General features: G+C 27.7%; 2 protein-coding genes across 5 annotated transcripts; one reads left to right on the forward strand and one right to left on the reverse strand.

Moving 5' to 3' along the window:
* The first annotated feature begins 9,336 nt into the window (after nt 1–9,336).
* On the forward strand, nt 9,337–34,454 carry LOC129976574 (mismatch repair endonuclease PMS2-like). 2 transcript variants are annotated; one of them, XM_056090208.1, is made up of 24 exons: nt 9,337–9,452; nt 10,480–10,673; nt 12,806–12,892; nt 13,499–13,601; nt 14,122–14,224; nt 15,011–15,180; nt 17,688–17,766; nt 18,499–18,599; nt 19,654–19,753; nt 20,039–20,123; nt 21,114–21,193; nt 21,419–21,500; nt 21,643–21,692; nt 25,675–25,765; nt 26,386–26,498; nt 27,505–28,120; nt 28,209–28,314; nt 28,418–28,454; nt 29,328–29,458; nt 31,451–31,620; nt 31,893–31,930; nt 32,816–32,920; nt 33,740–33,775; nt 34,317–34,454. In XM_056090208.1, the coding sequence occupies exons 2-24, from the start codon at nt 10,538–10,540 to the stop codon at nt 34,380–34,382; spliced, it is 2,685 nt and encodes an 894-aa protein (XP_055946183.1). In that variant the 5' UTR covers nt 9,337–9,452; nt 10,480–10,537; the 3' UTR covers nt 34,383–34,454. The 2 variants fall into 2 exon arrangements, with proteins under 2 accessions (XP_055946183.1, XP_055946184.1); XM_056090209.1 differs by lacking the exons at nt 33,740–33,775; nt 34,317–34,454 and adding an exon at nt 33,551–33,702.
* A 4,549-nt stretch (nt 34,455–39,003) lies between these two features.
* Nucleotides 39,004–76,744, reverse strand: LOC129975169 (85/88 kDa calcium-independent phospholipase A2-like). 3 transcript variants are annotated; one of them, XM_056088137.1, is made up of 15 exons: nt 76,726–76,744; nt 67,709–67,801; nt 64,713–64,928; nt 62,868–63,086; nt 55,809–55,986; nt 54,239–54,432; nt 53,206–53,302; nt 52,152–52,334; nt 50,397–50,658; nt 49,160–49,420; nt 47,384–47,534; nt 45,534–45,670; nt 43,982–44,136; nt 41,136–41,303; nt 39,004–39,736 (listed from the first exon to the last, which is right to left on the reverse strand). In XM_056088137.1, exons 3-15 carry the CDS (start codon nt 64,916–64,918, stop codon nt 39,521–39,523), a joined length of 2,427 nt encoding a protein of 808 aa, XP_055944112.1. In that variant the 5' UTR covers nt 64,919–64,928; nt 67,709–67,801; nt 76,726–76,744; the 3' UTR covers nt 39,004–39,520. The 3 variants fall into 3 exon arrangements, with proteins under 3 accessions (XP_055944112.1, XP_055944110.1, XP_055944111.1); XM_056088135.1 differs by lacking the exon at nt 76,726–76,744 and adding an exon at nt 67,979–68,064; XM_056088136.1 differs by lacking the exon at nt 76,726–76,744 and adding an exon at nt 67,955–67,973.
* Nucleotides 76,745–144,179: the final 67,435 nt, after the last annotated feature.

The raw sequence follows: 144,179 nt of genomic DNA on the forward strand, positions 1-144,179 counted from the left end.
TGACAATGTTCTTGCATTTCAATTTTCTTTTTGTACCAAATAAAGAATTTTCATAAATCTTTGTTAAGTCACTGAAATAAATAGTATAGTGACCTATTTACTTATTACAAATAGTATTTTGTCCATTTGTTGGCTAGCTTATGTGTATTCATGAATTAAAAATTAAAGCATATGTTTTAAATTATATATAAATTTACGAGTATGTTTGGTTTATTAATCCGTGTGAAAAACACGTTTTAATCATTTTCTATTTAGCATTAATTTCTATTTGTGATTTCCATTCTATTGCTGAGTTATATCTATAGCAACATTTTATTTAATACTAGTCACCTAATAACTGGCTAGCCAACGTTAATGACCGCTAAAATTTTCAATTAAATACTTTACATAACTGGGTCTTAATAGCTTCTTAAGCAAATTATTTATAAGCTTCAAATTTTGATAGATAGTCTATAATAAATATTATATTAGAAGACTTCTATGATTCTATTCATTTTACTATGCATTTTCCTTATTTTCTGCCAAAGCCACTAACCATCGTGGATGCACTTTGATATTTTTAGTCTTTTAACAATACAATCTAATTTCTAACCTAGAGCAAAACAAAAATTGGCATTTTTCTTCATATTAAAAATATTTTAAATGTAAATTTTTCAGATTTTTTTTTTTTTTTTTTTTTTTTTTTGCAGAATTAGATAATTATATTGCTTATTTTCCTGAGATCAGCTTTGCCAGTCATAATTTTTTTAAAGGGCAGAATAATAATTCGCACAGTAAAACGAAAACTGAACATTTTTTTGCAAATTTAATAATAACTTTGGTGTTCATCAAGAATTCTTATGCTTTTGTATAATTATTCTTGATACGCTTACTATTTGCTCAGAATTCTTAAGATTTTTGCAGGAAAATGTGCCTAAAATATTTTTAGAAAATTGATTAAATATGAAAAAAATATTTATACTGCAAAAAATTACAATCATTGAAAAAAAAATTTCTGAATATATAAAAATAACATTTATACTGTAATATTTTCGAAAGTTATCGAGGGGAAAAAACATCAAGAACTTGCTTAATTTTTAATTAATTAAAATTCTAAATGAAATTTTAAAAAATTGCTCCGAAGTGCACGTTTCATCCGCCCAACATAGTAAGTTTGGTAGCTATATGTCTTACGGTTTGATTAATAGAGTGTCAACGCCCATATATACAGACACGCAAACACATATTGATCTTTATTATTAGTAGAGATCGCTCTACTAATAATACGCTTTATTATTAGTAGATAATGCATTTCATGTTTGTAAAGATGAAGTTTTGTTATGGAATTTTTATTCACCCTCTCAAGTGACACAGTTCAAAATTGCACTACACGTTTGTATTCTCTATGACTATACATAATTTTGCTAGAAATTAACTTGTCAATTTACTTAATTTTTAATTTCACATGAGTAGTGTCATCCGGTACTGAATATGAGAAAAAAAAACAATTTATTTTTAAATTACATAATGCATATAATCTGCACTAATTATAAAGATAAATTTGTGTGTGTTTGTATTGGTACTGTACAGGGAAAATCGTTTGATCTATAACAACCAAATTTTGCACATATATTCAGTGCGGAAATTTGAAATTTCGGTGGGATTTTTTGAATTTTCAGTTAATTAAAATTTGTGAAATTTTGGTGTTTTTGAAATAATTTCTGAAAATATTATAGCAGAAAAACAATTTGTACAGCATCTTAAAATTCAAAACATTATCTTTTTAATGATGAAAATTTTTTTGCCATATAATTTTTTTTTATTTTTTTAAAAGTTTTTAAGTTTATTTTACAACATTGTATTTTATTACTGAAGAGAAACTGAAACCATTTACATTGTTGCTCCTAATACCTCATCTTAGCCTTTTCCCACTGATATGAAGGTTTGGTTTATTTTCCCATGTTGAGTTGACTTAAATATGAGGCATGCTTTTAATAATTTTTCTATGTATATTTTGTTACATTATATAAAAAAAAAGTTCGCCCTTTTGTGACCAAAACTGAGTGAATTATGACAATTTGAATGTCACTGTTTTATAAAAATGCGGAACTCCATTGACTGCCTCGAAGATACAAAATCAGTGCCCTGAGTTTCCCCAAGATTGATCAATCTAAAATAATTACATTTTTTATTGTCCTAAAATAAGGATATTCAAGGCTTTATAACTCGGTCAGATTTGCCGCAAAGATGGAAACGTTAGACGGTCAAGATTATTTTACTGAATAGGATCCCTAGGTCTGAAGGATCGTATAAAATTTAGACTTCATAATCGTTTACAGAAGTACTTTTTTAAATGAAATAAAATAAAATATTACGTCATTTAAATCTTTTAGAAAGCAAAATTAAAAATAAAATTTCATGACGAGGCCAAAGAAAATATTATTGAATTATGTTTTTATTTAATTCATAAAATATGTAAATATTCTGTAATACAAATTAGATATTAATTCTGAACTCATATATTTTTTAAAGACGTGTTTGGTTTTTAAAAAATGTAATTATTGAAGTTTTATCAATTCCGGCTTCAAATTCAAGTTTACATTTTACGAGAGCTCATAGAAAATTAGAGAAAGGCATCGAAGAACAAACAGAATAAGGAAAGGCTTCAATAATAGTATCGGTGATATGTTTATAAAAATTTGAAGCTTAAAAACATTTTGCTTGAGAATCTATTAAGAGAGTTACATAAAATATTTAAAAATGTTAATTCTAGGCAAACCAGCTAGTTGCCAAAGGGGAATAGTAACAATAATTTAAAAATTTTAAAAAAATAAATTAAAATTTTTTTAAATCTACTTTTAATTCACTAATTAGAATATCTTTTAAAAAGTGTTTTTTTTACAAAAGTTATTTTATATAACTAGTAAAAATGGTCTAGAAATAAGTATTATAGAAAATAGTTTCAGATTGGGCCTCGCGTTTTCTAAGACAAACCCTGTAACAAAGGTACTAGAAAGTATTATTATAAAATATTCTTTAAAATATTTTCAAATATTTAATTAAAATATGAAAAGAAATTACACAGAAATAAAATTGATATCACTGAATAATTAATATTTTGAATTTTAAAATGGCATAAGAATGACTTCTATGCAACAATACGCTCCGAAGTTATTGAGACGAAGGATTAAAACGTCAATAAATTTTTAAAGAAAATTAACCTATTTGCAATTTTAAAAACTTTTCTTAGTGAACATTTATTATTCAAATTACGAACCAACTTTCGGTCGAACGGTCTAGCCTTCAGAAATCTCGAATATGTTTTTGCCTTATAAATGTTCTAACTTAATTCAGAGACAACATCCAATCTATAAATTTAATCCTGTTAAAATTTTTGTAAATAATGCAACATCTTTTTCAGAAAAATTAGACATATCAATCGAATGAAAAATTGAGCCCAATAAAAAAAATAATAAAAGAATAAACAAAAATCGATATTTTAACTTGAATTTATTTTTGCAAACGATTGCCTTTATTTGAGAAGCTACTTTTAAGCGATTTCTTTCTTTGATGAATACAATACCAAACAAGAAAGGGGAAAATATAAAACTCATGTTATTAAAATTTTTTGGTTAAAAATCTTCATTATTAAGCAGATTAATAAAAATAATAAAAATTTTGCTATATGCTGCCTTCCAAATAGCTCTTCTCGGTCCTTTTTAATGAATATTAAATCAACAGAATAACGTTAGAGTAAGATGCTGATACCCGTTCGTAATTTCAGTCTTACTGAAGAATAATATAATTATTAATGTGTTTATCTATATGTTAACATGAGTTACAAGACAGACTGCCGCCCCAAAGCTTAACATTTAGCAAACGTGATTTAGAGGATAAAAATGTGTACTTTTAGGCAATTTATCAAAATTTACAACTATAATTTTAATTAATCTCTCTCTCTCTCTATATATATATATTTATTTATACATACTATATATTGGGATAAAACTCATTCGACATGGTTGTATAAAAAGTGGTTTTGTCCATTATTGCTATCAAAACATTAACTATATTAAAATGCAGCTCAAAACAGCGAACTCAAAAACTGACTAAAATACAACGATAAAAAAGTATTAAATAAGAAATAAATCGTAATAATAATTCCAATATTCTTTATCAAGTGTTTGTAATATTTATATGCTACAAGGGAAAAATAGATTCAGTTTTATCAACTTTACTTAAAAATCATCCGTTCAAAATGGATATTCACAGACCAATGCGAATGTCAAATACTTTGTTATATCATTTGTGTAAACAAATAACTGTCTGTTTAATTATTCCTTAATTTGTCTTTTTTTTTAATTCAATAAAAAATTTATTCATTTGCCTTTATAAAATGAAGGTATTTGTTTGAAGGAAATTAGATCATGAGTTCACTGAATTTTCCCATCTCCAGGCATGGGTTAAAGTGTAATTATCAAGTTTCGCGTGGGAAAAATGTTGATTATCCCTTAAAAAAGAATCATTATCCATCAATCACTCACATTATAAGAATGAGAAATATGCATTCCTTACAGCTTTTCTAACTGTTTACCAAGTTTTCTCTAAAAGGTAATTAAATTCCGTTAATCCTGCAACTTTAGCACATATGATACTAGATAAGAGCGCATCTGTTTACCACCATCCGGTGGTTTTGTTGCCGTAAGCAAATTGGGGTAGCTTTTCAAAAGCAGCAGAGATAGATAAGTAGATGGAAGTGGAAAAATCAATTACAGAACTGTCATAAGTATCTATTTTTCTTTCTTTATGCTCATAAAAGCATCGGTTACTGCGCTATCTAAGAAATACTTTTCTGCAAATAAGCTTTCTTTGAGAAACTACATTTAAGCAATTTTATTTTGATGATTAAAATGCTAAAGAAAAAAGAGAAAAATATCAAAATAATGTTTATTAAAATTAATTGATAAAAAAACCTTCACTTTTAAATAGAATAGTAGATAAATAAAAATTTTACAAGATGCTGCATTCCGGTGGATATCAAATCAAAGAATAACATTAGGTCAATATACAGATATGCAATTGTAATTTCAATCTTAATGAAGAAATATATAGTTGTTCATATATTTATCTATACTTTAACATGAATTATAAGACAGACTGCCGACTCCAGAAACTGAAAATCTGTCAAACATGCTTTAAAAGATGAAAGCGTGTGCTTTGATGCAATGCATCAAAATTTCCAGTTATAATTTTAACTAAACAAAATGTTGATGTTTTCCTCTTATAATTCCCAAATATATTATTGTACAAAAATAATACTAACACCATTTTCCAAACTTAATATCAAAATCCTTTTATTGATATCAATTTCATTATCATACAATTGTCTTTTTAATATAAATAAACTAAAAAAATATTTTAGAATGTATTTCTACAATAATTTTTATTATTGTAATAAAATTCATTTCATTCCCAAGACTATCAAAATTTAACTAATCAAGTAAAGATGAATTTATTCTTTTGTCATTAATTTAAACTTGTTTTTTCTGTCACTCAACATTACGCGTTTGTTTGTATGCAATATAGTGATTACAAAAAAAAAAAAAAAAAGTATGGCAGCAATAATATTATTTGATAATAATAATCTTTGAAAAAAAAATGGAATATTATGTTTACAGTAGTAGCTGAAAAATCTACAAACGAGGTAAACAATTCCTTATGACATCTTGAAACAACACAATTTCTCGTACCCTTCAAGATATTTTATTTGTTCAATAAAAATGCTTAGGTAAATTAACACAGCCATATTCGAAATTTTGTTAAAATACCATTTTATCATTCAGATTTAGTATTTAAAACTTCAAAAAATACATTTGGAAATTATGAAATTTTCTTCTGCAGCATTAACCAAGGTTTCTTTTATTCGCAAAATAATTATTTTTCTTCAAAAGTAAAATTTTCTTTTAGTGCGAGTTGATTAGTGATGGCATTCAGGTATCTAATTTTAAGGATAAATATCCACGATGGTTATTTATTTTTCAATTAATTGTATTCATATAAAAAAAACTGTATGATCTTATATGCTAATGTTATAAAGAGGCAGAAAAAGTATAAATATAAAAGATAGAAAGGGAGGGAAGCATATAATTTTTTTTATTTCATAAAATTTTTAAAAAATTAATAAAAAAAACAAAGAATAACACATCATACATTTAACATACTTAATTTAAATTCTTTTTAGTTACAATGAATAATAATGAGGTAGACGATTTTTTAAAAAGTAATTTTAACTAAATAAAAAAGAAAGATTTTTTTTTTTTTTTATTTAAAATGATATTGGAAACAAAAGTGAAAGATACTGTTTACAGTTTTTTTTTCTTCCAATTTTCAGGCTGTGGTTTAAGCATTAATAAGAATCATGTTTTAGAGGTAGAATTTGAATTTTGAGAGGAGTTGCATAGATTATCAGCTTTGATACAATACCTTGAGAATATATTATATCATATATTCCAATTGTAAATAATTGTGCTTTCTCTTTGTTCATTAAGTTTTTTTTTTTTTTTTCCTGTCAAGTTATCTTTATCTCTTTAGAAGTTCCCAATTATATGGTACATATCCAAGTTCAACTGCTCTTTCATATGCTAAAAGATTTCTTTTTTCTTCTTTTGTGAATACAATGGCCCAGGAAGTTCTTTCAGTTGCATTTAAAATGTACAAAACTACTTTGATTTTTAAAATACTGGTTTCATACAAACTCCTTCCTCAAAACAATGATCAGAACATATTTTGTGATCCTTCTGACATTATTCATTCTCTGTCCATCCTTTTTTCTATAATGAATAAAATCTGTCTTCAGTTGATTGCCATCTATTTTCTTTTATTGATCCAATTGATATATGTAAGTTAAACCACTCAGACAGTTTTAACCTACTTGTGTCAGTAGTTTAAAATTTTTACTGAAGGTGAATTGAATCAATATTAAATTATTTTTGGAAATTAGCCTTTCTTTACGTTTTTGTAATGGGGACAATGGAAGTTGATTTAAAGTCTCCAAGTGACTAAAGTCATATTCTCCAAGTTATTAAATTCCTATTGAACAAATGAATTTGCAGATAATTTGATTCAGAGATTATGATTATTTTTATTATTGATTCTAAATTGTAAATAATTTTTTTCAATTTAACATAAACAGTGTTAAAATTCATTATTCCATTATAATTATTCATTACTTTAAAACAAAAAAAATTATTTTCCCATTTTATTTTTCTAAAACATTTTTTTTTTTTTTTCTTTATCCTCATAGAAATTGCCTTTTTTAATAATTTAGTCAAAACCTTAATTCTAAAAGATAAAGTAGGTATATAAACTATATAAGTTTTAAGGATTTTCATCATCCTTTATAATTTTTTTACACATTATCTCAGAACTATTCATCACTTAGTATTTATCCACTCATTTGAATCAGTTAAAACAATATTAGTATAGCATTTTTTAAGGTGGAGTAAATGTTTATTTTGTTAATGGTTTGGTTAATTAATATACATTTGTATAATACAATAATGAATGCTTGTGAAGCAAATCATATTTATTTCATGAATTATTATTAAAAATCAAAATGAGAAGAAATTAAGCTTAAAAAAACTAAGAAAAAGAAAAATTTCTTGAGAAAATGTAAGTGTCGAATAAAATATGACTTAAATATTATGCAAAAATTAACAAATGATATTTAACAATTTAATTGAAAATTCTATTGACTAATTTAGAATACACTAATATTTTTATATTAAATTAAAAAATAATTTTTATTTTTTGAGATTAAAAATTACATTCCAAATTTTCTTTAAAAGTTTTAACTTCTGTGCATTATTATAAATGTAGAAAATTCAACATTTAGAACAAATTTATCCATGATATTAGAATTTTTAATACAAATTTTCTTTTAAAATATTATTACACCAATCGTATAATTAGAAATAATTTATTCTATTACCTTTTCAAATTTAGTTTGGCTACTTTCAATCAAAATTCTGATTTTTAGCATTAAAAGAAGAATTAAATTGCTGTATGCATAAATAAATGTATTGAAAAAGTACTTTTTAAAATCATGTAATATTAATCAGCTTATGCATATAATTTTTAATTCAATATAAATCTTATTTTAACAAAACAAAAATTAGTTTTTATTAAATAAAAAATATTGAATATTTTGATGATTCCTTTGAGGATTTTTGGTTATCATACTTTCTTAACAGAGAATAAGCCATATTTTATCAAAAACTTAGCTAAAATTATATATATATATCTTTACAATGCATATTTTTACAAGTATGAATTATTCAATTTGAAAACAAATTTTAAAGAGTTCATCATGCACATTATCAACATTAAAATAAAATAAAAAAAAAAAAAAGAATGGACAAAACTGCAAGAAAGAGATTACAGATTTTTACTATTGCAATTTTTAGACCACAAAATATAAATGCTTTATTGCTACTATAAATACTAGCAAATAACAAAATCTTATAAAAAATGTTTTAAATGTTCTATAACACTAATTTATTACTTAATTAGGTAAAAATATATATAATTTTTTAAAAGCATCATTTAAAAATTTTTTAGCTAATTTTTAAAAAACATTTAGCTTTGTACAACAACAAACAAACAAAATATGGGCATTAAAATTAATAGTATAAAAAAAACTAAAATACTTTCCAATGAATACAGCAAATTGCAAGAAATAAAATTAAAACTACATCGAATTTGTATTCCAAATAAAGCATCATTTTTAGCTTCCATTAAGAATTTAAATGAAACTTGTAAATTCATTCCATTACTTTGTGAAAACTTTAAATTTCATTTAACAAACCAATAGAAGATAGAATTTAATTATGAGTTAACATATTAGTTTCTTGCCATTTAATTAATTATAAATAGAAGGCGCCTGTAGAAAATTCAGCTTTCCCAAGTTCCCACTGTACTCAGCCACAGTCAACATTAATTTCTAGTCAAAAATTAGATTCCTAAAACGTAATTATGAGCAAAAATAAATATATTATAACACGGTATTATTCTTTTATTAAAAAAGATCGTGCATAAATAAGGTCTGCCTTCATCATAGATCCAACCGACATTCGTCCACACTCCACCCTATACATTCCAAAAATGCGCTTCATTCTTGGCGGGTAAATAAATTTTCAAATTTTGGCGAAAAAAGCTTTTCCGTAAGCAACCATACATCGATTCCCCCATTTCCATCACTACCGGAATGAAATCCGTCCTCCAGTGCTGCTTCCCCCCACTGCTCCCCCCTTTCAACTTCAAATGGGGGGTTCAAGCGTCCTCCGGTTAACGAGTCTCAAACAAATAAAGTTCCGCGCTGCATTTGACAAGTTCGCCTGTAGTTGGATTAACTATAATACACAAATCAGTGTAGTAGAGTTAGAAATGCTAAATAAATATATTATTTTTAGGAAGTTAGTATTTTAATCACATAAATAATAATAAAATCTAAATAACAAAAATAATTGCTTTATAAACTTATAAAATACAATTCAGAATTTCAAATTATTAGTATATTCAATGATGATTTAATTAATTTTAATTATTTGGATGTAGTAGATAGAGTATATAAGGAAGTAATTCATTCTTGACTAATTCCAGATCTCAAAATATTTATTATTTTCAAACTTGAGCAAGATCTCTCTAAATGTGACAGTAATTGGTAGGATCAATGTGATTTTCAGAACAGTAAGAGAGTTTAGTTATAGTTCAAACATATTATTCTTAAATACATTTTGTAAAGTTGGGATCTTGAAAGGTGAAACTTGCAAATTTCATTACCTGAATCAATAAAATCATTCTTGTCTTCTGACTCACATTGAAATCTTTGCAATATTTAAAAAAATTGTTTTTAGTCTATTTGTGAATATTATCTCATGCTTTTGATAAGTATCATTTTTTTTAAAAGAAATGTTAGTGTTTTTTACTATACCTAGAACTATTTTGGTCATTCTAGCTATCTGCAAGTGTAACGAGACTTAACATGTATAATTTTGTCCTAAATTGGTCAACAAGAAATATGCACATATCCCAAGATAAATTCATATAAATATGTATTATTTTTTTTAAAAAAAGAACGCATTTTTAATTTGCATAATCATTTACCAGCGCAAACCATATGCTTTCACATTCCTCTAGTGCTGTTCTTTTTTGTGGTAAACAGTTACATTAAAAATTTATTCATTGTGACTATACATTGATAAAATTTTATGTTCTATAAAACATTACATTAAAAAAAAAATATTAGAATTACTATTTATTCAGTTTTTGCCATTAAAAATATTATATTATCTAGTATTACTTTACAAAATTGTGCTTATTATAATTGTTCTTATGAAATTGTTTTGTTTCACTCAAAAGATATGCTATTATAATATTTATTTTCATTTTTTATATTACTATATTAAATTTCCTATTTTAACATTTCCTTTTATTTTATAGGAGATGATCAATATTATGAAAATTATTTATCTATTGTAAAAGTACAAAAAAATTTAATATGGAATCGGGAAGTATTAGGCCAATAGATCGAACTAGTGTTCATAAAATTTGTTCTGGACAGGTTGTTTTAACCCTAGCTGTTGCAGTAAAAGAATTGGTGGAAAACAGTATTGATGCTGGTGCTACAACAATAGGTAAGTATAGTTTGTGTATTTTCTGTAGGCGGTTTAAGGTCACATTTTTTACCTCGTTATTGGTTGTCTGGTACCAGTAAGGCGGTAGAAAATGTGACCTTGAACTGCCTACAGAAAATATGCAGACTATAATAATATTTTATTTATTTATTTTAAGCAGAGCACTAAAGTGGCAATTTTATTTCAGAGTTTATAAGAATCAAGTATCTATATAGTGTTTTTTTTTTCTTTTAAATTATGACTGTGCTATTATGTGCTTTAATAAAATTGAAAATGAATAGAAAACTCTGTGGCATTACTCATTAATGAAGCATTAATATTTTCTGGAGCACAGTAAGAATCTTTGCAAATTAATATAACAGATCAGTTCTTTATACAGCTTTATTTATGCATTCTTGGAATAAATTATTAAATTCCAACACTATATTTTAATCCCTCATATCTAAATTTGAAAGAAATCACTTTAGTTTTGTTACATGCAGTCAGCTCTCAGATCATCAAATATCAATAAGACAACTCTAAAGGGTTGTCAAAGTCCTTACATTTGCTTCAAAAACTTGCGTATTTTTTTGTTATATCTGTTGATTAAAAGTTAGATGATTCGATCCAAATAATGATATAAACCTTTTTTTTTTATCAAATTTTTTGTGACAATTTAGGAAGGATTTATTTCAACCCATCTGGCATATTATTATTATTATTTACTATTATTATTCTGTTATTACCTCCATTTTATTTCACCTGGCAGAAAATATAGAAAACTTCAATGTTAAGCAAAAATAAAAATTAGCAACCAAAGGCCAAATGTTTTATTTGTACATAAAAAATATTGGAATAAATGATGTTTTTTATTTCATAAAGATGTTATTAAAACCCTGGCAATAAGAATCATTTGGCAGTCTCAGTCTTTCTCTTTCTTTTCCCTGCACTTTTCTTTTGATTTATTTTATGAAATTATTATAATTTAGGCAACAGCTTATTCATAATCCATTTAATTGTAATATCCTTAAAGAGAAAACATTACTTTTTTATTATGCATTATTTATGTTTTTATTTCTCTTATTATGTAATTTATCCAAATGAAGATGAATAAGTGTACTTTGCAGTGCAATTTTAGACATGGATTGATTAACAGGTTTGGAATCTTAAATTAATAGGTAATGAGATACATCAATTTACATGCTATATCCTGTCCATCAATTTATATGTTATATGTATATTATTTATTATTATTTATTACTGTTATGAGTTTCATTTCATATAATTAAATTTATACTTCAATTAAAACTTTTTATATGTACTTGAATTAAGTATCTCACATTTTATATGAGAATAAGTAAACAGAGATATCTTTCGTAGATAAATAAGGAGTATTTCGACCTTTACAAAATGTCTTCTATGGTACTATTCCTTTCTATCTGAAGAGCTATCATAAATTAATTTTATATAACACTGAATATAAGTTTATTAACAGCAGTATTACTTTATTATACATGGAATTATCACCTGCTGTTTGTAAAAAAATATGATACTACAGAATTTTTTAAATTAGATTATGTGTACAGAAAGAATAATAGCCTTTCTAAAAATGGAAATAAATATATTTTGCATATTAACATTTCATAATCTTGAAATTTATAATAAATTGATTAGGGAAAAAAATTTCCAGCTTTCCTTTATTTGTAATGAGTTTTTTGTTTATGTACTTTTAATTTTAAATCAATTCTGATTAGCAGAAACTCTTAACTTTATTTCCATATTAATTTTATTTTATATTCTTATATTGAGTTGTTCAGGTGCTTTTTAAATTTATTATGGTTTATTATTTTCTGTAAATTAAATGTAAATTTATTTTTATTTAATTCTAAAATCAAGCTCTTTTATTTTTTGCTGTAAATACTTTATATATATATATATATATATATATATATATATATAATATATATATATATATATATATATATATATATATATATATATATATATATATATATATATATATATATATATATATATATATATATATATATAATCTTTTACTTATTTTTAAGTAATTAGAAACTTTTTTGTAATTTTTTTAATATTGAATGAAATTTAAATTGACTATTTTCTTTTCATTTAAAAAAAAATAGAAGTGAAATTAGAAGACTGTGGTCGTAAATTAGTTGAAGTTAGTGATAATGGCAAAGGTGTTAAAGCTTGTGATTTTCAAAATTTAAGTAAGTATCTTTCACTGTTTGCTTTTATGAAACAAAATGTCTAAAATAATATTTTTATAAAAAATATTTTTAAAATAATATTTTTATAAAAAATATTTTTAAAATAATATTTTTATCAAAAGATATATTTAAAATAATATTTATTTAAAGTAATTAATATTATTATTTAAATAGCAATGACTTTAGTAGTAGAAGTGTTTTATTGGATATTCTTACAATATTATAAAATACTGCTTGAAAGAATAAAAAGTAAATTAATTTTTATCATCATCTAAGTATAAATTCTTGCATGTAATATGACTTCTGAGTATAAGAGCTTGAATGTAACATGTAAAGTGGGAGAAAACACATTTTATTCTGAAATAATATTAGCTCTTATATTTAAATTTGATATAAACAAGAAAACAGGTTTTTAAAAAATTTTAATGCACTAAAATTTCATAAAATATTTTGCATGTAGAAATATTTTATTAAAGTATTTTATGAAAGTGGGGAAGAAAACAAAAGAGAATCTGTTGAAATTTGAATCGTAGTATCTACAGAAATTATTAATCTATAGAAAAATTAATTTTTTCCCTAGTAAATTTATCATGCTTTCAATTACAGCTCTTAAGCATCATACTTCCAAAATAGCTGATTTCTCAGATGTACCATTTGTTTCAACATTTGGATTTCGGGGAGAAGCTTTAAGCTCCCTCTGTGCTCTCAGGTATATCATTTAAAAATCTTTATTAAAATCTTTTACTTAACTTGTTTCGTATTTGTGAAGATGGAATTTTATAAGTGCTTTTTTTTTCACTAACTTCCTGATGTGATTTGAATTTTGTGCAAGAATGTGTTCTCAATAATCTATTTTACAATATTTCCCTATGATACAATTTTCTACTTTTAACTATCAATTGATTAATGTGTTCTGGTAGAACAATTTGTTACCATGGCTCCATAATAATAATAATGTACTTTGATATGATATAATATGATTTTTTGGCTTAAAGACAAAAAAAAGTAAAGCATAATGAAAAATCTTTTAAAAATCAATTTTATATTACAATAGTAAAAATATGTTTTAAAAAATGTTCTTATTCTGCTTAGTTTATGTAATAACGCCAGGACTTTTTAATTATCCTGATAATCAACACTTTTCAACATAATCAGAATTGAATGTTGGAAATTGTATCATTAAATTTTTGTGCACCCTCTCATTTACTGCTTTTATTTTTTTTTATAAGTGATCTTGAAGTAACCACTCGTGATGCTGACTCAGAAGTTGGAACTACTTTAACTTTTGATCATAATGGTATTTTGATTAAAAGTGTCCCAACACATCGGCAGGTATAGTTTTATGTTGTTTTTGAGATTTAATGCTCTAATATTTGTAAATGGAATTCATGAGGTAGCAAATGTTAACTATGGTTAAAATGAAGAATTTATTAATCTATTTCAGTTTCATTTAATTTTTTTCAATTTTTTTTAATAAAAGGAAGAACTAATTTCCTTTCTTTAACCAAAATGAAATTAGTGTAGTAAAATGGGAAAAAAAAAAAAAAAATCTTGAATTTTCCATGTGATGTAATAATTTAATAATTTCTTTTCAAAGATATTAAGTTTCAATAAATAAAATTTTGAATGACAAAGACAAAAAAGTCAATTCATTTCATTACAAATATTTCTTTGTATAATTTCATAGTTATTTTTTTCTTTTATCATTGTAATAATATGTAAAAATGTAAAATTTTACTTGATGAATGAATTTAACAAATAAAAAAGAATGCTCTTATAATGTAGGCAGGATTGTCTTATTTTTTCCCTATGTTAGTATTCTTAAGTTATATTTTTTGCTCTTATATGCATTTATTTTAAGATAAAAGCATTTTTATTGCTTAAAGAATGAAACATGCATCTATATCTCCATATTTGCAAAATTTTTACATTTATGCGAATAATCAATTCAAGAATTTTTATGTACTAGTTCAAAAATTATATGTAATTAAAGAACATTTTGAAATTTTATAACAGAGCTAAATTATTGCTAACAGAATCATTTAAATTCTTGATAAATTTATGATTTTTATGAAATTTTTTACACACTTACCCAATCGAACCTTATTTATTTTTTAGGTGGGAACGACTGTTACACTAAAAAACATTTTTACTACTTTTCCTGTTCGTCACAAAGAATTTCTACGTCATCTTCGCAAAGAATATTTGAAAATGATCCAGCTTTTAACTGCATATTGCCTTATTAGTATTAATAAGAGAATTACTTGCTGTAATACTTCTGAAAATGGGTAAAAAAAATGGAATTCATTTAATTCTAGCTGGATAATATTAAATGTTTATAATTTTTAAAAATTAAAATTAATGTAATTCTAAATTTATAACTTATTTGGATGGTTTGAATGCTTGATTTGGATGTTTTTATAATTAAAAAAAAAAATCTATGTAAATCAACATTATGTAGCAATATATAATTTTTGTTTATAACTTAATGGTTTTGCATATATTTTCTAAATTTGTATAGCATAATCATTAAGTACGGATTAAGGTTAGCAAGAAATAATATACCCACTTCAGAGGGCACTAAAATGCATTCTATTGGTCCAAATAAGACAAAAGTTGAACTACAGATTCTTCAGATGACGTGCTTTACATTTATTAATTTAAAAAAGATTAATACAAAAATTCACCAACAGAAGGCGCTGTAACACAAATAGCCTTTATTTGCATATATTTGAAACATAATTTGCATTACAGCGCATATCTATTACCATTTTTCCTTGGATAAAAAGAATGTGGATTCTGCATGAACATTAGTTTCTCCTCTGCTCGTCATGCCTTCGTTGCAAGAAAAAGCGCTTCTGGTGAAATTGTTCTACCAGAACCAACAAAATTCCGTTGCAACGCTAACGGAATTGCGTCGTATGAAGCAGATAGGAAGAAGTCCAATATCTCCAGGTGCCTTACGCAAGATGATACAGAAATTTGAAAAAAACTAGACAACTTGGCATTCTTCCAAATAGAGGGGGGGGGGGGGAATCCCGTCTTTCAGCGTCAAAAATGTTGCAACCGTGCTCATTGAAGCCAGCAGTTAGTCACCGCATAATAGTGTGAGTTTGCCAGTTGTTTCCCGTGTTCTGGATATGCCTTATTCAAATTCTGGATATGCAAAAATCGTACTGCAGATTTTGCATTTTTATCCATACAAAATCAAGTCTGTGCACCTGTTGCAGGATGGGGACTTCGAGGTCCGTAAAAATTTTGCACTTCAGTTCCTTGCTCGAATGGTGATTAGCAAAACTTGGTCATGGATCATTCTGTGGAGTGATTAAGCCTTTTTTTGCCTCAATGGGCAAGTTAACACCCACAACTGTCGAATTTAGGCCGAGGAAATCCCTCACGTTATCCAGGAACAACCCTTGCATCTTGAAAAATTGACAGTATGGTGTGATTTTCTGGTGGGAGTTTCATAAGACATCCTCCGGAATGAGGTGATCACTTTTGTCTAGTGGTTATGTTATACAGCTACGGATCCTGACGTCGCGGGTTCTGTCCTCGGAAATGCAATTTCCACATTGGTGACCTTGATTCTGAACTAAAAAGCGCAACCTTCGTGCAGCTGTCATGGCGCCATCTACCCGCAACAAAAAAGCAACCAACGCAAGTCGACAAACTCACTTGACGCTGCAAAAAGTCGTCAGACACACTTGACGTAGCAACCAAAAAATTAAGTCGGCAGACTGACTTTACGCAACAGCCAACATCACCACTTAACAGCAAAAACTCACCATAACGCTTGGCGCGTTAATATCGTTCGTCTCTCCGTCGACTCACTAGTGGGGGAGTATTGTGGTGGTAGCTTCATAAGCCAGTTAATAGCCTCCGGACTGGTTATGTCTAGTGGTTATGTTACGCGACTACGGACCCTAACATCGCGGGTTCTGTCTTCGGAAATGCAATCTCCACATTTTTACAGCTACCTTTATCACTGGACCGTATTTCTTTGAAGAGATAACTTCAAATGGAATCCAAATTTGTTGCGTCACAGGACAAAGGTACCATGATATGCTGAGGGATTTTGTAATCCCAACTCATCTACAGCATGGATGCCTTCAAGACATCATTTTCATGCAGGATGGTGCACTACCTCATATTGATCGTCTTATAATGCGATTGTTAATACAGCATTTCACAGAAGCATGAGTTATCAGCTGTCATTTCCCAATAGCATGGTCTCCTGGCTCGCCGGACTTTACCCCTTGCGACTTTTGGTTGTGGGTTATTTGAAGGATAATACCTATTGTCAAAGGCCACCATCTCTACCAGATCTAAAGGACAACATTCGGCACCATATTCTTAATATTCCGGCAGACTCACTACGTTCATCTATAGAAAATATGGTTCTCCGATTTGAGTATTTATTGAAAATGAAGGAGGACATATTGAGCAATTTTAATTTTACTTTATTTAACAATTATAAACCATATTAAATGGTTTTATGTGTATTAAAATGCCATCTAACGGTGAATTTGTGTACTATTTTTTTATTTAATAAATGTGAAGCACATCATCTCAATAATCTGTAGTTCCAATTTTATCTCATTTGAATTAATAGAACACATTTTAGAGCCCTCTGAAGTGAGTAACTTATTTCTTGCTAACCCTGTATTATACAATTTTAAAATTTTATTATTACAGATCTTGTTGTGTATTTTAGTCATAAAGCTGTGTTAAATAATTATATGTATTATTTCACAGTATTCCATTTCTGATTTAATTACTTTTCTTTTGATTCTAGAAGGAAGTCTGTAGTTTTATCCACAAATAATTGTCCAAGTTTAAAAGATAACATAGTTTCCATATTTGGTGATAAACAGGTATGTTTATTTAGACCCCCCCCCCAAAAAAAATCCAGTGACATCAAAAAAATATCCAAATTATTAAAAGAATTAGACAGTTTTCGATTTTATTTTAGCTTCTGTTTTCTAAAAATTTAAAATTAATTTCATTTTTATAATGTCTTTTGTTTTCATTTCTTAATATTATAAATTTTTATTTTGTTATATGTGATATTTTTTTTATACATTAGAGGCTTATCTTGAAGAAAAAGTAATCTTTCATTACTCGTTAGATTTTAAGTGTAGTTTTAATAGAAACAATTCATTTCTGGTAATTAATAATTGTATTCAATTTATTTGTTCTATTTCTATGTTTTACTCTATTACTTTAAAGAGTATTCTCTCTGATAGAAGAGAATTTTGTATGATATATTGCTTAATTTTAGTGACTTTGTATATAAAATGTTTTTTTTTTTAATCTGCTTTGACAAATCTAATGAAAATATTCTCAAGAAAAATATTATAAAATTATAATTTATTGAGGTCCCCCCCCATCTTTAAGAGTATATTATGATGTGTATACACTGTAAGAAATATTATTAAATTTTTAATGAAATTTTAAAAAATCCTTTTTTTTAATAAAATTAATAATCGAAGTTATCTTTAAAGCAAACTTCTTACTTTATGTGAAGCTTTTAATGAAATAAGAGTATGTTGAAATGTTTTTCATTAAATTTGTTTCATTATTTAACTTATTACATTTATACATAGACGAAGCAGTTAATGGAAATAGTTCAACATTCACCTTCTAAAGAAATTTTGGATGAATATTTTCTTCCTGAATCCTCTGCAGAAATAAGTAAAACATTTAGGTAAGTCAATTTTCATTAAATAAATGTGTATTTAATTTATACATACTTTATTAAATTACATTTTTAAAAGTATGACATCCCCCCCCCTCTGTTTCTTTTTCTTTCTTTCTTTATTATTATTTTTTTTCCTGCAAATGAATACTTGAGCATTTTTCTAAATTTTATCATTCATTTCCAATTAATTGTTGTTCTTTAATTAACATTCCAACAATTAAGTGTCTACTTTTTGTTTTGCATTCATATTAAATACTAATGTAAAAACCATGCCTATTTTGGGAAAATTTAAGAAATGCTGTTGAATGAATTGATTAATGCATCTTTTGTATTTTTATAATACTTAGCTATGTCCTTAGAATAAAATATCTGTAAATATTTTTTATAAATGTTTAAAAATTAACTGTAGTTTTTTTTTTTTTTTTTTTTTTTGTGCTTGAGATTAAAATTTTCTAATTTTTGTCTTAACTTTTAACTAAAACTTTTAGATAAAATTGAACAATGATAGTTATTTTGTACTTATAGTAAGATGAGAATTCTTGCTTCCTCTCAACAATGTTTGGTTTTTAAAAGCAAAATTTAATGTTTTTAGATGTGTTGATCTAATTAGCACATTATTATAACTTATAATCTTACATGTTTAAATAGGTATGAAGTTGGAGTTAAGCAAAATAAAATACAAAAGCAAAATGAAATATAGCTCTTCTTTTAAATGTTATAAAAATTCAATTGCCTTATTATTCCAGTATTAATAATTGCAATATATTATATGCCATATTTTATTTATTCACTTCCACATGATAATATTTGGTGACATATAACATATGGTGACATGGTGCAACATATTTCATTTTCGCACACTGAAGTTTGTTTAAAATAGTGAAATGAGAATCTGTAATATCATTGCTTATTTCTAATTTCATAAATGCCTGTTAGATGGAATCATATTTATATAATTTACTTGTGCTATATTTAGTTTTAATACCTGATTTCTAATGTCTGATTATTATTTGATTGGAAGTTATTAATTTTGTTATTATGCCTAACATTCTTTTTGTAGACTTGAAGGATATATTTCAAATAGCATTCATGGAGAAGGAAGAAGTTCTACTGACAGACAGTTCTACTTTATCAATGGACGACCATGTGATTTACCCAAGGTTTTTAACATCTTTATCATTTCTCCTCCCCCCCCCCCCCAAATGTAAAACTGAAACATTAAAAAAAATTAATGGTTGGAATATATTTTTTATATTAAACAGCTGATTTATTAATATTACTTTATCAAGATTATATTTTAGAGGTGTTTTTTTTTTTAATATTAACAATGTTTAAATTTTGGTTGCTTGAATTATGCTCAATTTTAAACATTTTTATTTATTAATTAATGTTAGCATTACATATATTGTTCACTTTTCAATTTTAATTTGCATTATTTTTTCCAGGTATCAAAATTAATTAATGAAGTATATCACATGTTTAACAAAAACCAATATCCATTTGTCTTATTGAATATTAATTTAAATGAAGGTATGAATCCATTTTTTTATTTATTTATTTTATTTTATTAATTTTTTTTGTTATATAAATTACTTTTTAAGAATTTGTTTAAGTGTTGTTAAAATGGAAAAAAAAAAAATCAATTTATTATCTTATATAGTGTTCAGTTTGCTATTTAATGAATTGTAAAAATGAAATATTTATTTTTTTAAATATAATTAATCCAAAAATCATTCCTAATTTTTCTTTCTTAGAAAATAATTTAAATTTAATCTTATTTTTATAAATCCAGTATCATAAATTTCATTATTTTAATTTCCTTTTCTTCTCTAATCTGGAATATCTTTAATTGAACAGCAACACTTATTTATATTTTGTTAATTACTGCTGAAAATTATGAACATTACGTGTGCACAAAGCTTTTAAAATAAAGATTAGTATCCTGCTTATTTTCTTTTGACTCAGATATCACTAAATCTTGACTTTTCCTGATCCCTGAATTTTAGTGTTTTTATTTTTTAATCCAAAAATTGTTTTTATAGAATGATAAAGTAACATCTTTATAAATATAAAACACCTTTTATCATTATTTAATATCATTTACAGTATTTAATTTTTTTTTATCTAGAGCTAAAATTAACAAATTAGTTTTAATTTTGCTGTTTTAATCAATCAAACCCATAAAATTAACTTATGCTTCATGCATCAGTGAAACAATATATTGTATATGTATTTTGATTACATATTTGCAGATCTTTAACAGAATCTTGAATGAAAGGCATTAGAAATTTAAAAAAAAAAAGAAGTTCATAATATTTATTTATTTGTTTTATTTTGTAATGTAATGCATAAAAGCATTTGTTTGATGTAATTTAATTGATTTATATATAAATACTTTTTATCAATAACAATTTACTAACGAACTCAGAATCTTATCTTCATGGATTGTGTGAAATATATACAATGATTTTCATTTGAATAATTCTTTTAAATCCTGTATTATGATTTTTTTTTTATCAGGATGTGCTGATGTGAATGTTACACCTGACAAGCGGCAGATATTTATTCCAGATGAAAAGGTTTTACTTGCTTTAATCAAGGTTAGTGTGAACAGTAATGATCATTTTAAAACTAATTATTTGTTAATTAATTATTAAAATATTTGAGGAAATCTATTTTCTTTTGCTTCTTTGCATTTAGATTCAGATTTCAGCTCTTCATTTATAATATTATTATAAAGAAAGATCTTCCAAATAAATTGCTTAAACTGGAATGAATTTGTTTGTTTTAATAATATGCTAATTAGTGATATAATCAACTTTTAGGCAACTCTGATTGGAATGTATGGTAGACAACCTGCTCAAATGAATGCTTCAATCCTATCATTTGTTTCACCTAAGGAAAAAGGTTAGTAGTCTCTTTTTTTCATTAATTAAAAAAATTACCATTTATATAACTAATACATTGCATTTTTTTGAAACTCATAATGTTGTGAAGTATTTTGCTTGAAATTCTAACTTCAAAACTATTTTATTCCTTCATTTTAAAGTCCCTTCTCCAACAAAATCACCAGAGAATTCAGACAAACAAGAATTAACTGTAAGTAATTTTCTTAATTTTTTAAAAATGATTATATGATTTAAAATTAATTATTAATAGCATATATATAGAGTGAGTTTGATCTTATTTACTTAGAGAAAGAGGAGTGATGAAAAAGCTGATTGGATCATAAAACATAATGGCAATCCTGTCCTTTATCTTACCATTTGAAAATTATGACAGATAATGTGTTTATGCTACTAATTGGAAAAAATTATTAATTTAAAAAGCTGCTGACAGATATGTATGTAAAATATGCCCATATTTCAAAAGAACAGGTAAAATTGTTGCATTGTTTTCAATCTTTAGCTATTTCCTAAAAATTCAACTCTTGGATATTATATATGTAATTTTTTATTTTAGCATAAATTTCATGTTTTGGATGTAATTCTGTTTTGTATTTGTTTGTGCCTAATTTATATATTTTCACCCCTTTAAAATGTTACCTTTTTCAATTAATATAAGATGATTGAAGCATCTTCTCAGTTGTTGTTGATTGCCTTGTGATATCTTGTGTTAATGGGTGTTTAACAAGAATTCAAGGTATATGCTACCAAATGTATGAATGAATAATGCAAAACAGTAACAGAAAGAGAACTGCTTCAATACCTTATAGAATGTTACCAAAACTAAGATGCAATATATTATCAGTGCCAAGCATAGTGAAAAGACAAACTGAAGTATTATGTGAGAGGAGCATTCATTTATAGTAAAGATGGCAAATTAACTTGCATAGGAAAGCTTATGAAAAGTATATCCTTTATATTTTTGATTCTAATAAAAACTGAAACAAGAAATGAATTTTATTTTAAAGTAATGAAAATGCATATGAAATTTGACACAGAAGATTTGGCCATGTCAATTTTGAATATTTAAAAGCAATGTTATCCAAATATATGTTTAGAAAAATTAAGCTTGAAGCAAAGCTTGAAATTTGTGATTCTTATATCAAAGGGAAAATGATTTACTCACCATATGAAGTTTCATATTCAGAGACTACAAAAGTTCATTAGAATCTTACTCATTGATTAATGTAGATTAATGAAAATAGCATCCTTAGACAGTAAGAAATACATTTTGATTGTCATCCACCAAATTTCTAGAAGATATTTTGTTGAATTGATAAAAACAAAGATGACGTTGCCAATGTACTACAAAAGTTAATAAGTAAAAGAGATAATGAGCTGAATTCAGCAGAAAAAGAATAAGGATTGACAATGGGTCAGAATGTGTTAATAACATCATAAAATAATATTTTACACAAAAAGCTGTATATTACTCCCCAAGAGTAGTGTTCACCAACCAAATTTTATTCGAAAAATTGAGAGCTTTCATGATGCTGGATTATTTCTTGAATTTCGAGCAGAAACTGTTACATCAATAGAGTACATATGCATTATAACACTAACTAAAAGTAAAGATAAGAAACCATTGGAGTTGTTGAATGGGAGGGGGAAAACCTTTCCTATGACATGTAAAATCATTTGGTTATGTTACATTCTACAAAATATTTAATAACAGAAGACATAAATTCTAAATAAAATAAAAGAAAAACCTTATCGCAAATTCTAGAAACAAAAAAAGTTGGGAATTTTGCAGAATAGGATATATGATACAGAAAAAAATAGACATGACCTAAAAGAATTGGCAAAGAAAAAGTAAGAAATTAGACCAACAAACTACTTAGGAACCTGATATTCAAGAACAAATATAAGCACAAAATTTACAAAAAATAATGATGAACAAACAACTAATGATGAAGAAAATGGGAATCAAAATGGTTTCAAGCGGCTTACTGTGGAGAGAAGCCTGCTATCAAAATATAAAGCTTACAAAGTATATGCCATCAATGATATTACTCCAGAATTAATTAGAAAGGAAGATACAACTATTTCACAAAATAAATGGAAAGATGCTATGGACAAAGTAATCAACTCATTTGAAATACATTATGTATAGGAAAAAGTGAAAAGATTACAAAACAAGAGAGTCATCAAAAATCATTAGGTATACAAAATAAAAGAACTGGAAAATGAAAAACTTTACTTGGCAAGATTTGTAGCAGTTGGATGTGGACAGAGATGAGGCCTAAATTTTGTAGAAAATTTTTATCTTATAATAAAATTTGGATTTGCAAAAACTCCTTCTGAAAATAGCAGCATTGAAAAAAATCAGTTGTGAAACTTTTTGATGTTAATATTGTTTATTTCAATACCTTCAATGAAGAATTATTTATGAAACCATCAAAACGCTAAGAGCTGAAATATATATATATTCATTTTATTTGTTTCTAAAATGTATATTTTTTTCTTTAAAATGTTGCTAAAGAAATTTCATCATAATATCTGGATTTAAATCTGAGCTACAGGCACAAAAATCTTGGCGAAATATCAAATCAAATTGTTGCCAAAATTTTTAATGGTGAACACTGCTCTAACTATAATATTTCAAACTTACCAAAAATATAATGTATTCATTCCGTCTGCTTTTGAATAAGCCTATAGTAAACCATATCAATGGTCTAGTTCTGAAGAAATTTAGTCTTTTATTTGCAATATATCACTAAAGTCGACGTTCATAAAAAAATGTTTAAAAGCTCAAGAGAAACTATTGTTTTTTCTAATTTTAATTTCCTGTCCACCTTAAGCGTGCTGTTTTAGTTACGTTCAGAGAAACAAATTTTAGAGACAAATAGGTAAAGTGGAACTTTTATTAAGTTATAAGTTTATAATTACAATGGGAGCAAACTAATTTGCATATTCATATTTGAAAGAGTTCGTATTGGTGGATATGCACTAAATTCAATTTCTCACCATTGTTAAATTTGCATACTTTCTGACGAATTTCTGTTTTAAAGGCTGCCGATTTCAGAGATGTATTGTAAATGAGAAACTAAACTTCTCCTGAACTAGAATTCTGATATGGTTTATTGTAGATTCAGTTTTTAATTTGATGTATTGTAGCTAAAACAGTATTTGCGGTATTTAATGTTAAAAATTTAGGCAACAGTTCAATTTTGCTAAGATTTCGGTGCTTGTAGCTCAGCTATAAATCAGAGTATCTTGATCAAAATGGTGTCATCTTATTGGATTTTCCCTATTCTTTCAAAGGGTGTGCTAATTTTAATTGTAAATCTGTTGTAGGTCTGTCAGAATCTTTTTATTTCCTCATTTTCTTGCATAATTACTTTATTCACCATAATTTGCAAAGGATTTGCCCCGTTGTTTTTATGATCCACATGAGCAATTTTATCAGATCTTTCATTTGGCAGATTAAAGTCAAAATGTTGTATAACTGCCTTTTATATTTTCTTAATTTTCATTAATTGCTTGAAAATTTTTCATTTTTCTAAGATTTTCTCTTTAGTTTTTTAAATTTACTTTTAATATACTATTCAGTGATAATGCATTAAAATTCTGTTGATTTTATTTAAACTATGCATGTTTTGAAATTTTTTTTAACTGAAAAATTATAAAACAATTTTTGATTAATTTATTTTTTTTAAAAAAATATTTTATTATTAAAAGAATTTAGAATTTTTTACACTTAAAAAAAATGTAATTATAATAAAATGTGTGCATTGATAAATGTATTGAATAAGGAAACAAAAATTTGTAGGACCTTAAAAAAAATCTTTAATGGTACATAATATCTGTTTGATCAATCGGAAGTGTGTGGAATCTATCAACAGCAGAATTTTTCTTCTTGTGATAATAGAGACGCTGAGTTTTAATTTAAGTTTAGAATTTAAAAACTAAAAGGACTTTGTTCTCCTAGGAAAGAAGAGTAAGCATAATCTGTATAAAATATTAATAATTTAATTTTAAAGCTTTTTTTTTAAATTACAAACTTATTTTGCCTCAAAACTGACATACTTTTTCTAAAAATTATTTTGTTTTCTTTTGCATTCTTATTAATGTATTATAAATTTTTATTACATACAGTAATCCCATATTGCATTAAATGTTGAATATTTTTATAGAGTAACCAAGATTCTTCTGTGAAAAGGAAGTTTCAAATTAGTTTTCCATCTTCAGATGATGAAGAAAATCCACTTCCACCATTGTTTAAAAGTATGTATTCATTTATTTCAATTTCACAGATTAAATTCCTATTAATTTTAATTTGCATGTATTTTTTTTACAAAAATAAGTAAGTGTCTCATGTGAGATAATCATTGAGCTTTGCTTTATCATCTCTATGCAGTATCAGTATTTATTATTTAATGGCATATTATTTTCAGAATTTAGTGTTAATTACTGAAACATTAAATTTTTAATGATGGCACTTATTAAAAATGCTTTTTTATCCTCTGTTTTATTTATTCATTCAAAATATATCAAATTTAAACTGATTTTCATTATATTTTGATCATAACATGTTTAGACAAATGTAAAAGAATGATATAAATGACAAATTTTGAGCAATATAGTAATGTAAAATAGGTATTTTTAATGAAAAGTTGCTTATCTAAAGTCTTTTTTAGATTATACTAAAATTTTTCACTTATTATAAATATTGAAAAATTTTTGCTAGATAATCTATTTCTACTTGTCTTTTATCTATTTCATACTGTTGTGTTGTAAATGCATAAAATTGTATTTGATGCTATTTATTATATGTGTATTAATCATTAAAAAAAATATCTAATTTCTATGTATAAGTTTTTTTTTCTATTTTCAATTTATATTAGGTAAAAAAAGGGATGATTCAGCAGATGTGGGAAATGATCCTGAGTGTTTATCTTTGCAAAACAATATTATGCAAAACTGCTCATTTACAACTTGTTCAACTAATTCAACTTTGGTATGTAAACTTTCATTAAACTAATTTTACAATTTGTACCAAGATAACTAATTACCAATGTAAAAATTTTGTTGATTCCATCAATTTGTCTTTGAGTTTGTTTGGAAGCCTTTATATATATATATATTGAAAAATTCTTTTTATTATCATAAATATACAATACATTGCTGCAAAATAAACTTCTTTTCTTATTCTGTTATTAATTTTAAGACATGAATATTTAGAATACATCACAGAGTGAATGTTCATAATGCTGATTTTATAGCCTTTTTTTATTATTATTTTTATTCTTTACAGTACTTTGTTAAATTCTACTATTATTTACTTAAATTCTTATTGAAATGATTATTTAGTTTAAAGTTATCACCTATTTTAAAATGAAATCATGCTATTTTGTGTTATAATTCATTTTTAACTTTTTTTTAAACTATACATTTTTGTGAAAAAAAGTAATTTATACCCCAATTTTGCTTTTTTAAAAATCTCTTTGGTAAATGTAGGTTTAAACATTGAATGTAAAATCAATACTAAATGAGTTTCCTTTATTTGATTCTTGATTATTTTAAATTTGAATGATTAAGCAGAGCAACTGCCCAAACATAAAACTTGATTACACGAAATTGTGAAATTCCAATTATTGCTGCCCATCTTTACAAGAATCCAGTTGTTAACAAGATAGGTTTTTAAATGTAATTAATTGTTGCTTGGAATTATATAATGAATGCTAGCAATAACAATTATTTTTACTTAAATATTTGAAAAGTAATTTAGGTAATTTAGCATTAAAAGTTTAAAAAAAATGTTTAAAATGCCTTGGATTTTATAAAATATATTCTCTTTATGTTTTAATAGCTTTGAACATAACAATGCTTTATTATTATGTAAAGTATGTAATAGCTGTATCACCCCCGAAAATCTTCTATATTTTGATGTTCTATATTTTTTGTTAAAATTATGACATGGCCTGTATCTTTCTACTTTACTTACTGTTTGTTCCTATTTTTAGGTTGAGGTATCTTCCACAAAACAGTATGAATCTAGCACACAAATTAAGAGACCTGCAAGTAAAATTGCTGGGAGTATTTCTAAATTTGCAAATAAAATTTCTGAAAATGTAAACTTTACTTTGACTTTGCCGCTGAATGAAGATAAAATGTTTAAATCAAACTCTCCCAAAAAATCTGGCAGTAGTAAACTCTCTGAAGTTCTTAACATGGCTAGATTTCCTTCTAAATCTTCTAAAAATAACTGTAACCAAAATTCTTCACTTTTAATGAAAGAACCTCCATTTAAGAAATATGACAAATCATCGAATGCTAAACAATTTTTAAACTATATTGAGAAATTTTCTGCTTCTCAAGGAATTAATAATTCAAAAAAGAGTAATCAAGAAATGCTTGTTGATCAAAAAGATGTAACTGAGGTAGACAATGAAGTAATTTCAAATGATGTTGATACTGATTACAACGAAATCTATTCAAATAATGTCAAAGTTGATAATAATATTAATTCATCTGCTGAAATTATGGAATCATCTTTTGATGAACCTATACAATGTAAAAGAAATTATAAAAGCATTCCATTTGATATGGAAATGATCAGACAGAAATTTGCAAAAGAAAGTGAGTATTTGAATATTTTTAAATTTATGAAATATTTCTGAATAAAATGAATATGTTATAATATATTATTGTATATTTTATGGTTTAGGTGATCTTGAAAATAAGAGTAAAGCATGTGAATTTAGAAAATTCCGATCAAAAATTCTTCCAACTGAAAATCAAACTGCTGAGGAAGAACTAAAAAAGGAAATAAGGTCTGTTTGAGTTTTCTTAAAATAAGATCAATAATGACTTGCATTTTTATTACCATTTATTAAAAATTTTCATTCTTATATTTTTATATTTTTTCTTTTATAGAAAAGAACATTTTTCTCAAATGACAATAATCGGACAGGTAAATTAACTTCTACATGAACTAGAGTGTATTAATGTTTTCTAACTATATATATATTTTATAATCAGAATTCATATTTACTAATATAAGGGGAAAGAGCAATATGCATTATATCTATTGTATTTGAAAGAACCAAATTCTTGGTTGTGACATATTTTTTGTCTGCATTATAAAATTTTCAGATACTAAATTGACTCTTTCATTTTGGTTTAACTTCTTTTTTCAGGCCAATAATAAAATTAAATTTAAAGAATTTAGTATAAAAGGTTTGAGTACTGAAGATAAAATGAATTGTATTGCATTTAATGCTTTAATATTAGTATCATTTATTGGAGAAGTTCATTAGATGGATATTACAAAACTTTTAGTAATCTAAATTAGGGAAATTTAATTTAAAATATGTAACATAGTTTGTATTTAGAATTTATAAGTGCTATACTGCATTGTCAGTTTTAGTAATTTAATGTTAAATAATGACCTTTACTGATTGTAAAATTATTTAGTATAAGGAAGCATAATTAGAATAATACTTCAATAAATATTGCCATATTTTGATAAATAATGTGAGCATTGAAATTAATTTCAAAGGTATGCATTTTGTCTTAACAGTATTTTATAATATGATTAAGCATGTTTTGAATTTTAAAAAGATGGTGAATGCATATTTTAGCTTTTTTCTTCTTTTTACTAAATATTTTTCAAAAGTCAAAAAGGTTTGAGATTTTCTTTTTAATTCTAGGAAAATAGTACTATAAAACATACTTTCAAAAGTTTAATTATGTAAATACTGGGATGATACTAAATATGGATATTTACCTATTTTATTAATTATTTCATTGTAATTCTGTTTTTTTTTTTTTTTCATTTATATAGTTTAACCTGGGTTTTATTATTACAAGGCTTGGGGATGATCTCTTCATCATTGACCAGCATGCTACTGATGAGAAATATAATTTTGAACAGCTTCAGAAAGAAACAGTTCTTGAAACACAACAGTTGCTTCAGTAAGTATAGTTCAAGAATGCAACTAAAAGAGGTTCTCAATGTTGTCATAAAAGTTCGTATTAAAAAAGTTTTGTACTTAATATAAATGTAACATTATTATAAATGTAAGCAAATATTAAAATTTATTATGCTACTCGATTTTTAAACTTGAAATGATTATTTATTATGTACTTCCTCTTTTTATATTTCAACATAATTTTTGTCTAAATTATTTTATATATATATGTTTAAAAAAAAAATGTAATTTTAGTTTAAGTAAAGTAAATTTACTGCTGGCATACTTGAATAAAATTTAGAATATGAAGCAACCTTATTTGATGGTGAATTTGGCTTTGCATAGGGTTTCTTGGAAATATACTAATTTTTCTGATAATTGCTGTTTACAAGGAATTTTTTTATTATTAGTAAATATATATGAATTTCAACTAATTGTTTCTATTTGTTCCTCTTTTTTACAATAGAAAGGTGTCTTCATAAAAAATTGCCATTTCACAGATACAGCTTATTAGTTTAAAAATACTTTTCTTTTAAAAAATTTCCGAGTTTCTTTTGCACAAATATGCTTATTTACTCCAATTTTTTCTTAATGGTTACTACCAGATTCCCACAAAGCTTTTTAATTTCTAAATTTTTAAAATATTGTTTTTTAAAAAAATTATACTTTACTTTTGAACAAATATTATTTTAATTGATAGTATTATTTTAGGTGGCCTAATTGGTATATTATTTTAGACAATTAATTGCCAAATTTAGCATTAAATTTAACAATTGGCAAAAATTTGTTTTTAAATGCAATTTTAATATTTAGAATATGAGCTGTTTATTTTGAAAGTGGGGAAAGTCCATTTTTGAAAAAAAATGGCGATAATGGCAGTTATAGATAAAAATTTTTATAATCTCTGTATGAGTAAAAAATTTATAGTAAAAAAATATTTATATTCTAGTATTTTGAAGATGGAAGTTTTAGCTCTTAGCAGTATTGAAAATCTGTTTATTTTGAAAGTGGTGCAAGTCCATCTTAGATTGAAATTATATTTGACCGAATATATTACGGCAAAATTTAGCTCTGGTTGCTCTATGGTGAAGGAAATGTGGCTGTTTGACATCATGTCTGTAATCTAGGGTGTTTCTATTTATCCATTTTTGATATTGAAAATCGGTGGTTGTACAGTATTTTATAATAAAAAGTATATCTTAATTTTGTGTGTCGATAATAATGTTTACTTCCATCACTGATTATTCAGTCCAGTGACAACGAAATAAATATCATTGATCACAAATTTTTATTGTCAGGACATTCATTTCTACTGAACGATCGTGATTTTGGAGTGGAACTATCCAGTAACTACTCAATTTAGAAACCAGTTCCTTGCATATTCCTCAGGATTACTATAAAGTAATACAAAATTGTTGAAAACATAATAAATTTTTAGTACATGAAATTGAACATGGAAATTTATTTTCAACCCAACCTCTGGAAAAAGGGGTTTTAAAAAGAAAGAAAAATACCGATGGAGGTACCGTGAATTGATTAACTATATGCTGGATCAGATTTATAAGGGATGCACCATACAAAATGTTCAACAAAACTTCGATAGAACGAGATTTTGAATTTAAACTTATCGATTTGACAACACAACGAGGAAGGTAAATAATTCCAATTAATTTCCCAATTAAATGAATGATTGCAATAATTCTTTAATTTTGAAAGTGAGGCAAGTTCATTTAGTTATAATCGAACTCTTATTTTTTTAGTCAACACTGTAAATATTATTGGATTTTAAACTTACATTATCTGGTTCCACAAAATACAAAAAAATATATCTATTAATACTAACCAACATTTTTAAATTTATTGAAACGCAAACCTTTAAATATCCCGCAATGACAAAAAATGGACTTGACCCATTTTCAAAATAAATGGCTCATATATGATAGTAAAATTTTTTATGTGCATTATTATTGTACTGAAATATGAAATTATTTTATAGACCCCAATCACTCAACTTGACTGCTATTTCTGAAACCATTTTAATAGATAATCTGCATGTCTTTGAAATGAATGGCTTCAAATTTAAAATCAATGAAGCAAATCCATCTGGGGATCGAATTCAATTAATATCAGTTCCTGTGAGCCACAACTGGAGGTTTGGAAAAGAAGGTAATAATAGGAATACAACCTATCAAATTTCCCACATTTGCCAAAATGCATGCTGAATTATCCAAATACAGCACTTTCTGCTACATTTTTATACTTTTTGGCACCTAATACATTAATAGGATGGTGATATTTTGCACCATCTCTAGTGGCTGTTAACTGTTGCTTTTGAAATATCCCTAAAGTACCATTTTTTGTCATTGTTTAGTTTTAGATTTTAATAACATGTTTCAATCTTTAGTTTTAATGATTTTAATGTGTTCTTGCTTTTGCAGATGTTGATGAATTGATCTTTATGTTGACAGATAACCCTGTAAGTTTCATTCATTGCATATTTCTTCTCTTTATAGATATAAAAATAGTCACTTTAAAAGTAGTATAAAAATAGTCACTGTAAATTAATTTCATTATAATCAGGGTTACAGTTACTGGTAATTTAGAGATACAGATATGCAGCAATCTCTATAATTATTTTAAAATTCTATTTTTATTTATTTATTTCTTTGTTCATTCAATTTCATATTATTTTATTTTGCATCTTCTATTGTGTTCTTTTCCATGTTAACACTTTACCGACCGGTAGCGGTTCGAACATACTATGCCATTTCACCGCGCTGGGGAGCAAACGTCGAATAATCGACGACCGGTTGGTAAGCGCTGAGAACAAAACGTCGATTAATCGACGGCCGGTTGGTAAGCGCTGAGAACAAAACGTCGATTAATCGACGGCCGGTTGGTAAGCGCTGAGAACAAAACGTCGATTAATCGACGGCCGGTCAGTAAAGTGTTAAGAATTCTCTTATAAAATTTATTTAAAATATTTTGCTAATTGCGTCCTCTTGTTAATTGTAAACAGCAGTGTAGTTTTCTGATGGTGTAATGATTTCAATTGCTGACAATTTGCCACTAATAGGCCAATCAATATAAATTACCACTGATAAAAAAAACTAAATTTCATAATATATATACAGTCCCATGCTCTTTCTATTAACATATTCTGCTGCCAAGAATTCTTTTACAGCACACTGAGATGTTTCAAACGAATCTATAATTTGTTTTGTCATTTACAAAATCACGATACATTATGTATGATATGTATTAAATATGATGAATTAAGGATATCAGGAATAAAATAAACTTTTTTTGTATGTTTTGTATGTATTTGAATGGATAGTTTAAAAAAAAATATCTCTCACAGGCTCGTATGGTTCGACCATCAAGAGTTAATCAGATGTTTGCGTCAAGGGCATGTCGTAAATCTGTTATGATTGGTACTGCTTTGACCATTCCTTTGATGAAAAAGGTAAGCATTGGATCATTTTAGATTTCTTTCTTAATTATATTAATCGGAGTGATTGTTAGGAATCCTAATCTCAGTCTCAGAATTTGCATCTACACTATGATTTCTACTGTTTCAAGTTAATAATTTTTTGTAGCATTAAATTCTTTTAAAGCTTATCTAAATTAACTTCTATTAATTTAATCAAGAGTTTTCAAGTTTATCAATTTTCATTTTTCTAGACAGAGACTTGCTATTATACTATTTTTAGACAATACATAATTTTATTGGGCATACAAGAAATTTCTGCAACTTTTATTTTTAAATACTTATTTTCGATTTTAATGTAGTTAAGAAGTCTATAAGATTTTAATAAATTCTTTAACTAACTGACTGTTTAATTCAACAAGATTCATATTTTTACAAAAAAACTCAAGACATTTGCTATTTTATCAATAAGATATAATATTGAAAATTATAACTAAGATTGATTTAAATATTATTTACACCAATAAATGTTTTTATTCCAAAACGTAGTGAAAAATATCTGAACCATTTATAGCATAGCTTTACATTTTAAAACTAAAAAAACAAAAATAATAACATAATCATAAAACAAACAAAAATAAATAAATTATAATGTATTTCAAATAGTTCCAAAAGGCTTATACCGTGATTGCAAAAAGAAAACTAACCTCTGGGATTCCCCCTTCCTTTTTGAGGAGAAAATTATTTTTGGAAAAAGAAATTACTTGATGGATAAGTTTCCTTCATAATTATCACTTAGTGTTTGTTATTCACTTTTATGTTTCAACATATTTAGTGCTGCATTTATTATTACAGCTAGTTACACATATGGGAGAAATCGAACAGCCATGGGTGAGTAATTAAATTTTTTTTTTTTATTTACAGTCATAATAGAGCTAAAATATTATATCCATTTATACTTATATTGTCACCCTATGAAAGGCAAATTGATATTAGAAATATTCATGTGATTTAATTATATCGTTTTTTTATTCTAAAGTTGATCCTAATTCATTAAAACAATAATTGATCTAAATAAATAAAAAAAAAACTTATTTATTTTAGTTTAAAATTTCTATGAGACATAAACTCACACTTGAGTTAAAATTGTTGCATTGCATAGGATACTTGTTGCACCCTAAAATACTTTTTTTCTTTCACTTTTGTTCTATTATAGCTTTTTATATACTTGCTGCTAGATTTTTCTTAACTTTAGTATTATTTATTATTCAGCATTGAGAATATTAAATAGCTTCATGTTGATGCTTAAAATTCTAAATAATTACATTATTTTTCTTCTAATATTATTTTTGTGTATATTTAAATCATGTTTGAGAAACATCTACATTTCCAAGAGTGTAATAGCCACTAATTCATTACATAATTTTTTCAGAATTGCCCACATGGACGGCCTACAATAAGACATCTGTTTAACCTTAATCTATTGAAATCCATGTAAAGACATGCACAATCATTTTTACCTTTTTATAACAATTTGTACATATGAAGAATAAATTATTTTTTTTAAACACTGAAATCGGATAAAGTGTATTTGTTTCAGATGATTTACTCATTTTAATATAAGAACACAAAGTGATTGGCAAACAAAACCTTCACAAAAATATTGTGAAGCTGATATTTTAATCAATATATTACCATTGCTAAGAATGCAACTCTTTGTTTATAAATGACGATTTTAATAATTAATATTAAATGCCAATTTTATGAATTAAACTAAGATGCAAATATATATATATATAGCTATGCACAATATAAATTTCCTTCCTTAAGCTATATTATTCAAGCAATTATTTCTAATCTCTTTCAAAATTCCTTAGATACATCAGTTTCTTGATATGTAAGTGTAGAAAGAAGGTGGAGAAAGGTAAAGATAGAAAAAGAAAATCTTTTAAAACCGGTTTTATAATTTGTAGTGTGTTTTAACAGATTCCTAAAGTAGTGAATATAAATTGATAATTTTATTACATGCAATATACTTTTTTTAGATACTAAATATTTTACTCAACATTAAAAAAAAATCAGTAAGTATTAGCTCTTTAAAAACTGAATATTGCAACATAATTGTTCTTTTCATAGCAATAAACAAAGCCACAAATTTTGTCAACAGCTTTAATTCAACGGCATATATACTGTACAAATAAATAAACTAAAATACAGAGAAAGTATACATGCAATTCATTATTTTCTCCTTTCACTTTACATTTTATAACAAATGAAAAGTTAGAATATGTTTTTAAAGAAAAATATAATTCATAAGTACAAAAAATGAGTAATAAAAAGTTTAATTCCTGAATAAGAATTTGAATGCGATTATTTTTTTTTTCTTCCCAACCACAGAAATACTTTGAGGATTTGCCTGAAGAAAATCTGCTACTATCAAATTATTTTATGATAGAATAATTATTTTTTTATTAAAAAATACACAAAATTTGTTAATCATTCCACAATTTATCTATAGATAAACTGAGAAACAAATATTTAAAGAGAAAGGATCTTTATTAAACAACAACTATCAAAATGGTTGTCCTAGATTTAAGGTAAAATAGTGCAATAGAGTTCCCATTCAAATCTGAAAAGTTTTACACTGCTAATCGAAAAATCGGAAGCAGTGGCATAACTATTGAGTGATAAGACTAGTTAATTGCGAAGAGCCAGACTAAAGTTGTTAAATTTATATAGCAAAGATACTGCTATTCTACTGTCCTAGTTTCCAGAACTTAAATATATTAATGAAATTGATTTTTCATCAAATACTTCACTCTCTTGCAACTTACAAATGTCATTAATCTGAAGGCTAAAAAGGAATAAATTAATTATAAGATATTTGAAATTAATTAAAAATGACTAAACATCTCAAAAAGTATTTTTATAATTGTGGATAATCATACTTAATTTTAACAATACCGCATTCTAAACATCAGTTAGAGACCCTTATTATCTAGTTATGCCACTGGTTAGAAGGGGAAAAAATTATTACAGAAGTAGAAAAATTTATCCTAATTATATCATGAAGTGAAATATATTTATCTTTTATTGCATGCTTCTAAATATAGTCTAATTTTCTGTTATAGTCCCTCAGAACACCACAATAGAGAAAATGTTGTGACTAGATAAACTCTTAGAGATAGAAAAAATATCAGAGTTTGTAAGATTCTATAAAATACTATACTGTTTACAACTAAAATATTTTTTATCTCAAAAATCTAACTACTCTTTATATAAGATTCATTCAGACAAAAATTAGATACCTCATTTCCTTATAATGCAGGTATCAGCATCAGTTTTTAGGTAAGACCATTCCATTAATCTCTAATAGCATCTATAGTGTTTTTGCATCTAAATTAATACTTTCATGCTAAGTTATGTTGGATAAATATTAAAAAACATTCAGAATATCATGAGAAATTTTTTTCCAGTATGCATTTCACATTAGTTTATAAGTGATTGTTTCCCGCGTTTACGCAATATCGCAGTAATTTTGGATTTAAAACCGAATAATATTGAAATATTACTTTTGTATTCAAATAGAAAGCTTATTCATAATATATAAAGACACAAAAAAATTTCCATTTAACCAAATTATTATTCATAATATAGAACATATAGATTTAAAGATGGAAAAAAAAAAAAAAAACGATACCTTAGAATAAAATGCTGAATAAAAATGTTAAGTTTAAATAGATCTAGACTGAAACGTAAATATGCTGCCGAAAATTTTCGTAATATTGCGTATATGCGATTTACGCGCCGCTACTTCAACAAATGACTTTTAAAAAATTTATTCCTAATATGAATTAAATAATCAAAGGAGAGTGGGATCTGAAATTAAATCTGCTCATGAATTCAAGCATGATAATTACTTCAGAATGGTTTACACGAAGAACAAAGTTCTTAATTATTTCATGCAATGATAAAATAAAAAAAGTACCGAAGAAAAGAATATCCTATGAACATGAATAAGAAAAATATTGTAAAATATGCATAGAAATGCTGAAATACTGCATAGAAATACAGTTCCATTAAACATTACAAGTAATATTATAGAGAATAATCTCATTTTAAAATTAACATTTCACTCTACTAGATAGTAGGATGTACAAACAACAGACACTCCACATGCATTTTTAATTTTGAAATACAACAAATACCAAATGATCTAAACTAAAATCAAGGATTATTCTCAAAACTCAAAGTAATAGAGATGTAAGTAAATTTTTACCAGGTAATAAATAAATAAATGGAATAAGAAAAACAAGATTTTCTTATTTGTTTGATGAAATAGCAATACTGCAATGATAAAAATCTAATCGATACATTTTTAACTATGAATGTAATTAAAAAATATACTAAGAGCAGATAACCTACATTGCACATTTTGTGATTAAAATTCATTGATGGTTATGAAGAAAATGTTGCAGTATATATAAAAACATACAAGATTCAATAGATGTTGTTCCTAAAAACTTTTTTTTGCAAATCGTTCAGCATGTAATGCATTTTAAAACTGCATAAGAGAATACTCCCATCTTTAACTTTATGCAACATAAAATTTATATTGCTTTAATACGTTATCAATATCATTAGTTGATAATACAAATATTTAATACAGTTTTAAAATTAACTGTACAAGCCACATTTAATTTTCATACACCAAGATTGTCTTCAGCAGTTTTTGACTTGTGTATGCTTTTAGGAAATATTATTTATTTACAAATTAAAGTTTAATTAAAGTAATAACAAAAAATATTTAATAAAATTCTTATCAATTTACTTTTATTATTCTTGCTGAAATGCAATATACTGTACTGTCTATGAACATGTAAGTCTGTTATATGTTCTTATGAAATAGAAAATTATTTTTTATTGTGGTGTGTCTTAAATTTTAATCCATTATTGTATATCAAACATGTTCCAAAATTATATGCAATGAGATACATTATTTTTTGTTTAATTCGTTATGTCTGTATTCTATTTCAAAGCAACATATTAAACTCTTAACAAAACTTATTTTTGCAATTCAGTTCCATCTCAACGTACAAATTATTCTACAATAAATATAAATATACATGGTTCAGTTGTCATTAAAATAGTTGTAACATTTTGCTTCTACTTAACAAGCTTCTACTACAATAATGCATATATGCAGTTCCATGTTTTCATTAAAACATGGATCAATAATAATAATTTATCATGTTATCTAGAATTTTATAAAACTAAACAAAAAATATCACAGATGCATGAAAAGATAAACAGTGAATAAAATTAAACTTCACATAACAAGAATCTATTTAATTTAGTATCAAAGGGGAAAAAACTGATTTTGATAATGTATTACTGGCATTTACCACAATAAAGGCTAAATTTCCCTTCTTAATTGATAACACTTTAATGAACATACTAACTTACTGCATGAATAAATATATCAAAAATGAAATGGAGGTTTTTGTCTCAATACAAAAAAAAAAGTTGCATCAACTTTCATTTTTAAATGGAAAATAATTTAAAACATGGTATCACACACATATAAAAATAGTTTTGACAGTTACACAATAACTTGCATATACTTTGATAAAGACTAAACCAAGGATTCCCCAAAACTAAAACTTTTAATAAGTTAGTTTAAAATATATGTCATGTTAAAAATTGGAAGAAATGAATCAGCACCATTAGATTTTTTTAGTATATGAAACTCATTTCACTTCCTATGAATTTGTAAAAATAGGCCAAAATTCTAAAAAATAAAAATAAAAATCAGTAATTTTATAGCACCATTCTATAATTGCAACTAGTATCTGATGATTTTGATTTTTTAAAAATATGTTCTTATAATTAAAAACAAGAATGTAACTCTATATGTTAGATTACTTTAAAGTTGAACTGATTCAAAATAAATTACAATTAAAAAGCTAGAATAAATAACCCCTGAAAATTTTTCTACAGAAATATTTAATATTCGAACTAATTTCATGATATATTTTTCAATAAAAAAATATACATAGAAGTAACATCAAAACAATAATAATTTATTTACATGACTGTTGATGCTTTAAGCAAAGTACAAACTTTTTAAAAATCAAACTTAACAAAAAGATAAAATTAGTGATTATCTAAATACATTTCAAATACTTCAATACTTTGAAAATCACATTTCATATTTTACATCATAAATATTTTGTCCTAATATTTTTAATTGTATATAAAAGTCAACTTCCTTGCATTTTTCAAATATCATTATAACTATCAATTTTTATATTCATATACTAATTACTTGATATTGTAATTCATGTTAAAATATACATTTTCCATTAATTAAAAGTATAGGGGAGTTCCATACGATAATTTTAGTACATTGCAATTCATTTTTTGTTATTTCTTGTTGATCAAAGAGGAACAGCAATAAAATAATGGAATTAAATAAACAGTTACTTTAGTCAATAAATGAAAATATAAAAGCAAATGGAAAAATCCAATATTATATGCAGCTAACATAAAAAATAATAATAATTTCATTTGTCAAGTTTGGATATTCAATTTGCAATTTTTCTTAAATCATTAAACTTAAGACCTATAAAATTATCATGTCACCAAAAGATTTTTCAGATGTTCCAATTCAGATTTCATGCAACACATGTAGGCTGTTGTCTCCCATAACATTTTCACAAGAATTTTGGTATCCGTCTCATCAAGGGCAACATTCTCTGTCAGTTGAGGATTCAGCCGAAAGTATGGAATGTTCAGCATGCTACACAAAGCTTGCCCTCGAGCAGTCACTCTACCATCAGTTTGAGTAGCCTGTGAATATAAAGTCCATTTAAATACTAATAAAAAATAATTTTTTAAGAATACTACAAAATAACTTTTTATTAAAAATATAGAGGTCAAAACAGATTATATATTATAAACTAATAATCCTCAAAGAAAAATTGAAATTTTGGAAATTCTTTTTTACTATAGCAACCAGATATTCAATATGATGAAGTGAATGTGATCGCATTCATAATATCACCTACGTTTCGCAACATCATAATTTCATGATGTGAAATTATGTAAATAATGATTTTTCAGATCAGATTACTTGTTCCCAATGCTGTTATGTCCCATTTTAGTGACTTTGGCACCACAATCCTTAATCTAGTGTGACCAGACTAACAGTTAAGAAATAGTTATGAATTAATGGTTGCAGTATGTAGCTCCTGTTGAATATTTTGTTGGAATCAAATGATATTCACAATGCTTTAATTTCCTTATCATATTGTTCATAGTACTTATCTATTGTTTGCTGCAGGTATCTACATTGCTACAATATTTGCTTTGATTAATAATATTATTTTCTACCTTTAGACATTGATAAAGGCCTGCTTTTTAAAGAATTGTTTTATTTTTTAAATCTTTTATTGCATAATACAATTTATAATTCATCATCATAGTTATTATGCAATCTTGCTATCAACTGTTCTCAAATTCACTAATAATTCTGATGATTTTCAAATTCGATGAGTCATGCCAAGCTTTTGAGTGAATATATTGTACAATTTGCAAAGATGTGATATAGCTTTAAAATCTTCAAGCCACATAGTTGCAGTAAAAAACAATGACAAAAAATAACACAATATACAAACTAATGACTTGTGTTAAATGAGAAGAAACGAAGACACCAAACAAGTATTTTTATAATTTGCAGATGACATATTATATATATATAAACACAACAATAAATGCTTTTTCCTTCTTAAATGTTCATTTTTGCTTTTAAAATATTTTACAGAAAGAAAAGGTCTCTAAAAAATTTAATTTGTCAAGGAAGTGGGACACTACAGATTGTTTCTAAAAAGAGGATTAAAAGGTTGAGTACCGCTGAAATTGTGAATTATAGTAGAAACACATAACTGTACAGCATTTTAATACTTCAGGAAGCGAGTGAAAAAAAAAAACCTGATTAACAAATTCTTTATAATTACAATCTTTCCAAATACGAAGATGGTTAAGTTATATCTAAAAATAAAATAGTTTGACTAAAGAGAAATATAAGAAAACTAAAAGTCCAAGACATAAAGAACAGCATAAAGTTCATTAAGCAAACATACACATGGAATTTAAATCATTCTTTTACAATTAAGGAGAAAATATATTAACACTATTACATGTAGACATGAGTACTCTTTAAATATTACTATGCAATAAAAATATATACCTGATCTACAAGAAGTTGGCCTAAATTGGTAACTCCTAAAGCCATCCTGCAAGCTCCCCACAGTGTATCTGGACGGAACACATCGATTGTGTTGACAGGGACGAGGGGAGGTCTACCTGTTCCCATGGAAACCACCACCTTTATGTTGTTTATTTGATCAGCTTGGCCCTAAAAGATAAAGAAAGTTTAAACACAACTTACCAAATTATTCATTTTTTTAATTAAATGAATTTTAGCTTTTAAAATACTCATTTACTAATTGCTTATGTAAGCAATTTGCAATAATTCTCAATTCGCCAATCGTTAGTGGATATATTGGTAATCAATCACAACATGTATATATGAATAATACAACCTATAGTTTTAGATTTTATAGCAAATTTTCACTTGCTATTCAAACATGTACCTTACAAAGGAAATTTTAGAAAAACAGTTGTAGGTGTAAAGTAAAAGGTACACTAAAAATTCAGTTTTAGAGTTCTTCAGCTGTGCCCTGTCCTTTAAATAACAATTTTAATTATTTAAGACAACAACACAATTTTGGAGACTTTTTTTGGCGTTGAATGAAGAAAACCTTACTTAGAATCAGTTTTTTTTTTAATACTTACCTTGCCCTATTTTATTTTTTTAACCCCCCCTCCCCCCTCCCTCCAATTTAACAAGATTTATATAAAACTAACTGAAGTACCCATTGCTACATCAACATTTATTTGTTTACAAGACAAAACAAAAAAACTTTTTTTTTAAATAATATCTACTAGTTCATCAACATTTATTTGTTTCTAATGCCCTAAACTATTATATTCAATTCCTTAATAGTTTAGGGCACCCTCAACCCAATTAATAACAGCTAAAACATTATTATTGTAAAATTTTAGAATAAACTTCAATTTTAGTTTCGCTATTTGGCACATAACAATTCAATCAACAGTAACACATTTATCAAGTAAAATAAAATTTTATTGTGTGAACTCAAGCTAAAAAAAAGTAAATGAAGACAGATGATATGTCAACTGAGCATCTTAAAATTTTTAAAAGTGCTAAAATATGAAACAAATTAGGTCAAAGAGTTAAAGAAGTTGCAAAATTTTTTTAAAAACAATGTTTAAGTACTGCACATACATATTAACATTTTTGCTTTTAATCTACATATTAAACAAAACTCTCTGTTGATACTAAATTAACATTAACATCAGCAAAAGTGCATGAATGATATATGTGATTAAAAAGTGAAATAAGTTAAATTATTCTGACAGAAAAAAAAATAAAGAGCTGATAAATTTATATTTAAATAAACATCAGAAAAATCAGTCAGAGGGGAAAAGTTTGACAGCATAATTCGTCATTATAAAAGTTTTTTTTTTTTTTTTTTTTTTTTTTTAATTTTAAGACGGAAAAATATTCTTGGTATAGTGGTTGGTTGAGAAGTTATGGTGGAAAACTGTGTTATCTTTTAACCCTTATTTCACCATTTTAGAAAGTCAGAGGAACTTCTTAATAGCATAGTTAATCCTTCTAAGTACTAAAGAACATATTTTGTTCCAATCTATCAAGCAGTATGGAATTTTATATGGTTCAAACAAATGGACTTACAATTAAAGGAAGAGAGAGATTAAGAATGGAAGCCCAAATCTTTAAATTAAAACTTTTAAAAACTATATAATCTTAATGACTGACATTCCTTCTAAACAGGAAATACCCAAATGGACAGAAAAACCTGTCTTATTAAAATAATACAGAATTATTCTCTGTATGATATATTAATGTACCATATATAATATTGATCATTGTACCATATATAATATTTATCATGAGCTTTTTTTTAAGATTGATGCTTCAATACTTAAAAAAGCTCATGATAAAGTTAGACACTAAAGATCACTATTCATCACAGCATTTTAAGAAACTTAAAAGTAGATCGAAATAAAATACTGAACAGCATGGTCAGAAAAAAAAGAGAAAAAAAAGAAAGATTTAAAACAATATTGAAACTACCAGACAAATATGTACCAAAATAATGTATACCTTCTCGATTTCTTTGTCAACTGTATCATCAAACTATATTATATTTACACACAAAATATAAAACACTAATAAAAATATAATTTAATTTTTTAACTTAAACGAATCATTCCTACATTTGAAATAGATACTATATAATACGCCTACTCTCTATTGAAAGATCTTAAATGAATATGTTATATATTTACACTTTCATAACTTACAGACATTTATTTAAACACTATATACTTCCATTTATATTTCAAATAGGTAATTAGGCAAAAGAATTATATCAAGAGCTAATATGGAAACATTCAATTTAATTAATGTTTTATTAAAACTTAATATTCGTTAATGACACTCAAAAAAACAGATAATGTCTTAACATAGTACTTGTGTGCTTAGTAACTACTTTGCAGCCCCTTTCCCTTGCATTAATTATTTAATTAAAGAAAGAGAAAATGATGCGATGTTTCTTATCATTTGGAAAAAATTTTGAACTAAAACTATTAAAAATTACTTTCAAAAATTTAAAAATGAGTATTACATAATAATCTAATTTAAGCAGTTTTTATTAAAAATCAATGCTTTAAAAAATTAATTTCTTTTATAGATAAATTCTTATAAACATATAACTTTATACTAAAAATAAATACCCGAGTTTCTTCATACCTGGGAAGATTTAAAATATTTGCTGAAAACATCTTTAGAAACTAGCTCATTTTAATTAACTATACCAGTTCACTATAATATATACTAAACTTTCAGCAAAAAAATTTCTGTAACTTGATTTTTTACCAAAGAAATGCATGAAAAAATTGTAAAACATAAAATGGGAAACTAACTGTTGCCATAAGTGCTTGATTGCACTGATGGATTTCTGTCAAAGCGTCTAGCGTGGGATTGTTGGAGATGAGTCCTCCATCAATGTAAGGCCCCGTGGGACGGAAGTAGGTGGGAGCAGCTCCCGTGGCCCTGGCAGCCTGCCAGATCAGTTGATCTGAAGGAAAAAATTAAACCTGCTGCAGTTCTCATAGTATATATATATATACATGCACTATCTACAAATTTTCACTTGCAACATACAGAATAATATATGCTATTTTTCATGTGAAACTTCATTATTCGCTGTTATCTAATGGTGAGCACTTATGCTAACAATTCATAAGCACCATAATCTAAAATCTAGAAGGAAAAAAAAAAAAAAAAACTATCTCATAAAAGCTGCTAAAATTATCATAGCATGAAAATGATGACTTGGATTATTTACTGAAACTGCAACTAAAAGGAAAATTAATGTATCATACTTCAAGTATCTTACTCTAATAAGAAAAAACAGGAATGTTAAATAAATGCAGTAACAAAAAAGTAATGCATTCTTCAACAGTAAATATTATTTGCACATATATGTATTACAGAGTTGTGTTACACACACGCACATATAATGCTTTAAACATATATCACTTAAAATTGCCGTAGCAAGCTGAATTTACTTATTAGAAAGGTTTGGGTATGATCACATTAAAATTCAAAGTTTAAAAATCTAAAAATGTAATCTTTTGCAATTTTTAATCAATTTCATAAACTTATGGATTTTGTTTAAACATAAATGTTTAAAGGTAATATTTCAAGAAATAAGCCAGGACGCATCATTTCCCGACATTTTCCATTGCAAATATAAATGTACCAATTAAACTCAGTTAAAATAAAGAAAGTTTAGCAACATTGACTTTAAAAATTTTTTTTAATAATAAATGATATTCTTTTATTATTTCAATTTTTTTAACTCATCTTTATTACATAAATCAATTCTTTCATATTATATATATATATATATATATATATATATATATATACTGCATTATATATTGTACACCATTTTGTTTCTAATATAAAAGAAAATATTTGTTCAGTTTTATTTAGAAACTTATAATTCAATGGAATCTAGGAAAAAAACAAAAATTATATCAGCATGCATTAGGAAAGGAGAAATACCTGAAATAGTTAAATAATTCATTCATTAAGGCAATTCCTAGAAATATTGTAAATTTCTTCTGTTTTTAATAGCTATTCAATAAAATAATAAATATATGAAATAAAATAAAATTGTTCACATTTTTTTTTTTAACATGTTACTAATTTTAAACTAAATGTTTTGAAAATTGAATTTAAACACTTATGATATTGAAATTTTGCACCAAACAATAAATTCTGTAGTAATTTCTGAAATTAGCAAATGCATTCTTTATGCTAGATCTTCATTGGATTTATATACGAGTGTCTTTATTTAATATTCTTTTTCGGTAAAAAAGAAGAGGTGGAGCTAGACATGCATAAAGTAAAATAAAGATAAAATTATAAATATTACTGAAATGAGAAAATATTTACAATATTCACCTCTTGGATTAGGAAGAACTTCATTTGTGAGTGCATCTTTTTCAACATGATTAAGAAGCTCCAAAGGGGATTTATAATTCCTAAATATGTGTAGATCTGCAGGTTTTCTATCTCCCCTTGTTGCAGTTATCATAATTCTAAGGTAGAGGGGGGAAATTTTTAAAAAGTAAATCAAACACAAAATAATAATAAAGACTTAGAAACAATAACAAGATTTCAAATACTTATTTACAAAAATGATTTTAAAATAACTCCTCAAACTAGATAATGAATTTCTTAAGTCAAAGGTATAATTTTAATAGAATAAATAAATTATGTAAGAATGGCAGTACTAAATTTCAACAGAAATTACTAATAAAAATTGCAGAAATGTCAATCCACATAAAGCAAACAAAACACACTTTTAAAACATTAATTATGAATATATTTATTTTGATAATTTAAAATAGGTATTGAAAAATGAAACTCAAATTAAATTTAAAAAAATAAATAAAATTTAATTTAAATTCAATTTTAAGATTAATGAATATATTGCAATATATATTGTAATATATTCATTAATCATTCATACTGTAATATATACCTATTCACTATTAATTGTAATTTCTGCATCATAAATATTTTCTTAATTTTTTTTTCCTGTTTATTGTCTGGAATATATCGTCTCAGAAATCATTATGCAACACAAAAATATTAAAACAATTATTAAACATAATAAAAAAATTTAAATATTGCCCACATCATATTCTATGCAAAATTTATGTAGCAATTTTGTTTTTCATCCACTTACAAAAACGTAATTTGCAAAATCCTTATTTCTCAATTTCAATTATTATTTTTTTAATTTTAGCAACCTCAACACCTCTAGTAAATTGACATTTCAGGACAAAGAATTTTAGTAATTTGACTGAAAGGATACTAGCATCATTTCAGAAAGAAAATTAGCTTTCCTTCTCAAAGATTCATGAATCTTTCAGTTTATTTTGCATGCATACTTTATACTTACTTTTAAAATACATTTACATCTAAGCTTAACAGTCTGTTAATTCTACATGCAATTAAAAGAAGCAAACAAATTATCACTCTTAAAATGTTCAATCCAGTTTTGAATAGATGCTTCAATTATCATTTATTTTTATCTATCAACATTCTAGATATCTACTATAAATGTAATTAAAACCATTTCTTCTATTGGCACATATTTCATCCATTTTCATTTTTGAAAAGAAATTTTTAAAGATACATTTAATTTTATCAAAAATATAGTTTTTGAATATTTTAAAATGAAGTATTTGTAGTTTTAATTATACTTTTAAAAAAAAAGTTTTAATCCCATTTTCAATATAAAAAAAGAAGCATGTTCCAAATCGGATTTATTATTTGTTTTTTAGAATTTTTCTTCCAGTTGTAATTGTTGAAGCTTAGGCATAAAAAAATTATATATATAACTTTCAAATAATATTTTTTTCCAAAAAATTTGAAGTATAGATTAAAGCAAAGGGATAGACTTGTGTAGCTGTGCTTTTTCGCACAGCTACTTCTATACAAGTGTACAACTAAAAATATGCAGTGACAACTAAGAGACGAATTATGAAATGTGTATGCATGTCTTTGTTCTACTACTGGAACACACACAAACAAATGCACAATTTTAAGGTAATTTTTTTTTTTATCCAAGTAATAATTTTAAAAACTGGATATGTTTTATTGGAGTCAAGAGTTACTGAGCAAATAGCTTTTTAAAGAAAAAAAATTCTTTTATAAAGAGAGATTTACAAGATAAATATTACACAAAACTTTTCAGAAATACGTTATAGAAAAATATAAAAATATGTATATATAAATAATACCTTGGCTTCTCAATATCTCCCATTACAGTAGATTCTCCTAACTCATTTTTAAGAAATGTCTCCAGCAAATCAGCATCATATGGGCGAACCCCAACAAATACCTTGTCTTTCAGTCGAAAGTACAGGCATCTGCATTCTTTCATTGTTTTTCCTAATAAATTTTAACAAATTCAAAATACTAATATCGTCATCAAAATTAACATTATTTTAAAAAGGACAAATGAAAATATTAATATCATCAAAAGTAGTACCAATTTATAAAAAAATAATTACTTTTTAATCTTAAATAACAAAGAATCTGAGTATTTACTCCAATAATGTCATAACAATATAAAAAACATTTGTTAATTACAACTCAAATTACAATACATGAAGTGACATAATACATAACATGTTATAGAATGCATCATTACAATCAATTAACTAATCCTCCGCATCTTAATATTTTAAAAAGTAATTATTGTATTAAAACAAAATTTAATATTAAACAGTAATAAAACTTATGCAATCTTATTTAAAAACTATAATTGCTTCATTTTGTGATTTTCTTTTTATAGCTATAAGGCATATAGTAATATGTATTATATCATTCACAGGTGATATTTTTTCAAATCATATGCACAATAAACATGAATCATCATTATTACTCTGATAACATAATCATCAACAATATTTTCTACTTCTAATCAAATGTTTGCAACTTAAGATTCTCTTTTTATCTTTTGTGTTGGAGACTTTTTAGGATAATGAATGTAAGTTTTAAATAATCTAATTTGGAAGTGAACAAAGGTGAAAGATAGGAAAATAGGTTTTGATTATCTGACAGTTAATAATAAACAGACAGACCCATAATTTGTTTTTCTATTATTCCAAAAAAAAAATTTTTAAACATTACAAATACAATATGAAATCACTAACAAGAATTCAAATATAATAAATCAATTGCATATATTTGAATTGCAACAAAATACAAAGTTTGTAGCAGTTGCATTACTCTTATCTTTTCTTTTAGATACTAGATGGCGATGCCTGATTAGGCGATCGCGATCCCATAGTGCATTGCGATGGTAATTATAATGAGATGATATGCTGCACTGATAAGCTGTGCGCATGAATATCTTGTCTTGTTTTTGTGTTTGTTAAGTGTAAAGGTGATTATTAAAAAAATGTTCCTGAAAACAGAGTCTTGTTGCTCCACCTGCACGGATCATAATAATCTACATTCAACCAAAAGTTGAAAGAAAATTTCAACCATTTTTTTTTATCAACTTGCAATCATTCATTCAAACCGAAATAAAAATTTAACAACATTTGAGGCAATATGTATCAAAAAATATATTTATACATATTTTCTTTTAAACAGAAACAAGTCGAACAAGCTCTTCTTTTTTTTTCTTTTGTTTGTTTGTTTGTTCTGTGTATTGTGTCGTCCCATGTCATATAAATGCACACAATAATTAAAAAATGTAACTAAACTTATTTATATCTACCCCAGTTAATGCTCAACATAACTTGCCTGTTACTAATAACCATTTCAGCTGAATGGAAGATGAAAGGCCACCGAGCCTAGGCGCTTCCAAAAACCCCCATCATCATTGGCATTGGCACTTAATTTGCAGTATATTTTCGAACATTCATTAACCAACATTCAATATGATTTTAGAAAAAGTATTAACTCTGAAGGTAAAAATAATAAATGTATAAAAGAAAAAGTGTATGAAAGTATACTATTAATAATTTTGGGTGTATAACACAAGGAATAAAGATTATGCTTACCAGTTGCTAAGACTAATGCTAGAATTCCACCAGTGCTGGTTCCAGCTACAAGATCAAAATAGTTTGCAATAGGTTTCCCCAACATCTTCTCCAACACATCCAACATTTGAATGAGAACCAAACCACGAATTCCCCCTCCATCCAAAGACAAAATACGGACACTTTTGGAGGAATCCCCAATTTGACAGACAGGATTGTCAGGGGACCTTTTTTCTCTCACATTCACATCAAAACCAGTGGATAGTAAAATTTCTTCAAACACTAGAAAAGGAAAAAAAAACCATTTATGAGTATGAAAATTATTATGCAAAACCATTAAAAAAAGTTTAATCATTATCATAAGCAATGTAAGGATATGATTACCCATATGATAATGTAAGGATATCCTCAGAAAAATGCAATATGAATTAATCAGAAAAAAATGTTTTCAAAAAATAGGGTAAACAGAAAAAAAAATCTAAATAAGAAAAGGAACTAAAAAATTATATTTATCTTACAGAAACTCTTAATTATACAGTTTTTTTCTTACCAATTAATTATCATAAGAAATAAAATGCATACACATAAAAATCTTTCAATAATTTTTTTTTAACTGATTTCTACATATCAGCACATATGCTTCTGACCATGTTATCAAATATATTTACTAAAAATAAATAGTCATTTCAACTCTTTCTTTTTGTTTTTGAAAAGCAACAATCAAAAAAAAATAATCAAAAACAGCTTTTTTTTTAATATTTGAAAAAAAGAATAATATTTATATACTGTCTTATTAATTATTTAAAACAATTTCTAAATATGTTATTGGAATAATATAATTTTGATGAAATACAATAATCAAAACATAAAACAATATCACAGAAAAAAATAATCACAAAATTAATAAAGAAAATAAAAAAATATAATAATATAGGATGTTACAAGAAAATGCATCCATAATTCCAATAATTATCTTAAAAGCAAGTTGTAGCTTAGAAATAGTTAACTCAGAGAAAAACTATATATTCACAGGGAATTCAATTATAACTAGAAATGAATTAGCAATTTTAATATATAAATTGGACCATAAAAGTAATAGAAAATAATAATAATGGAAAACAATAGTGATAATAAACAAAAGTGGATAAAAATAATAAAATAATCAAAGGTCAATTAATATTTATTAAATTAATTAGAAAAATAATTTCTAACAAATGAGGTTTTATATATATAAAAAAAAACTATGGAAGAGACATACAGGTTTCTGTGGTTTTTGAAAATGCACAATTTTCTGGTGGTATGCCATTAAACTGTCCATTCACTTTACAACCATCATTGCAAGCATGCATTGGAACTGAGCAGCGGTTTGCCCCAATGATGTGAAGAGCGTAGAGAATTTCTCCCATGGCAACTTTCCTATCAGTAGCAGCTAAATGACGAGGAGACTCCCCATTATTATTCAACATGTTCACATCGGCACCAAAGGCAATAAAAGTTTGAACCAGAGAGATATCCCCACTCTACATTTAGAAAAAATAGACAGGAACAGCTAATCAAACAACCATCTCTATTAGCAATATGAAATGTTTCTTTGACATGATTATTTTGATACTAAAATTAAAACAATGGTATCATGTTTTTTCATTGTAGTCTTATTTCATGTTCAATACAAAAACAAATAGTTTAAAATTTATATACCCAGTGGTTTCTGATAAAAGTATTTAAAAAATAGTAATTATAATCATTTACTTTATAGATAGTTTTTAATTAAAATTTTGTAAAATTTTATTTATAAATTTTTATTTCCCAGTTTTTAGAAAAGTTCCATGCAATTTAATTAGCAAAAAACACTCCATGAAATGGAGTATTAATAACATAAATTTTCAGATAGTATTTGCAAACAAGTTACCAAAATTTAAAGAAGGAAATATTCTGTATATTCACTTTTATATATATAATTAAAGTGATAGAGTAATTTTGTTAACAGATTAGAAATAATTCTATGACTTTCTACTATTTCATAAATGTTTACTTCTCTGAAAATTTCAATTGCTTAAAATCACATGTGTGAAACAAAAGAATTACAGTAGATATTTGGAAATTAAGCAAATTAAAAATTTAGTTGTAAAAATTCAGAGTAGTTAAATAAATTCCTTTATTTTAAACTTTATTATTATTTTTATCTTCAAATTATTAAATACTTAAATGTTAGAAAACCAATCTAAACATGCAAAATCACTTTTGAATAAATTTTTTTAGTAATTTAATAATAAAAATAGTATTTCAAAATACACCTTTGAAATACTATTAAAGAATTGCAGAGGATGAGGTAACAGCTTTAAAAAGCCAATTTCAGAAAAAAAATCATGAATGTTATAGACCATAATGTATGAACAGATTTATGTAAAGAAAGGAGGGGAGGAACCATTCACTTAAGTTAGAGTTTAACAGTATTTGTTCAGAGAAGTAGTCAAAATATTCTTCCCAGTCATGTTTAATCCATATAAAGGAAAGTAAATTTGATACTCAAGCAATATTATAAATTACATCTATAAAATGCAATGATTTTAATCAATAATGTCAGTTTCATTAATTTATAACAGAATAAAATTCTCTAACAATAAATTGAGAGCCCAATTTCCAATTTATCATATAGTTAAAATATTTTTTTATACAATCATGCCTTTGAGTGTTTCTCATAAAGACTGTGAGTATCTGTTTTTAAAAGTATCTCTCATAAACACTGTGATTATCTGTTTTTAAAGAGAAAGAACATATAATGACAGAATACAGAAAAAATTCTACAATTTTAGATACAGGATATGAGAAGAATTATTTTTTATTTGAGGAAGAAATATGACAACATAAAAAATTTATATTAGCCAAAGAGGCGAAATATCTAATTATTTTTAAATAAATCATAAAACAATACATTATATGTTCAGTAATAAAATAGTTTGGTTGCTCTTTTCAGATTATTACCATACTTGTGTCCAAAAAATGTCAAATTTACCTTAACAGCCAAGTGAAGAGGAGTATTTCCTTCAGAATTTTGAATATCTGCATCTGCTTGATGGCTAAGCAACATCACAGCACAAGAGATGCGGTTGCGCTTCACCATCACATGAAGTGCAGTGTCTCCTTGGAAATTTTTGGCATTTACATTACAACCATGCTCTATCAGAAGCTCTGTCAACTGAGAAATGGACATTTTGATCTCATGAATACCAAGATGACTACATAATTTTATATACAAAATACTTTTAAAATGTACTTGCTTTGTAGATAAATTAGTCCTTTCAGAGGAAGACTTATCAAAGATACAATATATCTTGGTATACCAATACAGTATTTACAATAAATCAATTTAATAATACATAGTTCATTTCTCACATCTAAATTAAAGCATAGAACACAAGAATTTTGTAAAAGATAAAACCTTATATTTTATAAACTTAATGTAACTAATAATATATTCAAACCAAAAATATGAGTTACAATAAATATAAAATAATGGAATTTAAATACTTTAAATCCACATCAATTTTAATCATAGAAGAATATAACTTTTCTTTTCTTTAAAATGTGAAAATGTCCAAAATATTTTATTAAATATGATTACGGGATTGTAAAAATATTTCATAAATTTTTTCATATAACTTAAATTTATTGATTCAAGCAACATAAAACAATGTTTTACATATTAAAATATTTACACAAACAGAAGTGAATGCATATCTCTATGGTTTGGAAATTAGTAATTGTGCCGTAGTTAGAATCAAAATCTTGTATAATAAAATTTCTATTACCTAAAAAAAAACACCGAGGATAATTGATCCTCATCTAAGCTCGCAAGCAATGGATTCCTGTTTTGTTAATATATATGAAATTTGATGAATATTGTTTGGTCACTTTTTGGCAAGAAAAATTTTATAATTTGCTCAACCTTCATACTGCTTTGTAAAAAATACAGTTTTCTTTTCTTCAACAAACACATGAATTAAAAAAAATTATATTTAAAATTAAATAAATAGACACATTTGCAAATAACAAAGACATCAACTAACTTCTGGTGTTTTAGACCAATGCAAAGGTGTCCCTCCATATTTAATATCACTGTTGAAAAATCGATTGCTGTAAGTATCCAGCAGTTCCTTCATTGACCTAAAAATTTAAATCATATTAGTCATTAGTCTGCCACAATTAATTTGAAAATTAAAAATATAACATAATAATTTTTTTACATTAAGATAGATTATATAATTAAAAAAATATTTGTATTTTATTGCACTGATTATTTTTTAGGATTACATTAGAAAAGTAGAATATATCTCTTGCATATAAGTATTACTAAAACTATAGTTAGATTGAAATACAAATGCAGCTTTAAACAAAGGCAAATTTTTTTACTTAAAAAAATACTGATATAAATTAAATTTAAACTAATATTTTTCTTATATTTATAAAAATATTTTTTATTTTTATATTTCCAGAAGAATGATTTTTTTTCAATAATCTAATTAATATCTTATAAAATCAATTTTGTGCATTAAAAACTATTCAAAATTAGAGAAATCATGAATATGTAAAACAACTTAAATGCATAACAATAAAATGCATATTCAAGTAAAAAAATATTTATAAAAAAGTGTTTTTGCTTTCAAACTACTTCATATATAATAAACAATCTATATATATATATATTAAAAAAAAGGAGAAACAGATAAAGCAGTTACAAATTTTCAAGAATTATTATTATTATTACTATATATATATATATATATATATATATATATATATATATATATATATATATATATATATATATATATATATGTAGTAAAATTAAATTGTTAATTATTAATTTTTAGAAAAAAAATGTATTTTTTCAGAAAAAAACAAATATATTGCATTACTTGGCAAAAAAAAAAAAAAAAAAAAAGTAAAATAAAGTAATGTAGAAGTGAAAATATAAATTTGGAATATTAAGAAATATTAAATTATCATTAAAACAAATATTGATTAAAAAACTGAGAAAAAATGCAATCTAAATATAAAAACCTCAGAATAAACATCATATTATTAGCAACCTTCTATTACCTTGAAGGGGAATCAACTGCAGAACAATTATTTTCAGTTAAATTCAGAATGCAACCTAAATTTACATCAACTCCAGCTTTCAAAAATTCCATAACACAGTCTGTTCGGTCAGCCATACAAGCTAAATGGAATGCAGTACAACCTTTGCTGTTAAACATATTTATCACAGTTGGAGCAGGTTTTCTAGTCAAAGCCTAAAAGAGAAAAGTTATTTTTTAAAAAATAATATTAAAAAAATTGTTACACCTAGCAATATTATATATATTTGAGCCTGCTATAGCAGATTACTCTTTAGATATTAGAATGTTTAAAGTAGGATTAAACAATATTAGACAGATTTCTTTCAGAATTCCATTTATAAATGTTTCTATTTATAATATATTTTTTTCCTATTTCAATGAAAAAGGCAGATTTATACATATTTAGCTCAACTATTACACAAATTTGTAATAGCAGCATCAAAATTGAAATATTTATAATAACATAGAATTTTTATGAATAAATATAATTAAAAATTTTAAGATGTAATCAATTGCAAAACATTATTGAAAGATGTCAAATACTTATTAGGAGATAATGAAGGTTATATTTAAAAATACATTTGAATCAAATGTTAAATTCAATAAATATTAATCATAAGTATTGCTTTAATGTTTATACCACTTACTTCTACTGCTTATGTTTTAAATGTTTCAAAATTACAAATCAATATAATAATCTTGCATGCCTTTTTAAAGCAAAAACTGGCAAAAATATTAAACAATTTTTTTTTTTCCTTTACTTTCAAATCAATAGGTATTCAATCAATCAAATTCAATCTTCAATTTCAAATCAATAACATTTGCAATCCCTTTATATCCCTTTTTCACCCCTCCCTTCCCCGTCTTCCTCATCAAACACAATTTTAGCTATTACATATGTGGAGATACAAAAGATAGTAAGACTATTTATAATGTATTACAAAGCAGACAGAATAAACTCTAATATGAAATTATGTTTGGACTGTATAGTGATAATACCAGAATTTAAGAAAAAAGTTAATTTTACAAAATGATACATTCTAAAATCAGAAAATGCCACTTGTAATAAAAAATAGTACCCTATGATGCCAGCATACTGTGACAAATTAAAATAGGAATCTATCAATAAAATATTTTGCAGCATAACACTTAATAACTATTTTAGATAAAGAAGATTATAATTTTGTTTCTAATTAAGAAACCATCCATTTTATTTATCAACTCCAATATTAGCCAAAACTATTTAACAGTTTTTCCTATTATAATTTATTAACTATTAGTCATTTGCAATACCTAGCATTTCAATAGAAAATAACTATTAATTACTTGGAAAATAATGTAATTTTATTATTATTGTGGTAATAATATTTGAAAAAATAATAGTGTATTTTATGATAATTTTTAATTAACTGAAATGATAGTCATTAATGTTTTATATTTGATCTATTCGTAAATCTAATTTTGAAACTAAATTTAACATTAAAGTAAATTTTACATAAACATATATATATATTTTATTGTCAGTAGATAACTGATTGACAATTTCTCACTTGAATTATTTCTTTGGTAGTGGTGGCAGCAAGATGAAAAGGCGTGTTTCCATTTGCATCTTGACAGTCAATGCGAGCATCTAATTCCATCAAAGCTATGACAGAGTTGATTTGTTGAGCATCTACAGCTACATGAAGAGGAGTCTGTAGTGTACAGTCACAGGCTACATTCACTTGACTGCATATTGTAAAAGAATAGTAAAGCAAAATTACATATACTATAGAGAAATAAGTAATCAAAATTAATCAAATTTTAGATATTTTGTTAAATTTAAAGTGTCATATCATTAATTCAAAGGGAAAATATGGGGAATAATTTTTCTTTATCTTTTTACTTACTATATTTGGTATGCTGACTACAAAGATGAAAGATGTTTTCCTCATTTGCTTTACTTTTGGAGTTTTAATATAGCTTATTTATATAATATTTAAATCTTTAAAGCAACTAATTTTTGAATAAATGAAAAAAGAAAAAAAAGAAGAAAAAAGGGCAAATATTAATATTTACTCTCATAAGAAAGTCGAGTTATGAATAAAAAAAATCTTTATATATCTTTGATCAATAAGAAGATTACATTTATGATTGCCAATGAGTAATTAGTATATACTTAAAAATGGCTCAACTAATCTTTGGTTAGCAGACAGAAATATATATATATTGCTGGATAATAAAAGAATGAATGAAGAACAAGAGAAAATCTTATTGTTAGAGAAATAAATAAAATTTGTTAACTCCTAGTTGAATAAGGGTAAAAGTTTCTTGACTTCATTACTTAGGTTAATAAAAGAACTTCAAGAAAACTTTTGATTAGTAAAACCCTTGTTTTGACACAGCATAAGAATAAGTGCCTTATTTACAAATACAAATTTTTAAAAGTATTTGTATGCATTATTGGCAACAATACTTTTCACTGTTCAAATAAAATTAAATTATTTTCTTTCTTTATGCAAATATTTAATTGTGCATTTCCGATTTATTACTTAAAGCTAAATAACTCTGCTGGTTTTTTTTTTTTTGTTTTTATATTTAAAAAAAATTGCAATGAATTTGCTTTTTATTATTTCTTCAATTTTTTGTGAAATTCATAAATAAAATTTCGCAAGATATTAATTAAAAACTCTATCCTTTATCACAAAATTTTAACACTGCTGCACATAAAAACATACAACACCATTTTAATGTTAGTGTCAAAAATATATTTTAAATGAGAAATAAGAAATAAAACTTTGTATACGAAAAAAAGGAATATATATTTGTATACGAATTTAAAATATAATAAAATGCAATCATATTTTAAATTATGTCACATGTTCTATTTCCTTTCATATTCACAATGAATAGAACAATTAAATTAACATGTTTAAATGTCTATCAGTATTTCAAGTATAAGTAGAATATTAAGACAACTAAATATCAAACTATGCATAAGAGATTCAATTAAAATGAACTCGCACCTTATTAAAAGGCAATCAAACTGATGTCAAAGATAGCTGATTTTATATACAAATAAATTTCAAAGGGATTTTTTTTTTATCATTAAGAATTAAATGTTATTTAAGAATATTTAGTATGAAACATTATAATGTACTATACAATAATATACAAAAAAGGAGCCTTTTTCCCCCCTAAATTCCAAAATAAATTGCAGAATCTTAAAAAAAAAAAGAAAAAAATGCTAAGCAATATACAAGGTACCCTGAGCAGATTTCATTCAAAAGATACTTATTTCTCTTCAGAAAACGACTCTATAATTTCATTTTTTTAACAAAATATTACTTACAATAACTATTATTTAATAATAAAATTACATACATTAATGGTTAAAAGATCTTTTGTTAAATCTAAGTTTTTCTCATGTGCCCTATGTAAAACTCTAAAAAATAAAATTTACAGAAGAGTTTATAATTATTGTACAAGTAAAGAGCAGGGCCTGCCATCTGGGAAGTGTGGCCAGTGCTTAGCACCCGAGACTGAGGAAGCTCCCCACCATGTTTAAGAATTAAAATTGTGTTCTGAACAATAATAATTTTACACATACTAAAAGTCTACAAGCTTGTTTTCATATGGTTGGCTGAGCAACAACTGACGCCTTTAATAGGCAACAATTGCAATCATACCTATAAAAAGGGGGGGGGTTGTTAAAGAATAAAGAAATTATTTTCAGACATGTTAAGACAGCATGCCGTGCCCGGTGCCCAGAAGTCGAGTCTGAATTCAAATGAACTTATAAATCATCAGCTGTCTACTTTTTTCTATATCTAATGTAATATTTTTTATACATGCATCTGTGTATGTTTGTTTATATTAAGTTGTTCAAAAAAAAAAAAAAAAAAAAAACGACGATAAATTAAATGATCAACTTCTAGCAATGTGCATTACAATACTTCTTGATTGTCCACAATCGGAATGAAAAAAATTAAGAAAGAAGTTTAAATGGAGCAGTTTGGAAATATACATAGTTTACAATATATATTATAATTTAGTGCAAGTGTACAAAATATTTTTCATATAAAGCAAGTAGATTTACCATCACTTACCTCACCTACTAGGCAATAGTGTATATTTTATAGCATATAGTAATTTCATAATTCATTTTATAAACTGCTTAATACTGTTAGATATAATAATGCCCATGCCAAGGAAATATCCATCTGGGTCCCAAAAATGAAAATTATCAGAAAAGCTAAACTTCAAGAAGTCACAAGTAGATCTTGACTAAGAAGAAATTCTGGCAATGAAATTGTTTCGACTTCAGAAGTTACAATTCAAACTATGACTGGGGATGAAAGTTCCACGCAAAGTACGCAGTCTTGCAATGAAAATGTTGAAACAATGAAATTTGTTGAAGAACCAAGTGTTTATACAAATATGAACGAAAGAAAATAATGATGAAATTGATAATAACTAATATGATCAAGAGAGTATAAATGATCCTGGTTTATGGCCAAGTATTAAAACTGATAAATTAAGAATGTTTTGTGTTAAAATCGGACCTGCATAACACAAAAGAATTTTTACTAGAATTGCTGAAGGAGATCATTTTCCATTACATACTACTTATAAAAAAGGCCAAATGGTAAAACTCAACTTTGCAGCTTTTTAATTTATTCAAAAACGCAAAACTCCGTATTTTGTTTTTGTTGTATACGGTTTTCCAATAGTAGAGGAAATAACCAAACTACACGATTTATAGGTGGCTATAATAACTGGAGAAAGCTATCAACTGTGCAAGATTATGAGTGTTCTAGTTGTCATTTTAATTTGTTTGTTTCTTGGAAAGAATTACTATGACTAAATTTTTGTTCGACTATTGATAAAACAAATCCAAATTAATATATATAAGGAAATGGCATGACTTAAATTACTATTTTAAAGAATTGTAGATGTGGTTCCATTTTTAGAGTGTAATAATATTCCACTTCATGGAATTCATGAAATAATAGGAATGCCTAATAATGCAAATTTTTTAAGTGTAATCGAATTACTAATTAAATACAACTTCTGTGCTTATGGATCACACAAACAGAATGAAAAATTCCAAAAACAGAATTGTCAATGATTTATCTCATACATTACAAGAACAAATTGTTCGTACATTAGGAAATGAAATTCTTAACAAAATTAAAAACAATGCAAATGCAGTTACGTATTACAGTATCCAAATGGATTTTATTTCTGTTATTTCTCATAAAAAATAAACTTCAGTCTTTATTAGGTATGTAAATTTTGAAGAGAAAAAATTAAATATAAATGAGTCATTTATAGGTTTTATTGAAGTAACTGGTGTGGGTGGAGAAGGAATAGCAAAAGCTCTATCGGAAATATTAGGTGAGCTTGATTTAGATATTATGGATTGTAGTGAACAGGCATACAACACCGATAGCAACATGAAAGGGAAATATAAATGTGTAAAATCTAGAATAATTGCTCTAAACCCTCGTACAATTTATGTGTGTGCCTGCCCTATCATACTCCTTTAATTTATTAATTTGTGATGTCGCTTCCAGCAGTATATATTGTAATTTTTTTGGTTATTGCAACGTTTGTATTGCTTTTTATCTACATCTACAAAAAGATAGGAAAATCTACAAAATCTTTTAAACATTACTCTCAAACCATTATGCTACACTTGTTGGGAAGCCAAAATAGATATGGTTAAAGCAGTGCATATATAGTTTGAACAAACTTGTAATGCCCAAGAATTTATTGATGCAAATAACAATATTACAGTGGTATCCAAAGCTAAAAGTCTATTGGATTCAATAAAGAAATGATATTTATTTTATGTTTAACAGAATGGTTTACAGTACTGTTCAAAATTAGCAATCAATAAGCTATTTCAAATAAAAATAATAGTTTTTGACTGGGATTTTAATTTAGTCCGATTAAAAATTAAATTGTCTTTAGTTAAATTAAAACTGAAATCCAAAATTTAACTCATATTTAGATGAAGCAAAAGCTATAGCACATAATTTGAATCGTTCAGAACATTTTCTTGAAAACTAAATTCGAAAAAGAGAAAAATTATATTTTGAAACAGAAGAAGATGAAATTGTAGAAAACCCGGTTGAGGAATTTAGATGTTATTTTTTAATTCTGTAACGGATACTGTTATTGTACAGATAGAAGAATGATTTAAAAGTATTTCAAATTAATCACTGATACAAAAACTTTAGAAAAATATGGAGAAAAACGTTCTAAAAACTTTGCAATATTTTATAATAACGATGTAGATGAAAACCTAATTCTAATAATTGTTTTGTTACAGGATTTGATTTGGTTTAAAAGGGATGTAAATAACGCTCAGCACATAATGCAATATGTACTAATTAACTAGTACATATTGCAATATGCACTTGTTATACTAAGTATCGAAAAAGAAATTAGAAAAATGTGTAATTTTCCTGATGTAATTAATAACAAAAACAAAATCATGCATTAAATAAACAGGCAATAGTAATAAATGTTTGTATTTATTTATTTATGTTACTTTGCAAAAAATTTAGGGGCCGCAAATGGTTTCTTGCACCTGGGCCCCTTCATAGAGAAGGCCGGCTCTAATAAAGAAAAAAAAACAAAGAATTTTTTTTTTGAGTGATGTGTTTTGCAAATTTAATAAATACCAAAATCAGACTAGCTGATTACTGAATCAAATATTTTCATCCATTTTGCAATTAAATTTTACACATCTACCCTTATCCTATTTTTTTTTTTTATCTATGTTGATTTTATGATGATAACAGTTAAAAAAAATAACCTTCTACTAATAGAAAGTAGCAAATATAAGGAAAAATCTCTAAACTTTATCCTTCTCAGAGAGCTATTTCTCTTTAATTAAGAAGCAAATTCAATGAATGGACATTGAATATTTATCTTTCTTTCATTGAACTACTTATATAAAAATACTAGAATTGCAATGAATAATTCACACACAAAACCTGATACTTGGACATAAAAGTTTGTACTGGAAAAATGAAGAACTATTTCTTAATTAACAGCCTTTTATTATAGACAATTATGTCTATTTATTTATGAATGCAAAATCTGTCACATTTAGTAAAGTTTTAGCAAACCAATAGCTTATTATCCTATGACATTAAATGATATAAATTAAAATTAAAAACATAATTAAATTCTGAAAATTACATAAAGTTTCACAGTGTCCCTATACAGATGTTTAGGCATTTCAGGCTACTTAAGGCATAAACTTTGTAAACCATTGACATACAATATAATTATAAAAATCAATTAATCTATATTTATATAAAGCTCAATGTGTGTGTGTGTTGGCGCTCTACAGACCAGACCGTTTGATCTATAGCTACCAAATTTGGTACATGTATACCTTGGAGGTCGGGAATGTGCACCTGGTGTCCCTTTTTTTGAATTTTTAATTAGAATTTTAATTATTTATTAAAAACTAACTTTCCCGCCAAAAAAAATCTTTTCATTTTCCCCACAGCCAAATGAGTAAGGCTACAGTCTTTTTTTCCCACACTAATGCGGCTAGGATTAACATTTTTCGGCCAATTATTTCAAACGATTCTATTTATTTTCTTAATATTTGATGCATTTAAAATTAAACATTGTTAATTAATCGATCGGCTCATGATGAATCTGAGAAAATTTTGTTGACAAATTCTTGATATATTACATAAATTAAGATATATATTCTTAGTGTCCATAAAGATTACAGGCTCAGTGACTCTGTTTTCAGTAATCATATTATAAAAAAATGCTTTGTTTCAGTAAAAGATATTATTATATTAATTACAGATTCATCCTTTCCACTTTAATTTAAAGCATAAATTCTATGAGAGCTAACAGAAAATTAGAGAGAAACGTATTACGTTATGACTGAAGGCCTTTATAATTTTATGAGTGAATTATATGACTATCAAAATTTGAAGTTTTAAAATATTTTGATGAAGAAGTTATTAAAGTAGGAATTGCATAAAATATTGAATTATTAAAATTTTAACAAACATTAAGATTGGCAGCTAGTACAATATATTAAAAATGTATGCTTAATAAATCTGCTATTTAATACTAGATTTGTTTGAAAATATTATACATATTACACTTTATTGAGCAACACAAACATTAATAATACTTAACATATAATTACAAATTACATTGCTTAAGTCATTATAATCATCATATTATAAATGTATAACATTATAGTCAATAACAACTTATGCTAACATTTAAAGGGAACTATATCATTTTGCTTTGTTATGTAGTCATGGATACAATACTCATGCATTAAAAATAATTACTAGAATTAAACAGAGTTTAATTTTGAATATCAATAATAGATATTCTCACTAATAAAAATCTTATATTTAAGAAGAAAATTGTTTAATTTGATACAATTTATATAACGTAAAACACATATTCTGACACTCCATAGGAATGCAGACATTCATAATAATACTATCAACTTGAGATATCAATGATTGTACATTATAACATTCTATTCAAGAAAGTAAATTTTGCACACATTTAATATTCATATCGATTTAATTAAGCACATGAAATTATTAGAGTGACACTACCTTTGGATAATTTTATTTTTAAAACATTCTGTATATCCCAGATGGGCAGCAATGTGAGCTGTTGTCCAGGATGGATTTTCTCGAATAAGTTGAGAAACACTTTGTAGGGCAATCTTTGAAGTTCCAATTTCAGGTACACATTGGACGAGAAGTGGAAGCTTGTCTCGAAACTGGCAAAAGAGTAACTGCCCATTCACTTCATCACTTGTTCTATGGATGCTACACAAAATAATAAAAATCAGATCATTTTACTGAATTTAATAATGGAAATACAAAATAAAACTATAATGACAATAAAATAAATTATAAATAAAAGTAAAACATTGGTACATTTATAAAAATCCGAGGAATTTTAAAAATACAGAAAAAGTCACATGGGATATCAATTTAAACAAATGACTTTATTAAAATTTTTATTTATAATATCAAGGTAGAATTCCTTTGCAAAAATCCATCCTTAATATTTTCTCTTCTTCATATCTGACTTTTGAATGACCACTTGAGCCTCAAACAATTCCATACTCTAGACAGATGAAAACAAAATTTAGCACCCATGTTAAACAGTTTCTACTTCTCTCTAGTTGTGTGTGTGTGAAATGAGTTAATTTTTTTTTCTTAATTTTTCTGTACCTCTTCTGACAAATCATTATGCAAACATTATTTTACACCACCAAAAATTTGAATAATTAGCCTTAAGGTTACATTAATTTCATTATTCTACAATTTTTCTATTCTACAGTTTTAATCAACTGCCAAGAAGTTAATTTTAAAATAACTTTCATTATCTTCGTACAATTGCAAACTGCTCATAATACACACAGACATAGACAAAGTCATGAGTACACCAATTGGATAATAATAGGTTTTATATTGTATGAAAGTACCAAAGGACTTTAGCTTTAAATACAAATGAATTAAGCCATAATCATAACAAAAAGAAAAAAAGGTTTTCTGAATTTTGTTTGTCAAAAATATTTGAATCTGTGACCTGAAGCTTAAAAGTAATCCCACAGCAATAGCAGTTAGTTGTAAAGTCTTTTTAATTATGATATGAAAATAATATCACTTTAAAACAAAAAACAAATTTTAGAAACTTATAATTATTATTTATAGACTTAATGCTAGTCTTATAGATTTTTTTATAGACTTAATGCTAGTCTTTAAAAAAAATCAAAACATTAACTAATAGTTCTAATTGTTATTGAGAACATTAATTTCTACTAAATTAATAATAATGAGTAGAAATTTATAGTTGATTCATACGAATTTCAAAAGCAGGATAAAAAAAGGAAGTTATTTACTTGAAAATAAAATGAATCAAACTATAAAAGTTGATTTTTTTTTTTGTTACAATAAAAAAATATAAAAATAACTATAATTACAAAATGATTTGGCCTGGCAAACATATAAAAAAAGTGATAAAAAAAAGAATTAAAAAAAAATGTTTAAAAATTTTACTGATATATAAACTTTTTATTGAATTTATAAGCATTTTATCTCATATATTTTCTAAAATTTGTTTCAACATTTCAATAAAAATACTCAGTTAAAAAATTTTAAGTCATATTTATTTTTAGAATAAGAATATTAATGCCAAAACAACAATGTTTAAGCATTATAAAAATATTGAAATTCATTATTACATTTAACTTCCTTTACTTACTTAAATGACTAAAATAGAAAACAAAGAAAAGTAATTGACCTTTTCTAGAAACAAGTACTTAGAGTAAAAGAAGGAAAGAGTATGAAAGGAAAATTAAATCAAGCTATTTTTCCTTGATAAGTCTGTGATTAAAATACTCATGATTTAAAAGGAAAAAGTTTCTTGCATGAAAGAGCATTTACCTGAAAGCTTTATTGTAAGTATGATTTATATCAATTTGCATGACAATATCAAGCTTCTGAATTTCATTTTCAGAAGTCTTGTATAGCACCAAACAGTCATCTCGACAAACCACATTATTGCAGATATAATCATCAGCATGAACTTCTATCACACGGTTTGGGTCATTATTAGGAGCAGATATACGTCTGAAGAAACTCTGAAACATTGTTTCTAATCTGAAAGAAAAGAACAAATAAAAGGTTTTATGAAATAGCTTTTTATTAATAATTTTAAATGTCTAAAAAAGCAATTTTCTTGGCTAATCTAATATATCATATCAAAATTAAACACAGGCAAACAATTTATCAATTTTAAAAGCATTTCTTTGTGGACTGAAAACTATTTAGGAAAGATGTAGATTAGATATTTGTATCATTTAAGCACTTTTATAAGTTGCAGTCATAGAAAGATATTATATTTTATTAAAATACAGTTTTTTTTTTGTTTTTTTTTGTAGAAAAGGGGGAAAATGCAATAATTATTATTTTTTTTAAAGCCTTACTAAAATTGCATCACTGGATACTAACTGGCAACACTAGTAGTTTAAAAAAAACAGAAGTTACAATAATTTTTTCACATCCGAACGCAATGTATGAGCCAAAGTACAATATCTTATGCTATGTATTTCTTTCTTTACATGCTTATAAATATAACAAAACCATGTAACTTTAAATAATTTTCAACAATATTAAATATCCCTGTATTTATTTGGCCGCTTTTTTTCTCCTATTTTATGATTATTATTAAGTATAGCAATTTTCTGAGATTTCTCAAATTCAGGATAATAGTTCCCTTGATTTTAATAGTCCAATTCAGGCACTTGCTTGTAATCTAATTTGAACACCTTTTCAACAGCTTAAAAAAATCATTTAACCTATCTTAATAAAGTTAATATAGGACATACATTTCAGCCAAACAAGCTTCATTTTAGAATATTATTTCTTTTTCCCTAAAAGATGATAGATGATTCAAGAAACTATATGTACATTGCCGCAACATAAGTTGCCTATTTTACGTTTCGGATATTTAACATAAACAGAGTTACGGAAAACTTTCATTTTAGATAAGGGCAATATGGCAATTCTACTGTACATTTTCTCTTTCAGCATTCATAAGGGCTAATATGAATAGAAATAATTCGTAAATTAAACACAACCTAGGTACTAAAATGAAATGATTTGATTCATGACTTCCTAGAAAATGAAAACATCTACCTGGAATTTAAATATAATTCTTCAAAACTCAAAATTATATAGTTAATTTCTGAATAAAAATTATTGAATTAAAATTATCAATTTAAAATCTATAACACAAAAGTATATAGTATACAATTTTGATTCTTATTCTTGAATTCTGCTATTTTTACTCTTTACATGGGCTTAAAAATAAATAAATATTAAGAATATAATAATAATTAGGTACATATAAAGCATGAGAATTACAATGATATATCAATATAATAATTTAAATTTAGGCACAGTATGATTTTTTTGTACTTGCATAAAAAATAACCCGAGTATAATATCTGCAATTAAATTTATTTTTCTTCTAAATTTTAATAATTCTTGTTACTGGGGATTATTTTCTTTAATTATAATTTTAAAATATGGTAAAAAATGAATAAAGTATTTAAAGAAAGCTTATTTTCATTAATTAATGATATAAAATGGAAGCATTACTTATAAATGTTAAAACCATTATATTTTCTTAGAATTTTTTCTTATATTTTATTATATTACTATGTTAAATTCTTCCAGTTGCAAGCCTCTTTGTCAAAAAAATTAATATTTTCTTTAAAATAACTATTTTGAAATTATAATTGAGAAATGATTTGGACAAAGCAGTTTTTATGAACATTCCAAATAAGTCCACTTCCTACTAAAAGCAAGAGTTTTTTCTTTTCCCCCCCTTCTTTTTTTTATTCTACTATATGAAAATTAAAAATCTTTTATACCTATTTATTTTTGACACTATCAGGACTTATCATTTGAAGATAATTCTATTAAATGAACAATAATTCATACAATGTGAATTTTGTTTTTTACATCAAAAAGTTTCTTTTGACAGCTATATGATAAAACAATTTTGAAAAGCTATCACCTTGTTATTTTTGTATTTGAATAAAGATACTGAAAAATGAGATAAAATATTTTCAGATATATTTTTTTCAGGAACAATGAAACAGATCTTCTCTATCACCAGCATTTCTTAGGCTGATGAGAAATTTTATTGTGATAAGATATTCTTTATATTACATAAATTCCTCAGTCAAAATTAACCTTAGGCTTCTACATTACTTTTTATACATCAATATTATAAATTTTAATTGAATAAAATCAATAGAAAAAAATCTACATAATAACTAAACATAAGATTTTTTTAATTTGACACAAACACACACAGAAATGAATTAAAAACTAATTAAATCTATCTAAATTTTAAAGAACTGAATACTATATGCTAATACAGAGATATTTAACTCGAAATCCTGACAATCTTTTTAAGTTAGTTGAAAAAAATCAAAGAATTTGTAATAATCTTACCTCATTCAAGATGTTTCATCACTTTAGTATCAACTCATAAAAAGCATTCAATGCTTTAAAAAATGCTGCAAGCATTTTAACATTTTCTGGTTACTTAATATTCAAACCGCATAGTGAGGCATGGTATCTAGAGTTTATAGCAGAAGTGGTTTTTATTGAGCAAACATCACTCATGTAATTGACGAATAATAGATTAAATTAGGGTTAAAAATTTAAATGAAATAAAATTAATTCTAGCAAAACAGAAAATTTGTATTTTAATCGCAGCAAAAAGTTCCTCAATAAAGCACATGCATCAAATATAAATAGGACTTTTGTCCCTGGCATTTGAATCCTGTTAAATGAATAATAAAGTACGGCATATAATATAGCAAATAACACCATTTTAGTCATATTAAGAAATTAATTCTTACCAGACTTAAAATTGCTCCACTCGATGCCCTCTTTTTCTTTTCGTTTAGCTCATACAATTGCTTACAAAACTATCCATTCTTATCTTATCAAATCTTACATGAAAGAAAAAGAAACCAAAATAAGGATAATTCAAAATAAAATTCATTCCTCTTAACTGAAAATCAATTAATAGGATATATTTCCTTTACAATCACATAAAATTTTTTTAACAAAGTATAAACATTCCTTTTACAGAAATTACATACAGGACGAAAACGAAATTGACTCACATCGGAAACTAGCAGATTTGCCGGAATATACGTCAAGAACATTACAAATACAAAAAAAAATAGTAACATCAACAATACCACTTCATTTCATACAAATGTAGTCCCCCATTCTTTCCAACTCTTCTTCTTCCAATATTATTAATATTAATTTCAATCTGGATTTAATTTTGGTAAAAATAATTTATAATTTTAAAAATCGTTTAATATTTTTAAAATGAAAAACTTTTTTTTTTTGTTCAGATTTCTTAAAATGATCGAAGCACAAGCTTCGCTTTGTTACTATTACTTCAGAGAGAGGTAAAGAAAATTAGCATCCAAAAATTAAGGCAAGCAATTAAAAATGGAAAAAGAAATACTTAAGGACAATTTACTGCAAAGCAACAATTTTCCTTATTCATGAGTCATCGCATAATGGAAGATAGACAAATCTAAACACACACAATTCCTGATATTTTTTGAATAAAAAATACCAGGAATTTTTGAATAAAAAATATTTTTGCTATTACCATTTTTAAATATTTGTTAAAAATAACTGTTATTTCACTCGCACTTTTAATTAAATAATTTTATTAATTAATAATAATACGTTTTTATTAATGATAATTTATATTTAATTCATTATTTTAACTAAAATGTGATCAACTTAATTTATTTATTGAAGTTTAATTTTATTTAAAACAGTTTATTTTTCTGAATAAAATACGTCTGAAAAAATTGAAATAAAAAAAATGACATTTCTTTAAACTTTTTATCCTAGTTCTATGTTCTGTCAATAGATGGCGTCAGCATGTTCAATTCCTATAGAAGGTGACATGATAGGCAAACAAAAATCAAATAATTGATACTGGGATGATAGCCTTTTTGCAAACATTCATCATTTTAATAAGTCACTGACATCGGTTATAATGACTTTACATTTACGAACATTTTCCTGTGAGTAACACCAATTACTTTGATATGCAGCAAGCTTTTGAATGTTATTCGAATTTAAAGAATATCAGGCCCATTCACTTTTCAATCTATTGACAAAGTTTCCCCTTCTCCTTTATGGTCTTATTTAAGAGGACGGAAGAATGGCTATGACCTCCTCAAAATCTTGGTGAGATTGCTCTGAAAAGACAGGAAATATTTTCTGGTTCTGTCATTTCCTTTCCTCCTGCGGGAGTCTGTCACGACTTATATAAAGGTCCACTTGATTTTGGTTGACAGAAATCCGTGACTCTTGTTTTTTTTTTTTTTTTTTTTTCCCAACTTACAGCAATTTTACTTTATCTGGGCTTTGAAATTTAACATTAACATTGTATATAAAATAGCATTATCATCGTATATCCTTAATGGCATATTAACATGCCGAGGAGCGACTTAGCGTTAAATTTTAAGCACAATGAACAATCAGTATTTTTTAATATAAATATCAGCTGTGATGATAAAATATCAATAAAAGTATCAGCTATGATGAAACTTAAAATTCATTTCTTTGAAGTTTTAATCATTTCAATTAAATTCTTAGCTACAGTTTTTTTTAAATATTTTTTCTCATATATGTAGTTTGGAAAATAACAAAGTATTGTCTAATGTTTAGGTGATATTAATAAAAAATACATCTTCTCCTCGAAACTATTCATTTTCTACATAACGTACAAAGAAAGATATCATATTAAGGTAGTAAATGTTATTGTGTGAATAATTTTCATATAAAATATATTTTTTTATACAGGCAGTTATATTGATCGATATGAAAATGTTTATTCGTTTCTTCTATACAACTAAAAGAAAGCATTAGACGAATTTATTAAAGTAAGCATAACTAAACTTCTAAACTTCAAATAATTATTGAAAGGAAGATGGAATACAATCACGTTAATTGGAATTTAAGAGTGCTAAATAAACAGAGAGGAAAAAAAAAAAAGTAATTTCATATGCGAATATCAAGGAATGCACGACTTAATGCAGATTGAGAATTGCGTATCAATGCTTTTTGTGTGGTTACCAATAGGAATTTTATATAAAATATGCAAAAAAAATCTATTTATGATGAAATATCTTCCAAATTTAAATTTATAATAAATTTAGAAAATTATGCGATAAAATAACCTCGGGGGAAAAATAACAGTTTTAATTGAAGTACATTCAGTTAATTTAGAAAACTGATTAGTGGAAAAATGTTTACCTTTTAAATACATAAATTTAATGCACGATTCAGAAAACTTCTCAATTATATTTTGAAATTATAATTCAGTCAAAATTAGGATGTACATTCACAGGAATAATATGAAGATATTTTTTTATAAAAATTATTTTAATAAAGATCTGTTTTGTCATTAAAAACGTGAAAAAATATTATTTAAAATCGAAGTTAAGGCAATCAAAGTTACATTTATGATTTGATGTCCTCGGATGATACACATTATTTTATTCTTAACATTCTCAAAAATATCCATACGTTGGAAAAGGCAAGAAGTTGATGGAAAATTTTGACTTCAATATCTTTGATCTTTAATAATGATAACAAATTTAAATTTAGGCTTTATATTTAAAAATATGCCCTTCATGAAGGATATGGAATGAAATAAGTAAGTTTTATTCCAAGTGTCCTTGGAAGTCCAAGGACACTTGTCTTTGTCCAAGGACACTTTCCAAGTGTCTTTGATCTTTTAAAAATCAGGGATAGACTATTAAATCCATACGATTTAAAATACAAAAGACATAATATTAAAAGTCTCTATAAATGCCTTTGGGAGGATGAAAGAAAAATGCTTTATTAGAAAATAACAGTGGAAATTATTTTATGCATATATATTACATTTCTTTTTTCCCTTTTTCTGTTTTTCAAATTTCAATTATCCATCATCATAGTTATGACATTACAACCTTTTTCTTATTTTATGAGAACCAAGAAATTTGAAAATGGAACTACAAAATTTAAAAATAAAACTTAAGTGAAAAAAAAAAAATCTAAAAATTTTTCTTTACGCTTTCGTCAGTGAAACCAAAGATTTCGTATTGAAAGAGTTCATCTAGTAACGAGGGCTCTGTTAACAAGTAAAGAAAAAGAAGTAGTAAATAATGAAGAAATAAAAATTAATTTAGTTATATCTGGAATTAATTATTTCTAGAAATAAATCAAATCAAATTATAAAACCGGTACTCTTTATAAATGATGATATTGCTTTTTGGTGTAATGTTTTAGTACATGATCATAGATCAAGGATAAGTAGGCTTTTCCAGGGTACGGGCTACTTCTAATTTTTTTTCAAAGGTGTTGCGGTCCACCCAGTGGCATAGCTGAGGTGAGCCAAAAAGTTTAAGCTTTAAGTTTTAACTATAACCTTTATTACAACTTTAATAATAAATACGGAATATGTATTTACCTACACAACTACCAACATAATAATAGCCACAAATATAATAATATCAAATAATGAATTTAGTATAAAAAAATTCAAAATACATTTGAAAAAATCATTTTCATTTAAAGTTACTTCTCGTAGTTATAGTTAGTAGATTGTCCGCCAATCTAGAATATCTCACTATATAACTATTTACTGCTAATATTAAACTGGATTCTAAGTGGTCGTTAGTGAGAAGAGAACTATATGTTTTCTTAATTATATTCACGGTTGAAAATACAGATTCATACAGGTAGGTAGGGACAAAGGGCGATGTTAAATAATATGCAACTTTTTTAAAAAAAATTAAGATACTTTATTTCGTCCACTGGATTCCAAAAGTTATTCTTACATTCTGAACAACGTGATTTTAAAATTATGTCATTTGGAAGAAGAAAAACTTAAGTTGTGGTAAAATATATGCTACAACGATAGTTAAAAAAAGTTGAAAAAATTGATGAAAAATCATGGAAAATGTCATTCTATCAAAAGCAAATGTTTTCTGGAATTTTAAATTTATCAAAACAAGCAACAAACACAATTATTCTTATGTAAAAAGAAACAAAAAAACTACTGCAAATGTTTCGTATTTTCAGTCTTTTGACAAAATTTTGGAAGTACGATAGTTTTAAATATTATAACCCTAGTTTCTAGAGATCTAGAAAACTGAATAACCACTAAACTATTATTTCAGTTTGACACCGGAAAGTGTTCAGAAATAAATCGCCTAATGATTGGTATTGGGTCGCCCATTGCTAAAACACATGGTGAAATGATTGTTATTGGGTCGCCCATTGCTAAAACACATGGCGAAATTATTGCTATTGGGTCGCCCAGTGCTAAAACACGCGGGGAAATTATTGATATTGGGTCGCCCATTGATAAAACAGGTCGCGAAATGCTTAGTATAACGTCCCCCGTGATAATGACACGTCGCAAAATGATTGGCAAATTCGTCGAAAACAAGCCGGGGCGATCATCGCGCGGCGAATTGTCGGGGGACATGACATTGTCGGTGCGAGATTGGAGGCGATCTTGCCCCAATCTCGCTTGTTCTGTGGGGCGATGCTTGGCCAATGATTGGCTGACGATCTTTTGCTACTTGGGTTCCTTTTCCTCAAGAGATAAAGAGAATGCGTACTTTATGTTTCTCTTATTATGTACATAATTTGCGTACAATATTGGGCTATTGTGCTACTTGGGTAATAATAATTACAAATTTTGCATAAAAATTTAAATTACGAATTCATATAATAGTAATAATCAATAAATATTAATTGTGAATTCTGTATATGGTTTCTGTTGTCGATATAAATCCATGTAGGTTTTAGCTTGACGAAAATGTCATACTTTTATTTTCTTATTTTCAATAATAATATAAGTGGAGCTAAAATGGATATAATTTTGTAGACTTCCCCTATTCTCTTACATTTCTTAGAATGGAGAATCTCTTACATTCCAAGCCTATCTTTGAGTGAGCTTGCATTTTCTCTCTTCTGCTTCTCTAATTTTACTTCGTTTCATTATTACTATCATTATTTTGCATTCTTTCGTGATTTTTATAGAGACGGCTTTAATTCCTAGAGAAGTATGCTGCCTTGTCAAACACTTATTATAAAACGCAAATTCCATCAGAAAAAAAAAATAGAAAAATATTTCCACTTTTTTTAATATTCCGATATACTATTTTATGTTATTATGATGTCGACACAATTATTTTTTGTCCTTTTATATGGACTTACTGCTCTCTCTTACCAGGAAACAAAATTTTGTTCGATCGTGTTATGGTTGAACAGAAGAGAAGCTTGTTAATAATTCTCTGAAAAATTGTTTCTTTCTTGATTTGCAATAATTAAGTTCAATAGTGAAGATTGGTGCCTGGGTGACTTGATAATTTGAAGGCACAGGTTTGTTTGTTAGTGGTTTATTGATAACATCAATAAATTTAGGCTGTAAATTTCTAATAACAATTTAAATAATACTTGATAGACAAGGGCACGTGATTACACCATAGTATCCAAGAAAATATTACAAGGTGTAGCAGACCTAGAGAACTGCACGTACCATAATATTCAGCAGATCACACACAACATAATCCATGATATTTAAGTTCGCTTCTAGTATAAAAAGTAAATAATCTAGCATGAACAGTGAGACCACGTGGTATTTGCATGATTGATAGGTGGCTCCGAACAAGAAGACCACGTGGTTAACTGAATTCTTAACATTCACCTCTCCATAAGATAATCCTTGTAGTTTAAGTATCAAGAATAAAGGAAAAAAATGTAATATCTTCTCTGCTGCTTTTCACATAGGTTTAAATTTAACAAAAAATATTAAAGGTAAATAAGATTTAATCGTCAAGCTTGTTAGCAAAATTCACGGAATAATCATTCTGTAAATAACACAATGTAGCGATTTCCTGAGTACAATTATACTAACACACAATAATCAAAGCAAAAAAAAAAAAAAAGTATATCAAGTATCTATGCACTTGCTATAATTCAAAATTTTAACTAATATCATCTTCACATTATTGAGTTTGGACATTTTATAATAATTTTATTCCATTTCGCTTTTGAAGCATATTGATGCATTTGAAGTCACTTAACATTCCATTTGGTTCTCTTCTTCCAAATTTTATTTGGTTTATAGAAACTATTTTTAAATCTCCCATTTTTTCTTAATTTTTTCTTTGATACTTGATTTTCGCTGATGAATATTTATCCGCTATTTAGTAACTTTGTTTTTTATTAGGTACATTTATTTCTGAATTTTGTGAAATCTATAGATTTAAACATTTCGCCATTTGAAAAATTGAAATGGTATTTTATTTTGAAATAATTCATGTTGGAAAAAAAATGAAAATTATTTAATTGTATTTTATTTTATTTGCATATTTTTAATGGCACAGCATTTTTGTATATTGTAATCAAGTGCAAGAAATATTTTTAATTTTAATGTTAGTAAAATGCTTTGCTATATTAAAAAGAAATCTTCCTTTAAGGTTGTTAAACTAAATTCAAGTTGCATATTTATAAGATATCTTTATAACGTTGGATAAACCAAATTTACAAAATTAATTTTAAAAATATTATTATTTTTGAAAATTTCCATAATTATTACTAGTTTAAAAATCTAATATGGAGCAAAATGCTGTAGCATTTGCATCAAATACTTTCGTGTGTATTTGGTGACAAAAGTACCGTATCACCAATGACAATAAAATAGGAAATGTTACTGAACCAAAATATGTATCGAAGTATTTTTTCGCCTTTTTGAAACATTGTCTTTTTTGTTTACATATTTTGATAAAAGCTATGTCACATATTTTATTTGCATTTCATTTGTTTTTAAAAAATAAAAAGCCTTTTCAAGTTAAAAAAAAAAAATGCAGAAAATTTTTAAATTACGAACAAATCTTCTCAAGAATTATTTTTAAATTAAGAATCGTCATAAAAAAAAATTTACAAATGTTTTCTGTCTCATGTGCCTGCATTTCTTTTCAATCCAGTAATCAAAACAACCTCTTGAAAAGTAATGCTTCATTTAATCATGTAGTTAATATTATTTATTAAATAAACATATATTAATGATATTTCTTCTATTGAATTTGAGTGTTTGTACATTTATAATTATTTTATTGTATTTTTAAATTATTGTTCAAGCCGTGATCAGTAACAAATTGAATTAAAAAAAGTTTAACTATTTAATAAGCTGCTCCATTGTCGCAGAATATTATGATGGCAAGTACACTGCTGTTATAAGAGGCTTTCGGTAGGATAAAATTGCAAGAATCTTTAATTAAACTTCTTTCTAAAAATAATATCCAATCGCTTGAACTCCGGTTTCTCTGTAACCTGAATTTCAGATTTGGACGGACTAATAAATTTCCGACGGTATTGAATCGGCATAATCACTTCTGAAAATATATAAAATCCAAACACGTTCTTATGGTCTTTTTTATCTCGTTTTCTGCTTTCCAATACAGTTCACAACGTTGCTTTTGGTTCACAACTTTGGTAAAAGCTTCAAGTTTGACTATTTCTTTGAGGGTATGAAGAATGAAAACTATTAAAGTACTGCCTACGCCTGTTTCATCAAATCATGTTTTATATATATTTGCAAAAAATTTTACTTTTACGAAATAAAATAAAAAGAATATTTTAAAAAGAGTTTTAGAAAACATATAGTGAATAATTTTCAAAAAAATTCAAATTAAAACTGAGAAAAAATTATTAATTTTTAAAAAATTAATTTGATTCTGGCAAATTTAAATTAATTTAAAATTGATTCAAAATTTTGATTCTGGCAGCAATATTCGCAACGACGCACATGCGAAAGAGGCAAAACAATACTTGCTTATAACCGTGTGCAATAATTTTCGTTCTGTATCACATACAAATCCGGCATCACGTACGGAACAGCAGCAATGCCTGAGTATATGCGAGAAGAATCATCCATAAATTACAGATTTCATATGTATATTTGTACGAAATATGATTTTACGAAATAAAATTAGTAGAATATTTTAAAAGAAATTTTAGAAAAAGTGTTTCAAATAATTTTTAAAAAATAAAGAGAGAAGAAGGGGGGGGGGACCCGAAGAAAAAACATTAAGATTTAATTTCTAACTGTCCTTTTCGAATTAGCGCATTAAGACAGTTAAGAAACAACAATCATTTTTCAAGCAGATCGAGAATGCCATAATTTTTAAGAGCTCGCCGATCATAAATTAGAGTAATATGTATATCTATGGGAATTTTAAAATAACGAAACAAAATAAGTGAAATATTTTGAAAGTATTTTTGAAAAACGTGAGGCGAATAATTTTTCATAAAAGCGTTTATAAAAATAAAGAACGAATTATTTAAAATTAAAAAAAGAGAGAAGTTTACATTTTGGCAGTCATAATCGAAATAATACTAGAAGTAGGATAAGTGACATACACTATACCTCCGAAGACGACATCAGTTCTAAATGCACGTTATATTGAAGAGTAGAAATACCTTCGCATGTGCTAGATCTAACAGTCCATAAGTTACAAAGTATCAAAAGATCATCATATAATATCAAAAGGAAATTTTTATTTTACGAAGGAAACAATGAATATCATAAAAGTAGTTATGGAAAAAAGTATTGCAAAAAAAAGAGGTGAAAACTTATTTCCGGTACTATTCAGCAATGGATTGTAAAACCCTCCGCGCTTTTGCGCATGCGTTAGGATGGATTTAATCCAGCGAAATAGGGGTGAAAGGAAATATGAAAGGAGGAAATGTTTACATTTACTAGTATCTAATAGGGGAAATCCAAGGTCAAAGGGAATACCAGAAATACACTCATCATTCCGCGTCTTACCCCTTAATGAGATGGAGTCTTCAAAATGTGGTCGTCTGAGAATCCGGTGACGAACAGCACCAGATTCGAATCGAAGCGTTCGAAAGATTTCTGAGTCGACACAAGCTAGAACTTTTGCATCACGCGTTCGTCCTGAATAAATAGAGCTTAGTCATTTTTATTTGGCTAAAAGATTTCGTTTTATATTACATTCCAATCAAATAATAGCAATGGTAGCGCAAATTCGAGAGCTAGCATTCTTTAATTTACAATAATCCTGCATATATTTGAATAAAATTTTACTTTTAAGAAGGAGAATAAGTGGAATGTTTTGAACGCGCATTTTGGAAACGTATAGGAAAAAGTTTTCTAAAAAATTGAAATGGAAAAGGGAAAGAAATTAACTAGTAATAAAAACACACAAAAAGTTGAATTTCTGGTGTCAGAATCGAACGGATGTAACTGCAAAATAAACAAAGCAACGCGCAGCTAGAGCCTTTAGTCAATGTGATCTTCGAATCATTTTCATTTGTTTATGCATATTAATGAATTTAAGAGAGTAAGTAACATGTAATGAATAAGAGTTACGAGTGCGGCATGAAATCTAAAATACAATGTTTTGAATAGCAGCAATTTTTGTGTTTATGTGAGATTTAGCCATCCTTAAACCACACATAGTTGTTACTATATCTGGGGTGGATTTAGTTTTACTTCATGTAATAAATGGAATATTTTAGTACAAATTATTGAGAAAAATTTTCTTAATATTGAATTTAAAAAATGATGTGGAAGTAAAGAGAAAAAGAGAAAAGCAGAATAAAGAGAGAATGCATTTCAGCGCATAGGTTCAAACCGACAGTTCCGAGAATTAGGGTTAACGACACGCAACTACAACAATTAAGCCAAGCTTGACTGAGCAATCGACAAAGGAATCATTTTCGTTCTTTTTCCACAACTCGCATTATTTTCGTAACTTTCATATTGATTAAATTCACGATGTATTAAATAGTAGCAATTTCTTCGCATTTATTAGCTCTACCCATCCATAAATTACAGATATTCTCTATATATTTTAATGGAAGTTTGTATCTTATAGATAAAATATCTTGAATATTTCTAGAGATACTTCAGAAAACATACTGTCAATAATTTTATAAAAAAATGAACTAAAAATTTAAGATAAAAAAGATGGAAAATAAATTGAAGATGACAAATTTAACTTCCGACAGGCGAATTCGGTCCGAAGCGTCTAGGAAATGGGTGCAACGACATGCAAATATAACTGTAACTCCATGAGTATTTCGAGCTTTGCGAGAGCGAAAACATTGGTCAACATATTGCTTATAACATATGGAATCGGCACCAAGTTTAAATGCATAATGTTGTTGTTGTTTATAAAGGCACTTGCCATGGACAAGCTCGATTTTAAGCCAAGGGTGCGTCTCTTGTTTTAGCAGCGCCAACTAGAGCCAAGAGTACGTTTTAGCTACTCATGCATCACAATCGCTTGCACAGCCCCTTTTTACATAGGTGCCCATTTAAACATCTCACAAATAGAACAGATGAAGAACAACCATGCCCGAACTGGAACTCGAACCCAGGACGCGCAAGTCACGTAGAAGACGCGCTACCCCTAGGCCAGGACGCCAGCAAATTCATAATGTAATGAATAGTAGTGATTCCTCACCATGTGTGAGATCATGCTGTCCATAAAGAAAGATTTTCATATTTATCCAGAAATTTTTAATTTGCCTTATAAAATAACTGGACTAATTCACCATAAATTTTGGAAAAAAGCATATTGCGAATAAATTTCCAACATTTATTTTTTAATGGAGAGAAAAAGAAGTAAATTAAAGATTGAAGAAAAATTTTGTTTCTGGCAGTCAGATTCAAGCAGACACATTTAAAAATTCTACTAAACGAAATGCTGCTTTAATCTTCATTCCACATGTTCTTCGTGCATTTCGAGAACATAATAATTTTTGTCAGACAACTGACTTCGTATAGCCGGAATAAAGACTAAATGCATAATGTATGGAATACTAACAATCCCTGCGAATCTACGAGTTCTAATTGTCCATAAATTACTGATGTTGTATATATATATATATTGAGTAGAAAATATTTATTTTGCCAAATTAAATAATTAAAAAAAAAACTAGAGATATTGGAAAACATATCAAGGAAAGTTTCTAAAAATTTAACTAAAAATGAAAAGAAATGAAGCAAAAAATAAATAAATCTCATTTTTGGAAGAGGGATTCGAATCTATGCACGCGCGAGTGCACGCACACACACAAAACAATAACAACAAAATTAAAACAAGGGACAGTTAACACTATTAAGCCACGAGTTCTTCAAGTAGCTGTAGAGTTATTTGGATACCAAATTTCGAATTGTATTTGATGTCAGCATCAAGTTTAAATATACAATGTATTGATTAGTGCAATTCTTGCGTATGTGCGAAATTTGGCCATCATAAATAAATTACAGAGACTATACACATATTTATATAAAGAAATATAAATTTTATGAAGTAAACTAATTGGAATATTCTAATAAAAAATTTGTTAAAAGTATTCTGTACAATTTGCTAAAGATTAAGCAAAAAAAAAAAAAAAAAAAAAAAATGAAATCTATGATGGCAAATTTCAAGTTACCATATGAGAACATTATTATATTTTAAGACATTATTTGTCTTAATTAATTTAAGTCATTAACCAGTTTAAACCTATTTGAAACAATCACGAGACTTCTCGATCGGTCTCTATCCCTCTATCTATCTATCTATATATATATAATGATAGTTTTTTTAAACTTTCATTTTCAATTTTTCTAGTTCCAAACAAAGTTTTGGAGCTCGATCTATTTTGAGATAAAATAACAGTTGTGATGTCATAGTTCTACGTCAACCTTTTAAAAATGCCTCTACTGTCAAAGAAGCATATGTAATAATAAAGCAATATAGGTAAAAGCAGGTCAACCTTTTAAAAACGCATCTGCTTTCAAAGAAGCATGCATAATAATAATGCAATACTGGTAAAAGCAGGTAAAAAATATCATGCGATTAAAAGATGTTGATGGATATTGCCATTTATGCTTTATTCATTGCCTACGCGAGTTCGAGCTTCAATTATTCATTGTCTTCAATTATTCAAAACATCCTAACCAAAACAATATCATGTTCTCGCATGATTAAAAAAAAAGAAAAAAAGAGATAGAAAGATAATAAATTACAATAAAGGAAGGAAAAAAAAATAGTTTCTTTCAGTCAGATTCAAACTGGCGCTTCTAATAATAGTGACGAAAAAATATGCATCATTTAACGGCTTCTTTTAGCTCATAATGAGTGCAATCATTTTTATACCAGACTTCGTATTACATCGGAAAGTTATACTAGGACTAAAAACACAGTGTATTAAATAATAACAATGTCTATGTGAGTTCCAGCCACCGAAAATTACTGATATTGTATATATATTCACTAGGAAATATTATTTTTACCAAGTAAAATAACTGAAACATTTTAATAAAAATTTTAGAAAAATATTGCTTATAATTTTATAAAGAATTGAACTAAAAATGAAGATAAATAAAGTAAAATAAAAAGTGAAATGTAGCTGTGGATACTTCGAAAACAATTGTGTTTTGGACATCCAAAGAACTGAAATCGTCGCTTTCAGTACGAATGAATGTTTTTAAATTCTACTGGAAATATTTTAAATATGGTTCAGTACAAATCTTTCTTTCTATTACCAAAATTAACGACAAATTCGGAGGGAAATTTTTAAATGATTTTCGATATTTTTAATCAATATTTTAATCTGATACAGGTTATATTTTATGATTCTTAACAACATTTGCATTTAAAAGTAGATAAGAATTCTTTTAATCTGATACAGGTTAAATCAATATTTTAATCTGATACAGGTTAAATCAATATTTTAATCTGATACAGGTTATATTTTATGATTCTTAACAACATTTGCATTTAAAAGTAGATAAGAATTCTTGAATGTGTTTCATAATCATAGACTGATTACACCGACTCGCCCGAAGGAACATGGAAAAACTTGAATGATCGGATCACCGCAGCAGCAACACTGGCGGGAACTGTGGTTGAGTCCTAAGGGCCATCATCAGCCACGGTACAACCGTTCCCTTAGGAAGTACGTCTCGTCATCGATGGGAGGTAGCTAAGCCCACCTTTTCGTATACCCACAAGGGTGGCGAGAACGAACCACCAAGACGGAAGTTTCTCATCCTCAATTACTGGTGCCCTCCAGTGGGAATGAATGTGTTTGGTAAAATAAAAAAAAAAATAAAAAAAAAAGAGTCTTGCAACGATTGTTATATTGTTCACTTCAGGATTCGAGACAAGCATTTTTCGACGCTGGCACTTCTTAAGGGGTGGTATGCAAAAGAAGAGTGGTTATTATGTCCCCCAGTAAGAGTGGTAATTGTTCATTCTTCATGCTAAATGTAAATATCATCACCTTTCATCATTCCTGTCACCACTTTTTTGACAAAATAAACTCCTCCTGACGCATGTGCAAAAGTGCCGAGAGTTTCAATATCTGAGAATAAACAATAATTTATCTTGATTGTTTCATGTTTATAACGGTGTAAATTTGTCATTGATTTTTCATTCGATTCCGTTTGTGTGGAACATTTAATTTTGTATATTTGAATGCTATCGATGATTATATGGTACTTTAATACGTTTAGAAATCAATGAGTCGATTAATATAATTATTTTTGATTACAAAAAGATATCGCCTTCTGGTTAATATTTTTTTCAAAAAAATTATTACATTATTCCACATTTGTTGAATAACAATGAATTCTAAATTATGGACTAAAATAGAAAATAATTTAAATAAAGGACACACTTTTTAATACACCAATAATAGCGTGCTTCTAAAAACAGATTTTTTTTAAAAAAATATTATTAAAATTATATTTATATTCCTACACATTGATTAATTCAAAAATCAATTATGGAAACGGTTTTTGGATACGATTTTTTCTTATAAATCTTGATTCTAAGATTTCTTATAATTCTTGGTTCTATCTCATAATTCTTGATTCTAGAATTCTAAGATTTCTTTCTTATGTTTTTTCTTAAATATTCTTATTTTTCTTATAATTGTACTTTTAAAAATTAGAAATCTCGAAATTTAAAAAAAAAAAATATTTCATGATTTTGATACACTTACTGAATGAATTGAACTGAAATGACGAATTCAGAACATTTTTGAGCTAACTGACAATGACGAAATGCACTCTCCAGAAATTTTTGAGAATTTATATTTTTTATGAAATAAATAAATAAGATACAAATAAAAATAAAATGTAGTTTTCTATATCATTTCCTTCTTTTAAAACTAAAAAAAAAAAATAAATAAATTATATTGTCTCCCTGAATTGTGCTGACTGAAAACAAATTGCTGTTTAAGGAGTTAACAAACATGCACTAATGTACATCTTCTAATTAACATGTCTATAAATTGTACTTAGCTAAAGAAGGAACATAACACCTTTCCCAACAATATAATTTCCCTAAAATATAAAATCTGTCAGAAGCAGATACTAGTTGAAGTGAGAGTACTTGATAAACAAAAGAGAGAGGAGAAGCGAAGAATAATTGTCTATTATCTTTTAATACCAAACGATTTTTCAACAGATGGACGCAATTAAGAAATTACGGTAAACAGAAATAATTAGGCTAATTGGACGAAGTATCATAAAAATTTCAAGAAGATTTTGCAGGTGCTAGTTAACATGGATTTCCTTGTTCAATTTGATATAAATACTTGGATTGCTGAATGAGAAAGCAACACTTTTCCAAGAGTGGATCGTATTGAAACTAACCATGAAGTATTTTGCCGTGTTTCTCGTTGCTGTTTATATGGTGGTAAGTCAACTTCTGTTTGCTATTAGTCTTTTAAATATATAGGCTATCTTATCTAATCGTTGCTCAATAATTGCTGTCTCAAACCATTATATAAAAGCAAATGCTTCCAGTTAGAAAAGGATTTAAGTGAAGTAAAAAACATTATTCTTCATGTTATTTGAGTTAATAAATGGATTTCTGAAAGACTGACGAAGTCTAAATAGGTTGTAATATTAATGTTTTGTTTACTAAAAATATTTTATTTTCGATTAATTGCAGTAAATAAAACATGTTTGATATTCTAACATTTTAAACAAACTAAAAAGAAATCCACGACGAAAAAAGGATAGAGCAATGAGGCTTTGAATATTGTTATTTCAGACTATCTCAATGATCTTATTGAGGAAGATGCGATCAATGGACGGTAGTTACTTGAAGGAGCATTAGTTTAAAATTCATATAGGTAAAATGTTTGTAGTTTTCCGAGTATCACAGTTTTGATCTTTTTGCTGGAAACAAAACCAAATTTTTGAAAATTAATTTTTAATAATTAAGTAACATTCAGCTGTGTCTATTTTCTTGTAAGTTACACTAAATGACTTTGTTAATAAGAAATTAATTTTGTATAAAAACAAATTTCTTATCTATTAACGAAGACTATACCATACTGCCATTTTATTAAACGAGTACAGCTATAAGAATCTTTTTTTTAAAAGACTCACTGTAAAATTAATAAACATATAATATTTCACTGAATGAGTGAAAAACTCACTGAATGATGAATGAGCTTACTTGAATAATTAGGAAAAAAATTAATACTGAAATTAATTTTGAGCTTTGCGTTTTCATTAAAACAGATTAATCAAAATAAGTGCTTATTTCAAGTGAAAAAATTATATGTTTATTAACTAATTAATAAACTTCTAACCTTAGTAAAAAAGGTAAAGAACTTGACTGATTCAAATAAGCAGATAAATGTTAAAATTAGTATTCCTATGATTGCGTTATAAAATTATCACTGATTTCGCGATTTGGAAGTTGCTTAATAACTTGCCCTTAAAATTAATTTTATATGGACACTCTATTAATTTTTAACGAGAGATTGCATATTCATATCAAAACAAATTCAATAACCCCCTTAATTAAAGTTGTCAAACCTAGTACGTTTGATATGTAATTGAATATTATACGAATGATTTTAGAAATAACTCTTATTTAGAATATCATAACTAAAAATGCGAAAGGTCTTATACCAAAAAAAATCAATTTGGATGAAATATACTAGTTAACATCTACTACTACTGATAATGAATACCAAGTTGCCAATGCTATGGTATTCATTGTTAACATGGTATTAATTGATTCATTACCAAGAGAGCAAACAATGTAGGTAAATTTTCATTTTTATTAAAGAATTTTCTTCATTTTCGATTCGTCATGGGTTGTGTTTGTTCAATTTACCATACCATAACTTACTTTTTGGCTTAGATACTTCGCATAGTTTGGTGATAGAAACAGATGCCGATTAGCAGATTTGAACTTCATTGAATTTTTAATATGCTGTTTTTTTCCCAACTTAATAACTATATACATTTTCTTAATCATCATACTTTTTCTCTGAGGCACTATTTTCTCTTTAATTACAAATATTTATATAAATTCATATATACATTTAAAAGCATAATATATCGTAGCATGCCTGCATGGGAATTTTGTAAATTGATAAATTGATAATTGTAATTGATAGATCGCAGTTACAATAACAGTCTCAGTTACTGCCCGATCTTTCTCGAAGGAGGTATGCACCGCCATCATAATGGAGGTAATACTAGAAATCTTTGCTAAATCTTCAGCAAACGCGGGAACCTGCTACTTAGTTTACTTTTAGTTCAGGCCCATGTTTGAGATGCCCTTTCTTTAATAAACGTGTACATAATACATGGAAAAACGATAATTTTTATTTCGGATTCCTTAGTTGTTCCTTCTTTATCCTTCCTTACTTTATCAGAATCAAGGTTTAAGTTTGAAAGTATCATGTAAAATATATATATATATATATTTACAACTATGTTTAGCCATAATTAATGCTCACTTTTTGTATTTTTATTTCTAAATTATTTTTTAATACAATTAAGCTTAGTTAAAAGACGCACGTCAAATATTTTGCAAAACAACTTAAATCATATTTTTGAGATCGAACTAAACTAAAAAAAAATGTGGTAGAATTAATTGAGAAATATCACATTTATGTAATAGAATCAATTCAAAATATTCATACATACTTAGGCTAAAACCGTAACTGCGCATGGTATCTAAATTTTTGACTAATTGTTGGATTTGTACTTATCAATGGTCCTGATAATAAATACAAAATAAACTTTAAGAAAATAAATAAAAAATAAACTTTATAAGAAGTAATTACAAGATGATTTCAAATTTAAAATGATAATTTTAAATAGTAAATTAAAAAGAGATTATTACAATAGTAAATAAAAAATTTTTTTGATAGTAAAAAATCCTAAATATGGGGGAATAAAGGTAAATGCAGATTGCATGAAAAAAAAAGATAATCAAAGAATAATATCTCTTAATAATGAAGGAGAATGTGTGTCTTTTATTCTTCTATTATCTACACTATATGACCTAGATTTAGCTAATTTGGCACATTATTCTTTAAATGGTCAGAATATGCAGTTCGGGGCGAATTTTTCTTGAAATTTCAATTCAATAAAATTGAAACAAGATTTTTGCATTTTTCGCAACAATTTAAGTAAATATGGAACAAATGTGACTTTTACACCACTTTAAAAGTAACAAAAAATTATTATTCCAACGACACTAATTTCATTAGCAGCAACTTTTTTTTCCGAATTATGACAATTTTCTGAAAATATTCATTTTATAATTTTTAAAAATAGATCTAATAGATGCATTGAAATTCAAATTATCTGTGCCAATCCATCAAATATTTAATCTCATGATTCTATTTTATTATTGAAAGCTAAAAAAAGAATGATTCTGCTTAATATCTGAGTTATCTGAGTTTGTTAAGAAATTCATAGTATCTCGAAATATACAGTGCCACAAAAACTATAAGGTGAACTTTCCGGACAGTTAACCCCTTATAGGGCATAATTCTGGCGCATTGACAAATAAAATTTTTTAGAGTTATAACACGATAAACTGATGATGTAAATGCTAAAACATCAAAAGTTTCTTGATTTGGCATTTCATTTATGAAATAACGGGTAATAAATATACTTACTAGAGATCGTTCAGGGAAAACTGAAAGTGGTAAACATACTTCCATTCAGCGTTAAGGTTAAAAATATCATCGAATATTCATTGGTAAGTAAACTTGTTACGCAATTTTAAGTAATTTAAAACAACTTGATACAGTTTTTTTTTTAGTTAGAAATCAAGGAATTCAAATTCAGTAATGTCTTAAAGTTTAAAGCTCATTTTGTATTTATTAGGCTGGCTGGGCGGATTACTACATTTCATAAAAATAAAACTGTTGCAAACTGATACAATTTTATTGATAATATTTCTTTTTCTTCCACATTTTTCTTTAAGAAATAATCTGAAATGTCGTATACTACAGTATTCAAATAATTAATACATCAAAAATGAAGTTAAAACATACATAAAATCATCAACAGAAAGATTCTGAATTTTAAGAAATTCCAACGGTATCAACAATTTTTTTTTCATTTTTTAAAATGAATGTTGATTCTAAATTAAATAAAAAAATAATGATAGTTAAATATAAGAATATATTAGACATAAAGAATACAACACAGTGGTGTTTCATATCTGGAAACTTTTTCAGGAGTAAAAAATTAATGACAAACGCAGAAACTTAATGTCGCTACGAAAACAATTACATTGTGAACAAGCAGTGACAAGCCTATGCACCACTTTTGAATTTAAATGATATTTATTTAATTTAATTATTATGTATTATTAATTATTATGAGTTATTAATGTAGCTCACTCAAATTTTAAGCATCTAATTAACCTATTTATCATGTTAAAATACTTTTTTTGAGCCTTCATTAAAAACTTTTACAGGTGGTAAGAATATATACCTGTGAACTTTAAAGGGTTCAATTTGTAATAGCGATATGATATTATAGGATTTGATTTTACAGCATTGGCCATATACACAATGAACAGAATAGGGATAAGGCTATTTAAATGATAGGTTTTTAATGCCTGTAGCAATTTGATGCTTAAAACTTATTTTAATTGTTTGATATCAAACAATAGATTAGAAATATTTAATTAAAATCAAACGCAACCAATTATTCGGGCAAATCAGCTGATCGCCAAGCACGGTTGGTATATAGTTATTATAAATTGGATGCATGATTTACTGATTTTGAAATGAATAATAAAATTATATCTCAATTACGGATTTAATTTTCATACACTCTTTCTCTCAATGTCTGCATTTCTGAAAATGAATATTTAAGTGTCAGCGATCGCCAAGGTTTAATTGCGATTTTAGCACTTTTCAATTATTTGTAAACAAATGTTTTTCTCACTAGTGCCTGCTTCCCTGTTCGAGAAGCCAAGACGATAGAAGAACTCCAGGAGACGACAATGATGGTGATAACGGAAACACAATCACTACACCGGTGGACAACTATGCATTGTTTCTGCGATTACAAGCGGAAGGTTACCCTCCTGTACGCCCTGGATACCCTACCCCATGTCCAGCTGGATGGCCCAGGTGCAACCACCAGGTAGTACCACCTTGTCCGCCACACCTATTTCCCAAGCCATAAAAGATGAGTGAAAGAAAATAATTAATGAGAAATATCCGGAATTTCTCTCACAAATGTTTTAAACAATCTGTTTTATCAAGAAGTGCTAATGAAATAAAGCATTTTTGAACTCTTAGTGTTTTAAATGTTTCCAAGCTTTAAATGTTGCAAATTTGTTTTACCAATCAATTTGTAAGATTCGTTCTCTAAGGGGAGTGAAATAATTAAGTTATAATATTCAAATAATAAAATATCTTAGCTTGATTAAGAATAATAAAAAATATTTAAAGTAAAAATTAAAAGTAATGAAACAGGCGTAATAAAATAACTTTAAATAAATCAATAGAAAAAAAAAAACAACTTTAAGGATAAACGGTTCAATTACTGTTCGTTTCAGTAATCTGAAACGACTACTTCTCGACGATTCTATCTCATTAAGGGGTGAGACGTGGAAGGATGAGAGCATTTCCGGAATTCTTTGCCATTCTTTGACCTTTATTTTCGCCCTATTAGACACTTTTTTGTTCAATTTTTTTTCACATGTATGTGAATATGATGTCGTTTCTGACCGCATTATTTTAATTCAGTCTGCGAGTAATCCGAAATTATTGTTAAATGTAAATATCCCCTCCTTTCATCTTTCCTCTCACCCCTATTTTGACGAATTAAACCCACCTTAACGCATGCGCAAAAGCGCGGACAGTTTTAGAATCCATTGCCAAACAATACAGTAAATGCTATAATACCTAAAAACACAATTGATTAAACACAGATTATTAAAAGAGAAATAAGCATGAAAATTAAAATGTATAAATAACAGGAAAAAAATGAATCAAGCCTAAAGATTTTATTAAGGGTGATTTTCCAGCAGTGATTCAAAACAGGGATATTTTTTAAGTTGAGCTTGACTGTCATCTAGTAATTAACCCTCGATAAGGTTTCAGGCTTATTTAAAGGCAGTTTTAAAGCTTTTTTTTAAAGAATAATCTGTGTTTAAATAAATAATTGGTTTTGAGCATATAAGGGCGATTGAAGACATGGGATAATTATGCTACGATATTGAAGCAGCAAACATATACTTATGTAATTATGAATAAATAATTCTCGATCCGTGATATACCTCCCCACAAAAGGCTGGAAATAGCTGGATTATAATAATTCATCAAAGATAATGTGAACGTAATAGAATTGAATCCATAATATTATTTATAATCCATAAATATTATTTATCATCATCTGACTCCAAGTAAGGGTTTGGAAGCAATAACTATACATTTATTATCAAAAATACAACTTTATTCCAGAGCCAACAACATCGCGCGCCTTGTCCCTGGGAGCTACTCTTCATGTATTTTTTCGTGCTTTCCGAGAGGCGGGAAATTCTGAGTCAAGCTGCGCCTCAATGTCATTGGATGATTAACGGAGATGAAACGTACGTCACGCTTTGGTGAGCTCACTCTAAGAGAATTAGAACGATCGCTATAGAATGAATTATTCTTAACGTGTAATTCGAATTCCCATAAAAGATATACGATAATTGAAAGAAAAACTCGATTGCACTAGGAAGAACAGCATACATTTTGAAAAAATACAATTATATTTTGAAATCTAAATGAGAAAAGAATTGATTTAAAATTATAATTAAAATTTAGTAAATACATAAAAGAACACTAAAGGTAATTCGATAAAAATTGTTTAACTTTTTGAATTAATTGGAAAGTAAGTAGAAGATAATAAAATCTCCGTGAAGGGATGTGTTTAAAATTTTAAAGTAGAAATCGGATTGAAACAATTAAAAAATCAACACTGATTGCTACAAAAACTGGAGACTTACAAACGGATGCAAAAATATTGAAATAATGAACAAGTGTTGTCTCTGCTAATAATAAAGAAGTATATGTGTGTGTTGGAAGCCCAGATCATTTGACCAAAGCTATCGAATTTCTAAGTTCCTTTTTGCAAAAACAACAACAAAAAAAGGAATATGCACTTTGAAAAGACTTTTTAAAGTTTAAGTTAAATTTTGATTAATTAAAAGTCCAGCAAAATTTTGACAGGTATTTTCAGAACTGATAAAGATATTAACGCTATCTTACAATTAAATAAGTATGTATTCTCAAAGATATTAATTTAATTGCTGCAAAAGTTTTTGCTTATTTTTAATTAATATTTAAAAATGTTTTTGAGCTTACTTTATAACAATTTATTTCATTGCCTCAAAAAAATTCAAATAAATTTCGTTATTCGAACAGATATTTATTTCTGGATGTTTATTTCATTCTTAACGATGAAGGTATGCAAGATAAAGATATCTGACTAATCCATAATGGATATGCGGATAATTTACAAACAATTTTGCGCAATTCCGCACAGACGAAACAAGACAAGCTGATAAGACAGAGATTTTCAAACGCACCGTATACTTAATTTCTAACAGTACCATTAAAATATGAAACAAGATTAAGAAATAAAAGAGAATTTAACATTTTTTTAATTTACATTTACAATAGAAATTTACAGCTGTAACAAAATTTAGAAAATATAAAATGCAAGAAACTTACAAGAAATGGTGAATTCAAACAGGAAAAAAAAAAAAAAAAAAAAAAAAAAAATCGAAATAATAATGCAAACTGACTAACATAATATTAGTAATCAATAATAAAAAATATATATAGTAGAAATAAGAAAAGAAAAAATTAAGTAAAAATAAAATGCATCATGCCATTATAAAGAATAAGGTAATAATATAAATAAAAGATAATTAAAAATATTAGTAATAACATGAAAATAAACATATATAAAATGATTATGTAACATATTTAACAGAATGATACAAATTTCTAAAACAGTACATGTTATATAAATATAAAAATGTGAAGTTTAAAAGCACTTTGTTGAAAAAAAAAACTATTAAGATCAAGCTATATAAAACATTTAGTTGAGAATTTTAGCAATCTTTAATTCCTGTAAACCACTTGGCGATATTTTATAATAAACATATAAAATATAGGCTTTTGAAATGGATGAAATTTATTATGAAATAAAGAATGAGCATTATTTTACAGTGCTCTTGCCATGTAGCGTTTTCATCGGAAATTGTAGATCTGTTTAATATCAATTGAAAGTCTCATGTATAATATGATATCTATCACTCCTCCAACAAAACAATTTTAAACTTGACTTAAGATAAAAATTTAAGTAGAATTATTTTAGTAAACTTACACATGTTCTGCTCATTTGTGCATGAGCTTCTCTAAACGAGTCAAAGCACCTAACGTTACAGGTGAATGAAAAACTTAAAGAAAGCATCATTTGAAGAAAAGAATTTTTCTGATGTCTTTTATTATTGTTATGTTTTTTTCCGCAACGTAACTTAATCCCAATGCAAAATGTGCAAGTGATTACAACATTGAACTGATGCAATGCAATCTACATTTGATATGTTTATATCTGGCAATATGTTTATTGGATTGTAGCATGCTGATATATAAAACTAAAGAATAGCAAAAATAATCATTCCGCATATTAGATATATTTCTGAATATATTTATTATTTAATTAGACTTTACTTGTTTGTTATCTATTGTAGCATGGCTTTCTTAATTCCCAATGCAAAATGTGCAACTGATTACAACATTAAACTGGTGCAATGCAATTTAGGTTTGGAATTTGTATATTTGGTAGTATGCTCGCTGGATTATAGATTGTTGATACTTAAATCTAAAGATGAGAATGCATAATTCCGCATATTGGATGCATTTTCGAATGCATTTATTATTTCATTAGACTTCGTTTGCTTGATCGCTATTGTTATCGTCTCTTCTTTAATCCCAATGCAAAATATGCAGTTGATTGCAGCATTAAATTAATGTAATGTAACTTACGTATGGAATATGTATATCTGAACAAGCTATAATCAAGCACAGTATGTTCGCTGGATTATAGAATGCTGATATATAAAACTAAAGAAGAACAAATATAACCATTTCGCATATTGGATATATTTCCCAATGCATTATTATATGTAATGTTTTTATGTATTATTGAACTTCACTTGTAGTATGAAATAAAAAAAAATTGTGTGATAAAATAAGAAATCAAAAATTCGTAGTTAAATGGTAAAAGGATATAAACGTGTAATATTTTAATATTCACCCTTTCCTTTTTCCTCTCGTATAAGCTTTTTTTCTTAATTTTTAACTATCACAGAAAAACAAGCGCTTAAATATTTTATGAAGAAAGGAAGATAGTTTTGATAGCAAAAATGAGAAGTAAAGCATACTTAAAATATTATTAAAAAATTATCCTATTAAGAAAAAAATTGTGCAGCAAATGAGATAATATAAAATAAGATATGTGATTTTAAATCTTAAAATGATGTGCAATTTCTTTTCATATGATACTTTTTTTTCGGAAATTATGGTGCTAAAACTTCCGATTTTCAATTGTTAAAATTTCTAAATAAAGTTTAAAAATAACTCTACGTGCACATTTTCAACTTCCAAAATATTGCAACGACTTCTCCCGCAAAAGTTTACACGTTTAAATCGAATGCGATAGTAATCAAATTAAACTATTAGATATGAAACGCAATATTAAGAGAATCCATCAAGAATCCAAACTTGTCCAATCCACAAACAGTCCCAAAACAACTACAACAATACATAACTATTTCACAATGCTGGTTCAACGATTGGGAAATAAAAGTCAATACAAATAAATGTACGTGCTTTCTTTTCACAAAAAAAAAAAAAAAAAAAAGAAAAGAAAGGAAAATGCTAGATTTGAACCCAATCAAAAATTTCGACCAACCCATTCCTTGGGCAAATTAGTATAAATACCGAGGTTTAGTTTTAGACGCAAAATTATCCTTTAAAAGTCATATTAAAGCTGCTCACACGAAAACTACGATAACGAATATAAACTCAACAGCTTAATTGCTCTATGGAATAAGCTATCGATTAGACTCAAACTTCTGCTCTACAAAGCAATTTTATGACCAATATTAATGAATTATTCTCAAATTTGTGGAGCTACTTCTGCCCCAAACGCAAGTTTTACAAACCGTAACCACAAACTGGCTACTTCAACCCTCTTGAAGGCAATCAATCGGAAAAACTTAAATGACCAGACCACCGCAACATAATAAATAACGCAAATAAATTTACATAAGCATTTCAAACTTCATTTGAAATAATTTAGATGCGATTGAATATTTTGTTTTATAACCATTAAAGCATTTCGAAATTTTTTACTGAAGAAATATTATTAATTAAACCTTTATTACAAATGCAGTGTTTAATTTAACTGATATATACAGCTTTGATTTGAATTATTGTATTTTATTTCCTTAAATAATAAAAAAAGTTAAATTAAATGAAGTAATATTAAAAATACATTTGAATCAATGCGATCAATATCTACGTAAATTAATTCATTTTGTAATAAGTGATCCTAATTGGTGCGACAAATTTATGGCCTTTAATGTTCGATAACACGAGTTTCCTATAATACAAATTTTTGATTGTTTTATTCATAGTATTTTACGCTTTTTAAAAGAATACTTCATTATATAATTTTACATCGGCATAAGAATGGAAATGACTAGTTTCTAAACGACCAAACCGGTCACATGTTTTAGATAGATAAGTCATCTGACTTCGAACAGTTTACTTTTAATGAATACTATTGTCCTTTGCTTGATCACGAGTTAAAACAGGTTGTTCCTGGATGAGGAAATTTTGAGATTTGATGATTAAAAAAAAACCTTCTGACGGAGAGGGAAACTATTGTTCTCTTTCACGCTTTTTGCCGAGGGAGAGACTGTTTAATTGGAAAGAAATAACAAAGGGTAAATTGAAAGAAAAGCGGATATTGAATACCTCAGGGATTGGAACAACTCTACTCAGGGAAAGTGAGTGCAAGAAAAAGCCATATTAATGAAATATACAAAGGAAAAGAGTGGGAAAGTCGTTATTTTACTAACCAAACACACTTTTGGTAAATACCATTATGACATTCAAACAAATAAAACCTAGCACAGAATGTCCACTCTAATCGAGGTTCAGTAAATCATTTCTAAACCGTTAGAAATAAGCATAAACATTCAGCTGACAAATTCACTTTAAATTGAGTTACTTTAAGTTGCTTAAATCAATAAATGCAATACGGAAAACATTATAATTTTTTATACTATCCTTTGATTCTATTGGTCATAATTTCTACATATATAAAAGGATGAATGTGTGTGCGTGTGTTGGTGTTCACCAGGACGGACCAGAACAGAACCTATAACTAACAAATTTAGCACATATATATCTATCTCCTTCAAAGAATTTTTATTGAAATTTTAATTAGAATTCTAATTAAAACTAAAAATTAAGCTGAATTTTGTAATTTTTCATAATCGCTATTTATAATGAAGATGAGTGTATGTGTTGTTGTTCAACAAGACAGATAATTTTACCTACAACTAACAAATTTAGCAGATATATATCTGTTCTCTTAGAAGAACTTTTTTGAATTTTAAATTAGAATTCTAATTAACTAAAAATTAAGCTGAATTTTGGTGTTTTTCCGCAATAAATTTCGAAAATTGGCCGCAGAAAAATAAATTTTACACCGTTTCCAAGATTTAAAAATAAAATGTTTTTATAATATGTATGTCGTTTATTTATTTATTTTTTTTGTCATTTTTTATTAAAAAATGTCGTTGATGTAAATTTAATTGTCGTTTAAATTTTTGAATTTTGACATTTTTTAATACATTAATCTAATTCCTAACAATAGTTGAAAATTAGCCTCCCCCCCCTTCAAGGCAACATTGTTGTTTTTTTAGTTCAAAACGTTTACATATTGAAAGTTAAAGAAGAGGGATTTTATTTAATCCATATGTAGTTTCTAGACGTATATAAAAAATTAAATTTATGAGAACTCGAATTTTATAATATAGATAAAACAATATAGTATTTACAGTTTTAACAGCGCTATGATGACATAGACCTAGCCTCTATTAAAAAGTTTCATGTACACTTTTAGCAGAGCATAAGAAAGACAATTAAAACAACACATCTTTAATGTCTAACAATTTCATGATATCATAGATATGAAGTGATATTTAAACGCTTCAATTGAAATTATAGCTAACAAATACTCTCATCTAACTAGTTGGTCTCTAAAGACGACTAGCTAATAATAAAGATGAATGTATGTTTGTGTTGGTGTCCTACAAGTCAGAATATTTGATGTAAAGCTACCAAATTTGGCAGGTATATTTTGGAAAGTGGTAGTATACATCAAGGAGCGAAGTTTTTGAAATTTCATTGAAAATTTTAATTATTTTGAAAATAAGCTAAATTTTTCCCCTATAAAATGAAAGAGAATTTTAAATTAGAAGGTTTAGTTAATTTAAGTTAAATTACTTACTTTTTCCCAAAAATATTCTCACATGAAAATGAATTTTGCAGAATTTCAAAACTTTGAAGAATATCATTACCGATTTAATAGATGTGCAAATTTTTATGTGGAGTTTTGGCAATCTTTAAATATATTTTTTGTTTAATTTCCAGCTATAAATTCTATTTTTTATTCCGAAATTCAAATTTTCATCAACTATCTAATCGTATGGTCTTCTTCCATTGTTGTAAGTTTTAAAAAAAGGGATTTTGTACAATATTTGTGTAGTTTACGAGAAATATAAAAGGAATTTACTTTACCGCTAAGTATATAAGATCGTTGAACCATACTTTTACATGTTCAATCCTGCTGCTGTATTCTTTCCGAATATCGGTCGCTTTTCGCTAGGGTTCAAATGGATCCAATTTTTCTCATTTCAATTACTGAAAAAACTTTCCTTATCAATTTTTGAACAAAATTAATGGGAAATTTTCCTTTTATCTTTAAGAAAGTATATAAAACAACAAAATTTTTTTATACATATTTATTCACATTTAATTCAAGCAAATACAAAAAATATAGAAATGTCAGATATTTTCATCTTTTACACAAAAATTAAATCAAAGTCAAAATTATTTAAGATAAATTTTGTCTCATTTATAAGTGTCTTTTCATAATTTAAAAAAAAAGGATAGTGGTAACTGAAATACATTAAAAAATATTTATTCTACATTCGTTTCTATGTTCATGCCAATATATGTACACTGTTACCTGCTTATGATTGTATTTACAATATAGTGAAATATTTTTGACTAATCAAAAGTGCATTTTGTACATGCTAGATTCAAGTGTGATTTGTGTATGCGTTTACTACACTTCATGCAAACATTTTGTAATTTATTAATTGATATACTGAGGTAGCAGCGATCCCTTTTTCTGCTTGTGCTCGCCGAGTTCCGTGTTGAGTAGTAGAATTTCCAAAGTCTTTCTACTGTCCTTCCGCATTTTTCACTAATTTAGTTGCAACTTTATGATGTGGAAGAACATCTATTCTTCAAATATGATTTTGTATCAATGAAACAAGCAAAACTCCAGAAAAAAATTCGCCGTCTTTCCTGCGATTTTCTTTCTATTTGGGATTTGTTGCCAGGAATAGTATTTATACATTTACCGCTGAAATATCAAGAATAATTGAAAATACAATGACTGGTCACCTATTAGTTTTTCTTCTAAACATATGCAAAATCAGATTTTCTAAGGTATCAAGAAAATCTAAGTTAAGTTATCTTTTGTAGAATTATAATCAAGAATTTCTTGAGATGTTTTTAGATTCTAAAATGCCATTTTTTTTGGGAATAATAACACATATTTCTTTTGGATATGTATCGTGCAGCATTGTATCGTTCGTGTACACAAATGAAGATGAATAAATTTCTTTGTTTTCATTTTGGACTGATTTAGGGGAAATGGAGGGTTTATTTTTCCTCATTGTTCCAATCATGGTTGTATTCCATTTCAGTAACGTCTGTTTAAATGTATCTGAGGTAAAGAAGTTATCACATTTTATATTATGTCCCTTGAGACCAAAATCAATAATCAAGAATATCCATAAGAACCTGATCTTAAACGCATGGCTTGTTTCTTGGCATTCCAAGATATGATTGAATATTCCACACGTAACTTATTCCATTGCCGCAGAAATCACAAACTTTTAAAGTGCGCGTGTATTGAAGGTGTGAAGGTCACGAAACAAGAAGCTAAAGGTCAAGCCATTCGAGTGAGCTAAAAATAGAATAGGGTTTTAGAGGTCTGAGATACCGCACTACAAAAGTTAAGGGTTCTAAGCCGTATTTTCATGGTTTTTAGACATGTATTGTGGGAATTAATCGTGTCTTCTGAAAGATGCTACCTGTTCATTGGAATTAAAATGTTGGGCACTGGGATTAAAACGTTTTGGCATTATATTCATCCACATATCTCATAAAAATGGCATGAGTTTATCCATTTCTTTTATGCAAGAGCGAGCTTCTCGATCATCATATCTCAAAACTCTTGAAAGAATCTTTGCTTGCCGTGCATTTTTTATGCGTCCCACAAGCTTTCTGTATATTCATTGTAGGATTTAAATATATCAGCAAGAAAAAGTATACCTATAAAGGCACTGAATTCCTTGCTATGAGTTTCTTTTTACTTATGTCTAAACACAACTTTTTCTTCTATATTGAAATTCACGAGTTTTTGTAATAAACATTATAAAAACAGGTAGTTCGTCAGGAACTCTTGAAGTAGTGCATCTAATAGGTCCGTCCTAAGGTGTAATTTCCTATTGATTCTAAAGGTTTAAGTTAAGACTTTTTGTCACCATTACACGTTTCCAGCAATAAAATGTGACTCTAAAATAATTATAAATTTAGATATATGGATATTTATGATACATATTAATAATAAATATATTTCCGATTTATAAATATATGTATTCTTTGTATTACAAAGGAGAAAAGCGTGCTTTCTCTTTTTAAATCCATAAATTTTAGCATAAGGGTATAAAAAGAGCTGAACAAAGTGCGTGTAAACTTTTTTTTTTGATAGAGAAGTTTATGTTGCAATCAAAACTAAAAAAACGAATATATTTCACGGAATAGTAAACTAAGCACATTCAAGAAGCCAAATGTAAAAACTATACTGTTTCTTATTACAAAATTAAATAGCTCCTGCATTGAAATGGACCCGAACATAGCACCATGATGCCACAGGATTGCTCTTCATTAGAAAGTTCGATGCAATGAGCGCAACATGTGTAAGACAATTATTACATATCTCTAATGTACCGAGTTTTGCGGTACCATGGATATAAAGTTGGATCTAAGCAATATAACTGAAATAAAAGATAGTCAATATCTGCGGAGATGTTTCTGGTCACTAAAAATGACTAACTCAAAAAAATTAAATTAAAAAAAAAAGCTTTGATACCCTAACATATATTATTAAAAAATTCCATTGTTCAAAGTTTAAAAAAGATCGAGTAATTTTACAAATTTATTTAAGGGAATTATTTCCAATTGTTTGAAAAATTAAAATATTTGGAAGAAATTGAAAATTGTACTGTATTTTTTTATTACTTTGTGGTATAGAGCACGTGGTATAGAGAAATTAAGTAGTAATAGTCAAAAAATTCGAACTTGAGCCAAAATTTATGAGAAAAATTTTATCAAATTCTTAGCCAAATCCAACAAAAGGTTGACTGTCTGTGCTTTCAGAAACATGTAAAAACGATAACTCAAAAACGCAATGACTTAAATATATCAAATTCAGACAAGATTTTGTGATTGCAAGTACAGTTTTGTGACCCTTTTTGCTTCAATCAGTTGAGAAAAATGCATCTAAAACAGAAATTAGAATTTCGAATAATATTAACCGTATGCCAGTGATTAATCGTCAAATAACTCGCCAAGGATGACAGGACAGATTCAGTAAAAATGTTGCATTCAGGCCAAAGATTTTTATTTCGTAATTATTATACGCCAGTGCTAAGCAAGACGTTATCTAGGATAACATCTTTATTAGCTTGTACGTGAGAAAATTTTCGGAAGACCACCTACCACTGATTGATTTAAATACTGAACAGAACCCCCCCCCCCCCACACACACATATTGTGTCTTTTAAAAAAAAAGGAAAAAAATGCATTATGTCTATATACGGTTATATGTCTATTAAAGGTTATGTAAAAATAATAGAAATAATATCACAGATTGTCTATAAATAATGTGATGAAAAGAAATATTATTTCATTACTTCTACAAATAATCAGATTATAGCTCAGGAAAAATAACTGTACGTTTAACAAACAGTAAAACAAGATCGTTTTTTCGTGGTCTGCATCTTATATTCACAGAACAACATACCTGGCGCCTATTTGATTACATTTTGAAAGGAATTTTAACGTTTTGAAGTGAACATTGCTTCCGTTCCCATTTTATTTCATAAAAAAATTCTTAATAAAAAATTCTTAAATCCGATTTTTTTAAAAATGTGTTTTCAGTGGGGAGTCATTATGATTTCAGCATTATTCCATGCTATAATATCAGTAAAGTCTCTTGCGACAAACGTTCCCGTCTAATTTCTCTTTTACGAAGGATAGAGAAAATATTATAATCGTCAAGAAATTCGAACTATAGTTTTTCACAAATCTCCACATTTTAGACTACCCCCCGAGTTCGAAAAATACATTTTTGGCACTATGCCAATCTGTTTGTAACAAAGATAACTCAAAAACCCTTCAACTAGATTGACGAAATTTGGTATATATCCTTCACATCAAGTTTGTAGAATTTTAAGCGAAATCTATTCAGAAAAAGTCTGTCCTATTCTCCGATACAAATTAACATGATAACAATAAAAGGAAGAGAGCTAGATGGATAAAATTTTGTACATAAGTTTACCACCTAATTTAGATATTTTCAAGTTTGGAATCACATCCATCAAAGGGCTGACTGTCTGTCGGTCTGCACTTTCATAATCATGTAAATGCGATGCCTAAAAAATACAATGACTTGAATATATGAAATTGAGTTCGTGATTCTGTAACTACAATTGTAATTCTGAGTAAAATTTTGATTTCAATTGTTGGGAAAAAACAGTATTTTTAAATATCCGGAATTAATCGCCGGCGTCCTGGCTTAGGGGTAGCGCGTCTTCCCCGTGATCTGGTCGTCCCGGTTTGGGCATAGTTGTTCTTCCGTTGTTCTATGTGTGATTGTGCCCTCCTGTAAAAAGGGGTTGTGCAAGCGAATGAGTAATGCGTGAGTAGCTAAGTCGTACTCTTGGCCTAGTTGGTACTACTATAAAAAAAAAAGACACTCCCCTTCAGGCTTAAATCGGCTGTCTTCGAACATCGGGCTTGTTCGTGGCAAGTGCCATAAGAAAGAACAACAACAGGAATTAATCACAGAAAATATCGCCAAGTATCAAACAACCGATTCAGTAAAAATCACCCCCGAAAGTAAAAATAAAATTCATCTCAATGATCAATATTTCGTTAACTTTTGCTCACCAAAACTATGTAAGGTTTTCGCGGCCTTACTTAAGGACCACAGTTTTATGTGGGGGAGATATACACATATAGCTTTTGTTCATACTTTTTACATTTATACAAGTAGTTTTTTACTCCGAATAAATTTGTATCTATACTATAAAATTTTCGATTAAAATTTAGGATTAAAAATCTGGGAACTTAGGAAACTGGATAAAATATATAAAAAATCAAACAGGTGTGGATTTTTTGATACGAGTATGAAGATTTATAGATATTAAAGAGCGGAAGAGAAATATTTTACAAATTCACTTTACACTAATAGAAAAAAATTAATTAAATTTCTTTTATCAATCACTACGGAAGCAAAAAAAAGAAAGAAAAAAAACTTTTCAAGCAAATGCATATCATTTTCATAAAGCATAGTAATAGGAAATGTATGTCTAAGTTCAGTTAGTTAGGAAATGAAAAGTTCGTTGCATTTTTATAAATATATTAATGAGTTGCAGATAAATATTTTACAAATTCACTTTACACTAATAGAAAAAAATTTAAATAAATTTTTTTATCAATCACTACAAAAGCAAAAAAAAAAAAACTTTTCAAAGAAAGTCATATTATTTTCATAAAGCGTAGTAATAGGAAATGTATATCTAAGCTCAGTTAGTTAGGAAACGAAAAGTTCGTTGCATTTTTATAAATATAATAATGAGTTGCAGATAAATATTTTACAAATTCACTTTACATTAATAGAAAAAAAAAATAATTAAATTTCTTTTATCAATCACTACAAAAGCAAAAAAAAAAAAAAAAAACATATTTTCAAAAGAATACACATTATTTTCATAAAGCATACTAATAGAAAATTTATGTCAATTAATTAAGAAATAGAAAGTTCGTTGCATTTCTTCAAATAATCCGTATAAACTGTTCTTGAAATCCAATTATTTTCATCTAATTATATTCGACACTTAACTATATAATATAGAGCACTAAATAATAATAAAGGAGATATTCTGACCAATTTACCATCTTTGAGAATAAAGTTCATTTTTTAGCAGGTGTTGGCTTGGTTAACGCCAAATAATTAACGAAAGTATTGTGCTTATTATTATCCAATTAAATGAAAAAGGGATTTTCGACAGTAAAAGGCTTGATGCAATTTTTTAAGTCTCAGCATCTGTTAAATAATTAGACGAATCTTCACAAATGTTTTCGAGCAGATCTTCAGAACCATGTAATTAATTTGAAAAATTCGCTTTAGTATAAATAGTTAGACTGCAGAAGGATTAGAGCAATACAAGTATTAGGACGGTACGAGCAGAGACATCTCCTAGACATCCAGCCATGAAGCACTCTGTGTTGTTCTTTATCGCTCTTTGCATGCTGGTAAGTAGCTTACTGTCTAAGTTTACTGTCGAATCCATGTGCATGCCGAGATCAGTAAAACGTTTGAATGTAAATAGCTCTTCATTCTCACAATCATCTCTATCTCTACTACTAATAAAGATGAATGCGTGTATGTGTATGCCAGTATTAGAACGGTACGAACGGTACGCACCACAGGAAAGGCCGTTTGACTTATAGCTACAAAATTAGGAAAATACATGCTTTGAAAGTTGGAAATGGAATGATGTGTTTGAAATTTTAATAGGAATTTTGTTTATTAAAAAATTATGCTAAATTTTAGTATTTTCCCAATAATTTCCAGAAATATCATTGTGCCATTTTTGAATACAAAAAAAGTATGTTTCTAGAATACTAGCTTACTAGTTGTGTAAATTTTATCCTGAATTTCCTGAAAATGTTTCTTTGCATAATTTTTAATATTAGATTACAATGTCACTCTAAAATTCAAACAGATTTGATTGTTTTTTCAATTATTTAATTAATTTAATGCCATTGATGAAAGCTAAAGAAGAAGGATTCAGTTTAATATCTGTGTAAAATAAAAAAGGGGGAAAAAGTAAAAAAAGTGAAGTTACAATCCAGCGAAATTTAGAAAACGATGAACTTTGAAATTAGAGCATATAATAAGGTAAGGTACACAATGAACAGAAAATACGCAAGATAATTAGAATTACCCTATGGTAATGTCAAAGAATTTGTAGTATTGTCTTATTCATCGGGCATTACAGGCGCAATCCATACTGTCAAAAAAATGAGGGATTTTTTAAATTGGAGGCCATTAAAAATAAAATTTAAAGCTACATAATATGTTCCATCAGTTTATTTTAAATCTATATTTTTAGCCTTTATGTACATGCACATAACTTGCAACTCTTTTCATATTTGTCTTTCCTTGAAGAAGCTTATTATGATGATGTTTTAGACAAATAAAAATTTTTGATTTTAAACGAAACGTAATACAGACAAAGGTAATTCTTTTCTAGATTGTAATGTTAAGATGGCTATATACAATACAAAATCATTTTTCGAATTATTAAAATTGGAACACAAGATATCCTGCCAAAAAACAGTATGTTTGTTAAAAATTCGCAGAAATTTTTTTAAAAAATTGAAAATTTCTGAAAAAATAGTTTTGAAAACTCTGTATATTTTTGTGTGACAGTGATGAAAATATGTATATATATTTATATTTCAAAATCTTGACTGTCAATGAATGAATTAATTAGCTTACATTTTCATTATATAATTTTGATGCAATGTGGTAGTTAATTTGAGAAAATGAATTATTTTTGAAGATTTAGATTTCATTTTTATAGTAATAAATTATAAATTGAAGAATGAAAAGCAGAAAATGATTAAAATTATAATTTTGCTTTTCAGGGTAAAAATAAAAATGTTTTGGAAGTTGTTTAATAATATATATATATATTATTATTATTATTATTATTATTATTATTATTATCCATGCAGCATATATTGCATGCTTCCTTTATTTTATATGTTCATTTATGAATATATAAAATAAAGGAATTTTGTATGGAATATTCCATCAAAAATTACAATATCACGTTGCTAAAAATTAGAACGTGTCAAAAATTAATGGAGGAATTTAATGAAAGGAATGAAGAGGAATTTAATTGAGGAAAATTAATGAATTAATTTAATTATCCATTAAAATAAATGGATAATCATAATTTCTAATTTTTATACAGAATTACAATTTTCTTTCCAGAGCTTTCTTTCCTTCTCGAAAACGGAAGAAGTAGCTGAAAATGATTCTGAGCAATTATATCAGAGACCGCGCACTGAAGATTACCTACTTCAAACTATAGGTAACTCACTTCCAACTGTAGGAAACTCACTCCCAACTAGAAGGACACGTTTGGAAGGCAAGGCTGCAAGTCCGTACCCACCTAGACCCAGCATGTCGCCTATTCCCGATCCTTGGTAAAATAATCTTGGGTGGTCTGGAATTGTGTGTACTGAAAAATTTTATTTTTATGATGATACACAGCAAATAAAGTATTTAGAAATTTTAAGTGCGTTCAGTATTATTTTATTTGTTTCCAAGCGACACAAAACTGACATGTTAAACAGAGCATTGAACAGATGAAAGAGATATAATAGATTAACCAGTAAAGTCAAATTAATGATAGATTCAATTAATATACAGGGTGGTTATAATTCAAGTTCCTCTTTGAAATTGCCATAAAAGGAAAACTACTGGACCAAGTATTATCAAACTTGGTAATAGTTTACATAGTTTAGTAACTATGTAAACTATTACCAAGCATGTTCAAAGCATGTTCAATGTGGCGTCCACCATTTTCTGAAAGCAAGTTAAATCGCATTACTGCATTATCAACAATAGTTCTTAGCATATCAGGAGGAATGTTGCGCACATGTCGGTGTATCGCATGTTTCAGTTCCGCCAAATTGTTTAGATTTTCACCATAAACAGTGCTTTTGAGGTAACACACATTGAACATGATTTGTAACACTTTTCAGAAACAATTAAACAAATTTTAAACAGGTGTCTTCATATCCTATTTTGCTTAACAATATTGATACAGCGCCATTTCACCCCTAATGGTGTTTTTTTTTTTTTTTTTTTTTTTTTTTTTTTAGAAAAGATATTTTTATGACTTTTTTTAAATTATTACCAGTGATAAGATTTGGTCCAGTAGTTTTCCTTTTATGACCATTTCAAAGTGGAATTTTAATTATAATCACCCTGTATAATAATATATTTTTTTAATATTAATTATTCAATTCTCGAAAGTAGGGAATAGCATGTAAGGAAAAATAATGCAGTAATGTAGCAGTTGCATTACTCTTATCTTCTCTTTTGGATACTAGATGGCGATGCCTGATTGGGCCATCTCATTTTTCATCCCATAGTGCATTGCGATTGTAATTAGAAGGAGATGTGACGCTGAACTGTGAAGCCGCGAGCGTGATTGTCTTGTCTTTGTGTTTGTGCTTGTTTAGTGTGTGAATGTGATTATTAAAAGAAATGTTCCTAAAAACATTCGTCCTGTTGCTTCCTGCATGGATCTTAATAATCTACATACCACCACATCGGCAACCAACGTGGGGCCCGAAGGAAAAGAATTTGTGAGGAAACGAAAGTGACGTCGTCCTGACCATCACAAGAAAAGTTTCCCGCCACCACATTGGCGCCCAACGTAAAAGAATTTCTGATGAAATGAAAATGAAGTCGTCCCGACTACCACAAGAAAATTTTCCCGCCACCACAGTAATACATAATGGTTTGCTGTTTACTAAAACTGAGAAATGCAAATATAATGGAATCAATCTACAAAAAATTACTGTTCGAGAAAATTAAATTTTGTAAATGTTACTATTATAGAGAGTATTATAGTTTTTCTTTGAATTCTTAGTTATTTCTTGAAGACATGTTACATCATGATTATGAGCTATTTCGTTCTCTAATTATGTCATGAAATTTCTTATTTCATATTTTACGAAATAATGGATTTCATTCTTGAGCTTTGCATATCATATTGATTAGCTATGTCACGCCACTTAAGCCTAATTTCGTGCTAGATTAAAATTTCTATTTGACATGAGAATCTTGATTTCATTTACATTTTTTTCTCCTGATTGAATAAAGGTGCTGGTGACATGGTGAATCCTTTATTTCCGTGTAACTTCTAATAATGATTTGCACTCCATTGACCAGCTAAGCTAAGTAAGCGGAATTAAGTGCAATTATAATTCAGTGAAGTAACCTGAAAAGACCGTACTATCCTTCGTTTACATTTAAATGTTGCCTTTCGATAGTAGGTAATAAAAACGATTTCTGTACATTTACATTAGAATTATATTATAATAGACAAGTAACAATTTTATTAAGTTAATTTTCTTAAAATTTAATCCGTGTGTTCTGGAAGTTTTCTGCACGTCTATTTAATAATCGGAACAAATCAATGATGCAGATTCTAGAATACTGGGGGACTGGTTATGTTGGCAACTTGTCCGGTGGCAAGCAAATCCAATTATACACATGACAAAATATGTCCCCAGGATGGTGTGTGAAAGAGAAAGAGAACGAGAAAGAAAAGAACGGGATTCCTAGAATGCTGTTTGCCTTTAGAAATTAAGTAAATAAAATGGCAAGAAAAAGTAAAATAGCTAGTAAAAGAAGAAATATTAAAAGTAAATTAAAAAGTAAAATTGCAAGAGTAAAAGTACAAAAATACAAAAATGCCACCTTTTTTGAAGCCTGTTATGACCTCTTATTATTGAAATTTATTTCTGTCGGTATTTTGCGGCGAAAGGAAAGGGATTTCCCCTTCTTTACTGGAAATATGTTAGGCCCTGGGAAAAGTACCATACCATCGTGTTTCTTACAAATGCATTTTACTGTCTTAAAACTGATAAACAAATTAGATGGCCTTTCTAAAGTAAAAGAAAATATTCGGACCGTTGAAACGTTAACAAGAGCGGTGCGTTTGATGACTAAAGCCAAATTTCGGTGAAGAACCTTACAAGACATTCTTTTGAACAGATTTTTGAACAATTTTTAGGGGTAACAGTTGGAGGAAAATATGTTTTCAGTGAACTGAGAGCAAGTCTTTCATGTCTTGAAGATGAAAAAATTTTTTTAAGAAGTGAGCTGTAGTTTTTGTTTCTCTATTTTTATTTACTTTTGTTGTATTGAAAACTGGTCACCTTCGGCAAACAGCTGAGTAGCACATTTTATTACTTATGCTAAAATTCATTATATCAATGAACTTTAATCAACTTAAAGTCCCAGAAAATGATTATTACAACAGACCAAAAAATTAACACACATATACAATAACAAAAACAGCAAAATAAATTTGTTTTGTTTTTTTAATTCTTATGCAGAATAAAACATGCTAAAAATCATAATATTCATTATTAATTATTTATCTTCTGGATACGTATATAACGAATTGAAGTTAAAATTATATAACTTATTTAAATGTTAATGTTAATTAATTATGTTAATTCATCACTATTACTAATAAAAATGAATAAGTGTGTATGGGTGTTATCGTTCTAAAGGACATACCATTAGACCAAGGATTCCCTAGAGGCAATGATCTTAATATTTAGCATAATTTAGCACTGTGGAGAGGGGTATTTCAAATACCTTTCTAAATATTCTTTATTTATTTACTTTTTGCTTATGAAGGGGACATTAGCCCAGAAAAGGATTCTACTTTGAACCTATAGGTACGAAATTTAATGCAAATACACAATTGGAAAATGAAATTGTAAAGCCTTAGATGTATAACTAATGTATGAATGATATCATATATTCCAATATATAGATTTCCCAGGAAAACCGACTATGAATCACAAAATTGGAAAGGATCTTCTTTCATTTTAAGAAGTTACGAATCAAGTCTTAAGCAATCAACTTAATTAACATGTAAATGTTACTGTAATGTTTTCGGTTTCAATTCTAATCAGACAAATGGCATGGTTGCTTAGTAAATATACATCCGACGATTATTACCTTCCCTGACATGCAGGGTGATTCAAAAGCCCCTTACACAAACTTAAAGGGTAGTTCAAACAAACAAAAACAATAAATTTTTCTCTTCAAGTATGAAGTATGAAAAGAGAAAGTACTGTAATCGTCAGAAAAATTGGTCTTCGAGTTTAGATGAATGTCCTTTCAGGTGACCTCTATGAATCCAAAAGACGTTTTAGAATTTTGTCTGTCTGAAAATATAACTATAAAATTTTGTATATAATCTTTCTACCAAATTTATTGATTTCAATCCAAGTTTTAAAGAATTTTCTTTCTTTTCCACGAGAATAAACGAATACGATAAACAGATAAGCAAGCAGCTAGATAAATAGAAGAAATTTTGAACACAATTTTAGAATCTAAAGTATAAAACCATAACACATTTTGAACAAAATCACTATAAATCTCTGAAGTTGCATGAATGTAAATGCCATAACTCAAAATATTAAATTTAATTTTATGTTAAATTGCAGTTCTTTGTCAAATTTTGGTTTCATTCTGAGAAACTGTGTCCTCGTACATCTTTACTACATTACGAAACCCAAAACTGTGATGTTTATAACTTTGAAAATAAAAATCTGAATATTCATGGCCTCATTTAAAATCAATTGGTGCTTCTTATGTACAGTCCACCACCCCTCCACCATTGAATGTAGCAGTATCGACAGCATCAACAGGTGCTGGGAGGAGGAGGTGAAACATTTATTAAGATATTAGCGAGACAATTTTGGAGAGACTACTACCGCTAATTATAACAGAACATAAGCCTTGAATGCAAATGGTGACTATTAATGAATTCGTTCTCTGAATCGAATAAAAGTAAAATTTATACCACGTAATGTGTACAAGGAAGACTTAATGGATTGCAAATTAAGAATAATACAATAAAGCAGCATAATGAATCATATGCATTAAGACAGATATAAGATTAAATAGTGAGTAGTATCAATGTGTACAAAGAAGACTTAATGGATTGCAAGTTAAGAATAATACAATAAAGCAGCATAATGAATCATATGCATTAAGGCAGATATAAGATTAAATAGTGAGTAGTATCAATGTGTACAAGGAAGCCTTAATGGATTCCAAATTAAGAATAATACAATAAAGCAGCATAATGAATCATATGCATTAAGACAGATATAAGATTAAATAGTGAGTAGTATCAATGTGCACAAAGAAGACTTAATGGATTGCAAATTAAGAATAATACAATAAAGCAGCATAATGAATCATATGCATTAAGGCAGATATAAGATTAAATAGTGAGTAGTATCAATGTGCACAAAGAAGACTTAATGGATTGCAAATTAAGAATAATACAATAAAGCAGCATAATGAATCATATGTATTAAGGCAGATATAAGATTAAATAGTGAGTAGTATCAATGTGCACAAAGAAGACTTAATGGATTGCAAATTAAGAATAATACAATAAAGCAGCATAATGAATCATATGCATTAAGGCAGATATAAGATTAAATAGTGAGTAGTATCAATGTGCACAAAGAAGACTTAATGGATTGCAAATTAAGAATAATACAATAAAGCAGCATAATGAATCATATGCATTAAGACAGATATAAGATTAAATAGTGAGTAGTATCAATGTGCACAAAGAAGACTTAATGGATTGCAAATTAAGAATAATACAATAAAGCAGCATAATGAATCATATGCATTAAGACAGATATAAGATTAAATAGTGAGTAGTATCAATGTGCACAAAGAAGACTTAATGGATTGCAAATTAAGAATAATACAATAAAGCAGCATAATGAATCATATGCATTAAGGCAGATATAAGATTAAATAGTGAGTAGTATCAATGTGCACAAAGAAGACTTAATGGATTGCAAATTAAGAATAATACAATAAAGCAGCATAATGAATCATATGCATTAAGGCAGATATAAGATTAAATAGTGAGTAGTATCAATGTGCACAAAGAAGACTTAATGGATTGCAAATTAAGAATAATACAATAAAGCAGCATAATGAATCATATGCATTAAGACAGATATAAGATTAAATAGTGAGTAGTATCAATGTGCACAAAGAAGACTTAATGGATTGCAAATTAAGAATAATACAATAAAGCAGCATAATGAATCATATGTATTAAGACAGATATAAGATTAAATAGTGAGTAGTATCAATGTGCACAAAGAACACTTAATGGATTGCAAATTAAGAATAATACAATAAAGCAGCATAATGAATCATATGCATTAAGGCAGATATAAGATTAAATAGTGAGTAGTATCAATGTGCACAAAGAAGACTTAATGGATTGCAAATTAAGAATAATACAATAAAGCAGCATAATGAATCATATGCATTAAGACAGATATAAGATTAAATAGTGAGTAGTATCAATGTGCACAAAGAGACTTAATGGTTTGCAAATTAAGAATAATACAATAAAGCAGCATAATGAATCATATGCATTAAGGCAGATATAAGATTAAATAGTGATTAGTATCAATAACAAAGACATTAAACTTCTAAAGTAAATGATCAAAGCCGTTCTTCGTACATAATTATTCTTACAACTAAATTGTAATAGTGTGAATTTGCGTTTGATCAAACCCGTGTTTTAATTTCATCTAGTGTATCAGTTTTTTTAAAAATTTAATTTGCTAACGTGGATAATGCAAACAAGAAAAAAAAGAAGAAAAAAAAAGAATATTCATCTAAAATTTGATTTCATCTAAACATTTTTCATCCAAACATATTGACTTTAAAATTACGAACATTTTCAATCAGCATCCATATTCCATTTTAAAAATTATTGAACGAAAGTGCTCTTGTTATATATTCATATATAATCCCTGATAGACCAAACTACAAAGTACTTGTGTTCTTATTTAAAAACATCTAGAAAGAGTTTTAAATAATAGTTTAGAAAAATGCGAATATCAAAATATTTTTTATTTATTAACAAATGATGATAACCTTAAGTAAATCCTTCGAAAGAAAAGTTTGAAATTTATAACATTCATTCCATCAAAAGTCTTTCGCCATTACAATATACTTTTCAGCACAGTTTGTAAACTATACTTAGTTACAAAGTAGCTGTTCTCATTAGATAACCACAAAATACAGAGTGATAAATAACGATCATTAAAGATTTCCTCGTTGCATTACAATTGCTAAAGAGCAATTTCTCTTTGTAACAGATGCTGCCTTTATTGAAAGCCTTTAATGAACAAGGAAATTGGAGCTTATGTTATCCAAATAAAAGCAAATTATTTTTGCGACAATGGCAAGTATCTTAACAACTGTTCAAAATAATTAGATGGGCATTTGCAAACCTTTTTGAACAGAGCTGTACAGTTGCATATTTAGTTACAACTTGGTATAAAAGGTGATTGCTGATGGCGAAAATAATTCTAGTAATAGAAAAGACGCATTTAAAAGATATCTAGCCATGAAAAACTCTGTCTTTCCTTTTTTGTTCTTTAGGTTTTAGTTAATAACTCACTCCTTATTACAATGGTTTATTTAAATTGAAACTTTCTTGCAATTATTAAGTGTAAGAAGATTACTCAAAACAATCATGACACTATAAAATATTATTTATGCGATATTAACCACATTACTGTCTAATCCTTCTGGAAGTTTAGACGTAATCTTTTGAGCCAAAGAAATTAAAAAATTAAAAAATAATCATTAAAGAGTTAATTTTTTTTCTTTTTACTAAAACGGTATATTTTCACTCATTCTTTCATTGTAATTTTGATGCAAAAATCTTGATAATTTCCAAAATCAGCAATTATTTGCCCGTCTGTATTTTGTTAAAGACAGATTAAAGACAAATATTTTAATGGAATTAAAAAATTCTTTTTATGGAAAGATTGTATTTGTCCAATTGTTTGAAAAAATGTTTATGATTCAAGTATCTGCTTATCCAATTCATTGATTATAAAATATAAATATGAGCAGTTATCCAAAACAATTAGCAAAATAGCAGATAAACAAGCAGTTACCATCACAAATTATCGTTTCTCGCATCTGCTTTTGACTAAATAAACCCAGCGGACAAACTTTATACTCAAAAGAATTACATGATTTTTTAAGCGGATATAATATTGTTACGAAATTTCCGGGGTTCGTTTGGATAGTGGGAGTTATATGGTATGGAGAACGCTCAATCAGCTGGCGGCAATAGAAAATAAAACAACGACGTTTATTTACACGAAGACACACAGGACAGCACAAAGACGACAACTATATACAGCACAGAAGACGATTATCTTCCGCCGAGACGTGCAGCATACAACAGACTCTACTGCAGACAGTAGCACACAGCTTAGTTCAGCACTAGCTTCACTCCGTCGCTGCTCCACTTATCTCTGGAAGGCCAGTTCTTTACCGTCGCTTCCGACGACTCTTCGACTCCACTAGTCCACGACGACTCTTCTCTGTCGCTTCCGACGACTCTCCGATCTGGTTCACCATTACCCGGCAGCTGCAGGTTGCTCCTTTTATAGGTCTCAGGAGGCGGGGCTAGAAGCCTCTCAACCAATCAGGAACGATCGAGGCGTAACTCAGTTCCTACTGTACGGATAGGGAAAATTCTTGATGTTTCGAGTATAATCTATTTTGGCGCCAAAGTCGCCAAATTCGACGCCAAGTCCCCAAATGGTCGCCAAGTTCTGGGACCTCCTATGGAACCAACTATGCTGGGAAGCCGCATCACAGATTCGTAACAATATGCTTCAACTAATTAAAAATTCGTTCCGCAAACTAGAACACCGCAGTATTTTGAAATTTGTTTGGGTTTACATTTATGTCGTTATTATCGAAATAGTTAGGTTTCTATAATGAATGATGACTAGATAATGACTAGATTGTAAACTGGATATGTTAAAAAGCTAAAAGGATAAAGATTCGTTTACTAAACGATATTAAACGAGCAACTTTTCTCTTACATATTAATTGAAACATTTAACGGCATTTTGTTTAATAATTCACTACATGTTTTCTACTCTAGACTAACATAAGTAATCCGATTGAAAGGATGGATATCAAGTAAGTATCAAGTACATAATTTAAAACAGAAAAAAATAGGAAATGCCGATAAATGAGAATTCATCTTTCGAGATAATAGATTAGAACGGCATAAAATCTTTCGACTGATAATATTTCTCATAATTTGGATATGAGACGACAAAATAATGAAAATTTTATAGAACTGATTCACTATCGGCGATGATTATTTTTGTAATGATATGATATTTTCAAATTCAGCGGATTTCCTCCTATTTTTAGGACGGGTTTCTGATGAGCATATCATCCAGCCAGCTTTTCAAAATTTTGATCAATTCAAAATAAAAATATTTTTTAGATGAAGGATACTGTTAATCTGAAATCAGAATTAGTTTGTCAAAAATGTCAGTTTGATTACAAATGCGGTGAATTAACATTCTGATACTAACAATTCCATATTTCAATAGTTAAAGATAGTGTGGTGGTTTGTGATGCGCGAGGATAGAACCTGGAACCTTGTGGTTCGCAGCCCAGTAACATGGCCACGATACAAAAGCAATTGCACGTGCAGTGTAGTTGTTAACTGGCTTATATGTTATTCACTATAGACTCTTATAGACAAAATAACTTAAAATATCAATTTCACTGCTGGATTTAATGAGTGATGACTGCAATATAGACCCCTCAACTTTGAAATTCGAAATGAAAGTTTTATTAATTTATAAAAAGAACTGAAATTGTAACAACTGCTAAAATAATGACAGCCAATCTCACTATCTAAGTTTATCTAATTTTATTTATTAAATTTAGCATGTTTTCAGAAATAAAAAAAAATAAGACAGTTCAAATATTTTTAAATATTTAACACTTTTCTCCGATGCACTTATTTGTCTCGATTTTCTTCATATAAATAAGTAGAAATTTTTAAATAGCTTGAAGAAGGATTTATGTAAAATTCGATTCGGGTGAAAAATACAAATTTATCGAAAAATGCTGTATTTTTCTGTCATTCTGAATTTATGGAGCGAAAACAATGTTCTACTCTAAAAATATTTATTCTATGATTTCAAACAGTATTACAATAGTGATCATCTAAAAAAAAAAAGGGGGTACAAATTAAATACGGAAAAAGAAAAGTCTTACTTTTAAAGAGACAGATTCTTTAAAAAAAAACATTAATGGCAGCGATGTCATCGGAGAAATGAATTCAATCAAAATGTTAACATTTATCATAGAGAATTGATGCAATTTTTATTTGAAAATCACTACTATTTAGGATCAAAGAATAACAGTTTTAGAAAAAGATTTTTGTTGGTCGACATATTTTAAAAGCACTTAGCACATTTTTAGATGGTACTGTTTTATTCTACTAAGTCCAATTTCTCAGAAAATAATTCAGAAATTGTTCAAAATTCTTTAACAATTGTTTCTTTCCATAGCGTATGCATTTAAATAGAATGCCTAATAATCCGTATAAATCATTTTATTATTTTTATACATTCCTATTAATACAAAATGCCCAATAACATAGTTACGACATCTTCAATATATTCAGCAGCATTCAGAATATCGAACAATCGCACACAGATATCAAACAATATCTTGAGCTAATAAAACATCAACTGTTTTATTTACTTTTTAAACACCTAGATGGCAGCAGATGCTTAGTTATTCCCTTGACTATTCTCGGCTGAGAAATCCAATGATGTTTGATTCTAAAATGATGGATTTTCGAACATTTATGAAATAGTTTTAGCCGTTTCATTGAGTTAGGGTGTAACATTTGTTGACCTCACTTATATCATTTATAAAATTAACTATTATTCTATTTTATACATTATATATAAATGTATTAATCGTAAAATAATGCCAAAAGAGATCAATAGTGAAGGCATTAAATTTCCCATAACTCAATTTACATTTCATAATTACAAGTGCGAATTTCTGATGTTTATCGTATACATACTTATAAATGAAAACGATTCTGCGATATGATGTTAGAGTTATAGATGCGATAGATGTTGGAGTTTTTTTTACGCAGATGTGTAATATTTAATAATTTATAATAACCGCGAAAAGCAGTAATAACATATATAATGACTGTCGCAATTCTCAATGAACAGAGGTGAAAAAAAATACAACTGATACTTATAAACACTTCGAAATTTTTTGACTGTCAATACTTTACTTTTTATCTTTTTTCTTTTTTATCAACTTCAAATACTAGGGTATCAAAGTTAGAGTGGTTTGCTGCATTTGGTCTGAAAGCACAATGGTTTGAATAGGAATGAATTCTCCGCATGTGCGCGAACTTGATTCTTAAAATTTCTCTTGAATATAGAAATATTTTGACATTAAATTTTGTTTTAGAAGTATAAGATTTGGAATAGTTCATAGTATGTGTGGGAATAATGGATAAAAATATACCTAAAATAAATTTTAAAAAAAAGGAATAATATTAAAAAAAAAATTCTAATTTTCGAGACTCGAACTGAAGACCAGCAAAAACAAGTGGCCTGTTCTGCCGATCTGGCCACGAAGCTTCGTACCCGAAGAGCGTCTGAATGGTCTAAGACTCTCATTATGATTTTCCTCTAAAATTTTCAACACGGTGTCAATCTGGTCTAAAAGCACAATGCTTTGAATAGGAATGAATTCTGCGCATGTGCGTGAACTTGACTCCTAAAATTTCTCTTGACTTTAGAAATATTTTGACATTAAATTTTATTTTAGAAGTAAAAGATTTGGAATAATTCATACTAAGTCTTGGAATAATGGATAAAAATACCTAAAATAAATTTAAAAAAAAAGAAAAGTAAAATATATTAAAAGACTCTTATTTTCGGGACTCGAACTGAAGACCAGCAAAAATAAGCGGCTCGTTCTGCCGATCTGTCCATGAAGCTTCGCACCCGGAGAGCGTCTGATTGGTCTAAGTCTCTCATTTTGATTATCCACTAAAACTTTTAAGACGGTGTCAATCTGGTCAAAAAGCACAATGCTTTGAATAGGAATGAATTCTGCGCATGTGCGTGAACTTCACTCCAAAAATTTCTCTTGAATATAGAAATATTTTGACATTAAATATTATTTTAAAAGTATAACATTTTCAAATGTTCTTGGTAAGTGTTGGAATAATGGATAAATATACCTAAAATAAATAAAAGAAAAAAAAATATATATATATTTAAAAAATTCTCATTTTCGAGACTCGAACTGAAGACCAGCAAAATTAAATGGCTCGTTCTGGCCACGAAGCTTCGTACCCGGAGAGTGTCTGAAGGGTCTAAGACTCTCATTAAGATTATCCACTAAAACTTTTAAGACGGTGTCAATCTGGTCAGAAAGCACAATGCTTTGAATAGGAATGAATTCTGCGCATGTGCGTGAACTTCACTCCTAAAATTTCTGTTGAATATAGAAATATTTTGACATTAAAATTTATTTTAAAAATATAACATTTTCAAATGTTCTTAGTAAGTGTTGGAATAATGGATAAATATACCTAAAATAAATAAAAGAAGAAAAAAAAGAAAAAAGAAAAATATATTTAAAAAATTTTTATTTTCGAGACTCGAACTGAAGACCAGCAAAACTAAGTGGCTCGTTCTGGCCACGAAGCTTCGTATATGGGGAGCGTCAGAATGGTCTAAGACTCTCATTAAGATTATCCACTAAAACTTTTAAGACGGTGTCAATCTGGACAAAAAGCACAATGCTTTGAATAGGAATGAATTCTGCGCATGTGCGTGAATTTCAATCCTAAAATTTCTGTTGAATATAGAAATATTTTGACATTAAAATTTATTTTAAAAATATAACATTTTCAAATGTTCTTAGTAAGTGTTGGAATAATGGATAAATATACCTAAAATAAATAAAAGAAAAAAAAAAGTAAAAAATATATATTTAAAAAATTTTCATTTTCGAGACTCGAACTGAAGACCAGCAAAACTAAGTGGCACGTTCTGCCGATCTGACCACGAAGCTTCGTACCCCGAGAGCGTCTGAATGGTCTAAGACTCTCATTCAGATTATCAAACAAAACTTTTAAAATGGTGTCAATCTAGTCTAAAAGCACAATGCTTTGAATAGGAATGAATTCTGCGCATGTGCGTTACTTGACTCCTAAATTTTCTCTTGAATATGGAAATATTTTGACATTAAAATTTATTTTAAAAATATAACATTTTCAAATGTTCTTAGTAAGTGTTAGAATAATGTATATCTAAAATAAAAAAAAGAAAAAGAAAAGAAGAAAAAAAGAAAAGATAAATATATTTAAAAAATTCTCATTTTCGAGACTCGAACTGAATACTAGCAAAACTAAGTGTCTCGTTTTGCCGATCTGGTCACGAAGCATCGTACTCGGAGATATTTTGTTAGGTCTAAGACTCTCATTAAGATTATAAACTAAAAGTTTTAACACGGTGTCAATCTGGTCAAAAACCACAATGCTTTGAATATAAATGAATTCTGCGCATGTGCGTGAACTTGACTCCTAAAATTTCTCTTGAATATAGAAATATTTTGACATTAAAATTTATTTTAAAAATATAGCATTTTCAGATGTTCTTGATAAGTGTTAGAATAATGGATACCTAAAATAAATAAAAGAAAAAAAAAAGAAAAAAGAAAAGTTAAATACATTTAAAAAAATTTCATTTTCGAGACTCGAACTTAAGACCAGCAAAACTAAGTGGCTCGTTCTTCCGATCTGGCCACGAAGCCTCGTACCCGGAGAGCGTCTGAATGGTTTAAGACTCTCATTAAGATTATAAACTAAAAGTTTTAACACGGTGTCATTATGGTCTAAAAATACAATGCTTTGAATAGGAATTAATTCTGCGGATGTGCGTGAACTTGACTCCTAAAATTTCTCTTGAATATAGAAATATATTAAGATTAAAATTTATTTTAAAAGTATAACATTTTGGAAAGTTCTTAGTAAGTGTTGAAATAACGGATAAATATATCTAAAATAAATAAAAGAAAAAGAAAAATATATTTAAAAAATTCTCATTTTCGAGACTCGAACTGAAGACCAGAAAACTAAGTGCCTCGTTCTGCCGATCTGGCCACGAAGCTTCGTACCCGGAGAGCGTCTGAATGGTCTAAGACTCTCATTAAAATTATCCACTAAAACTTTTAAGACGGTGTCAATCTGGTCAAAAAGCAGAATGCTTTGAATGGGAATGAATTCTGCGCATGTGTGTGAACTTCACTACTAAAATTTCTCTTGAATATAGAAATATTTTGACATTAAATTTTATTTTAAAAGTATAACATTTTTAAAAGTTCTTAGTAAGTGTTGGAAAAATGTTTAAATATACCTAAAATAAATAAAAGAAAAAAAAGAAAAGATAAATATATTTAAAAAATTCTCATTTTCGAGACTCGAACTGAAAACCAGAAAAACTATGTGGCTCGTTCCTGCCCATCTGGCCACGAAGCTTCGTACCCGGAGAGCGTCCGAATGTTCTAAGACTCTCATTAAGATTATCCACTAAAACTTTTAAGACGGTGTCAATCTGGTCAAAAAGCAGAATGCTTTGAATGGGAATGAATTCTGCGCATGTGCGTAACTTGACTCCTAAATTTTCTCTTGAATATAGAAATATTTTGACATTAAAATTCATTTTAAAAATATAACATTTTCAAATGTTCTTAGTAAGTGTTAGAATAATGGATATCTAAAAAAAAAAAAAGAAAAAAAAAAGAAAAGATAAATATATTTAAAAAATTCTCATTTTCGTGACTCGAACTGAAAACCAGCAAAGCTATTTGGCTCGTTCTGCCGATCTGGCCACGAAGCCTCGTACCCGGAGAGCGTCTCAATGGTTTAAGACTCTCATTAAGATTATAAACTAAAAGTTTTAACACGGTGTCATTCTGGTCTAAAAGCACAATGCTTTGAATAGGAATTAATTCTGCGCATGTGTGTGAACTTGACTCCTAAAATTTCTCTTGAATATAGAAATATTTTGACATTAAAATTTATTTTAAAAATATAACATTTTCAAATGTTCTTAGTAAGTGTTAGAATAATGGACACCTAAAATAAATAAAAGAAAAAAAAATAGAAAAGATAAATATATTTAAAAAATTCTCATTTTCAAGACTCGAACTGAAAACTAGCAAAACTAAGTATCCCGTTTCGCCGATCTGGCCACGAAGCATCGTACTCGGAGAGATTTTGTTAGGTCTAAGAGTCTCATTAAGATTATAAACTAAAAGTTTTAACACGGTGTCATTCTGGTCTAAATGCAAGATGCTTTGAATAGTAATTAATTCTGCGCATGTGCGTGAACTTGACTCCTAAAATTTCTCTTGAATATAGAAATATTTTGACATTAAAATTTATTTTAAAAATATAACATTTTCAAATGTTCTTAGTAAGTGTTTGAAAAATGGATAAATATACCTAAAATAAATAAAAGAAAAAAAAAAAAGAAAAATTTATTTAAAAAATTCTTATTTTCGGGACTCGAACTGAAGACCAGCAAAACTAAGTGGCTCGTTCTGCCGATCTGGATACGAAGCTTCGTATATGGGGATCGTCAGAATGGTCTAAGACTCTCATTAAGACTATCCACTAAAACTTTTAAGACAGTGTCAATCTGGTCAAAAAGCACAATGCTTTGAATAGGAATGAATTCTGCGCATGTGCGTTAACTTCACTCCAAAAATTTCTCTTGAATAAAGAAATATTTTGACATTAAATATTATTTTAAAAGTATAACATTTTCAAATGTTCTTGGTAAGTGTTGGAATAATGGATAAATATACCTAAAATAAATAAAAGAAAAAAAAAATATATATATTTAAAAAATTCTCATTTTCGAGACTCGAACTGAAGACCAGCAAAATTAAATGGCTCGTTCTGGCCACGAAGCTTCGTACCCGGAGAGTGTCTGAAGGGTCTAAGACTCTCATTAAGATTATCCACTAAAACTTTTAAGACGGTGTCAATCTGGTCAGAAAGCACAATGCTTTGAATAGGAATGAATTCTGCGCATGTGCGTGAACTTCACTCCTAAAATTTCTGTTGAATATAGAAATATTTTGACATTAAAATTTATTTTAAAAATATAACATTTTCAAATGTTCTTAGTAAGTGTTGGAATAATGGATAAATATACCTAAAATAAATAAAAGAAGAAAAAAAAGAAAAAAGAAAAATATATTTAAAAAATTCTTATTTTCGAGACTCGAACTGAAGACCAGCAAAACTAAGTGGCTCGTTCTGGCCACGAAGCTTCGTATATGGGGAGCGTCAGAATGGTCTAAGACTCTCATTAAGATTATCCACTAAAACTTTTAAGACGGTGTCAATCTGGACAAAAAGCACAATGCTTTGAATAGGAATGAATTCTGCGCATGTGCGTGAATTTCAATCCTAAAATTTCTGTTGAATATAGAAATATTTTGACATTAAAATTTATTTTAAAAATATAACATTTTCAAATGTTCTTAGTAAGTGTTGGAATAATGGATAAATATACCTAAAATAAATAAAAGAAAAAAAAAAGTAAAAAATATATATTTAAAAAATTTTCATTTTCGAGACTCGAACTGAAGACCAGCAAAACTAAGGGGCACGTTCTGCCGATCTGACCACGAAGCTTCGTACCCCGAGAGCGTCTGAATGGTCTAAGACTCTCATTCAGATTATCCACTAAAACTTTTAAAATGGTGTCAATCTAGTCTAAAAGCACAATGCTTTGAATAGGAATGAATTCTGCGCATGTGCGTTACTTGACTCCTAAATTTTCTCTTGAATATGGAAATATTTTGACATTAAAATTTATTTTAAAAATATAACATTTTCAAATGTTCTTAGTAAGTGTTAGAATAATGTATATCTAAAATAAAAAAAAGAAAAAGAAAAGAAGAAAAAAAGAAAAGATAAATATATTTAAAAAATTCTCATTTTCGAGACTCGAACTGAATACTAGCAAAACTAAGTGTCTCGTTTTGCCGATCTGGTCACGAAGCATCGTACTCGGAGATATTTTGTTAGGTCTAAGACTCTCATTAAGATTATAAACTAAAAGTTTTAACACGGTGTCAATCTGGTCAAAAACCACAATGCTTTGAATATAAATGAATTCTGCGCATGTGCGTTACTTGACTCCTAAAATTTCTCTTGAATATAGAAATATTTTGACATTAAAATTTATTTTAAAAATATAGCATTTTCAGATGTTCTTGATAAGTGTTAGAATAATGGATACCTAAAATAAATAAAAGAAAAAAAAAAGAAAAAAGAAAAGTTAAATACAATTAAAAAATTTTCATTTTCGAGACTCGAACTTAAGACCAGCAAAACTAAGTGGCTCGTTCTTCCGATCTGGCCACGAAGCCTCGTACCCGGAGAGCGTCTGAATGGTTTAAGACTCTCATTAAGATTATAAACTAAAAGTTTTAACACGGTGTCATTATGGTCTAAAAATACAATGCTTTGAATAGGAATTAATTCTGCGGATGTGCGTGAACTTGACTCCTAAAATTTCTCTTGAATATAGAAATATATTAAGATTAAAATTTATTTTAAAAGTATAACATTTTGGAAAGTTCTTAGTAAGTGTTGAAATAACGGATAAATATATCTAAAATAAATAAAAGAAAAAGAAAAATATATTTAAAAAATTCTCATTTTCGAGAGTCGAACTGAAGACCAGAAAACTAAGTGCCTCGTTCTGCCGATCTGGCCACGAAGCTTCGTACCCGGAGAGCGTCTGAATGGTCTAAGACTCTCATTAAAATTATCCACTAAAACTTTTAAGACGGTGTCAATCTGGTCAAAAAGCAGAATGCTTTGAATGGGAATGAATTCTGCGCATGTGTGTGAACTTCACTACTAAAATTTCTCTTGAATATAGAAATATTTTGACATTAAATTTTATTTTAAAAGTATAACATTTTTAAAAGTTCTTAGTAAGTGTTGGAAAAATGTTTAAATATACCTAAAATAAATAAAAGAAAAAAAAGAAAAGATAAATATATTTAAAAAATTCTCATTTTCGAGACTCGAACTGAAAACCAGAAAAACTATGTGGCTCGTTCCTGCCCATCTGGCCACGAAGCTTCGTACCCGGAGAGCGTCCGAATGTTCTAAGACTCTCATTAAGATTATCCACTAAAACTTTTAAGACGGTGTCAATCTGGTCAAAAAGCAGAATGCTTTGAATGGGAATGAATTCTGCGCATGTGCGTAACTTGACTCCTAAATTTTCTCTTGAATATAGAAATATTTTGACATTAAAATTCATTTTAAAAATATAACATTTTCAAATGTTCTTAGTAAGTGTTAGAATAATGGATATCTAAAAAAAAAAAAGAAAAAAAAAAGAAAAGATAAATATATTTAAAAAATTCTCATTTTCGTGACTCGAACTGAAAACCAGCAAAGCTATTTGGCTCGTTCTGCCGATCTGGCCACGAAGCCTCGTACCCGGAGAGCGTCTCAATGGTTTAAGACTCTCATTAAGATTATAAACTAAAAGTTTTAACACGGTGTCATTCTGGTCTAAAAGCACAATGCTTTGAATAGGAATGAATTCTGCGCATGTGCGTTAACTTCACTCCTAAAATTTCTGTTGAATATAGAAATATTTTGACATTAAAATTTATTTTAAAAATATAACATTTTGGAAAGTTCTTAGTAAGTGTTGGAATAATGGATAAATATACCTAAAATAAATAAAAGAAGAAAAAAAAGAAAAAAGAAAAATATATTTAAAAAATTCTTATTTTCGAGACTCGAACTGAAGACCAGCAGAACTAAGTGGCTCGTTCTGGCCACGAAGCTTCGTATATGGGGAGCGTCAGAATGGTGTAAGACTCTCATTAAGATTATCCACTAAAACTTTTAAGACGGTGTCAATCTGGACAAAAAGCACAATGCTTTGAATAGGAATGAATTCTGCGCATGTGCGTGAATTTCACTCCTAAAATTTCTGTTGAATATAGAAATATTTTGACATTAAACTTTATTTTAAAAATATAACATTTTCAAATATTCTTAGTAAGTGTTGGAATAATGGATAAATATACCTAAAATAAATAAAAGAAAAAAAAAAGAAAAAAATATATATTTAAAAATTTTTCATTTTCGAGACTCGAACTGAAGACCAGCAAAACTAAGGGGCACGTTCTGCCGATCTGACCACGAAGCTTCGTACCCCGAGAGCGTCTGAATGGTCTAAGACTCTCATTCAGATTATCCACTAAAACTTTTAAAATGGTGTCAATCTAGTCTAAAAGCACAATGCTTTGAATAGGAATGAATTCTGCGCATGTGCGTAACTTGACTCCTAAATTTTCTCTTGAATATAGAAATATTTTGACATTAAAATTTATTTTAAAAATATAACATTTTCAAATGTTCTTAGTAAGTGTTGGAATAATGGACACCTAAAATAAATAAAAGAAAAAAATATAGAAAAGATAAATATATTTAAAAAATTCTCATTTTCAAGACTCGAACTGAAAACTAGCAAAACTAAGTATCTCGTTTTGCTGATCTGGCCACGAAGCATCGTACTCGGAGAGATTTTGTTAGGTCTAAGACTCTCATTAAAATTATAAACTAAAAGTTTTAACACGGTGTCAATCTGGTCAAAAACCACAATGCTTTGAATATAAATGAATTCTGCGCATGTGCGTGAACTTGACTCCTAAAATTTCTCTTGAATATAGAAATATTTTGACATTAAAATTTATTTTAAAAATATAGCATTTTCAGATGTTCTTGATAAGTGTTAGAATAATGGATACCTAAAATAAATAAAAGAAAAAAAAAAGAAAAAAGAAAAGTTAAATACATTTAAAAAATTTTCATTTTCGAGACTCGAACTTAAGACCAGCAAAACTAAGTGGCTCGTTCTTCCGATCTGGCCACGAAGCCTCGTACCCGGAGAGCGTCTGAATGGTTTAAGACTCTCATTAAGAATATAAACTAAAAGTTTTAACACGGTGTCATTCTGGTCTAAAAGCACAATGCTTTGAATAGGAATTAATTCTGCGCATGTGCGTGAACTTGACTCCTAAAATTTCTCTTGAATATAGAAATATATTAAGATTAAAATTTATTTTAAAAGTATAATATTTTGGAAAGTTCTTAGTAAGTGTTGGAAAAATGGATAAATATACCTAAAATAAATGAAAGAAAAAAAAAGAAATATTTATTTAAAAAATTCTCATTTTCGAGACTCGAACTGAAGACCAGCAAAACTAAGGGGCTCGTTCTGCCGATCTGGTTACGAAGCGTCGTATACGGGGAGCGTCAGAATGGTCTAAGACTCTCATTAAGAGTATCCACTAAAACGTTTAAGACGGTGTCAATCTCTTCAAAAAGCACAATGCTTTGAATAGGAATGAAATCTGCGCATGTTCGTGAACTTCACTCCCAATATTTCTCTTGAATATAGAAATATTTTGACATTAAATTTTATTTTAAAAGTATAACATTTTGGAAAGTTCTTAGTAAGTGTTGGAAAAATGTTTAAATATACATAAAATAAATAAAAGAAAAAAGAAAAGAAAAATTTATTTAAAAAATTCTCTTTTTCGAGCCTCCAATTGAATACCAACAAAACTAAGGGGCACGTTCTGCCGATCTGACCCCGAAGCTTCGTACCCAGAGAGCGTCTGAATGGTCTAAGACTCTCATTAAGATTATCCACTAAATGTTTTAACACGGTGTCATTCTGGTCTAAGAGCACAATGCTTTGAATAGGATATAATTCTGCGCATGTGCGTGAACTTGACTAATAAAATTTCTCTTGAATATAGAAATATTTTGACATTAAAATTTATTTTAAAAGTATAACATTTTGGAAAAACTTTAGTAAGTCTTGGAATAATGGATAAAAATACCTAAAATAAATTTAAAAAAAAGAAAAGTAAAATATATTAAAAGACTCTTATTTTCGGGACTCGAACTGAAGACCAGCAAAAATAAGCGGCTCGTTCTGCCGATCTGTCCATGAAGCTTCGCACCCGGAGAGCGTCTGATTGGTCTAAGTCTCTCATTTTGATTATCCACGAAAACTTTTAAGACGGTGTCAATCTGGTCAAAAAGCACAATGCTTTGAATAGGAATGAATTCTGCGCATGTGCGTGAACTTCACTCCAAAAATTTCTCTTGTATATAGAAATATTTTGACATTAAATATTATTTTAAAAGTATAACATTTTCAAATGTTCTTGGTAAGTGTTGGAATAATGGATAAATATACCTAAAATAAATAAAAGAAAAAAAAATATATATATTTAAAAAATTCTCATTTTCGAGACTCGAACTGAAGACCAGCAAAATTAAATGGCTCGTTCTGGCCACGAAGCTTCGTACCCGGAGAGTGTCTGAAGGGTCTAAGACTCTCATTAAGATTATCCACTAAAACTTTTAAGACGGTGTCAATCTGGTCAGAAAGCACAATGCTTTGAATAGGAATGAATTCTGCGCATGTGCGTGAACTTCACTCCTAAAATTTCTGTTGAATATAGAAATATTTTGACATTAAAATTTATTTTAAAAATATAACATTTTCAAATGTTCTTAGTAAGTGTTGGAATAATGGATAAATATACCTAAAATAAATAAAAGAAGAAAAAAAAGAAAAAAGAAAAATATATTTAAAAAATTCTTATTTTCGAGACTCGAACTGAAGACCAGCAAAACTAAGTGGCTCGTTCTGGCCACGAAGCTTCGTATATGGGGAGCGTCAGAATGGTCTAAGACTCTCATTAAGATTATCCACTAAAACTTTTAAGACGGTGTCAATCTGGACAAAAAGCACAATGCTTTGAATAGGAATGAATTCTGCGCATGTGCGTGAATTTCAATCCTAAAATTTCTGTTGAATATAGAAATATTTTGACATTAAAATTTATTTTAAAAATATAACATTTTCAAATGTTCTTAGTAAGTGTTGGAATAATGGATAAATATACCTAAAATAAATAAAAGAAAAAAAAAAGTAAAAAATATATATTTAAAAAATTTTCATTTTCGAGACTCGAACTGAAGACCAGCAAAACTAAGGGGCACGTTCTGCCGATCTGACCACGAAGCTTCGTACCCCGAAAGCGTCTGAATGGTCTAAGACTCTCATTCAGATTATCCACTAAAACTTTTAAAATGGTGTCAATCTAGTCTAAAAGCACAATGCTTTGAATAGGAATGAATTCTGCGCATGTGCGTTACTTGACTCCTAAATTTTCTCTTGAATATGGAAATATTTTGACATTAAAATTTATTTTAAAAATATAACATTTTCAAATGTTCTTAGTAAGTGTTAGAATAATGTATATCTAAAATAAAAAAAAGAAAAAGAAAAGAAGAAAAAAAGAAAAGATAAATATATTTAAAAAATTCTCATTTTCGAGACTCGAACTGAATACTAGCAAAACTAAGTGTCTCGTTTTGCCGATCTGGTCACGAAGCATCGTACTCGGAGAGATTTTGTTAGGTCTAAGACTCTCATCAAGATTATAAACTAAAAGTTTTAACACGGTGTCAATCTGGTCAAAAACCACAATGCTTTGAATATAAATGAATTCTGCGCATGTGCGTGAACTTGACTCCTAAAATTTCTCTTGAATATAGAAATATTTTGACATTAAAATTTATTTTAAAAATATAGCATTTTCAGATGTTCTTGATAAGTGTTAGAATAATGGATACCTAAAATAAATAAAAGAAAAAAAAAAGAAAAAAGAAAAGTTAAATACATTTAAAAAAATTTCATTTTCGAGACTCGAACTTAAGACCAGCAAAACTAAGTGGCTCGTTCTTCCGATCTGGCCACGAAGCCTCGTACCCGGAGAGCGTCTGAATGGTTTAAGACTCTCATTAAGATTATAAACTAAAAGTTTTAACACGGTGTCATTATGGTCTAAAAATACAATGCTTTGAATAGGAATTAATTCTGCGGATGTGCGTGAACTTGACTCCTAAAATTTCTCTTGAATATAGAAATATATTAAGATTAAAATTTATTTTAAAAGTATAACATTTTGGAAAGTTCTTAGTAAGTGTTGAAATAACGGATAAATATATCTAAAATAAATAAAAGAAAAAGAAAAATATATTTAAAAAATTCTCATTTTCGAGACTCGAACTGAAGACCAGAAAACTAAGTGCCTCGTTCTGCCGATCTGGCCACGAAGCTTCGTACCCGGAGAGCGTCTGAATGGTCTAAGACTCTCATTAAAATTATCCACTAAAACTTTTAAGACGGTGTCAATCTGGTCAAAAAGCAGAATGCTTTGAATGGGAATGAATTCTGCGCATGTGTGTGAACTTCACTACTAAAATTTCTCTTGAGTATAGAAATATTTTGACATTAAATTTTATTTTAAAAGTATAACATTTTTAAAAGTTCTTAGTAAGTGTTGGAAAAATGTTTAAATATACCTAAAATAAATAAAAGAAAAAAAAGAAAAGATAAATATATTTAAAAAATTCTCATTTTCGAGACTCGAACTGAAAACCAGAAAAACTATGTGGCTCGTTCCTGCCCATCTGGCCACGAAGCTTCGTACCCGGAGAGCGTCCGAATGTTCTAAGACTCTCATTAAGATTATCCACTAAAACTTTTAAGACGGTGTCAATCTGGTCAAAAAGCAGAATGCTTTGAATGGGAATGAATTCTGCGCATGTGCGTAACTTGACTCCTAAATTTTCTCTTGAATATAGAAATATTTTGACATTAAAATTCATTTTAAAAATATAACATTTTCAAATGTTCTTAGTAAGTGTTAGAATAATGGATATCTAAAAAAAAAAAAAAAAAAGAAAAAAAAAGAAAAGATAAATATATTTAAAAAATTCTCATTTTCGTGACTCGAACTGAAAACCAGCAAAGCTATTTGGCTCGTTCTGCCGATCTGGCCACGAAGCCTCGTACCCGGAGAGCGTCTCAATGGTTTAAGACTCTCATTAAGATTATAAACTAAAAGTTTTAACACGGTGTCATTCTGGTCTAAAAGCACAATGCTTTGAATAGGAATTAATTCTGCGCATGTGTGTGAACTTGACTCCTAAAATTTCTCTTGAATATAGAAATATTTTGACATTAAAATTTATTTTAAAAATATAACATTTTCAAATGTTCTTAGTAAGTGTTGGAATAATGGACACCTAAAATAAATAAAAGAAAAAAAAATAGAAAAGATAAATATATTTAAAAAATTCTCATTTTAAAGACTCGAACTGAAAACTAGCAAAACTAAGTATCCCGTTTCGCCGATCTGGCCACGAAGCATCGTACTCGGAGAGATTTTGTTAGGTCTAAGAGTCTCATTAAGATTATAAACTAAAAGTTTTAACACGGTGTCATTCTGGTCTAAATGCAAGATGCTTTGAATAGTAATTAATTCTGCGCATGTGCGTGAACTTGACTCCTAAAATTTCTCTTGAATATAGAAATATTTTGACATTAAAATTTATTTTAAAAATATAACATTTTCAAATGTTCTTAGTAAGTGTTTGAAAAATGGATAAATATACCTAAAATAAATAAAAGAAAAAAAAAAGAAAAATTTATTTAAAAAATTCTTATTTTCGGGACTCGAACTGAAGACCAGCAAAACTAAGTGGCTCGTTCTGCCGATCTGGATACGAAGCTTCGTATATGGGGATCGTCAGAATGGTCTAAGACTCTCATTAAGACTATCCACTAATATTTTTAAGACAGTGTCAATCTGGTCAAAAAGCACAATGCTTTGAATAGGAATGAATTCTGCGCATGTGCGTTAACTTCACTCCTAAAATTTCTCTTGAATATAGAAATATTTTGACATTAAAATTTATTTTAAAAATATAGCATTTTCAGATGTTCTTGATAAGTGTTAGAATAATGGATACCTAAAATAAATAAAAGAAAAAAAAAAGAAAAAAGAAAAGTTAAATACATTTAAAAAAATTTCATTTTCGAGACTCGAACTTAAGACCAGCAAATCTAAGTGGCTCGTTCTTCCGATCTGGCCACGAAGCCTCGTACCCGGAGAGCGTCTGAATGGTTTAAGACTCTCATTAAGAATATAAACTAAAAGTTTTAACACGGTGTCATTCTGGTCTAAAAGCACAATGCTTTGAATAGGAATTAATTCTGCGCATGTGCGTGAACTTGACTCCTAAAATTTCTCTTGAATATAGAAATATATTAAGATTAAAATTTATTTTAAAAGTATAACATTTTGGAAAGTTCTTAGTAAGTGTTGGAATAACGGATAAATATATCTAAAATAAATAAAAGAAAAAGAAAAATATATTTAAAAAATTCTCATTTTCGAGACTCGAACTGAAGACCAGAAAACTAAGTGGCTCGTTCTGCCGATCTGGCCACGAAGCTACGTACACGGAGAGCGTCTGAATGGTCTAAGACACTCATTAAGATTATCCACTAAAACTTTTAACACGGTGTCATTCTGGTCTAAATGCAGAATGCTTTGAATAGTAATTAATTCTGCGCATGTGCGTGAACTTCACTCCTAAAATTTCTCTTGAATATAGAAATATTTTGACATTAAAATTTATTTTAAAAGTATAACATTTTGGAAAGTTCTTATTAAGTGTTGGAAAAATGGATAAATATACCTAAAATAAATGAAAGAAAAAAAAAGAAATATTTATTTAAAAAATTCTCATTTTCGAGACTCGAACTGAAGACCAGCAAAACTAAGGGGCTCGTTCTGCCGATCTGGTTACGAAGCGTCGTATACGGGGAGCGTCAGAATGGTCTAAGACTCTCATTAAGAGTATCCACTAAAACGTTTAAGACGGTGTCAATCTCTTCAAAAAGCACAATGCTTTGAATAGGAATGAAATCTGCGCATGTTCGTGAACTTCACTCCCAATATTTCTCTTGAATATAGAAATATTTTGACATTAAATTTTATTTTAAAAGTATAACATTTTGGAAAGTTCTTAGTAAGTGTTGGAAAAATGTTTAAATATACATAAAATAAATAAAAGAAAAAAGAAAAGAAAAATTTATTTAAAAAATTCTCTTTTTCGAGCCTCCAATTGAAGACCAACAAAACTAAGGGGCACGTTCTGCCGATCTGACCCCGAAGCTTCGTACCCAGAGAGCGTCTGAATGGTCTAATACTCTCATTAAGATTATCCACTAAATGTTTTAACACGGTGTCATTCTGGTCTAAGAGCACAATGCTTTGAATAGGATATAATTCTGCGCATGTGCGTGAACTTGACTAATAAAATTTCTCTTGAATATAGAAATATTTTGACATTAAAATTTATTTTAAAAGTATAACATTTTGGAAAAACTTTAGTAAGTGTTGGAAAAATGGATAAATATACAAAAAATAAATGAAAGAAAAAAAAAAAGATATATATATTAAAAAATTCTCATTTTCGAGACTCGAACTGAAGACCAGCAAAACTAAGTGGCTCGTTCTGCCGATCTGGCCACGAAGCTTCGTATCCGGGGAGCGTAAGAATGGTCTAAGACTCTCATTAAGATTATAAACTAAATGTTTTAACACGGTGTCATTCTGGTCTAAAAGCACAATGCTTTGAATAGGAATTAATTCTGCGCATGTGTGTGAACTTGACTCCTAAAATTTCTCTTGAATATAGAAATATTTTGACATTAAAATTTATTTTAAAAATATAACATTTTTAAATGTTCTTAGTAAGTGTTGGAATAATGGACACCTAAAATAAATAAAAGAAAAAAAAATAGAAAAGATAAATATATTTAAAAAATTCTCATTTTCAAGACTCGAACTGAAAACTAGCAAAGCTAAGTATCTCGTTTCGCCGATCTGGCCACGAAGCATCGTACTCGGAGAGATTTTGTTAGGTCTAAGAGTCTCATTAAGATTATAAACTAAAAGTTTTAACACGGTGTCATTCTGGTCTAAATGCAAGATGCTTTAAATAGTAATTAATTCTGCGCATGTGCGTGAACTTGACTCCTAAAATTTCTCTTGAATATAGAAATATTTTGACATTAAAATTTATTTTAAAAATATAACATTTTCAAATGTTCTTAGTAAGTGTTGGAAAAATGGATAAATATACCTAAAATAAATAAAAGAAAAAAAAAAAATTTATTTAAAAAATTCTTATTTTCGAGACTCGAACTGAAGACCAGCAAAACTAAGTGGCTCGTTCTGGCCACGAAGCTTCGTATATGGGGAGCGTCAGAATGGTGTAAGACTCTCATTAAGATTATCCACTAAAACTTTTAAGACGGTGTCAATCTGGACAAAAAGCACAATGCTTTGAATAGGAATGAATTCTGCGCATGTGCGTGAATTTCACTCTTAAAATTTCTCTTGAATATAGAAATATTTTGACATTAAAATTTATTTTAAAAGTATAACATTTTGGAAAGTTCTTATTAAGTGTTGGAAAAATGGATAAATATACCTAAAATAAATAAAAGAAGAAAAAAAAGAAAAAAGAAAAATATATTTAAAAAATTCTTATTTTCGAGACTCGAACTGAAGACCAGCAAAACTAAGTGGCTCGTTCTCGCCACGAAGCTTCGTATATGGGGAGCGTCAGAATGGTCTAAGACTCTCATTAAGATTATCCACTAAAACTTTTAAGACGGTGTCAATCTGGACAAAAAGCACAATGCTTTGAATAGGAATGAATTCTGCGCATGTGCGTGAATTTCAATCCTAAAATTTCTGTTGAATATAGAAATATTTTGACATTAAAATTTATTTTAAAAATATAGCATTTTCAGATGTTCTTGATAAGTGTTAGAATAATGGATACCTAAAATAAATAAAAGAAAAAAAAAGAAAAAAGAAAAGTTAAATACATTTAAAAAATTTTTATTTTCGAGACTCGAACTGAAGACCAGCAAAACTAAGTGGCTCGTTCTTCCGATCTGGCCACGAAGCCTCGTACCCGGAGAGCGTCTGAATGGTTTAAGACTCTCATTAAGATTATAAACTAAAAGTTTTAACACGGTGTCATTATGGTCAAAAAGCACAATGCTTTGAATGGGAATGAATTCTACGCATGTGCGTGAACTTCACTACTAAAATTTCTCTTGAATATAGAAATATTTTGACATTAAATTTTATTTTAAAAGTATAACATTTTTAAAAGTTCTTAGTAAGTGTTTGAAAAATGTTTAAATATACCTAAAATAAATAAAAGAAAAAAAAGAAAAGATAAATATATTTAAAAAATTCTCATTTTCGAGACTCGAACTGAAAACCAGAAAAACTATGTGGCTCGTTCCTGCCCATCTGGCCACGAAGCTTCATACCCGGAGAGCGTCTCAATGGTTTAAGACTCTCATTAAGATTATAAACTAAAAGTTTTAACACGGTGTCATTCTGGTCTAAAAGCACAATGCTTTGAATAGGAATTAATTCTGCGCATGTGTGTGAACTTGACTCCTAAAATTTCTCTTGAATATAGAAATATTTTGACATTAAAATTTATTTTAAAAATATAACATTTTCAAATGTTCTTAGTAAGTGTTGGAATAATGGACACCTAAAATAAATAAAAGAAAAAAAAATAGAAAAGATAAATATATTTAAAAAATTCTCATTTTCAAGACTCGAACTGAAAACTAGCAAAACTAAGTATCTCGTTTTGCCGATCTGGCCACGAAGCATCGTACTCGGAGAGATTTTGTTAGGTCTAAGAGTCTCATTAAGATTATAAACTAAAAGTTTTAACACGGTGTCATTCTGGTCTAAATGCAAGATGCTTTGAATAGTAATTAATTCTGCGCATGTGCGTGAACTTGACTCCTAAAATTTCTCTTGAATATAGAAATATTTTGACATTAAAATTTATTTTAAAAATATAACATTTTCAAATGTTCTTAGTAAGTGTTGGAAAAATGGATAAATATACCTAAAATAAATAAAAAAAAAAAAAAAAAATTTTAAAAAATTCTTATTTTCGAGACTCGAACAGAAGACCAGCAAAACTAAGTGGCTCGTTCTGCCGATCTGGATACGAAGCTTCGTATATGGGGATCGTCAGAATGGTCTAAGACTCTCATTAAGACTATCCACTAAAACTTTTAAGACAGTGTCAATCTGGTCAAAAAGCACAATGCTTTGAATAGGAATGAATTCTGCGCATGTGCGTGAATTTCACTCCTAAAATTTCTGTTGAATATAGAAATATTTTGACATTAAACTTTATTTTAAAAATATAACATTTTCAAATATTCTTAGTAAGTGTTGGAATAATGGATAAATATACCTAAAATAAATAAAAGAAAAAAAAAAAGAAAAAAATATATATTTAAAAAATTTTCATTTTCGAGACTCGAACTGAAGACCAGCAAAACTAAGGGGCACGTTCTGCCTATCTGACCACGAAGCTTCGTACCCCGAGAGCGTCTGAATGGTCTAAGACTCTCATTCAGATTATCCACTAAAACTTTTAAAATGGTGTCAATCTAGTCTAAAAGCACAATGCTTTGAATAGGAATGAATTCTGCGCATGTGCGTAACTTGACTCCTAAATTTTCTCTTGAATATAGAAATATTTTGACATTAAAATTTATTTTAAAAATATAACATTTTCAAATGTTCTTAGTAAGTGTTGGAATAATGGACACCTAAAATAAATAAAAGAAAAAAAAAATAGAAAAGATAAATATATTTAAAAAATTCTCATTTTCAAGACTCGAACTGAAAACTAGCAAAACTAAGTATCTCGTTTTGCCGATCTGGCCACGAAGCATCGTACTCGGAGAGATTTTGTTAGGTCTAAGACTCTAATTAAAATTATAAACTAAAAGTTTTAACACGGTGTCAATCTGGTCAAAAACCACAATGCTTTGAATAGAAATGAATTCTGCGCATGTGCGTGAACTTGACTCCTAAAATTTCTCTTGAATATAGAAATATTTTGACATTAAAATTTATTTTAAAAATATAGCATTTTCAGATGTTCTTGATAAGTGTTAGAATAATGGATACCTAAAATAAATAAAAGAAAAAAAAAGAAAAAAGAAAAGTTAAATACATTTAAAAAATTTTCATTTTCGAGACTCGAACTTAAGACCAGCAAAACTAAGTGGCTCGTTCTTCCGATCTGGCCACGAAGCCTCGTACCCGGAGAGCGTCTGAATGGTTTAAGACTCTCATTAAGAATATAAACTAAAAGTTTTAACACGGTGTCATTCTGGTCTAAAAGCACAATGCTTTGAATAGGAATTAATTCTGCGCATGTGCGTGAACTTGACTCCTAAAATTTCTCTTGAATATAGAAATATATTAAGATTAAAATTTATTTTAAAAGTATAACATTTTGGAAAGTTCTTAGTAAGTGTTGGAATAACGGATAAATATATCTAAAATAAATAAAAGAAAAAGAAAAATATATTTAAAAAATTCTCATTTTCGAGACTCGAACTGAAGACCAGAAAACTAAGTGGCTCGTTCTGCCGATCTGGCCACGAAGCTACGTACACGGAGAGCGTCTGAATGGTCTAAGACACTCATTAAGATTATCCACTAAAACTTTTAACACGGTGTCATTCTGGTCTAAATGCAGAATGCTTTGAATAGGAATGAATTCTGCGCATGTGCGTGAACTTCACTCCTAAAATTTCTCTTCAATATAAAAATATTTTGACATTAAATTTTATTTTAAAAGTATAACATTTTGGAAAGTTCTTATTAAGTGTTGGAAAAATGGATAAATATACCTAAAATAAATGAAAGAAAAAAAAAGAAATATTTATTTAAAAAATTCTCATTTTCGAGACTCGAACTGAAGACGAGCAAAACTAAGGGGCTCGTTCTGCCGATCTGGTTACGAAGCGTCGTATACGGGGAGCGTCAGAATGGTCTAAGACTCTCATTAAGAGTATCCACTAAAACGTTTAAGACGGTGTCAATCTCTTCAAAAAGCACAATGCTTTGAATAGGAATGAAATCTGCGCATGTTCGTGAACTTCACTCCCAATATTTCTCTTGAATATAGAAATATTTTGACATTAAATTTTATTTTAAAAGTATAACATTTTGGAAAGTTCTTAGTAAGTGTTGGAAAAATGTTTAAATATACATAAAATAAATAAAAGAAAAAAGAAAAGAAAAATTTATTTAAAAAATTCTCTTTTTCGAGCCTCCAATTGAAGACCAACAAAACTAAAGGGCACGTTCTGCCGATCTGACCCCGAAGCTTCGTACCCAGAGAGCGTCTGAATGGTCTAAGACTCTCATAAAGATTATCCACTAAATGTTTTAACACGGTGTCATTCTGGTCTAAAAGCACAATGCTTTGAATAGGATATAATTCTGCGCATGTGCGTGAACTTGACTAATAAAATTTCTCTTGAATATAGAAATATTTTGACATTAAAATTTATTTTAAAAGTATAACATTTTGGAAAAACCTTAGTAAGTGTTGGAAAAATGGATAAATATACAAAAAATAAATGAAAGAAAAAAAAAGGAAAAGATAAATATATTTAAAAAATTCTCATTTTCGAGACTCGAACTGAAGACCAGCAAAACTAAGTGGCTCGTTCTGCCGATCTGGCCACGAAAGTTCGTATCCGGGGAGCGTCAGAATGGTCTAAGACTCTCATTAAGATTATAAACTAAATGTTTTAACACGGTGTCATTCTGGTCTAAAAGCACAATGCTTTGAATAGGATATAATTCTGCGCATGTGCGTGAACTTGACTAATAAAATTTCTCTTGAATATAGAAATATTTTGACATTAAAATTTATTTTAAAAGTATAACATTTTGGAAAGTTCTTATTAAGTGTTGGAAAAATGGATAAATATACCTAAAATAAATGAAAGAAAAAAAAAAGAAAAATTTATTTAAAAAATTCTAATTTTCGAGACTCGAACTGAAGACCAGCAAAACTAAGGGGCTCGTTCTGCCGATCTGGTTACGAAGCTTCGTACACGGGGAGCGTCAGAATGGTCTAAGACTCTCATCAAGATTATCCAGTAAAACGTTTAAGACGGTGTCAAATTTTTCAAAAAGCACAATGCTTTGAATAGGAATGACTTCTGCGCATGTGCGTAACTTGACTCCTAAATTTTCTCTTGAATATAGAAATATTTTGACATTAAAATTTATTTTAAAAATATAACATTTTCAAATATTTATAGTAAGTGTTCGCATAATTGACACCTAAAATAAATAAAAGAAAAAAAAATAGAAAAGATAAATATATTTAAAAAATTTTCATTTTCGAGACTCGAACTGAAGACCAGCAAAACTAAGTGGCTCGTTTTGCCGATCTGGCCACGAAGCATCGTATTCGGTGAGAGTCCTAATGGTCTAAGACTCTCATTAAGATTATAAACTAAAAGTTTTAACACGGTGTCAATCTGGTCAAAAACCACAATGCTTTGAATAGGAATGAATTCTGCGCATGTGCGTGAACTTGACTAATAAAATTTCTCTTGAATATAGAAATATTTTGACATTAAAATTTATTTTAAAAAAATAACATTTTGGAAAGTTCTTAGTAAGTGTTGGAATAATGGATACCTGAAATAAATAAAAGAAAAAAAAATAGAAAAGATAAATATATTTAAAAAAATCTCAATTTCGAGACTCGAACTGAAGACCAGCAAAACTAAGTGGCTCGTTTTGCCGATCTGGCCACGAAGCATCGTATTCGGAGAGAGTCTGAATGGTCTAAGACTCTCATTAAGATTATAAACTAAAAGTTTTAACACGGTGTCAATCTGGTCAAAAACCACAATGCTTTGAATAGGAATGAATTCTGCGCATGTGCGTAACTTGACTCCTAAAATTTCTCTTGAATATTGAAATATTTTGACATTAAAATTTATTTTAAAAGTATAACATTTTGGAAAGTTCTTAGTAAGTGTTAGAATAATGGATACCTAAAATAAATAAAAGAAAAAAAAAAGGAAAAGATAAATATATTTAAAAATTCTCATTTTCGAGACTCGAACTGAAAACCCTCAAGACTAATTATCTCGTTCTGAAGATCTGGAAACGAAGCCTCGTACCCGGAGAGTGTCTGAATGGTTTAAGACTGTCATTAAGATTATAAACTAAAAGTTTTAACACGGTGTCATTCTGGTCTAAAAGCACAATGCTTTGAATAGGAATGAATTCTGCGCATGTGCATGAATTTGACTCCTAAAATTTCTCTTGAATATAGAAATATTTTGACATTAAAATTTATTTTAAAAATATAACATTTTCAAATGTTCTTAGTAAGTGTTAGAATAATGGATATCTAAAATAAATAAAAGAAAAAAAAAGAAAAGATAAATATATTTAAAAAATTCTCATTTTCGAGACTCGAACTGAAAACCAGCAAAACTAAGTGGCTCGTTCTGCCGATCTGGCCACGAAGCTTCGTACCCGGGGAGCGTCTGAATGGTTTAAGGTTCTCATTAAGATTATAAACTAAAAGTTTTAAGACTGTGTCATTCTGGTCTAAATGCACAATGCTTTGAATAGTAATTAATTCTGCGCATGTGCGTGAACTTGACTCCTGAAATTTCTCTTGAATATACAAATATTTTGACATTAAAATTTATTTTAAAAATATAACATTTTCAAATGTTCTTAGTAAGTGTTAGAATAATGGATACCTAAAATAAATAAAAGAAAAAAAAAGAAAAAAAAAAGATAAATATATTTAAAAAATTCTCATTTTCGAGACTCGAACTGGAAACCAGCAAAACTAAGTGGCTCGTACTGCCGATCTGGCCACGAAGCTTCGTACCCCGAGAGCGTCTGAATGGTTTAAGACTCTCATTAAGATTATAAACTAAAAGTTTTAACACGGTGTCATTCTGGTCTAAAAGCACAATGCTTTGCATAGGAATTAATTCTGCGCATGTGCGTGAATTTGACTCCTAAAATTTCTCTTGAATATAGAAATATTTTGACATTACAGTTTATTTTAAAAATATAACATTTTCAAATGTTCTTACTAAGTTTTAGAATAATGGATACCTAAAATAAATAAATAAAAGAAAAAAAAAGAAAAGATAAATATATTTAAAAAATTCTCATTTTCGAGACTCGAACTGAAAACCAGCAAAATTAAGTGGCTCGTTTTGCCGATCTGGCCACGAAGCCTCGTACCCGGAGAGCGTCTGAATGGTTTAAGACTCTCATTAAGATTATAAACTAAAAGTTTTAACACGGTGTCATTCTGGTCTAAAAGCACAATGCTTTGAATAGTAATTAATTCTGCGCATGTGCGTGAACTTGACTCCTAAAATTTCTCTTTAATATAGAAATATTTTGACATTAAAGTTTATTTTAAAAATATAACATTTTCAAATGTTCTTAGTAAGTATTAGAATAATGGATACTTAAAATAAATAAAAGAAAAAAAAAGAAAAGATAAATATATTTAAAAAATTCTCATTTTCGAGACTCGAACTGGAAACCAGCAAAACTAAGTGGCTCGTTTTGCCGATCTGGCCAAGAAGCCTCGTACCCGCAAAGCGTCTGAATGGTTTAAGACTCTCATTAAATTATAAACAAAGTTTTAATACTGTGTCATTCTGGTCTAAAAGCACAATGCTTTGAATAGTAATTAATTCTGCGCATGTGCATGAACTTGACTCCTAAAATTTCTCTTGAATATAGAAATATTTTGACATTAAAATTTATTTAAAAATATAACATTTTCAAATGTTCTTAGTAAGTTGTTGAATAATGGATACTTAAAATAAATAAAAGAAAAAAAAAGAAAAGATAAATGTATTTAAAAAATTCCCCTTTTCGAGACTCGAACTGAAAACCAGCAAGACTAAGTATCTTGTTCTGAAGATCTGGCCACGAAGCCTCGTACCCGGAGAGCATCTGAATGGTTTAAGACTCTCATTCAGATTAAAAACTAAAAGTTTTAACACGGTGTCATTCTGGTCTAAAAGCACAATGCTTTGAATAGGAATTAATTCTGCGCATGCGCGTGAATTTGACTCCTAAAATTTCTCTTGAATATAGAAATATTTTGACATTAAAGATTATTTTAAAAATATAACATTTTCAAATGTTCTTAGTAAGTGTTAGAATATTGGATATCTAAAATAAATAAAAGAAAAAAAAAGAAAAGATAAATATATTTAAAAAATTCTCATTTTCGAGACTCGAACTGAAGACCAGCAAAACTAAGTGGCTCGTTCTGCCGATCTGGCCACGAAGCTTCGTACCCGGGGAGCGTCTGAATGGTTTAAGGTTCTCATTAAGATGATAAACTAAAAGTTTTAAGACTGTGTCATTCTGGTCTAAATGCACAATGCTTTGAATAGTAATTAATTTTGCGCATGTGCGTGAACTTGACTCCTAAAATTTCTCTTGAATATACAAATATTTTGACATTAAAATTTATTTTAAAAATATAACATTTTCAAATGTTCTTAGTAAGTGTTAGAATAATGGATACCTAAAATAAATAAAAGAAAAAAAAAGAAAAGATTAATATATTTAAAAAATTCTCATTTTCGAGACTCGAACTGGAAACCAGGAAAACTAAGTGGCTCGTTTTGCCGATCTGGCCACGAAGCCTCGTACCCGGAGAGCGTCTGCATGGTTTAAGACTCTCATTAAGATTATAAACAAAGTTTTAACACTGTGTCATTCTGGTCTAAAAGCACAATGCTTTGAATAGGAATTAATTCTGCGCATGTGCGTGAATTTGACTCCTAAAATTTCTCTTGAATATAGAAATATTTTGACATTAAAGTTTATTTTAAAAATATAACATTTTCAAATGTTCTTAGTAAGTGTTAGAATAATGGATACCTAAAATAAATAAAAGAAAAAAAAAGAAAAGATAAATATATTTAAAAAATTCTCATTTTCGAGACTCGAACTGGAAACCAGCAAAACTAAGTGGCTCGTTTTGCCGATCTGGCCACGAAGCCTCGTACCCGGAGAGCGTCTGAATGGTTTAAGACTCTCATTAAGATTATAAACTAAAAGTTTTAACACGGTGTCATTCTGGTCAAAAAGCACAATGCTTTGAATGGGAATGAATTCTACGCATGTGCGTGAACTTCACTACTAAAATTTCTCTTGAATATAGAAATATTTTGACATTAAATTTTATTTTAAAAGTATAACATTTTTAAAAGTTCTTAGTAAGTGTTTGAAAAATGTTTAAATATACCTAAAATAAATAAAAGAAAAAAAAGAAAAGATAAATATATTTAAAAAATTCTCATTTTCGAGACTCGAACTGAAAACCAGAAAAACTATGTGGCTCGTTCCTGCCCATCTGGCCACGAAGCTTCATACCCGGAGAGCGTCTCAATGGTTTAAGACTCTCATTTAGATTATAAACTAAAAGTTTTAACACGGTGTCATTCTGGTCTAAAAGCACAATGCTTTGAATAGGAATTAATTCTGCGCATGTGTGTGAACTTGACTCCTAAAATTTCTCTTGAATATAGAAATATTTTGACATTAAAATTTATTTTAAAAATATAACATTTTCAAATGTTCTTAGTAAGTGTTGGAATAATGGAGACCTAAAATAAATAAAAGAAAAAAAAATAGAAAAGATAAATATATTTAAAAAATTCTCATTTTCAAGACTCGAACTGAAAACTAGGAAAACTAAGTATCTCGTTTTGCCGATCTGGCCACGAAGCATCGTACTCGGAGAGATTTTGTTAGGTCTAAGAGTCTCATTAAGATTATAAACTAAAAGTTTTAACACGGTGTCATTCTGGTCTAAATGCAAGATGCTTTGAATAGTAATTAATTCTGCGCATGTGCGTGAACTTGACTCCTAAAATTTCTCTTGAATATAGAAATATTTTGACATTAAAATTTATTTTAAAAATATAACATTTTCAAATGTTCTTAGTAAGTGTTGGAAAAATGGATAAATATACCTAAAATAAATAAAAAAAAAAATTATTTAAAAAATTCTTATTTTCGAGACTCGAACTGAAGACCAGCAAAACTAAGTGGCTCGTTCTGCCGATCTGGATACGAAGCTTCGTATATGGGGATCGTCAGAATGGTCTAAGACTCTCATTAAGACTATCCACTAAAACTTTTAAGACAGTGTCAATCTGGTCAAAAAGCACAATGCTTTGAATAGGAATGAATTCTGCGCATGTGCGTGAATTTCACTCCTAAAATTTCTGTTGAATATAGAAATATTTTGACATTAAACTTTATTTTAAAAATATAACATTTTGGAAAGTTCTTAGTAAGTGTTGGAATAATGGATAAATATACCTAAAATAAATAAAAGAAGAAAAAAAAGAAAAAAGAAAAATATATTTAAAAAATTCTTATTTTCGAGACTCGAACTGAAGACCAGCAAAACTAAGTGGCTCGTTCTGGCCACGAAGCTTCGTATATGGGGAGCGTCAGAATGGTGTAAGACTCTCATTAAGATTATCCACTAAAACTTTTAAGACGGTGTCAATCTGGACAAAAAGCACAATGCTTTGAATAGGAATGAATTCTGCGCATGTGCGTGAATTTCACTCCTAAAATTTCTGTTGAATATAGAAATATTTTGACATTAAACTTTATTTTAAAAATATAACATTTTCAAATATTCTTAGTAAGTGTTGGAATAATGGATAAATATACCTAAAATAAATAAAAGAAAAAAAAAAAAGAAAAAAATATATATTTAAAAAATTTTCATTTTCGAGACTCGAACTGAAGACCAGCAAAACTAAGGGGCACGTTCTGCCTATCTGACCACGAAGCTTCGTACCCCGAGAGCGTCTGAATGGTCTAAGACTCTCATTCAGATTATCCACTAAAACTTTTAAAATGGTGTCAATCTAGTCTAAAAGCACAATGCTTTGAATAGGAATGAATTCTGCGCATGTGCGTAACTTGACTCCTAAATTTTCTCTTGAATATAGAAATATTTTGACATTAAAATTTATTTTAAAAATATAACATTTTCAAATGTTCTTAGTAAGTGTTGGAATAATGGACACCTAAAATAAATAAAAGAAAAAAAAATAGAAAAGATAAATATATTTAAAAAATTCTCATTTTCAAGACTCGAACTGAAAACTAGCAAAACTAAGTATCTCGTTTTGCCGATCTGGCCACGAAGCATCGTACTCGGAGAGATTTTGTTAGGTCTAAGACTCTCATTAAAATTATAAACTAAAAGTTTTAACACGGTGTCAATCTGGTCAAAAACCACAATGCTTTGAATAGAAATGAATTCTGCGCATGTGCGTGAACTTGACTCCTCAAATTTCTCTTGAATATAGAAATATTTTGACATTAAAATTTATTTTAAAAATATAGCATTTTCAGATGTTCTTGATAAGTGTTAGAATAATGGATACCTAAAATAAATAAAAGAAAAAAAAAGAAAAAAGAAAAGTTAAATACATTTAAAAAATTTTCATTTTCGAGACTCGAACTTAAGACCAGCAAAACTAAGTGGCTCGTTCTTCCGATCTGGCCACGAAGCCTCGTACCCGGAGAGCGTCTGAATGGTTTAAGACTCTCATTAAGAATATAAACTAAAAGTTTTAACACGGTGTCATTCTGGTCTAAAAGCACAATGCTTTGAATAGGAATTAATTCTGCGCATGTGCGTGAACTTGACTCCTAAAATTTCTCTTGAATATAGAAATATATTAAGATTAAAATTTATTTTAAAAGTATAACATTTTGGAAAGTTCTTAGTAAGTGTTGGAATAACGGATAAATATATCTAAAATAAATAAAAGAAAAAGAAAAATATATTTAAAAAATTCTCATTTTCGAGACTCGAACTGAAGACCAGAAAACTAAGTGGCTCGTTCTGCCGATCTGGCCACGAAGCTACGTACAAAGAGAGCGTCTGAATGGTCTAAGACACTCATTAAGATTATCCACTAAAACTTTTAACACGGTGTCATTCTGGTCTAAATGCAGAATGCTTTGAATAGGAATGAATTCTGCGCATGTGCGTGAACTTCACTCCTAAAATTTCTCTTCAATATAAAAATATTTTGACATTAAATTTTATTTTAAAAGTATAACATTTTGGAAAGTTCTTATTAAGTGTTGGAAAAATGGATAAATATACCTAAAATAAATGAAAGAAAAAAAAAGAAATATTTATTTAAAAAATTCTCATTTTCGAGACTCGAACTGAAGACGAGCAAAACTAAGGGGCTCGTTCTGCCGATCTGGTTACGAAGCGTCGTATACGGGGAGCGTCAGAATGGTCTAAGACTCTCATTAAGAGTATCCACTAAAACGTATAAGACGGTGTCAATCTCTTCAAAAAGCACAATGCTTTGAATAGGAATGAAATCTGCGCATGTTCGTGAACTTCACTCCTAATATTTCTCTTGAATATAGAAATATTTTGACATTAAATTTTATTTTAAAAGTATAACATTTTGGAAAGTTCTTAGTAAGTGTTGGAAAAATGTTTAAATATACATAAAATAAATAAAAGAAAAAAGAAAAGAAAAATTTATTTAAAAAATTCTCTTTTTCGAGCCTCCAATTGAAGACCAACAAAACTAAGGGGCACGTTCTGCCGATCTGACCCCGAAGCTTCGTACCCAGAGAGCGTCTGAATGGTCTAAGACTCTCATTAAGATTATCCACTAAATGTTTTAACACGGTGTCATTCTGGTCTAAAAGCACAATGCTTTGAATAGGATATAATTCTGCGCATGTGCGTGAACTTGACTAATAAAATTTCTCTTGAATATAGAAATATTTTGACATTAAAATTTATTTTAAAAGTATAACATTTTGGAAAAACCTTAGTAAGTGTTGGAAAAATGGATAAATATACAAAAAATAAATGAAAGAAAAAAAAGGAAAAGATAAATATATTTGAAAAATTCTCATTTTCGAGACTCGAACTGAAGACCAGCAAAACTAAGTGGCTCGTTCTGCCGATCTGGCCACGAAACTTCGTATCCGGGGAGCGTCAGAATGGTCTAAGACTCTCATTAAGATTATAAACTAAATGTTTTAACACGGTGTCATTCTGGTCTAAAAGCACAATGCTTTGAATAGGATATAATTCTGCGCATGTGCGTGAACTTGACTAATAAAATTTCTCTTCAATATAGAAATATTTTGACATTAAAATTTATTTTAAAAGTATAACATTTTGGAAAGTTCTTATTAAGTGTTGGAAAAATGGATAAATATACCTAAAATAAATGAGAGAAAAAAAAAAAGAAAAATTTATTTAAAAAATTCTAATTTTCGAGACTCGAACTGAAGACCAGCAAAACTAAGGGGCTCGTTCTGCCGATCTGGTTACGAAGCTTCGTACACGGGGAGCGTCAGAATGGTCTAAGACTCTCATCAAGATTATCCAGTAAAACGTTTAAGACGGTGTCAAATTTTTCAAAAAGCACAATGCTTTGAATAGGAATGACTTCTGCGCATGTGCGTAACTTGACTCCTAAATTTTCTCTTGAATATAGAAATATTTTGACATTAAAATTTATTTTAAAAATATAACATTTTCAAATATTTATAGTAAGTGTTCGCATAATTGACACCTAAAATAAATAAAAGAAAAAAAAATAGAAAAGATAAATATATTTAAAAAATTTTCATTTTCGAGACTCGAACTGAAGACCAGCAAAACTAAGTGGCTCGTTTTGCCGATCTGGCCACGAAGCATCGTATTCGGTGAGAGTCCTAATGGTCTAAGACTCTCATTAAGATTATAAACTAAAAGTTTTAACAAGGTGTCAATCTGGTCAAAAACCACAATGCTTTGAATAGGAATGAATTCTGCGCATGTGCGTGAACTTGACTAATAAAATTTCTCTTGAATATAGAAATATTTTGACATTAAAATTTATTTTAAAAAAATAACATTTTGGAAAGTTCTTAGTAAGTGTTGGAATAATGGATACCTGAAATAAATAAAAGAAAAAAAAATAGAAAAGATAAATATATTTAAAAAAATCTCAATTTCGAGACTCGAACTGAAGACCAGCAAAACTAAGTGGCTCGTTTTGCCGATCTGGCCACGAAGCTTCGTACCCGGAGAGCGTCTGAATGGTTTAAGACTCTCATTAAGATTATAAACTAAAAGTTTTAACACGGTGTCATTCTGGTCTAAAAGCACAATGCTTTGAATATGAATGAATTCTGTGCATGTGCGTGAACTTCACTCCTAAAATTTCTCTTGAATATAGAAATATTTTGACATTAAAATTTATTTTAAAAGTATAACATTTTGGAAAGTTCTTAGTATGTGTTAGAATAATGGATACCTAAAATAAATAAAAGAAAAAAAAAAGAAAAAGATAAATATATTTAAAAAATTTTCATTTTCGAGACTCGAACTGAAGACCAGCAAAACTAAGTGGCTCGTTTTGCCGATCTGGCCACGAAGCATCGTATTCGGAGAGAGTCTGAATGGTCTAAGACTCTCATTAAGATTATAAACTAAAAGTTTTAACACGGTGTCAATCTGGTCAAAAACCACAATGCTTTGAATAGGAATGAATTCTGCG

This window comes from Argiope bruennichi, chromosome 7, assembly GCF_947563725.1.
Source record: "Argiope bruennichi chromosome 7, qqArgBrue1.1, whole genome shotgun sequence".
Lineage (NCBI taxonomy): Eukaryota > Metazoa > Arthropoda > Arachnida > Araneae > Araneidae > Argiope > Argiope bruennichi.

Bases quoted from the DNA above. Each gene is read 5' to 3' on its own strand.
- LOC129976574 (XM_056090208.1), top strand. From the start codon at position 10,538: ATGGAATCGGGAAGTATTAGGCCAATAGATCGAACTAGTGTTCATAAA. The intron at 21,693-25,674 runs GTAAGTAATTTT...ATATTTTTATAG, and splicing joins CAGACAAACAAGAATTAACT to AGTAACCAAGATTCTTCTGT. The intron at 29,459-31,450 runs GTAAGTATAGTT...ATTATTTTATAG, and splicing joins GAAACACAACAGTTGCTTCA to ACCCCAATCACTCAACTTGA.
- LOC129975169 (XM_056088137.1), bottom strand. From the start codon at position 64,918: ATGTTTCAGAGTTTCTTCAGACGTATATCTGCTCCTAATAATGACCCA. The intron at 54,433-55,808 runs GTGAGAAATTGT...TTTCTCTTTTAG, and splicing joins CTACCAAAGAAATAATTCAA to GCTTTGACTAGAAAACCTGC. The intron at 50,659-52,151 runs GTAAATTTGACA...TTCTAAATGTAG, and splicing joins CTCTTCACTTGGCTGTTAAG to AGTGGGGATATCTCTCTGGT.